Below are 144,179 nucleotides of genomic sequence, written 5' to 3'. Positions count from 1 at the left end.
TTTCATATGAACATCAAATCTCCCCCAGGCCCAAAAGAAATAGTAATCTTGTGAAACTCCAAAACAGCTACACTGGAGTCATAGAACATCTCCATCTTTCATTGTAGACACATGTGACCTGTAAGGGCACATTTGCTTTTTAGTACACTGTTGTACTAATATTATTTGGGTTGTATACTATGACACCATTTATTTTTATTACTTTGAAGAGTTTCAGGTTTCTCTTCTCTGAAGAGACTTAATGTCCATTAAACATATGAATATACAGACTTGCCTTTTATAGATAAATTATAAATGACAATAATATAAACTAAATCATCGACACCTAAGCCATACCTAGACTTACCATAAAATACAAGATACAATATCCTACAATTCCCATATTTATTAATTACAATATACACCTTCTATATTAACCGGATATACAATACTTTCCTTCAACACTCTCCTCAAACTCCTCTCAAACTCAAGATGGTATGAAAAGAGCAGAAGTCACATAAGCGAGTAGTTGGATCTTCAGGTGCATACTCAGATTGCTTGATCAACAAGCACAGAAGTCAGCAGTGGAACAACGACGAATCAACAGGCCTCAGAAACAGAAGGCAAGAATAAAATGACAAATCAGAGTTAAGCAATAAACAAAAAACTTCAGATCTTCAACGAAGACAGAAAACAGTTGAGATAGCTGAGAAAAATAGAATGACACTTGGAAGAGCCAACAGATTCATCGGCTTGCAGACTAAAACAGACATGATCGAGTAACATCATACAAATAAGAACAGACAACACAAAGATTAACTCAGAAAAACTTACTTCTTTTTTTTTTTTATTGTGTCAAGATTTAGATGGTTCAAAAAACATGATTGAGTAATAGACTAACAGACGCTATTACAGACAGAGCGAAGATGAACTCAAAAAAGTTACTTTTTTTTTTCATTTTTTTTTGGTACAAATTTTTAGAGGGGTTTCCTAAATCTTACTGGGACTGGGCGAATGGATCATTTTTCAAAGACAAAAGGGTCGCTTTTCAAAAGGGTAGAACACCTTTTATTATTAATTTTTTTTTAATAATAAAGAAAATTGGTCGCCGCAATTTACAAAATGATCCATCACAATTTCTACAATAAACTAGCACAAGCCTAAAAATATTCAGATTTTTTCATTGAGTCGAATAAGAAATACTATGAATCTATCAACCGTTTAACGGTTGTAAGACCAAATAAATACAGTAGGCCACCAAGAACCAATATGACCACCAACTTTTTTTTCTTTAAGATTTCAATCAAGCCTCTCGGCCTTTTGGTGAGAGTAAGAAGTCGAATAACCAGAAGCTCGATGACAATGGCAAAGCAATGGACGGTCGAATAACTAAGAAAGAGTTCAGAAATACAGCCGGTTTCATATATGTATTCAGAGGTTGAGAAATTTTAGTACGCTCATAACCACTCGATTTGAAATTTGATGAACAATAGTGATTATTACCACCTTATGTTAAAAGTAAATAGTCTCTTTGTATACTTTTTTGTATTATTTTTATGTATGATATAGCTAAGGTATAGATTTAATGGTATAATGTAAGAAGTACTAGGGTAGTTTTTGTAAAGAAAAAGGTTTATATAAGGTTGCAACCTTGTATCATAGAAGTAATGCACACCTAAAAAATCTAGTAGAAAATAGTGTTTCTAAGTTGAAAAATCTTCCAATTGATCATCTTAACTTCGAGATGTATAGATAGTAAAAAAAAAAAAATGTGAGTTCTAAAAATAATGCATCTTGCAACAAGCTATCTGGATCATTTATTTTCAAGATTTTCAAGTGTTTATAGATGTGATTGATTTGCATGATTTTTGAAATTTTAAATTTCATATAATTAGGTTGAACTTGGATTTTTAAGCCATCATCAGATTCCCGACACATCTGCCGGCAAACCTTTGAAATGAATCTAGAATGGTAGTTATTCTAATAATTTTTTCTTTTTTGAGTTTTTTCTGTCTTTCAATATTGCTTTATGGGGCGGCACCAATTCAACCCTCTCTCATCAATATACTATTATACTATGGTTTCAAGCAGTGATCATGCAGTGCTCTACTGCTGCTTCCTCACACAGTTTTTAACATATATATTGAAAGGCTTTGATGTCTAATTGAAAGTGTTTAAAGGAAAAAAAGGGTTGTTTGATATCTAATTAAAAGTTTTTAAATGAAACAAGGGTTTTAGTATACTTTTAGGGTTTTGAAAAATACCCCTGGTATGAAGCTCGATCATGTCTAACTAATGGATTTGGTTCATTTTATGCATTTTAGTAAAACCTAGGAGTTTGGGATAAGAAATGTATCAGATTTCTGTGCTCTTTTAGCTTTTTATTAATGTTTTGCTTGCCTAGTAGAAGTTTTAGAGATTGATTCACGTGTATAAAATCAAATTTGGACGCTAGAAAATCACGAAAAGCTCTGGCCAAGCCTTATGCACATGTGGCTGAAGTTTTGTGAATTTTCGATTTTTCTTTGTGAAGATATTTCACATTTGGATGCATTTTCTATAGGACAAAGTTCATAAAAGGGCAAGGCCCTAAACAATCAAATTAAGGCGCACATAAAAAATTCATTAAGTTGTTTCGATGCTCAAAAATCCTCAAATGATCATCTCGACCTCAAGATGGTATAGACATGAAAAAAAATGGATTTCAAGTCTAGGACATAGTGCATCTTGTAATGCATTTTCGGAGTACTAATTTTCAAGTTTTTCAAGCGTTCATAGATCTACTTGATCTACACTATTTTGGAAGCTTTAAATTTTATAATTAAAGATGATAATAAATTTTCAAGCCGTCACAAAGATTCCAGTATTAAAACATCTTTTAACACTGTTTGAAGGTGCGCCTTATTATGATTGTTTAGGGCCTCAGCCATATTCAAACCACACCCTTTTCTATAGGGCCTAGGCTTTATGAAAACAAAGTAAAGCCTCACCTTGAATCCTCGTCCGAAAAGAATTTTGGACATAAATAATCCCCATGATGGATCTGAAATCAATTTCCAACACTTATTATGACATTTAAAGCTTAAAAAATAGTACAAATCTTGTATGTGTGTGAAAGCTTATTTTTAGGCGAAATAAATGGTTTAGATAATGCGTTATAATATATATTATTTTTAGGGCTTGAAATTCTAATATTTTTTATAACTATAGTTGGCAAGGGCGGGATGATCGATTTGAAATTTGAAATTTGAAATTGTGATGCCAGAACTACTATTTTTAATGAGTTTTGAGGTGAAGCTCTACTTATTTTGATAGGGCTGCAGCCTTATCAAAACATTTTCATTGCACATTTTATGATTGATGGTTACTATTTCATATTTTATGGTTGAAGGACCTATTTTTTGGGTCAAATTTTAATCTCGACCATCTTTTGGTAATATTTTTTATTTCAAGCACTACAGCCATTTTTATTCTAGCTACTCATACTTTTAGGCCCTTGTTTGGCCAATCTTCTCACAACTTCATATTGCTAGATTCACTATTAAAAAAAACTATGTATCCATGGCTAATGACATACTTCTTTGCCATTTAAATTTACTTCTTGATGACCATCGCATGCAAATTGCATAACCAAATTGAATAGAACAAATTACCTATATTGGGCATCTGTGCATATTGGTTTACTATGGCGATATAAAATGGGCCTTGTGACACCTTAAAAAAACTTCCCCACTGAATTCCCAAATAAAAACAAAAAAAAATATAAAATGGGTCTTGTAAAACAAGAGCCCTTATTTCTACTGATCCAAAATTGGATGCAATAGCCATGTCATGGTTACTTGACTCTATGAAACTGGAAATACATCAATATGATAGTCTTGACAATGGTCAAGAAATATGGATGCCTTTCAAGAGAATCTCTCAAAAGGATATTAGTGTATGGATATTCCTACTTAAGCATGACATAACACACTGTCAATAAGGAGATAAGTACTTTTCTGCATATTTTCATGCATTAAAAGGGATGTGGGATGAATAGTAACCATGACCAGCCTCTATGTGATTGTGCAGCTGGGCTTTAAAAGTACGAACAGAAGTGGATGAACATAGGCTTACGAGATATTTGTGAGTCTTAATTTAGAATTCGAGATTGCTAGGAATCAAATATTTGCTAGGAAAAACTTCATTCCCATATGACTTGTAATCTTCTCTAACAAGAAGAGAATTGAAGGGACGTTATGAGTCATCTGATAATAGGAATTGAGTACCCTGCTCTGCTGGCAAATAGTAGAAACCATGAAAAGGCAAAGCTCAAAGGCTTCCCAACCATGACAATCATCCAAATCAAGAAAATCTCCACTGCACATACAACAAGAAGATTGACCATCACAAGGACTAGTGTTGGTCTTTACATGGTTAACTTTTTACTGCTCACATAGCCACTAGTCATAGCATTGATCCCACTATACCAGACATTCTTCAACACTTTGGGAGACATGAACATTAAAATGCATCCTCATCTCCTCCTCAAGTAGTAAGTAACTTGCTTTCTCTTCTCGCTACCCCCACCATAGGCTGGATCATTGATTCTGATGCTAGTGACCCTATAATAGGTAAAGCACTGAAAAAACATTTTTCATCCTCTCATCTTCGCCATAAAATATTTGTCTTTCTGATAGACCAACTACCCCTCTCTCAAAGTTGGGCATATAAATTTGTCCCAGCTTTTCCGTTTTCTATGAGCTTCGTTCCTTGCAAATTTTCTGTGTGTTAGCAGCTTATCAAGAAACTGCTCCTTAACCTTGCATACAACACTGTGTATTTAGGATTGGAGAACTAAGAGCGAAATAGAAGGTATAGGGTCAAATGGGATTTACTTGCTTCAACGAAAGTGTATGGATTTCACAACACCAACAGAGGACGATAACTCATGGCACACTCGTTTAGGCCACCAATCAAACTTCATTTTACAGTTTTCTGAAATTCGGTAAAGTCCCGGTCTAAGTCTTTGAATAATTATTAAGTGTTAGTCCTCGTCAAAATCCCACTTCCAAGGTACCACACTCACACTATGCCAATTGCCGTCTTGTTGAGAATGCTCATTCTAACGTTAAAAATGGTCAAGTCGGTGTGATAAAGTTAAGAAATTGCTGTTGACTGATTCATTTCTTTTTTGGTGGAAGAGAACTTAGGTTGTAAGAAACTACCCTGGAAAAGGAAAGGGATCAAGCTGTCGCCGTAACAGCTGAAACATGGATGGAGAAAGGGGAGGGGGGCACATCAATTGGCATATAGTTCCTTCAGAACTAGCAGACGTTCAATTCCTCAATGATGTCTCTTATAAAAAGAACAAGCGTAGAAGCAGAATAAAGAGCCACGGCCACAACTGGAGCAGAGGCTACAAATTTCTTCTTTTTTTTTGGTTATGGAGCCCATTTGACAAACTATTTGGTCTGATTTATCCATAATAAATGGGGGCCAGCCGGTTATGTCTTGTTGGTAATAAGTATTTTATTAGTTTTTTTTATGATTGTTCTTGTATTTCATGGATTTACATGATTAAATCTAAAGAAGAAGTAGTGTTTATATTTGACGTTTTCATAAAATGATCGTAACACAATAATAATGCTACATTCTGGAATCTATGGTCTAACAACAAAACAGAGTTCATTAATCGACACATAATTGAGATCATCAGGGAAACGACAATCTTCATCAAACATCTTACCCTTCTATGCATAGCAGAATGGGGTTGCAGAACATAAGAATAGACACTTCTAGAGGTTACCAGGGTCACTATGTTTACTATGAATATGCATAATATTTATTGGTGTTATGTTGTATCTGCTGTATCATTCATAATAACTAGGTTACCCACTGATGTTTTAGGCCACATTTCATCCTACAGGTGGACTAAACACAAACAAACTTCAAAACATCTTAGAATCTATGGGTGTAACCAAATCTATAAGCCGGAACCTAAATCTATCAGGTGCAATTTTTCTAAGCTATTCAATGAATGTTACATTCTCTGGAAAAATGTCACATTTCTCTAAGGATTCACATTATCATTTGAAATATTTGAGGAGTAGGATCACATTGTTTCACCAATTTCTATTACACCATCTGCGCCATCTAGTCATTTGCTAAACAGGAGTCTCCTCCTCCCTTTTTGACTTACGATGAAAGTTTACTCCTGTTGTTGAACAACATGTGGATCCACAAGACGACCTGTCTTTTCCTCAACCCTCTCGAGAATCATGTCATGACCCAGGTATTCCCCTGTAAGATTTTGATTTACCTATTTCCTTGAACAAAGAAAAAGAAAATTCATCTAATTGAGAAATTTGTTTCCTACTCAGCTATATTGTTCTTGCATTGTACTTTTCTTTCTTCCCTTGATTCGGTTTCAGAACCAAAAACCTTTTATGAAGCACTTACCTGCCTTGAATGGAAAAATTCCATAGAACTTGGGACAACAAAAGAACAAGGCCTGTGATCCAGACAGAATGGTGTCAATGTTAAAAAATGTGGATTCGGCTGCCTAGGTGGTTTGGGTGCCTGGCCGCCTAGGCGCCCAGCCGCCTGCCTAGAGATAGGGTGTGCTCACCAAATTGAAACCCCCCCTCCCACCCCAAACAAAAAAAATCGGGGAGTTCTTCGGGCATAGTTTAATGTCTTAGGGAGTTTTTAGGGAAATTTTTGAGCCCCAAACTCCTTGTGATCATGAAATAGGCGAAAACATAATAGTACAATACAATACTACAATCACATAACAGATTTACGGATGATATAAGTGTCAAAGAGAACTTGTAAGTTGTAAGACATTAAAATGCTTCAAATCCCAAATGTCGTTGTAGGAAACTAGAAGTTTCACTTTCACATAACACTTGACCCATTAAGATATCATATAATCAATTATTTATCAAATAAAGTAAAACAAAAATAATAGAATATCAAAACATGACACATTGTACAAAAAAGGAATCAACTATTCATAAAAGAATACGATATATGCTCAACTTTATTGTCCAAATGAGAAAAAATTCAATTATTCATAAAAAATTCAATTTTTAAGTACAAACATGTAAATATATCATAAAAGAAAAAAAAATAGTAAAAGTAAAAACACATGATTCATAACATAATATGTTGTAGCAAAATAAAATTAAAACCCTCTGTTAAATATGATTATCCTTTAAAAATATCAAAATCAAATCGATGTCGGTGCAAACCTCGTCTATTAGGTCACCAAAGGTTCTCAAAATCAACTACTAGAAGCTCCAAATCCACCCACGAACTATTACTTTTGTTTTGGGAAAAAATCGAAAAAAAACAATTTATCCATCTTTCAATAAATCACAAAATAGTGGTTTTTGGGGGGGTTTGTCTCACCCTAAAGGCCATGGTTTTAGTTTTGGGGGTTTAGAATACCCCCCAAGATCCTTTCCCCCCCTTTTTAGGGGGGAAAAATTATATTTTTTGACCCTCACCAAGGGTTTTCTTTCGCCCGTTGGCAAAGTGTCACGCAGCAGTGCCTAGAAAGTAGCACCTGGTGCCTAGAGACAGGGTGCATAATTACGCCCGCCTAGGCATTTTTAAAATTTTCTTGCCTAGACAGTCGGGCGGCTGAATGTTTGAACACTGAATGGTGTATAAGGTTATATGCTCTCATATGGTACCAAAGATCGGTACAAAGCCAGATTCGTGGCCAAGAGCTTTATCAAAAGTTTCAGAGTCAATTACCATGGGACATTTGCTTATGTTGCTAAGATGGGAATTGTTTGGGTCATTCTTCTTATTGCACCAAATAAGAAGGGAAATATTCCAATTGGATGGAGATCTCGAGAAGAAGTCTACATATACTACTGACCAAATTCTTGGTCACCAGGTACTAGTAGGTCTTGTATGTTGCCTAAAGAAAGACTGAGATGCGCTAAAACAATCTCATTGACGATGGATTGAGATACTAGGCTAAGCCATGCTACCTGTTGAATATACAAGTAGCTACTCAGATTATTCTATATTAGCGGGGGCCCACTGTATAAGTTGAAAACATCATTGTCACTAGGATACTAAAGAACCAAAAACTTGAGTATCTGTGCAAACGGCTTGATATTAAAGTTATGGGCTGCTTAAAATACTTTCTGGGCACTGAGATTGCATGATGGAAGAGAGGTTTTTATATCCCAATGTAAGTGCACCTCAGATCTCATTGAAACAGGGAAGTTGGCAGTTCGCGTTATGGACTCTCTGATGGATTCAAATTTCAAGCCAAATCTCAATCCTGGTACTTTATTAGAGGATCTTGACCACTGGGTCGCATTATCTGAAAATTCCTCACCTGGCATCATGCTTGCAGGTAAATTCGTGAACACTCCATGCACTAGCCGGCTTGAGATAATCAATTACATCCAATGCTTACTTAAAAAAATCATCTCTAGTATCCACAATGCTTGAAATGATTTAAGCAGATATACTGATGTAGATTGGGTTGGATGTCCTTTATATAAACAATACACTACTTGCCATTGCACTTTTGTTGTTACATGAAGCAGCAGAAAACACAATGTTGTGGCTCGCTCCATTGAAAGCACATCTTAAATATATGGTTTTTCTCTTCAGAGGATATCACAATCTATTTCAATAATCAGGATGCCATCCACATAGCAATTGACCCTCCACTAGTGCAGTAAACACATTGAAGTTGACTATCATTTGTGCGTGACAAAATAACTTCAAAAATTACCTCCACTCCTTATCTGAGAACATCTTATTACTTCACATGCATTCTTATTAAAGGACCTCAGTGGGAAAGGTTATAAGTTGGACATTGATGCACCCATATGCGGGGATGTGCAGACATATGACTGATAAAGGCACATTTGTTTTTTATGTATACTTAGTATAATGCTTATGTTATAGGGAAAGTTATAGATCCCCCCAGAACTATAGTTTCTATGTGCTCCATCCCAATACTTTTTAAACCACACTCCTAACCTGAAATACTATTTATTTTTGCATCTACACTCAAACAAGAAAGTAGCGTCTTTAGGACGAAAATATCCTTTGTGTATAAATCCATGTTCTTTCCCATCAAATCACTTTCTCTCAAGACTTCCAAATTTTTAGAATTGCACTCTAAAGAGCGTGAAATTTGAGATAGTTTCTATCATCTAGAAATTGAGATAGTTTCTCTCTCTAACACTTGAAATATGAGATAATTCTCTCTCTTAAAATTTTCTATTCCTGTCTTTGAAATTTTAAAATTGAGACTGTTTCTCTTGCTAAAAATTTTGAGATTGATTCTCCTTTTAAAATTTCAAATTTCAAGTTTCGTAAGAGAAAAAGAGAAATTATCTTAAACACAAGGGGTATTTTCATCTTACAAAAGCTAATTTCTTACTTGGTTGTGGATACAAAATGAATATTATTAGGGTTAGTGGTGTAATTTTAAAAGTATTGGGATATGTCATATGTGTACACGTCATGTAAGGACTTGTGTATAATGTAAATATCCTTGGACAATGCTTCTGAATGTTACAAATATAAAATGGATTGTATACTATGAGACCATTTATCTTTATTGCAAGGAGGTCACAATTACTCCTAGCCATTAAATGTCAAATTGAATGGCTTCAGATGTCTCATGAAGTTCGAGAATTTTTTTTAATTGAGTCATCAATGAAACTCTTACAATCATGCAATTTAAAATCTGATAGACAGGAGTAATTGTGACCTTCTTGTATGAAAAGTAAATGGTCTCTTTGTATACTTTTCCAATATAAAATGTAAAATAGTGTTGGAAGAGTAGTTTTCCATTTTGTTTTTAGCTTGTTTCTCTCCTTCAACGTTGCTGCATGGGCCAGCACCAATTTAACCATTTCTCATAAAATAATCTACACGGCATTCATAATTAAACAGCCTCAAGAAAGCGCCGTTGCAATAAGCTTATGATTACATTACAAGAAAGAGAATATGGTTTAAAATTACAGAATTAGAAAATTTGAAGCTTAGGATCATACAAGAACTTACAAACTACAGAGCTATATGTATAACAATCTATATTCAAATATGAAACCTTAAGTCTTCATCAGTTTACTCTAAGCTAGGCGCCTCCTCTGTTGGGTTAGCCTCAAAAACTTCAGAATCTGATGCTCCAGGCTCTTCAAACAATCCTCGAGATTGGACCGATTCCTTGTAAACGGGTGTCTGCTTAAAATCAGTTGCACCTTCATTGTATGTGGCAACAGCGACACCACATGCAATTAACTGAGAAAAGAGAGCAAAATAAGACTCAAAAGAACTACTCTCTCTCTCTGTGTGTGTGTGTGTGTTATATATATGCTCTGTGTGTGCGTTGAGCAGGGGTTCCACATTAGCCCTAGAAATGCAATGATTCTGTCAAAAGGAATACTCAACTGTTATGGACAACATATCATATATACAAGAAAGCCAAAATACTATGGATATTTATGGATATGACTTCGATAAGGTATTTATTTGAACTTAATGATCGATTTTTGTTCTTCGAAAACTATGTGCCCATAGATCAAACATGGATTAGAGATCTCCAGCCCTATTATATGATGCTTTTTGTTTCAACCAGAAAAAAAGAAGGAGTTGTAGGCAGAATTAAGAAAGACTGTAATTGAGGATTATCAAGAATCCCATATTCTAGAACCTCTTCCAAATCTCCAATAAAACAAATCTTGCTGTGCCTCTTGAAGATAAATTATTAATAATGAAGGGAAAAAAAAAAAGCATTAATTCAGGTGATAGGCCCAGAAACAAGAAAACAACACACCTACAGAAGATATGAAAAGCTGAAGTCATAGTAGATTCTAGATACAAGCTAAAGTCAATATTAGAGTAACTACTAGATAACAAAAAGGATCCAGATATGGGTCTTTTACTCTTTGCTCTGGGCTCACAGAAAACGAAAACTGGACAAATCTTTTACAGCCATCGCCTTGTCCATAAGAAAAGTGAATCACATTTGTATGTCAACCAGGTTCGTTGGAACATAAAGATACATTATCAGGCCACTGCTCAAATTAGCCCATTGTGACCCAATAAGCGATTAGGGATCAAAATTCACACAAGAACATATTGATATGCAATAAAATCCACATAAAGCGTAAAGTAAATACATTAATAGAAATAAGGTAAATGATGACATGATAAACTGGGAACCAAGACTCAAAAATAACCCAAACTCATCACGGCCACTAAAAATATGCATATTAAAATGTTGCCTTTATGCTTAAACAAGGATGTAGCTTAACAAAGTGAACACTCCTAAAGACTAGGGCAGTATAACTTTCACCTTCACTTTGTTAATGTTCAGGTAGAATCCTAGGCAATATATTGATGAATATTTAAAGATTGAAGAATATCTAAAGAGTACCACGTGAGAAAAGATTCGTCCAAAAATTTAATTCATCAGGAAAAAGCTAAATGAAAAGGGCCAAGTAGCACCAGCATGTGGGTCACTAAGTTTTCTACTATTGAAATCTCCACCAAATAGTGAATGTCAAGAAAAACAAATGAGGTTATAAAATAAGAAAGAAAAGTAAGGAGACTAGCAACAAATGGGTTTCACGATCATCCCCTAGAATGTTGCTTTCTCAGGTACATATTAATATCAATCACAATGTCCCTCTTGAACACTTATTTCATGATCTGCTAGAGGTAGCAAGTAGCAACGGGTCGGGTCCGACTGAAGCTGAAGTTGGAGCTGGACCCAGACCTGAAAATATATTATGGGATCCAGACCCAAACCCAAACCCGGACCCGAAAAAATAATGTGGGACCCAGACCGGACTCGACCCAAAAATCAAAATATCTATATATTTAAATATAGGAAATGTATACAATGAGACCATTTACTTTTGATACAAGGAGGTCACAATCATCATTGACCGTTAGATTTGAAATCGGGTGGTTGATGATGTGCCATTGTTTGGGCGCAAAGTTCCAAATAAAACTTCTTGAATGTCGTGACATATTATCATCTGTTGGATATATATCCAATGACCAAAAGTTATTGTGACCTCCTTATACCAAAAATAAATGGTATCTTTGAATACAATCCCTTAAAGATATTTCAAAAAAGTTGTTAAATATATACATATATTATTTAATATTATAACTAAATATATATATAATTATTTATTTAGATATTATTTAATATCATATATTAAATATGAGAAAGCTTTCTATGTTCCCCCTACAACATAGAAGTTCTATCCTCCCCCTTCTCCAACCGTCCATTTTTGAATGGAGGGCAAAGATTGCCCCAATAACAATATCACATCTCTACACTGTTTTATTTTTAATTTTTTTTCTATAAACGTTTTTGAAACCAAATTTTGGACGTCCATTCCTCTATTAAACTCGCAGTAATGAAAAATATAAAAAGAATATTTTCAATAAAATAAAATAACTAAAATACCTCTGAAAATTTCAAGGGGTATTTTGGTCATTATATTTTATCGAAAAATTATCGTGAATATTTTTTATAGGTGCGCCCCAATGAGAATATGGCACATGCCAAATTTCATATTCCAAAAAATTGTATTAAAAAAAATAAGAATAAAATACTTTCAGACATTGGATCTAAGATCAAACGGTGAATGGCTCTCTTGATAAAAAATGGACGGCTGGATGGTAGGGGGAGGATAGAACTTCTATGTTGTAGGGGGAACATAAAAAGCTTTCCCATTAAATATTGTTTTAAATATCAACATTATTCGAGTCGGGTCTACATGGACCCAGACATCCAATTTTTGGACCCATGTCTGGACCCCGGGTCGGCTCTACCCATTGGTCCGTAGTCGGGTCTAGGTCCATTGCCACCACTGTGTTCTGCCTTACCATCCTAAAAGGGATTAGAACCAAGGCTCTCTCCAAGCTCACAAAACATTAGGTTTTCAAAATAAAAATTGCAGGGGGAAGTCAAGAATCTTTAAATCTTGAGTTTGATAGCAAGATGCAGAGGTTTACATCTTTTTTATCTTTAAAAGGGTATCCAAGCTCTTAGGTTGTTACCTGTCTCCCAGAACTAGCTGTTTGGCTATAATAACCAAAATTAAACTCCAGGAAAGCCCAATCTGGCTGGATTTGCCAACATTAGAAATCTGGAGGTTTTCGGTATTACATTCCAATTTTGAACCTCAGGTAATCTCACCAACTGCTTGTGTTTCTTAATTTGGATGCTCATTAGGTGCTGCCACCATCTCAATGACCCACTTTGCATGATAATTTGGGAGCAATGTATCAAGGAAATCAGATTATGGGAGGCAAGCCGGGGTTATCTAGACAGGAAGGCTGGATATAACAACAAGCTCAGCAGCTTGCTTCAACTTACTCAAAGCCATAGCTCCTTACCCTTATTTGTTATCCATCAATTTTTCTCTCATTTGACGCTCACTCCTTGTGAACAGATGTCAGTCTCTTAAAGGCACTAGGAGGTGTTTCAACCTTTATAATTCCATTATCATATGTTGCACAATGTACTCACATTCATATACTGTTTTAAATGAATGAAGTTTGACCTTAGGCTACCAGGGTCATAGTAACCTTGCTGTTCAAACAATCCCATATCAGTAAGATGATTAAATATCTCCATTTACTGTGTTGTATCATAAAAAGAAGAAACCAGATAACACCTATTTTCCCAGTTTAAAGAGGCCCCTGCCCTATGCTACCATATAGCAGGTGCAAAAAAAGTAACTACAGGAAAAATCATCATATTTTGGAGTTGCATAAGCATCTTCTCGATCTACAAACACTCTGATTTTCCACTTAACATCAACCCAAAATTCAGAATTAAATACATGAAAACCAAAAATAGTATTCTGAGTTATGAATTCTTATCATTCTAGAAACTACAAAAGAGAAACAAATCATTCACAAAAAAAAAAGGGGGGGGGGGGAAGGAATATCAACAATGATTAATAAATCAATTTTCGATAAAAACCATATAAAAGAAAAACATCAGGCTTGCCAAGTGCCACAAATATCAACCCAAATAAAAAAATTTAATATATGGAAATTATGAATAGTAAATGAATAACATATTCAGATCATTCTACCAAGAAAAAGGAAACCACATATTCAAAACAAACTAAGCGGATAAGAGATGTATCTGCAACTATTAACACATCAATATTCAATAAAACCCACAAAAGATCTAACACAAAAATTGCAATGATCCAGCAAAAATCAAAGAGAAAAAGAGCAAAGGAAAAGAAAAGTACCGCAAAGACTCCCCCAAAGGCCCACATATACTGAACAAAAAAGCCCAACCAGTCCCACTGAGGACCCTCCCAAAAATCCGGCTTATCGCCAGGCAATTCAGGCAAGAAATAGCCATCATCTACATCAGAAGTAGCGTCTGCAACTTCATTTTCGGGCGAAATAAGTGGTTCTTCTTCCTCTTTTGTGGTAGTTGTGGTGTTGGGTTTCTTCACTCTATCGAGCCGACTAGTTCGAGAAGAGGCCCTTTTCGCTCCGACGACCTGGAGTGACTTGGGCTTGCTGAATTGAAGTGAAGGGCAAGCCTGGAGAAGATAATTGTTGGAGTTTAGGGGCCTGCAAATCCCCATGGTTGCAGACCCAAGGCATGAAATCATGGGTGAAAGGGTGGAGAAGTGGGTTTTACTTAGAGAGAGAGAGAGCTTTGAGAAGTAGAGAGTCCAGAAACATGTAGAGGGCCTTTGAGTGGTCAGTGCATAGATACAGAGGAGGTTATCCATATTCGCCATTAATTTACGAGAAAGTATAATAAACTTATGAGAAAATTTATACACAGTGGCTAAAGTGTGTTTTCGTTTGATTAACTGAGAATCAAAGGGAATTAAACAGTATAAAACCATCCACTTTTATAGGTTACAGTTATTTTTAACCATTGGATATAAAATCGGATAGATTTAAGTATATCAAAATATTAAAAAATAAATTTATTTATACACATATTGAAATATTAAAAAATAAATTTATTTTGAACTTTGTACACATTTAATAACACATTTTCAACCACCTAATTTTGTATAAATTGATTATAACCTCTTTATATAAAAAATAAATAGTTTTGTTGTATACAATTCTAAATCAAAATGTGCTCTCTTAACATGAAAATTATATCAAAGAATAGTATATAATAAAACCATTCATTTGATACAAGGAAATCATAATTATTATTAATTATTGGATGGGGTTTCCATGAGTGGACCGACTCATATACACATCTGCGGTTCTCCACTAAAATTTATTTTAGATGATTTTTTTTTAAATTTTTTTTATAGATTCATCTAGGCCAAGATGATCATAAATATGAAAAAAAAAAAAAAAACTTTAAAAATACCATTTTTTTTGTATTTTTTAAACACCGTTCTTACCTTATTTATAGACAATACACTTTAGGTAATGTGATGGACCTTTGTAATTCAGTGGGCACATTGTCCAAAATATAATTTTTTAAAAATTTGTAACACACCTCACTGCCAAATTTTACATTGTAATAACTCTATGAATATACTTGTCGCATAGAATCTCCTATAGCATATAATCCCTTTATCGATCCAACTCAAATGTTCACTATTTCAAGTTTTAAACCATTGTTTTTTGTCCTTATCACAGACGTCGAATATTGATGGAGATAGTGATCTTGAAGAAACCTTTCAAAAAAGCAGCCCAAGGAACTGGTGTTTTGAAATACTGAAATTTATACTAATACTCTTCTAAATTACTATTATTTTGTAATATATTCTCTAAAATATGTGGGGTATTTTAGTACAAAACACTATGAAAAAACTAAGTTAGGTTTTTAATAAAATAAAAAATTCTTTACCCCTAGGCTTTAGTTAGTACTTGACGATTTACAACACTATGTCCTAGGCTCAATTCCTACTAAAGTAGGGCCCCTTTCTCTACAAACTATCCCCCAAAAAAAAATTTCTTCACCCCCACTAGAGCATACCGCCCATTCCCTCCCACGGGTAAAACCAATCTAGAAGTAAGTTTTTAGGAAATCAAAATTTGGAGATATAGTGTCTTCAATATAATAAGGGAAAAGTTTACATATGGTTGCAAACTTTAAAATGTAGAATCAAAGATGCACCTAAAAAATCTATCGAAAAAAGTTGTTTTAATATTGAAAAATCTCTATTGGATCATCTGGATATCAAGATGTATAAATATGAAAAAAACAAAAAGATTTTGACCGCATCTTGCAGCACATTATTTAGACCGTCCATTTTCAAGATTTTCATATGCTTATAGATCTACTTGATTTTAACCATTTTTGAAGTTCAAATTTTTATAATTAGATATGAAAATGGATTTTCAGATAATCTTAAAAGATTTTTACACGAAAATTACATGTTATGATAAAATTTGGAGGTGCCTATTTATTAGATTGTTATGGTCCTAACCTTATAAAAACCACACCCATCTAATAAATAATCTCACAAAGAGAATCGGGTAAAACGAATCTCGAAGTAATTTTCCGGGAAATCAATTTGTGGAGATATAATGTCTTAAATCTAATAAATAATTGCATAAAGGAAATCTCAAATTGCACTTTGCATGTATTTTTTTTAAAATAATATCTCGAGATTGAACAGGGAATGTCCAGTCTTTAGAAGGTTCAAAAACCTAAAATCTACTTTTTTAAAAAAAAAATATTAAAAACCTCCTTCCAAGTTGCTCTTTTGCTCAACAGAGTAGGCATACAAGACATGGTCCATGAGGCCAAGTACATCCACTCGCTGTTGGAAAGGCAAGTTGAAAGATGGATGCAGATTCTATAAGGCTTGGGCCTTACCAAAAAAGTAAAGCCTCACCTCAAAATCTTGTCTAGAGGAACCCTCAAATGGCTCTAGTATCTATTTCCACTACCAATTATGAAATATGTAGTTCAAAAATTAGTATAGATATTGGGGATCCACGACACTTGAAAATAGACGGTCTAGATAATGTGTTGTAATATACATTATTTTTAAAGCTTGAAATTCATATTTTTTTCACAACCATAGTGATCAAGAATGAGATGATCAATTTGAAAGTTTTTCGACACTAGAACAATAATTTTTGGTGAATTTTGAGGTGAAGCTTTATTTTTCTTTTTTAGCGATTTTACGTACAAACCCTTTCTTTTTTCTTCTGAGTGATTTACGTATGAACCCTAAAATTTTAGGCAAAGAAATGCTAAGGAGGAAATAACAAAGAAGGTCAGTCAACCCACTTTTTATTTATTTTTTTCAACCCGAATTTTGATTTTGATTTTGATTTTGATTTTTGATTTTTTGATTTTAGTTTTTTTGCTAGTAGGGCAGTGACTAACGGAAAAAACTAAAAAAAATTAAAATTCAAGTTGAGTGAGTGGCAATTTTGAAAAATAAAAAAACCGGTTGATCGATGTTCTTTGTAATTTCTTTCCGCCTACAAAACAAAGCATTTCGTATTTTACTTAAAATTTTAAGGTCATATATAAATCACTCTTTTTTTCCCCACTAAACTGAGCCGCATTTTAAACACTTTTTTTTCTTTCTAGATATTCCTCCACGTTTCTTCCATAACACGAGTCAAGCTTTCACATGAGAGAGAGAGAGAACGTGAGAGATATGCTTAAATAAAAATATGAACCTTTTCTTTATTCTTTCAAATGTTCCTTACAAAGTATAAGAAAACAAAAAACACTCTCTAGCTTTTGTTTATCGAGATTTAAGAAAGAAAAGGAGCAAAATTTTCATCAAGAGATTGAATAAACAGGCTGCATGTTGGGATAGAAGAACCCCTAGTTTTGCTCCGTTCCTGCGTGCTTCTGATCCTCATCGAACAGTGCAAATATGTAGGTCAGTAGCAGACTCCCAGGTCTCTTTGGCGTGCCATTGCCGGAGCTCACATGCGATATCAGTTTCCAGTTGTAGTCGCCAGCGATGGCAGGCGTCGTGATGTTGCCATTGCCGGCGCTCGCTCGGTCGGCCATCCAGACGCTGAGACCACAATGTCAATTGTGTTGGCACCAACTTTCTCCAAGGCGGAGTACATGGCATCGAGGATCGCGTCGAAAAGGTTCTGGTAGGGGAGGTTCCCTTCCTGGACGACTGTGCCGGGCCGGGCGGGCGCATTGAAGGTGGGTGGGGAAAGTGGAAGGGGACGTGTTCTTGGTCTTAAGCATAGGGAAAGTACGGGTAATCGTTCACCATGAGGGGGAAGGAGTTTTGGGACAAGAAGGACTTCATTGCAGAGATGGAATCGTCTGAGAAGGTCCCTGCGGAAGGGGGAAAAGATACTCCGAGGCATAATGTGAGGACGGCCGTCGTGACCTTGACAATCCACCCGGCCTGTCTGAGGGCATTGTGGAGGTTTTGCATGGCAGGTGCCACATTTGGGGCGTCAGAGCTCGTTGCCCACCACGACATATTCGAACTCTATGTCGTGGTTGCTGCTGCTGGGTCGGCGGTGAGGCCTTCGTTCTCGACTCCTACTGCGACTGCTTGAGGGCGTGGCGTCAAGGACCCTAGTGTTGGGGTGTCGACTAGCCGGATTCTTTGGAAGCCATTGTTCTTCATTAGGGAAACGGCATCGGCCGATGCCGGCAAGTTCGTCTCCCATCACGCCATAGTTCACCCCAACTGATAAGGGACCTGCAACCTCATGCCCATCTCTATTACTGGGTTTGTCCATGTTTAAAGACAGGGTCGTGTCTCAACTTTAAACCAGTGTCTTCAAACTTGGCGATATACTATGACAACATTTACCGTTGTTAGAAGAAGGATGTCACAAATAATACTGCTGAACTCCCAACCAACCAACCATTAGATGTCAATTGGATGGTTTGCTGAACTCCCAACCAACCATTAGATGATGTCAATTGGATGGTTTGGATGCGTCATTGAAATTAGAATATTTTTTCTATTTTTTTTTGAATGTTCAGTATATTCAGAATATTTTTTCTATTTTTTTTTTAATGTTCAGTATATTCAATGGTACACTTATAATCATCTAGAGATTCTTGGGTGGAGTCCATAATTTTGGATGAGAGAAATCCTTTCATGGGACTCTTTTGCCCAAGGGAGTTAATGTACAACTTCCTCCTTTGCAAGGAGACTCCTCTTGAGGTCATAAACTATCACATACACTAAATAAAATTGGGAAAAAGTTTATATAAGATTGCAACATTAAAATGTAGAATTAAAATGCACCACAAAAATTGATTGAAAAATATTGTTTTGACAGTGGAAATCCTCAAATTGATCATCTCAACATCGAGATTAATAGCTATGAAAAAAAAAAAAAAATGAATCCCAAAAATGATGAATTTTGTGACACATTATCTGTATCGTCTTTATAGATCTACTTGATTTGACCTATCTTTAAAATTAAAAATTTTATACTTAGAGGTGAAAGTAGATTCTCACACTATCCTGAGAATGTTTGACGTCAAAATTACATCTTATGATAGAATTTGGAGGTGTGTCTTACTTTGATTGTTTAAGGTTGCAACCCCATGCAAACCACAACCAATACTTACACAACCCAATACTTATAGAATGATTCTATGAGCCGTTCCCGACAAATGCCGGATGACTCAATTCAAAAGCAGTGATTTTAAAATCGATGACCCGATCTAGAATCGGGCGATTTGGATTGGGAATCACCATGACTGTCCTAGATCCGATAAAAAACTGGGACTTGTTCAGAATAGTAAACTCACTTACTTTTTTGCGAAACCGTCGATTCCACCGATTCTTCACCAATTCCGACCGATTCTCCACAAAGTCAAGAGAAGAAAAGAGGGATGAATATTTTTTTTTTGAATTATTTTTTTTAAAATTTTGGGACAAAAGTTACTGGTTTCACCGATTTTTCCAATTTGATGGACCGATTCCCTGATCCGACTCGGGTATGGGTGTGACCGATTCCGATCACCAATCCGTTTGTTTAAACAATGTTCAAAAGTAAGACATGATCTAGACGAATAAGAATGATGGACTCATGATTCTCCCAAATTTCTTACACAAATTTGGTTTTTATTTTTATTTTGATCATCAAGACGAAACCTACATGCGTGGAAAATATGAATCCATCGAGACCTAATTTTGTTAAGAAAATAATCAAAAGAATTTATCAATGAAAATAATCCGATAATTAGTATTAATAATTAGCCCTATTCATCTATGGGTGTGGTTTCTATAAGGTTGCAACCTTAAACAATCCAATTAAGGCGCACCTCCAAATTTTATCATAATATGTAATTTTGGTGCAAAAAAAATCTTAGGTTATCTCAAAATCTATCTTCATATCTAATTATAAAATTTTAAACTCCAAAAATCATTAAAATCAAGTAGATCTATAAACATTAAAATCTTGGAAATGGACGATCTAGATAAATGTGTTGCAAGATGTAGTATTTATAAGACTCAAAATATTTTCTTTTTTATTTTCATATTCATACATCTCGATGTCGAGATGATCAATTAGTGGGTTTTTTAACATTAAAAAAAACCTTTTTCGATGGATTTTTGAGGTACATCTTTAATTCTACATTTTAAAATTGCAACCTTATATAAACTTTTTTCCTCAGTTTACTTTTATGCCAGTAGCAAGTCGGGAAAACAATATATCGGTTCACCATACAATTGGAATTACATCGGCTTTGATCCAAAAACTCAGAAGCAAAATTTGGGGAAAAAATATGGATGGGCAAAATTGCTGTACATAAAAATATCGCAAATGTATCAGATTGGGCTCAAAAAAATTGGTGTGAAAAAATTAGATATGTTTGAAATTTTAAAAATAAATAATTTGTAAAAACAATCAATAAGTAACGATCCCATGAAAAATTTACTAAAGCAATATATTTAAGTCAATTAGTATGCTAGTGTATCAAAATAAGAATTCTTCTCACTAAAGTATATACTTTCTTTACAACTCTATCGGTAATAATAAGCTAATCCGAGAATTCAAAATTTTCCATAATCATTATTAAATAAAATCACAAATAAATAAAAACAAATTCAAAAAGTCACAAAAAAAAAAACATAGTTCAACCCAATCCAAGTCAGAAATAAACTTAAATCCAGTTCAAAAAATCTGAAGTTACGTAGTGATTTTCCACAATAACAACTAAAATCTGAAACTATGTGCAATGAAAAACTCATACCTCCTTTAGGTTCAGAAAAAAAAAGAAAGAAAAAAATGCTACCTTTAGTATGCTACTACAATGTTGAAGAATAAGATTTGGGGATAAACCCTAGCACCAGATAAACCCTAGTAGAAGATAACCTGAATATTTGGGGATAATTTTTTTTTGCAGGGAGTGTATTTTTTTGGAAAATTATACGATTTTTAGAAGGGATAAAAAAAGGACTTTTTAATAAAGGAAAAGGCATACAACTTACAAAATTTTTAGAAGGGGGTATACAAACTTCAAAATTTGTTTAATTCGGAGGTAATAAATAGTAAAGTTTTTTTGAACGGTTTTTTTTTTTTCCCCAAAAAAGTCAATAAAATGTGTTTTAAACAGTGCTCAAAATATCGGTGACCCAATCTGGAATCGGGTGATCCGGATCGAGAATCGCCATGCCCATCCCGAATCTGATAAAAAAATGGAATTATGTCGATTCAGAATAGTAGACTCGCTGATTTTTTCACGGAACCGCCAATTTCGAAGTTCTTCATTGAGTTTGACTGATTCCTACTGATTCTTCACCAAGTCAAGTGAAAAAAAGGATGAACCATTTTTCTTGCATTATTTTTTAAAAAATTGAAAAAAAATTATCTATTTCGCCAATTCTTCCGATCCGATCAATCAATTCCCCTGATCTGATATGAGTATAGGTGTGACCGATTCGAGTCACCGATCCATTTTTTAAACCTTGGTTTTAAATATTTTTATAAAAATAATGTATTTTTTCCAATATTTGAAAAAAGAGAAATGATCCTATAGGACCCTCTTCCACCCATGTGTGTAGGACCCCAAATGATCATCATTAAATTTGGAACGGATCTATAGAAAAGTCAAATTCTTCATCCATGTGACAACTTTTCTAGAGATCTGTACTAACTTTAATGGTGATCCTTTGGGGTCCTACACGCATAGGTGGGAGATGGTCCTATAGGATCATTACTCTAAAATAAACCTAACAAAGAACCGCAATTGTGTTTTAATAGGCGATTTGCTAACTATGGTTACAACTCGGAGAGTTTTTAACGTAGCAAAATTCCTTTAATTCAGTGAAGTAAAATCCCATTAAATCAACAAAGTAACGTGAATGAACTTACTATATGGGTGAGTAATTGGCTGGTGCCACAAAATAAAATGAGGCCTTGAATTCCATTTTTTCTCTAACAAAGTGAAATTACGATGATAAAGTTAGTGATAATAAATCATCATCATCATACCACAGTAAAACTTAGTGATAATAAAATAATTAACAGAAATCGTCATTCCCATGTGTTCCAATATCTACTTACTTGGTGGCCTAAAGTGGCTCACGATGAGGACTCCAAGCAAGGCGACCTGGAAAAGGATCCGTGAAGAGGGCATTGGTCTAACTAGGGCTGCCATAAGCAACAAAACAGTTTGGTCCATCACTTCGATGGTTTTTGTGGTCTCTCTATGGTAGAAGGGAAATCAACTTAGATTTATAGTATTCATTTTGCTATTTTTTGGCTGGTCATTCAGGTAGAACTGCAAATGGATAAATACAAGAGTGCTAAGGATGGGCTTCCAACTGTAAATTTTTGTAAATGGATAAGCACAAGACAGCTAAATATGAGCTTCAAGGACCTATTCTCCAATTTGCCTATGAGGTTCCTCCCTTGTTTCCATCTAATAAAAAATTCATTTCTCCATAGTGAAAATACGGACCTAAAATGTGAATCAAGGAATCAACATTTATTTCGAAACTAATTTTGGGGAAAATTCAATAAGTTTATGGCTCATTTCCAGCCTAGGTTTTCTTAGAATGGTGATATAGACATGGAAAACTTTAGAACCGGTAGTTTACTGAGAGTAAAAAGACAATATCTAATGAAAAGTTGTTGAATAAAATGATATAGGATTGTTTATAAAGAGACCATTTATCTTTTGTACGAAGAGGTCATAACTATTTTCACTCATTACATGTCAAATTGGATGATTTAGGTTGAGTAATGTGAAATTCGAGCACTTTTTTTTTAAACTACATATCTAATCAATGACACTCTTACCGCCACCAATTTTGAAATTTAAGGGATAAGAATAATTGTGACTTCTTTGTACAAAAGATAAAAGGTCTATTTGTAGACAATCCCAAATGATATTGGTTGATACACTATGATTAATAGCGCCTAATACTCTTGTAGGAGACCACTCAACACTAGCTCTTTGAGGCAAAATTATCTTGGAGGAATTTTTTTGATTTTAAATTAGGAATAAGTATTAAATGACTGTTTGCTTTTGATATAATTAGATCATTATCATCCTTAGCCATCAGATGACTTAAGATGTGTCATAAAGTTCGACAAATTTTATTTTAAAATTTATACTCAATCAATGATACACGTCCAACAGTCCAGTTTCACATCCGTGATGTCCTTATTGCTATACGAGTATTTAAAGAAAGAAACAAACTACATTTTGAGTCCCTAAATATTTAGATTTGACCATTCATAAATTAAATAGTCTTTGTTGAAATCTTAGTACAATTTTCTTGGGTGTTTATAGATTGCTATGAATTTTTTACTTTTTTATTTGTACTTATTTTCTTTTGAAGTTGGTTTCTAGGTTGAGGAGGTCACATCATAAAATTTGAGATCCTAAAAGTACTTCGAGATGGGGTTATACCAGTAAATATAGTATAGGCGTGGACCAAGTAGTTATTTAGTTGTACTTAAATTAAACATAAGTGGTTATTACATGATAAATGAAAGTGTACTAAGTTTTCGGAGCCTTTTTATATGCCACTAGGTATATGAAACTCATATATGCTACCCTCTCCTAGCCATCCATATGAAGCCAGCCAATCTGAATGGACGATTGAAATAGCTTTAGTCATAATTTTATAAGCGAGCTTCTAACCATTTAATCTTGATTTGATGACTCCAAGTAAATTATTTTAATTGATTTCTAATGAAAATATTGACACAAAAAATAGAGCGTCCCTTTTGAAGGGTGGACCTAAAAAAAATAAAATAAAAATAATCATGACGAAATAAAATAGCAAAACTATCCCTAAAAGTAATAAGCAATGATCCAATACAACGGCTGTATCATAATATAATGCCACGATACTTGTAGAAACCATATGTTGTGGTATTTGTATGACCCCAAATTTTGCACACACACTACCTTCATCTTAATAATCAATTCCCCCTTCCCCCCCAAAAAAAAAGGTCAATTTGGACTCTAGATATAGTCAAAATGAGTCTCTTTAAAAAACGAATCTAGATTTTTCATTTTGTGAATTTCAAGATCTTAGCTTTTATGAACTCAAAATCATTTTTTCTTTTTTTAACATTGTTCATCTAATGATAATAAAACCATCCAAAAAAATTGAAAATGAAAAAATCCTTCTAAGACCTAAATCTAAGCATTGCACCAAAATGAACGGCCTATGTTAATTGGGCTAAAAAAATACTTTCTAGGTTTTTTTTTCATTTTTTTCTTTTTTGTGATTGTTCATTAGAATGAAAAGAGTGTATATTTCAAAACTTGGATCAAACAAATGGCCATAAGATGGGTTTTTAAGGTTGTTGCATCATATTACTATACAACGGTTGTATGAAATCATTGTCCAAAAGTAATATGTATAAAAAAACCCAAAAGAAAACTAATATTTAGGAGTGACATTGTGATTAAGACCATCTAGACTATCTGGTTGAATTAGGATCCTAATTTTGGGTTTGGAACCTAAAATTTGTTTAAATTACTAGCACAATTAGCAAGACACCCCCTTTATTTAAGATTCCAAAACCAAAACAAGAATATATTTAGCACATCAAATGAAAATTAAAATATGTACTTGATTAAAATAATCTTTTTAAACAATATTATCAAGAAACTAGTTGATTTGACCGCATAAGTGATTATTTTTCCGTTTCGGGTGTGGTGTAATAAAGCGTCAACGTTAGGCAATTCAAATAACGTGCACCTCTAAATGATGGTAAAAGACGTAATTTTGGTATAGATAACTTTATGATCATATAAACAATTATTTTTATATTTAATTATGAAATTTAAAGCTCTAAACATAGTGTGGATCGAGTACATCAATTTAAGTCTTAAATTTAAAAGGTTATGTTAGGTTGTTCACACTATAAAGCAATTTATCATTGTACTCAATAAATTTTGAACACTTATATACCTTTAATTTATACCTGAAACATTTTTAAATAAATATTTTTTTGTTCATTAGAAAGGGTGTAACGTTATCCATATGGATGTGACATCACCACCTGGAGCATACTAGCATTAATGCTCTATGTGGGTGAAGCACACTAATAGCATTTAATGCTATATGTGGGTGATGTTATAGCCCATGTGGATGATATAATGCAATTCCTAATGACAAAAAATGCCATTATTAAAAAATGATAAATATACAAGACAAGAGTATAGAAGTATCAAAATTTGTTGAGTTTAATGATAAATTACTTTACCCTACTCTAACCTATACTTAAAAGAATATAAAAATAATTTGTCCAGTTAATTCGGTATAAAATATACTACTTTTAGGACTTGAAATAAGCTGAATGCTAAAATAATATGTTTTGGTGGGTTTTTGCGGCGCATTACTTCTATGATATAGAGCATCAACTTTTTCCTTTTTAAAAAATATATTTGATATTGAAAAAATAAAAATTACCTTTATTTGATTTCCCTATATATTGAAAAAATAAAATTAACGTAACCTAGGGAGATAAGAAGAGGGAATATCGTCCTTTTTGCCTCTTTACTTTACTTAGAAATATATAGTGCTGTACAGGACACAGACCAGCTCAATATCGTTGGTGTTTTCGGATGCCCTAATGGGGACAATGGTGGGCGCCTTCGATCATGGCTCCTCCGAAATTAGTGTTATTGTTTCAGAGAACCCACCGCAGAAAAAGCAAGAAACCTTAGATGAAATGCTTTCTAGACACAGGTATGCTCAACAAAGACTTGTTCTCTCTTTTTCTGCCTTTCGCTTGTTTGTTTTACGATTTGAGTTCATTGAATCCATTTGTTATGATATTTAGGCCAAATATATCTTGAGCATGAGGGTTTTATGTGAATCATTGGCTCTCTTTTGAAGCAAAATGGTTCCTGCTATGGTTGAACTGAAAGTGTTGATAATATTAGTGTTTTATTCATCGAATTTAGCAATTAATTGTGATATTTGTTCATAGTTAGAGCATCTGAATATTACTCTCTATTGAGGCATGGAAATCAATTAGGGGTTGTTGGAATAAGATTTATTTTTCCTTCTTACATGTTGGTATTGGTCATTATTAGGTTTTTTTTTTTTTTCCCACTAAACTTTAGTAATTTCTGGTATGTGGTGTCTTGAAGAAATTATCTATCATCTATAATCATCTTTAATTGTTTATATGAGCTTAATTTATCAAACATAATGTATTAAAAAACGAAAATGTTGAATGCAATGTGCTTGGTATATGGTTTTCTTAAACCTATATTTAGAAGCAGCTTGTTATGGATGGCTTAATTCTTCTGGTTAAGGCAGAAAGAAACTCATCTATGGGCTTGCTGCTTTTGGTGTCACTAATATTGGGATTTGATTTTCTGGCACTTATGAATGAAGAGCTGATTGCCTTCATCTTCCCCTAATGCTTTGTATCAACTTTAGTTTCTCTTCCTTTCAATTTATCAGGACTCAACATTTCCCCTTCGTTGCTTATAATCACCGACACAGTCTTATTAATGTCTTATTTAATAAAAACAAAATATTACCATTGTAGAATGTAATAGGATAAGAAAGTGCATATTGTAATTGTAGAAGATAGGAAATTGCCAGCGTAGAAGATAGGAAAGTGTATATTGCATTTAACAAGATAGGAAATATACAATGAAAGAACGACCACAAATAGTGTGGGGCATAATTATTTTCTGAAAGAGTTCCTTTCTCTCTAAAATTCTTTATGGTATTAGAGCATCTTGTTGGAAGCCTTGATCCATTTGTCGCATAGGAAGTGTAACACCACTTTCTTGATTTTTTTTTTTGGCACCCAACGACCCACATTACTGATTTGACTAGTTTGAACAAACCCACGTCCTCGAGAGTTGAAGAACTGTCGACCACCAAAGTTGTTATAGGAGTGAGCTCACAAAAAAGTTGGAATGGTTTCCGGTTGTTATCGGGAGAGACCAACTAGGGTGACACTCCCGCTCCGGAACTTAGCTCTGGCACTCCGTGGCTGGGATCTCAACCAGAACCCATTCCAATTTTTTTGGAGCTCGCTCCTATTTATAGGATTCTTGATCCCATTGATAATGGAGCTCGATCCCACAATCGCATGGATCACGATGCCACTTTCACACAGAACGTGTTCTTTTAAATTGTAGATCTCGTGCCCTCACTCACGTGTGTGTGTGTTAGAATATGTGTTAACACAACACCAAAAATTTGTGCTACCGATGGAGTAAATTGCTGTTTACTGCCATCAAGAGAAAGTTGAGTTGCTCTTCTAAAATGAAATATAAAAATATATTTATTGTTCATTAGCTATTAAGACAAAAAGAATAAAATTATTGAAAACATCTGGTTTATTTAGCTTTTATATAATATGATCGTGCAGGTTCACAAAAATATATGTTTTTAAAAAATTGATAGATCAATTTTGCATTTAATGCATGTAATATAAATTTTTATTATTAAAATATTATCTCCCTTATTTTTTATTTTTAAGATGTGCATTTAATGTGCAGGTTTTGAGTTTTGACATCATATGTTGTTGGTGCGTAAATTACTGGAACCTAATGTTGAATGGGAGATTTATATCCACTGACCCAATCAGACAATGATGAAGGCTTTCTTATCAAAATAAAATAATGATGAGTGTATCTACTCGAGTAGAATGATAATGGTTGTGTTTAGAATTACATGAGATCTGGTTCTGGTGATCATCATGTTACATTTGAAATGAAGATGTTGAAAACACAATTACTGAGGGTGTTTGGCCTTCGATAATGCAGGCTTGTGTATTTGATTGATATTAGAGTGAGATACTAAAATCATGGAAAAGGTGAGACAGGGAATGTTATGTGGTGGTAGAGTAAGGGATGCAGGGATTAGTAGTTGACATTTTGCTTTGGAAATGGTCTGCTGGATGAGAACTAAGATGAAGTATATTATACTATTTTGGGGGCCACAAGATTTTTATTTTTATTTTTATTTTCCTTTCCTTGATTAATTTTGGGGCCAGAGAAAAATCAACATGTAGCAAGACGCGAGCTTTACGTGGTCTGGAAGAAAGAATTTCTAATAGATCAGTATCTCTAATGAAAGCTTAATCATATTCAGAATATTTACGTAGGTGGAATATATTAGTTATAATAATTATCATAAAGTACAGTGGATGGAGTACAGTTTGGTGCTAATGTAATATCCAAAGTGATTATGTTTTTCTTTTTTAGTACCTCACTACAACTTCTCATAAGATGTTAATTGACTAAGTCTAGATGTTATCATTTTGACAATGTTGCCCCTTTTGTTTTTTAACAAAAAGGTGAGGTTCAGGTGCCCTCCCAAAACTTTTCTTTTATGGAGAACAATAAAAAGAAAAAGCTTTTCTTTTTCTGGAGTCTCAGTGCTCGATAAGACATTTAGAAAGCATGGGGAGAAACAGTGATGCCCTCTTTTCTTTTTGAGATTGTGATTTAATGCTGTCTCAATTCATGCGTGCAAGTTAATGCATGATGACAGCATTTGCCCTCTACCCTTCATTTCCAAAATCATGCTCTGCAAGACATTACAAATCGTTGATCTCTCGATCTCTCTCTCTCTTGTTCAGGAAAGAGATCGCTGAGCTTCAGAACAAGGAGACTAGTTTGAGGAAGGCAGCTGCTAAAGGAAGCAAGGCTGATCAAAAGGCCAAGAAGAAGCAAGTGGAAGAGGAAATCTCAGTGCTCTCTTCTAAACTAAAAGAAAGACAAGCTAGCGAGCTTGCCTCTATGGGCTATCTAAGCAACAACAAGGAGGCCGGAAACCTAGACAACTTGGTCATGGCCATAGCTGGGGTCTCAGTGAGCAACAATGACTCCAACTATGCTCAACCCAGCAAGGGTGCAAAGAGGCGAAGCAGAAGGGCACAACAAGAAGCAGAGAGAGAACAAAGAATACAAGAAGAACAGAGCACCATAATCAGCGATAGAGTGATAGAGAATGAGAAGCTTGAGAAGAAGCTCGAGCCACTTGGGCTTACAATAAATGAGATCAAACCTGATGGTCACTGTCTCTATCGAGCTGTCGAGGACCAACTATCGCTCTCCCCAGGAAACAAATACAAATACCAAGATCTTAGAGAAATGGCAGCCAATTATATGAGAGAGAATGCATCCGATTTCCTCCCCTTCTTTCTCTCAGATAGTAAACTCGAGGTCAGTTCTGAGGATTCACCATTGGAGAGGTTTGAGAGGTATTGCAAAGAAGTCGAATCCACAGTCGCTTGGGGTGGGCAATTGGAACTTGGGGCTCTCACCCATTGCTTGAAGAAACACATTGTGATATATTCAGGGTCCTTTCCTGATGTTGAAATGGGAAAAGAATACAAATCAGAGGGTAGTGGCTCATGTAACCCTAGCATTATGTTGTCTTATCATAGGCATGCCTTCGGGCTTGGTGAGCACTATAATTCGGTGGTCCCTTGAGAGAATCGCAAAGTCAAAGTTTAATGGGAGGAGTTCTTTTGGTGGTTTTGGTTTGGACAAAAAGAAATGCAAAATCAATACTATTTATATTTGTAGACTGTTAGAATCCGCTGTAGTCATGTGGCAGTATGAATATATATCATCACAGTTTTGTTGTTCTCTAAGATTTACCATACAAATAATATCATATGGGGATTGTATACTACAAAACATCACAGTTTTGTTGTTGTCTCTTAGTTTTACTAGACAAATAATATCATAGGAGGATTGTATATTATAAAACTATTTATTTTTGGGAAAAGTTTATATAGAGCCGAGGCTCTAAACAATCAAATTTGAGCCTACTTAAAAAATTTCACTAGAAGATGGTGTTTGGATGCCCAAATATCCTCAAGTTGATCATTTCAACATTAAGATGCATGGATATGAAAAAAAAATAGATTTCAAGTTTTGAAAATAGTGTATTTTGTAACGTATTTTTAGACCATCAATTTTCAAGATTTTCAAGTTTTCATAGATCTAGTCGATCTACATTATTTTTGAAGCTTTAAATTTTATAATTAAAGATGACATAATATTTAAGGCTATCACAAAGATTTTCAGTATTGAAACCACATTTTTCAATATTATTTGAAGGTGCGTTTTACTTTGATTGCTTGGAGCATTGGCTCTATACTAACTTTACCTTTTATTTTTAGTACGGGGAAGTTACAATCAACTTTAATCATAATCATAAGATGTGAAATCTGACAGCTTAAAGTGTTATATAGTTCAAGAAATATTATTTTGATCTTTGTGCCTAGTCAAAAGCATATACCCTCCAGCCAAGATCGTGACTTAAAGTCGACCGACGCATAAGCTCGGGCCCTCCTCGATGGCGTTAGACGGTTTGACTGCTCTTGGGGCCTCCCTCTTATAGTAGAAGGGGATTTCCAAAATGTTTTCTCTTGGGCGTCATGCACTTCCAAACCATCGTGGTGACTCTGGCATATTTTGACGGAATTTATGATCTTTGCAGGCTTATACCAGTCTCATGGATTCATACTTGGAGGGAGGATTTATGATTTTTGCAGGCTTATAGCAATCTAATGGACTCAAACATCGAGGGAGGCCAATCGAGTCGCTGAAAATCTCGCAAAATTCGGAGCTGGTGCTGTTTTACATCGGGGCTGATCCTTTTAGTCATGAAGTGTTTGGGTTCTTGTTCTCTGTTGTTTTTCCTTTCTTAGCCTTGTAGAAGGGGTTCTTGCTCCTTGTTGATTTTCTTTTCTTAGCTTAGCCTTGTAGGAGGTTTCTTTTCCGTTTTCATGTGTCACCTTTCTTGGTGACCGTTTTGTTGTATCCCTCGGGGGTTTTTGTACTGTTCTACTCCATCCATACAATGTTGACAGTATCTTAAAAAAAAAAAAAGAAAAAAAAAAAAAAAGAAAGGGAGAAAGATCATGACTTAAAACAAAGGTAAACACTATAGGTGAAGTTCTACCGTGCTTCACTTATGGTTTTATCTCTGTTCAAAGTTTATCACACGGTCACAGGTGTCTGATAGTGTTTTAAATTTTAATATTTTTTTATAAATCATAATGATCTAAAATTTTGTAGGCGTGTGTGTGCATGAATAAAATATAAAACAAATAATTTGAGTGATAAAAATTATATAAAATACCCCTATAAAGTTTCAGGAGTAATTTTATCATTTTATGTTATGACTTATTTTTTAAATATTTTATTTTGGTGCGACTTGGTCATATGTACACATGCCCTAAATTTTAGATAAATTTGATTAGTACAATAATTGTAAAAATTCAATTACTACAAGACAATTGTAACCGTGTGATGAACTTTGGACAGTGATGAAGTGTAGGTGAAATACTGTAGAACTTCACCTATAGACGTTTTGTTGATGCTTCATAAAGTAAATAGTATCATTGTATATATTTCATATACACATGTATAGCATGGGGAATGCATATACATGTATAGCATGGGGAATGCATTTTTTGTTCGTTTCAGTGGTTTTTTTGATATACGAGATTTGTAAGGATTAATTAAGATGGTTTGATGAAGCAAAAAGTTCATTTATTAATGGTCTGCTTTTGTTGTTGGTGCATGATAAGAAGAACAAAACGTTGAGGAAATAAACATTAAAACTTGAAATTTTGGTTTTTAATTTATTTATGATAAAACTAATAGAGAAATCTTTTACGACTCAATCTAGATCCAATGGGACCTAAGACATTCAATCTAAGACAGAGAGAGAGAGAGAGATTCGAATGGCCTTGAATTATACATTTTTAACATAACATAGGACTGGCGATTTTCAATAGGTATCGTAAGTGAGTGCCAACTGAAATTTAGGGTTTTATAATTCCCATTTAGAAATTGCACCCATATTCTCTTATTGGGAAAGTTTCTTTTGAAGTTTTTTAAACACTGATGAATTTCCAATTCTTACAAATTCAAGTCAAATTCTAAAGGGTGGTGTATCTTTCCTTTTGTAGTGAATCTAGATGCATCTATTATAATTATGGGAAAGTATATAATGAGACCATTTACCTTTGAATCATAGATCTTGATCATTGGCCCCTATTTGACGACCAGTCTGTGAATATTTGTAAAAGACCCCGAGACAAACACTTTGCAAAAATTTCGGCCAGAGATAATGGCAAATTGGAGAGATATGGTCCCTTCATATTTTACTGTTTCTAAAAACTACAGTGTCATAAATATATGCATCTTCTCACTAGAATTTATCCATTGAATTTGATCTTGATCGTTGATTGCCATATATAGATGCATTCTTTGGGAAGCTCTCTACAAACTTTTGGCTTGAATCGTTGCATAGATCACAAGATATTGCTCTCAGAGTGAGTGGAGGTAATGGGGAATGACATTCATTTATTGGAAACCCCTAATTTTTTGGCTTGATTTGTAACCTATCGATTTTTATATGGATGAAAAACTCATGTAGCAAGGGGTAACATATCAAATTTGGAGTCCATTTCGATAAAGGATATGACCCTTGAATTTTTGCAAAAAATTATGTTGCTTGTTGTAATCTCCATGAAGATGATGAATTATTTTTACAATATGGTTTGTTTTATTTTCTTTGTGGTCATCATATGGTGCTCCAAAGATATGCCAGAAAGGGCATTTCTCGACGTCGAATTTGGCTGAAATTTTTACCAATGGCTTTGACTAATTTTATCTAATAGAAATTTGGGGCTCACTGGTCACTGGGTTTTTGGGATCCTCTTTTAAAGTTTGGCCAATTTAGGTGAATCCTACTTATTGTTTGAAACATTCAGAAGCTATATCTCTTGTTGTATCCAATGAGACTTTTTACTTTTTGTACAGGAAGATCACAATTGCTTACAACCATCTTATATGAAATGTGTATCATAAAATTGGAAAAAATTTCTTTTGAACTTTGAGCATGGTCAATGAAATGAATGCAACCACTTGATTTGACATCCAACGGTCAAGATTAGTTGTGACTGGTTGTATAAAACGTATATGATCTCATTACATACTTTCCCTTTTAATTAGGGTTGGTTTTAATTACGATTGGTCTTGTGTTTTCCACTTTTTACTTGGGACATGCACCTTTGGCATAGTGAAATGAAAAAGAATAAAGTTGCGGTTACACCAAGATGTGAGTGGTTCTTGCATTGCTTTCTCATCCAGAAAATGAACGGGCACAAAGAAGATGAAAGGAGTGCACAATGTGACTGATAGAGGACCTAATGGATGGTGCCCATGGACCAAACCCGTCCACTCTTCTGGGCAAAATGTTTGGAAGGCAAAGCTTTGCAATGTCTCACTCACAATAGGAAATGGTTTGATAGAGCTGTAGCCCCACTAAACTAAATAAAGTCTCACCTCATAACTTATAAAAAATTGCATTTCAAGCATTAGAAAACCTTTACATCGATCATCTAGGCTTGAAAATTATGGTTGTGAAAAAAAATTAAACTTTCAAGCTCTAAAAATATTGTATATTGTAATAAATTATCTCGACCGTTCATTTGCCTTCAAAATAAGTGTTCATAGATCCACAAGGTTTGTACATTTTTTGAGTTTCAAATATTATTATCGATGTTGGAAATTGATTTTAGAGCCATCATAGAGATTTCCGTTGCCAAAGCGCTTTCCAGACGAGAATTTGAGGTGAAGCTTTATTTTGTTTTCACGAAGCCTAGGCCTTAAAGAAACTAATGCTTCTCAATACCCATTGCTTAAGTGTCCAGTAGTCTTGTAGTCTACAGTACTTAATTAGTAATTCACATTTAATGCCATGGACAAATTGGCTATGATGAAGGATAATTGTTTTATATGGCGAAGACCGTATTTCTACATTTACTGTCTTTGAGGTATACAACACCCATCTTAAAGATGAAAGCAAATAGGCAGTCCATTTTAAAACAATTGAAATTAATAGTCTAAATGTTTTTTTAATATAATTATTATATTTAATTTTCAAAATTTATTTATTTATTCATATTCATGATCTCCATGATAGAGATTACATGCCCCTAAAAATTAAGTTGAAAAATCCATCTATTTTTTAAGAGGTGACCCATTTCTACATGGACTTGTAGAGGTCACTCATCTCAAAAATCCATTTTAACATATCATAGTACTCGTACCCCAACCTTGTTTTACATTGTCCAAAATACCATGGTGTTTTCTTTTCGTCTTTCAATTGTTTAAGTAAGGAAATAAGTCCTTGTTTTTTTTTAGATTGAAATACCATAGGTTATGTTAGGGTGTTTGAAATATAGGTTATTTTATACTGTATTCATCAAATTTGAGACACTTATATACCATTTATTTTGTAATACAATATTATTTTAGTAATAGTATTTTTTATTATTAAAAAATGTGTAATATCATCCTTGTGGGATATGACATCACCCACATAAAGCACTTTAATGATCAAATGTGGATATGTTACACCCCTCTTAATGACAAAAAATACACTTACTAAAAAATATTTTATGTATAAAACAAGGGTATATTAATATCCAAAATTTGTTGAATACAATTATAAAATACTATATAGTGTGAGCACCCTATCCTAACCCTTCTTTACTTATTATTTTTTCATTTTGTTGTGGAAGGAAAATAAAAAAAATTGGATCCCAAGGGAGTTTTTGTTCAACCAAAAAGAGGTAAATTTACTTTTTTTTTTTTTTTTCTTCATATCCGTACATATCAATGTCAACATGATTGTTTCGAACATCAATACAGCCTTTTTCGATAGATTTTTGAGGCGCACCTTAATTCTATAATTTAAAGTCGCAACCTTATATAAATTTTTACCGATAGAGAGAAAGTAGCTACTTTCGACATATTCATATAGTGAATGTGAGAGGTGGAAGTCTATTAGGATAGAAAGAAGCCAAAATAAAAAATAAAAAATGCAGTGGATTCCCAGCAGATCATAGATTCTCTCGGGGACCCTACTTAATGACTATTTTTAGGACTTCATGTTTGATGATTTTTGGGGCTTCTTTGGCGACAACTTCCAAAATGAAGGAAAAAATAAAAAAAACATACACCTAATGTCTTAAAATTCAATAAAGACGAACCTAATGTCTTAAAATTCAATAAAGACATTCTGGCTATGGAAAAGTATCCTGAGTGAAAGGGTGAGATCTCATATCCAATGACCGAAAATTAGTCTCATATTTTATTTTTTATTTAAATAAGTTACTTATTGGAATTTTCGATGGTAGGTGTAAGATAAATATAAATAAATAAATAATAATTTAAAACTACTCTAAAAATTCAAATAAGTAACTTATTTAAATAAAAATAACCAAGGCATCCGTAGTTCTACATTATAAGGTAGCATCCTTATATAAACTTTTTCCTTTTAAAAATGTTATATATATGTCTTAAGAAACATTTCGTTTATGGGCTGCACATGTCGGCTAAGTGTTACTCATAAAAAAAAAAAAAAAACAGAGCTAGTCAAGATCCATAACTAGCACTTTCGTTTTTTATAGGACGTGCTGAACTAAACGTTGTCATTGTGAATTGCAAGATAAACAAGACCTAGTGGAACAGTCTTGTAGTTTTTATAGTGTTTTATTCCTGTTATGGTGGAAGTATACTGTACATTTACTCCCTCATGCTAAAGAGGTGCTTGGAAGGAATATGATATTTTAGGACACACCTAAGAATCCCTCTATGATCATTTTCAAAAGGAATGTATTTTGGTGTTTTTTAAACGCCTAGATTTTCCCATCCAAAAACTTTTCTTTTTTTTCTAATGCTAATTCCCGGTTGAAGAGGTTAAAGTACCAAAATTTTCAGATCCCAAAAAATAGTCCTAGTTTGGGGTTGGGTTAGCGGTGGCAACAAGCTCAGCCTGGGTTGGGCCACCCCTAGCTTTATCCCAGCTCTAGTCCTTGTCGGGACCAGGCATGGCCCTATCAAAGATGGGTAGCGATAAAATTAATAAAAAAAATAATGGAAAAAAATAGAGAAAAAACAGCGAGGACCTATCATAACCCAAGTTCATGCCTAACCTGGTCTTACATTTGGGCCTTGACGGCCCGGCCTTGGCCGGCACTTAGGCCAGATTTTGTGGCCAAGGCCCTAGTTTTTTAGCGCCGGTCAGGGCCACCCAGCCCATTGCCACCTGGTTGGGTACAAATAGAAGAGATAGCCCTGCGGAAGCATAGAACCCTTTGACTTTCTTAATATGAGTTCCTTGTTTTCCCCCACTTGTATTTGGCCTAACAATACCAGACTTAGTCTCCATGTTATCTTTGAAACGGTATCCATTCATAAATGAAGCAATACAAAGAAATGTGTATTTTAATTGCGTCAGCCTTAAATAAACCCCCACAATTATAAAGAAAATGAAGGGTGAAGGCACAGAGCCGCCGGTCCTTATCTCAAATGCAGCACTTTGATTTTCTAAGTAACCTTGATGCAATAATTGGAGGAAGAAAAACCTACAAGAAATTGAGCTGTAAAGCTTTCTCCACTGACACATATAGAGACTTTTGGTATCCTACGAGCAAAGACAAACAATTTCCTTTCATTTGAACTGGTGATTTAAAAAATGCTGGGTCAATATGGAATTATCTGGTTTGGTTTAGGAATAGGTAACCCCATTCTACGTATATATAAAAAAACGGCGGAGTTCACATAAAAAATGATGGTTCTATACAGTAAAACAATAATTTTGGACCGTCGATTCACTGATTTGGACCGGTTTTTTGTCAGTTCACCATTTTGTCACGTGTTTTTTCTTCAGTTCATTGTTTTTTCAGCATATTAAATGGTGATCCAGACTGTTGAGTCACTGATCTGGATTGGTTTTTGAGATGCCCAATCTGAGTCACCAATCCATTTTTTTTTAAAAAATTGTTTCATATGGCATGGACCGCATTTATACATATGCGGTCCACGGGGTATAAATCATCCATCTTAAAGATGGATGCAAACCTGTGGTCCATCTACAAACAATTGGAACTAACGGTGTAAATGTTTTCTTAATAGAATTATTATTTTTAGTTTTTAAAATTTATTTATTTTTTCATATTCATGATCTCCATGTTAGGGATTACATGACCTTAAAAATTCGGTAAAAAAATCCATCTCAAAAATAGATTTTTAGGAGGCGACTCATTTCTACATGGACTCATAGAAACTGTGTCTTTTTTTAAATTACTGATTTTCACAATACTAAGAAAACCATGAAATCATGGAAATTAATCAATAAAATTCTAAGAGATAATTAAAAATATAAAGAGCAAATCTGACCTCAAACAAAGAAAAACAAAAAGGGTAAGTTCAAACGCAGAGTCTTCCATTAATAATGTACTTACTCAATTTTTTAATTATTTTCCCTGCCAAAGTTACGATAAAGAAAAGGAAAAATGGGGTAGTGGGTCAGCAATGATCTGCTGAGTGGACGGTGGGATGGATGAAGAAGATTCGACTTGGGTGAATCTGAGCCGTTGGATGATGAATGAGTTTGTGAGTTGGTGGTATATGTAAAGGGGTATATGAATGAGGTGAAGAAGTTGGGTTGCTTACTTTGAAAAGAGAGGAGATGGGTTGCTTATGATGATGATGATGAGAGTGTTATGCCATCACCATCTGATAAATCATAGAACGATGATGATACTGCTATCATTCATGGGAGCATGATGGGGTGCCTGAAATTCATCTCAGAAGTGTTATGGCTTTGAGCTGGGCAAAGAACACGTTTCTCTCTCCTAAACCTAAGGCTCTTTTGATTGAGAGCTCATCCCCTTCCATAACCAGTCTTGCATATGCAGAGTCCTTAACAATTCCATTGGTAGTTTCCTCTCTCTCTCTCTCTCTCTCTCTCTCTCTCTCTCTCTCTGAATTGAGCTAATTTTGGTTTCGGCGAACAGGTTCAGGTGATCGTTCTAACCGCTGATTTGTCGTGTGCCGATTGTCGAGAGAAGGTGTCCATGGTGATTTCAAAAATGGATGGTGGGTGATCTTATGAATTTGAAGTTTGTGTGTTCTTTTAGTTTGATCTTTGCTTTATTGTGTCTGAAAATTCTTGATGGTTGGCTTTAACAATTGGAATTTGCAGCTTTACAGTGATTTTTATTTAATTTGATCTAATTTTTTATGATGGGTGGCTTCAATTGTGGGCAGAGTGTGCTGAGTCTGTGATTTTGGATATGGCTGAAAACAAAGTGATTATCAGATGCAAAGTTGGGGGGAAGAAAAAAAGGAAAGAGAGGATGGGGTAAGGTTTGAAGTGTTTGTTTAAGCTTTAGAGAGAAGAAATGTTGGCTCTCTCACCTAAGGAGTACCTCCTCTTCATATTCTTGTATCGTACATAGAATTCAATTCAAATTTATACAATATGTTTTCTATATCTGCTACCCCCAATGTCTCCCCCCTCCCTTCCTTCTCTCTCTTAAACATTCTTTGCAAAACCGGGCGGGTCAACTTTGGCCCCCCTGGTTTGCCGGATTGAGTTTGTCATCTAAATAATTAATAAATAATAATGAAGAGAAGTTAAAAATCATTAAAAAAAAAAACTTATTAATAATATATATATATATATATATATAAAATAATGTTTTCTATCATTTTGGCAAAGCTTGAAAAGTGTTTGCCATGATACTCATTTTTATTTTTTTTACATTTTTCCTTTTCTAGATTATTTCTAAAAATTACAGCACGTTACAAATTAATTTTTCAGAATCTATTTTTTTTTTACTAATTTTTAAATTTCATGCGGAAGTGATTTGTTTTAATTTCACTTTAAATATATTTTTCATATTTTTAAATTTCTTTTATTTTTTTAACACTTTTTAGCCTAGTGGGAACTTGGCACGCCAAAGGCTGTTAGGGTGCGGGAGAGGTGGTTTGTTTCTTGAATGAGTTGCGTGAGATGATTGAGGAATTCCCCTGGTGAATTGTGGGAGGAGAGAGAATCTGCAATGGCTTCTGTGGACGTCTCGCCAATCCAAAGGATTGGAATGAAGACGGGTTCACGCCTTCTTCCTTCTCCAACCACATTAGAATCTGATTCCATCAAACACTAGAAAAGCAATTCTCCACAACTCGCCCACCTAAAACCCACATCCATTAACCCCCCTCCCCCTCTCTCTCTCTAAAAACCCAAGAGGGAGAAGAGAGAGAAAAAGCATGCCTTTCTCTCTCAAGACCACCTTCTTTCTAAGGCAGTTCCACATGATTGAATTGGCCTGAAAGTGGCGGCTTAATGTCGGAAATAGATGGCTTCGAGCCCGGCCCAGTTGTATATAAAATGGTTCTGAGGATCAACATAGATTGCCGTGGGTGTTACAAGAAGATCAGAAAGGCCCTCCTCAAACTACAAGGTACAAACTACCCACTTTGTCGTAAATGAAAAGGGAAAGGTACACTAACCTTAGCACATAATGCAAAAAGCCTACATAGGGGTGGCCATGACCCGGCCCAGCCATAAAAAAAAACCTAGGACCTGGGCCACAAAATGTGGCCTGAGGCTGGTCCTTATATTTTTCTGTTTTTTTTTTTTTTTTTTGCTTTGTTTTTCTTTAATTGTACTCGGTTTGGCTCCACCCTACCCGGCCCTCGGGGCATAGAGAAGGGTGATGGCCATGACTGGGCACGACCCAGGCCCGATCCGTTGCCAGCTCTATGTGGCGTTTCTTATAATGAACTTTCCTTTCATGGGTGGGTGCCCGTTAATCCTAGTGCTTTGGAGCCCTTTTGATTCCATTGCTCATGAATCAAAAGTAAGAAGATTGAGACGAAAAAACTTTGTTTTCATGGTCCCTTGAAAGGTGGGAGAGAGAAAAGAAAAGAGAGGAGGGGGATGGAATGGCAACTTTGGGGCCCATCTCTCTCTATCTCTAGAATGGGCGGTTGTGGTTGATCCTCTAATAGGGAAATGCGTTTTGGTTGGATATTAGGGGACAATCTTGTCGCTTCCAAATGTGTTATATCCTCAAAACAAATGTGTGCTTTTATAAATGGGTATGGTTTGCTAGAAGCTGCTTTAATAATCAAAATTAGGTGCACCTCTAATAATTTTGGTATAAAATATTTGTATGATGGCTTGAGAATCTATTTTAATCTTTAATTATAAAAAATTTAAAACTCTAAAAATGGTTCAAATTAAACAAATCAATAAGTACATGAAAATCTTGAAAACGGACAGCCTAAATAATGTAAGTATTGTAAGATATACTATTTTTGTGAGTTAATTTATATATATATATATATCAAATTTGAAATTATCAATTAGGTGACTTTTCAAGATCAAAACAAACTTTTCAGTAGAATTTTTGAAAGGTAAAGTATATAATGAGATCATGTACCTATAGTATAAGATGGTTACAATTGATCTTGACCATAGGATATAAAATTGGGTGGCTGTATTTATTTCATTGATCAAGCTCAAAGTTCAAAAGAAATTTTCTCAAACTTTCTGACCCACCCAAACTATAAAATCACATCAACTGGTTAGGTAAATAGTCTCATTGTATACGATCCTTTTTTAAGAGGGTGCAGCTTGCATATGGATGCATCCATAGTTGTAGAGGTGAGGTGCACCTTCAAATTTTATCATGGTATATAATTTTGATGTAAAATGTTTTTAGGAGTATCTCAAAATCTATTTTTATGTCTAATTATAAAATTTTAAATTTCAAAAATGGTTAAAATCAAGTAGATCTATAAACATATGAAAATCTGAAAAATTGGCGGTGTAGATAATATGTTGTAAAATACACTATTTTTGAAATTTAAAATCTTTTTATTTTTCATAGTTATACATCTATGATCAATCAAAGGATTTTTCAACATTAAAATTACTTTTTTGGATAAATTTTTAGGTGCATCTACATTAGCATCCTTATATAAACTTTTTCTGTTTTAAAATGCAGGTACGAGATGCCAAACATTATATAAACTTTTTCCCTATAAATCCATCAATGCTTCTTGTAGTTTAGTGCCCCCAGCAAAAGGCAACAATCACATTAATAATTTGGTAGAACTTCCGTACACATTGTGTTACTTGTGTGACGCATTGATTATGCACTCATTTAAGCTCATGTAACAACGGCATCAAGCTGTCAACTTTGTTCCACGTAAGTGAGGCGTGCAATGGCCCGCCCCGCCTTAAAAGACTAGGCCCGGGGTGTGCCTCCCAATTTGGCCTGCCTTCGCCTTTTTCCTTGAATTTTTCTTTTTTTTCTTGAATTGTATTTGGCCCGGCACTGAGATGGCCAGAGACTCTTCAGTCCAGTCCAATCTAGCGGGCTCAAGCCAAGCCGGGCCTAAGCTAGCCCTACAGGTACGAGGTTGGCTAGAGCTAAGTGGTCTCGGCCAAGCTTGACCTAGCTAATTGTCAGCCCCAGAGGTGCACCTCAAAAATTTATTGGAGAAAGTTTTTTGGACATTGAAAAACTAATTAATTGATAATGATTTTAAGTCTTAAAAATAATGTATTTTGCAACACATTTATCTAGATTGTCTATTTTTAATATTTTCAAGCAACATGCATCTCAAAAACCTATTGTAAATGATGGTTTTAGTACTAGAATCCCTCCTATTTATCATATTGATCAACATGTATAGGTATATAAACAAAAACGATTTAAAGTTTAAAAAACGGTACATCTTGTAACAATTTATTTGCACTATCCATTTTTGAAGCTTTCAATTTTTTAATTTGAGGTAAATTTTTATTTTTAATTGCATCTTTTGGCAGGGTTTGAAGGTGCTTCTCACTTTCTTTCAAGGTGCATTCATAAATGACACCTTAAAAAAGTCTTCACAAAAAGGCTCTTGTGCAGTCATTTGAAAACGATATCACTTGTAGCGCACGCAAGTATACACTATAATCCATACACTCATAGAAATGAGCACGAGCTTTCATCACCATCCGTTAGTGGATGGATGATATTGAATAGGACTACGAACTATAAAAAGCACCACGACCCAAGTACCTATCGCATCGTCATTTCATTATTGCTCCTCCGAGAGCTACATACACTTGTTGCCATAATTCTATGGAAAAGTATGCTATAAGAATAGGAACAAATTTATATAGAGCCGAGGCTCTAAACAATCAAATTAGAGCTCACCTAAAAAATTTCACTAGAAGAAGTTGTTTTGATGTCCAGTATCCTCCAATTGATCATCTCGACATCAAGATGCATGGACATGAGAAAATAATGGATTTTAAATTTTAGAAATAGTGCATCTTGTAATACATTTTTGGACTGCCAATTTTCAAGATTTTCAAATTTTCATAGATATGCTTGATCTACACTATTTTTGAAGCTTTTAATTTTATAATTAAAGATGAAAATATATTTTAAGGCTATCACAAAGATTTTCAATATTAAAACTATATTTCTTGATACTATTTAAAGGTGGGCAAAATTTGAATGTTTAGAGCCTCCTCTCCATACAAACTGTACCCATAAAAATATTTATTTTTAGTACAGAGAAGTCATAATCATTTTTATTTGTTAGATAATCACTCTTGTTTGTTAGATGTAAAATCTAGTCGTTAAGATTGTGCTATTGACCATTCTCAAAGATAAAAAAAAGTTCTTCATACTTTGTGGTACAAGTTACCTAGATTCCATAGTTTTTGTATAAAAAGTAAATAATATAACGCAAAAGTTTATATAGAGCCGAGGCTCTAAACAATCAACCTATAGCCTACCTCAAAATTTTCACTTGAAGAGGCTGTTTTGATGCTCATATCCTCAAATTGATTATCTCGACATCAAGATGCATGGACATGAGAAAAAAAAGGATTTCAACATTTGGAAATAATGTAGTTTGTAATGCATTTTTGGACCGTCAATTTTCAAGATTTCAAAGTTTTTTATAGATCTGTCGTTTTAGAGTATCTTTAAAGCTTTCAAATTTATAAATAAAAATAAAAATATATTTTATATCTATCACAAAAGTTTCCAATAGTGAAACCATACTTCTCAATACTATTTGAAGGTAAGCTTTAATTTGATTGTTTAGAGCCTAGGTTCTATACAAATCTCACCCCAGGTTATAATGCACGATCTTCTATTTTTTAAGGATTGTCAGCTGTCGAATCCAACAATCTGACATGTCATAAACTTTGATAAATTTCCTTTGGAACATTGAAACTAGTCAACGGCACACTCATATTGTCTGATGATAAATCCAATGAGCAATTATACTTGTATCAAAAGTAAATAATTTCACTATATACTTTTCCAATTTCATGAGTTATTTGCACCACAATACTTCGAAGCAAATAGAAGAATGAAATACGCAAAAAACTTTACATGCGATCCCACCCACATATAAAACATATGAGACCCCCTGCTCTTAGTTGTCCGATATGAGTAGATTGCCATGATGACTTGAGCCACAATGTCACAAGATGGCTCTCGAGCATGGATCTTGATCCGATGGCTTAGAATATTTTATTTTTAATTTTTATTTTGTAAATTAATTTGTAAAAAATTTGACGCATGTAGTATACATTAGACATGGGTGTACATACGAAAAAAAATAAAATAAAATTCCTTTGATGGAAAATTATCAGAATTACTCTGAAATTTTTAGGGGCATTTTGGTTATTTATTTTTATGGGAATTATTTATTTTTTCTAGGAGCTCCCCAATAAGAATATGGGACACCCCAAATTTTACTAAAAAATATCAGTAGAAAAAAATTAAAAATATTTGGTGTGACATTGTGACAAAAGCAATTATAGCTGTCCATTCAGATCGAACAAACGAGATGTGGGGTCACATATAACTCGCATGTGGGTGGATTCGCACAGAAAGCTTTCCCAATATTTCATTGTTGTAAAGTGTTATAAACCTATTTTTAGTGATTTCATCGTTATGCCTGTTGTAGATATCGATAGCCATGTGATAGACAGGAAACAAAGCAGAGTGACGATTTGTGGGGCATTTAATCCACAAAAGGTGGCAATAAAGATGAGGAAAGCTGTTAACAGGCGAATTGAAATCTTGGATATCCATGATTGCATAACAGGCCAGTCCTTGTTACCTGAGTCTTAGTATATTCTTCATCATGCCACCACAAATATTTCTTTCTTTGGCTTTTTGAAAAGGAAGAAAGCAAAAAACATGAAGCTGGCATAGAAGTATTGTAAATGGTACTGTTTTCTTTAAAGGTTCAGTGATGATCTAAGGTGTTAGCTTTCATAGACCAAAGAACGATGGATTTAATTATCAGCACCTTAGATTTAATCATCATCTCCTTGGGGCACACCTCTCTCTCTCTCTCTTTGCAAATCTGTGGATTGTTTTCGGACCAATCCAAAATGTACCATATGTTCCTGCGCGAGTAAACCTGTTTCCTTTTACATCTAATGCATCTTTCCAAAACTAATGTAAATCTAATTCACTTAAATAGAGGATCCAGAAATAATGATACAAGATGGACCACTTTTAAAGCTCCATTTCATTTTTCTCCGTATCCATGATTGTGATGGTTTCATAGGCAGATTTGCAGAGTTTCCCTTCCTCAATACATCCAATGGATGTATTTCAAGTGTAGCAACATGCATCAACAACCATGCCACTTGAAACCTTGCGCATATATCAAAACGAAATATCAATGTGACGCAGCCGCGCCAAAAACCTTTCCTAAATATAAAACAAAAAAGGAAATTTGTTAAAATAAACTTAAGGGCATGTGAAAAAATATACTTATGTGGTTAGGTGTGGTGATATTTTCACATTAATTAACAGCTGATTAATATAACAAAATACACTGGGACCAACTAGTGTGAAAATATTTCTACATCTAACCACAAAGAAATTTTTCACATGAAAATATTTCACAAGAAATATTTTCACGTGAAACAAACGTGTTCCAAATATTAACTATTTAATGTTTTATCAACATATTTTGATTTAACTTCAAAATGCCCGTCAGAACACATGATTTTGAGTTAAAATACTATAGAAATTATAAAGAGTGGTTTCTATAAGGTTGCAACCTTAAATAATCCAATTACGACACACCTCCAAATTTTATCATAACATGTAATTTTGGCTTAAAACATTTTTAGGATTATCTGAAAATCTATTTTCATATTTAATTATAAATTTTTTAACTCCAAAAATGGTTCAAGTCTAGTAGATCTATAAACATATAAAAATCTTGAAAATGGACGGTCTAGATAATGTGTTGCAAGAAGCACTATTTTTGGGACTAAAAAAAATATAAAAATAAAAATAAAAATAAAAATAATATATATATATATATATATATATATATATATTAATATCATACATCTCGATGTCAAGATGATCAGTTAGAGAGTTTTAATCTTAAAAACAATATTTTTCAATGTATTTTTGAGATGCATGTATAATTCTACATTTTAAGGTTGCAACATTATATAAACATTTTCCAACTATGAAACCATAAGTAATTGAAAAATATATTGTGATAAATTTCCCAAACAAAAAAAATAATCTCAGGCCCATTTTTCTAGATACCATTAATGGAAGGGTACGATTTGTATAGAGCCTAGGCTAAACAATCAAATTAGAGCCTACCTTCAAATAGTATCGAAAAATGTGGTTTCAATACTGGAAATATTTGTGATAGCCTTAAAATATATTTTTCATTTTTTATTTATAAAGTTAAAGCTTCAAAAATAGAGTAGATCTATGAAAACTTAAAAATCTTGAAAATTGGCGGTCTAAAAATGCATTACAAAATATACTATTTCTAAAACTTGAAATCCATTTTTTTTCTCATGTTTATACATCTTGATGTCGAGATGATCAATTTGACGATATTTGAGCATCAAAACAACATCTTCTAGTGAAATTTTTGATGTAGGCTCAAATTTGATTGATTAAAGCCCGGGCTCTATATAAACTTTTTCTTTAATGGAATCTAAGGGAAAACCAGAAAACAATCATATAAAAGAAATTAAAGTCAGGAAAGGAGAGTACAGTGAATGGATGTACAGGAAAAGAAGGCCAACAAGGAACCATACGCTGAGAATAGGGACAGAGTTAGTTATATAATAGACACAGCTGTTGGGTAAAAGAAGAACACTTTGTTAGTGAAGGGACAAATCGAAGTATTGTCCCGATGTTACCGATTACTATAACGAAAATGCTTTTATAGGGCTAGGGCTGCGGCCCTATCAAAGTAGGTAAACCCTCAGCTCCTAACTCATCGATAATTATAATTCAAGTATTGGAAAACTTTTATAATGTAAACCCTCAGCTCTTAATTTATAGATAATTATAATTCAAGTATTGGAAAACTTTTATAATTTGTTTTGCTCGTTTTACTCATTATGATTAATGTTGGGAATCCCATGAGGGAGGGACACTAATAAAATTGTCTTATTATTAAAGCGGCACTTTACGAAAGTGAAAGAGGGTGACTTGTTGAGAAGTCATGATCCCACACAAATAGGGTCTCACATAAATAGGATCTTACATATGGTTTTGGTATGGGAAAACCAAAACCATCTCCCTTAGGCCATTTTGGGTGTGCACCTCTCTTGAACCATTTTTTGGGTGGACTTTTCTTGATGTATCAGAGATACATGAAACTTTCTTTTGCAGGGAAGAAAAAGCCAATGAAAGTTAGCATTCTCTTAGGGGCAGTTTGGATACCTGAAAATATATTGGATAGTATGTAGATGCAACCTTGGAAATATATTGTTAGTATTTGGCTATGTCTAGAAGAAATATGGGAACTGCATTACCAACAATTTTTTTTTTCTTTTTTGGCTTTATACCCATGGTTGAGTGTACAATCCCTATTAGCATGTAGCTTAAAGTTTATAATTGCATCAGGTATAAGAATTAGCCACACCTTTTGTATGCCTTTGCGTTTTGACTTGGAATCACAGGTTTTCAAGATATTAACACTTTACAATAACATACTTTTATTATGATAAGCCATTATATTTTTTATGCTTTTTTTTCTTATGCTAAAGCCTTTCGATCATCTCTCTCCAAAAAACTTTCATAGGCAAATTCAAAAGAAAAAAAAAAGTTGGATGTTAATACTTTAGAATAACATACTTTTATTATGATAAGCCATCATATTTTTTATGTTTTTTTTTTTCCAATGCTAAAGCCTTTCGATCATCTCTCTCCAAAAAACTTCCATGAGCAAATTCAAAAGAAAAAAAAAGTTTGGAGAAATTTTGCTAGTAACCTAGAAGGCTTTATGACTAAATGAGATGTATTGGAGGAGAAATTATGTTGGGGCATTGGAAGAGATTGAAGAGGCAAATTAATTTAAAAAAGTTCTAAAAAAAACAATTCAAGCACACTGATTTGATGATTTTTTGTGAGTGAACTCAAATATTTTGATTTTATTAGCAAACAATAGCAGTAGAAAAGAAAAACATAAAGGCAAAAAAATAAACAGATTGATCTTAACACAAGATCCAAATCTGTTTAATTTTTTGGAACAATAGCAATAAATCTATGGTTGCAGAACCAAAAAAATAAATTTCTATATCAAATCGTGTATATCAATTTTAGCAGAGAACCTATATCTGTTTATTTTTTTTTAACAATAATTACAATAACTGTGGTTGCAGAAGATGGGGTTGCCCCGTTTTAGGGGCTAGTTGAAGAAGTTATTGGTTGCTGAAGATGGGGCTACTGTGTTTTAGTTGCTAATTGATGATGTTTATATTTGGTAGCAAAAATCACGTAGAAAGATTTCTGATTACCCATTTACCCATTAAACATGTAAAAGATTTTTCACCTTAATCATGCGCAATAGATTTCCTGATTTTTTAGGAAATTTTCGGTAAGTTTTTTCCATTTTTTTACCATTAAAGTGTATCCAAACCATCAAAATGTTATATTTCTGTATAATATATTTTTATGTCATATTTTCGAATAATATATTTTTATGTAATAGATTTTCAAAGTTCCCAAACGGCCCACCTAAACAATGAAAATGTTATATTTCCGTGTAATCTATTTTCATATAATAGATTTCTAGGTTACCAAACGGCCCCATAGATAAAAGAAGATAGAGTATTATCCTTCTTTGAAAAGAGAAAAAAAGAGAGAGAGAGAGTTATCATTCTTCTTAGAGAGAGAAGAAGATGAAAGATAGAGAAAAAAAAGATGAAAGAGAGCCGTAATCATCTTCTTAAGTTTTTTTTTTTTGTAAGAGAAAAGAGGGAGAAATGAAGAAAATGAGAGAAAAAGAGAACATTTTCTTTTAAAAACAGAAAACATCTAGAAATAAAAGCAGTCTATGTGATCAGAGAGGGAAATCCTAAAGAGAATTATCTAGATGAAATCGGTGATCTCAATAAATGTTGTTTCTTGGTAGACTATTGTAACTTGTGAGTTTAATAGTATATTAGTTTTTTTCGCTCGTGGATGTAGCCTAAAAATATGAACCACATAAATCCGATGTCAGTAATATTTATTTCTTTATATGTTTTATTGTATGTTTTTTCATTCATACAACATCAACATCAACTTTGGCATATTTGTGTTTCTCATATTTCCTGGTTTCCGCTACGCGCATTAGTGCAAGAGGGTTCCAAGTGGGTGAGCTCAACAATTAAATCTTATCGTATTAATGTCGATGTTAATGCGCAAATGCGTACAGCAGAATGTGTGTGTAGGAGTGGGAAAATATGCAAATAAGTCAAATAACTAACTTAGATTTTACATGGTTTACTTTTTCAAGCTACATCTATGGGAGAAAGAGACAAATGCACTATTTATTACTAATTTCTTCTATAAAATTTTCTCCCTAGGTTTTCTTCTCTGAGGTGCCTATTCTCTAAAAGATTTCTTTTCTTTCTAGAAGCTTTTTCTCTCTAAAATAAAATGCTTTCTTTTTTCTTCCTTTGTCTCTACAAAAGAAAAAGCTTACGAAGATGATCACTTACTGTCTTTCATCTCCTTCTTCTCAACTCTTTTTTTCTTCTTTTTCTCTTTATCTTCTTCTTTTCTCTTAGAGAAAGATAATTCTCTCTCTTCTTCTTCTACTCTTTAAGAGAATAATAACTCTCTATCTTTCTGGATAACTTTATCTCTCTTTTTTTGCTCTCTTACTCTAAGATCTATAAGATCTTTACTGTTGCTTTTCCATTTTGTTCTTTTCCTTTTTGCTTTTAACCAATGGTTTAAAAAATGGATCGGTGGCCCGGATCGGGCACCCAAAAAACCAATCCGAATCGGCGAATCAACGATCCGAATCGGGAATCAGGTTAATCGGTCATAATAAAGCTTAAAAAAAATCCGAAAAAATTATTAAAATTCTTTATAAATATTATTTTTTAAGAATTCAATAAGAAATACTCCATTAAGAATTTTCATGTTTTTGAATAAATATGCGAATATTGATATGTTTTTTCCCTACATGAACCGCCATTCAGCATTTATTTTACATCACACAAAAGGATAAACATAGAATTATCATGGAATAAGTATATCAACATACATGGACAACAATAAAGCATAAAATTAGTAACATATGATCTAAAAATAAAATGATAGACGACGTTATTGTTCTTCTTGGTCATGCTGGTGCCATTGATTGAATTCGTTTAACAATTCATTGATTCGATCTAAAAACGAAGCACCGATATTAGCAGGCGTCTGACTATTCCCAAATCCCCGAGTGTTAGTGTTTTGTTATATTCCCGATCCAAAATCCCCGAAGCTTGTCCATCATTCATGCTCACCTGCACTGTCGTGCTCATCCCTACACTGTTGCTGTTGGGACTCGATACGTGAATAATATGGCTGGGATAGGGTGGCCTCAAAATCATCATCTCTCTCATTTTCTCTTTGAATAATATGGATTAAAAAAAAAAAAACAAATTTTCAAAAAAATCGATCATGGATTAAAAAAAAAAAATCACAAATTTTCAAAAAATTCTATCATGGATTACAAAAAAAAATTCGATCATGGATTAAAAAAAAAAAATCACAAATTTTCAAAAAATTCTATCATGGATTACAAAAAAAAATTTGATCATGGAATAAAAAAAAAAATACAAATTTTAAAAAAATTCAATCATGGATTACAAAAAATTCGATCATGGATTACAAAAAATTTGATCATGGATTACATAAAATTCGATCATGGATTACAAAAAAAAAAAAAAACATAAAAAAACAAAAAATTCAATCGTGGATTACAAAAAAAAAAAAAAACAATTCGATCATGGATTACAAAAAATTCAATCATGAATTACAAAAAATTCTATCATGGGTTACAAAAAACAAAAAAAAACAAAAAATTCGATCATGGATTAAGAGAGAAAAAAACAAACATTTCGATCATGGATTATAAAAAATTCGATCTTGGATTAATAAAATTCTATCATGGATTACAAAAAACTCGATCATGGATTACATAAAATTCGATCATGGATTACATAAAATTCGATCATGGATTACAAAAAAAAACAAACAAAAAAAAACAAAAAATTCGATCGTGGATTACAAAAAAAGAAAAAAACAATTCGATCATGGATTACAAAAAATTCAATCATGGATTACAAAAAACTCTATCATGGGTTACAAAAAATTCGATCATGGATTGCAAAAAAAAAAACAAACATTTCGATCATGGATTACAAAAAAAAAAACAAACATTTTGATCATGGATTACAAAACATTCGATAATGGATTACAAAAAATTCTATCATCGGTTACAAAAAAAAAAACAAAAAACAAAAAATTCAATCATGGATTACAAGAAAAAAAAACAAACATTTCAATCATGAATTACAAAAAATTCTATCATGGGTTACAAAAAAAAAAAAAAAAACAAAAAATTCTATCATGGATTACAAAAAAAAAAAAAAAAAATTCGATCTTGGATTACAAAAAAATCGATCAAGTATTACAAAAAAATCTATCATGGATTACAAAAAAAAAAAAAAAAAAAAAAATAAATAAAAAAATTCCGTACGGGACTCGTCGATTCCGTACAGTGAATCGGCGAGTCATTGTGCAGAATCGTCCGGTTGTAGAGAGAACCGGACGATTCTTCATAGTGACTCGCCGATTCACTGTTCGGAATCGGCGAGTCCAAACAGTGAATCGGCGACTCCAGTACGGATTTTTTTTTTTTAAATCCGTGATAGATTTTTTTGCAATACTTGATCGTTTTTTTTGTAATCCATGATCGAATTGCTTTTTTTTTTTTTTGTAATCCATGATCGAATTTTTTGTTTTTTTTTTGTAATCCATGATCGAGTTTTTTGTTTTTTTTTTTTTTTGTAACCCATGATAGAGTTTTTTGTAATCCATGATTGAATTTTTTGTAATCCATGATCGAATTGTTTTTTTCTTTTTTTGTAATTCACGATTGAATTTTTTGTTTTTTTTTGTAATCCATGATCGAATTTTATGTAATCCATGATCGAATTTTATGTAATCCATGATCGAATTTTTTGTAATCCATGATCGAATTTTTTGAAAATTTGTGATTTTTTTTTTTTAATCCGTGATCGAATTTTTTTTTGTAATCCATGATAGAATTTTTTGAAAATTTGTGATTTTTTTTTAATCCATGATCGAATTTTTTTTTGTAATCCATGATAGAATTTTTTGAAAATTTGTGATTTTTTTTTTTTAATCCATGATTGATTTTTTTGAAAATTTGTTTTTTTTTTTTTTAATCCATATTATTCAAAGAGAAAATGAGAGAGATGATGATTCTGAGGCCACCCTATCCCAGCCATATTATTCACATATCGAGTCCCAACAGCAACAGTGTAGGGATGAGCACGACAATGCAGGTGAACTCGAAGGATGGACAATCTTCGGGGATTTTAGATTGGGAACACAACAAAACACTAACACTCAGGGATTTGGGAATAGTCAGACGTCTGTTAATATCGATGATTCGTTTTTTGATCGAATCAATGAATTGTTAAACGAATTCAATCAATGGCACCAGCGTGACCCAAGAAGAACAATAACGTCGTCTATCATTTTATTTTTAGATCGTATATTAATAATTTTATGCTTTATTGTAGTCCATGTATGTTGATATACTTATTCCATGATAATTCTATGTTTATCCTTTTGTGTGATGTAAATTAAATGCTGAATGGCGGTTCATGCAGGGAAAGAACATATCAATATTCGCATATTCATTCAAAAACATGAAAATTATTAATGGAGTACCCTCATTTCTTATTGAAATCCTAAAAAACAATATTTATAATGAATTTTAATAATTTTTTCGGATTTTTTTTAACCTTTATTATGACCGATTCGCCCGATTTCCGATCCGGATTGCCAATTTGCCGATCCGGATCTGTTTTTTAGGAGCCCGATCCGAGTTACCGATCCGTTTTTTAAACCATTGCTTTAACCCTTCATTTTTTCATGAATCTTCGCTCATCTTTTTTTTTTTTTTTTTTTTTTGCTGCCGAGGCTCAATGCGGGCAAACTCTAAACGCAAAGAAGAACATCAACGCCTCCTCTTTCATATTTGCACATCGAAAACCAAGGAAAAGCATCAATAAAAATGCCTCCAAGAAGTTCTTGTTTTCATTTTTGTAATTATATATATTAATATTTAGAAAATCTATTAGAAAAAAACTAAAAGTCTTCCCATCCATTGGTTGAGGCAGGGAAGTGCTATCCTCTTCCCGCCAAACCAAAGAGAACTCCTAACTAAAATTTGACTGTTGATGATTGATGTCTTGTATTATGAAGAAATAGATCTATCAAGTTAGAGTCAAAGGGACAACTCCGGAAGGCTGTTAGTAACCTGGAGGAGTGTTCAGTGTAGGTAAACTCGGTTGACTAGGCCCATGCGGGGGTTCGGGGGTGGCAACCCTCGAGGAAATCTCAAATTTCTGTATAAGGGTATTTCGGTAATTTTTACAACCTATCTAGGACTCGATATATATCCGTTCATAGGTATTTATCCGTATATGGGTATTTTGATAATTTGTACGAGACCCTATATATATTGTAGCGATGGGGTTCTTTTTCGGGTTAAGGGAAAAAACGCATATTGCTTTGTAATTAGAGAGAACAGAGAGGCGTGAGGAAGAGAGCTATTGTAACCTTATTTTCTATTGATAGTAAAGAAGCTATCATCTCCCGTCGACGTAAATACGTTGCCGAACCACGTATATCATTGTGTTGTGGTTGGTTATCTATTTCTTTTGTGTTTGTTTCTTCGTTTTTGTTTTCGTGGATTGTTTTTCGTTTCGACATTGACTTCAGATTAGATTTTTAACTAAGAGAGCATTCGTAGCATACGATGTCGACTCATTGAAATGGCTAATCATGTTTTTTTTTTTTAAAAAAAATCATTGTATTCAAACAATACCATTTCGCCAATTTGGGAATTTCTCCTTTCAACTAATTAGAATCTACATGGGCTGGAGCTGAAAAAGCCAATATTAACAATGTAAAAAAAACGTAATTTTGCCAATAAAAAATGAACGAGCCCGGTGCTCCTAAAATGTAATAGGGATAATACTATCCAGACACAAGTCACATCTCAAGTTCAATTCCTACTAATAAACTACCAAAAAAAAAAAAAAAAAGGTCACGTAACCATTGTAGAATAGAGCCGAACAATAAACATGCGCGTGTTGTGATCGAAGTTGGATCCAATGATTTTTAATCCTTAATTTGTGACTTAATTTTAGTTGGTGCCGCCTATCCTCAAATCACAAATATGCCTAAACAAAGTACATTGTTTGAGGCAGCATTTTAAAAAACGCCGAGTCGAACCGGACTCGCCCGGTTCGACTCGGAATTCGCGAAAAGGGACCGGATCGGTTGAAAAATCGGAAATCGTCCGGTTCTAGAGAGAACCGGACGATTCCGCACAGTGACTAGCCGATTCACTGTACGGAATCGGCGAGTCCGTACGGTTTTTTTTTTTTTTTTTTTTTTTTTTTTTTTTTTTTTTTTTTTTTTTTTTTTTTTTTGTAATCCATGATAGATTTTTTTGTAATACTTGATCGATTTTTTTGTAATCCATGATCGAATTGTTTTTGTTTTTTTGTAATCCATGATCGAATTTTTTGGTTTTTGTAACCCATAATAGAATTTTTTGTAATCCACGATCGAAATGTTTGTTTTCTTTTCTTGTAATCCATGATCGCTTTTTTTTTTTTTTTTTGTAACCCATGATAGAATTTTTTGTAATCCATGATCGAATGTTTTGTAATACATGATCGAAATGTTTGTTTTTTTTTTGTAATCCATGATCGAAATGTTTGTTTTTTTTTTTGTAATCCATGATTGAATTTTTTGTTTTTTGCTTTTTTTGTAACCCATGATAGAGTTTTTTGTAATCCATGATTGAATTTTTTGTAATCCATGATCGAGCTGTTTTTTTCTTTTTTTGTAATCCACGATTGAATTTTTTGTTTTTTTTTGTTTGTTTTTTTTTGTAATCCATGATCGAATTTTATGTAATCCATGATCGAATTTTATGTAATCCATGATTGAATTTTTTGAAAATTTGTGATTTTTTTTTTTTAATCCATGATCGAATTTTTTTTTGTAATCCATGATAGAATTTTTTGAAAATTTGTGATTTTTTTTTTAATCCATGATCGATTTTTTTGAAAATTTGTTATTTTTTTTTTTAATCCATATTATTCAAAGAGAAAATGAGAGAGATGATGATTCTGAGGCCACCCTATCCCAGCCATATTATTCACATATCGAGTCCCAACAGCAACAGTGTAGGGATGAGCACGAAATACTGTAAATTAAATGCTGAATGGCGGTTCATGCAGGGAAAGAACATATCAATATTCGCATATTCATTCAAAAACATGAAAATTCTTAATGGAGTACCCTCATTTTTTATTGAATTCCTAAAAAACAATATTTATAATGAATTTTAATAATTTTTTCGAATTTTTTTTAAGCTTTATTCTGACCGATTCACCCGATTCCCGATCCGGATCGCCGATTCGTCGATCCGAATCGGTTTTTTGGAAGCCCGATCAGGGTCACCGATCCGTTTTTTAAACCATTGGTTTGAGGATTACAATGACTTCATACTAGTTTAGGGGTTGGTAGAGATATTAAATATATGCGGTTCATAAAGGAAATCCAAAATGTAGTAACCACCATAGGAAATGACTGGGTAAAGAACGGGATCTGTGATAAAATGCGAAAAAGATTGCATTAAAAAAAAATATTAGTGCATGTTATTAAAAGGAGTTGGCCATAAGGAGATAGAAAGGAAGAACAATAATGATGAATTAGAAAATGTTTTTGAGCGTGTAAAGTATGCTCCCGTGGGAGCATACACATACAACCACTCCCTTGGGCAAAAGAATAAGTTGGTAGGATTTTTTTAAATCCTCTAAATTTAGGGATCCATCTAAAAATTATAATATGATTATTTTCAAGAAAAAAATTGATCACCTCGATCCTCTAATCTTGGGATGTTAATTTTTTGAGGCACTTAGATTCGTCCTATTTGATTTTTCTTTCTTCTTTGAGGCAGGTTATTAGGTTCTAGATGCTGTTTTCCAGAAATTTTGACGCGAGTTTTATCCAGGAGAGCAAATGTACAATATGCTCCACGGATCTTTTTACAATGTTATTTATATGTTAACTAAGTCATGTAGGGAAAAGATGAATCTCAATGCTTGCATATAGTTTTGATGGTAATATTTTCATTGATAATTGCGACGTGCAAGAATAAAATGCATTGCAAAACCAAATTGGTAGAAATTGGAAGTCCAATACAAATAATTCAACGGCATCACAAAAACAACTCGTGCACCTCTCAGGGCCTTGTTTGGACCCGCTAATGGTAATATCAAAGCAATAGTCGTGCTTTCCTTTATGCAGTCCTGAAAAACAATGTTTATGTTTTGTGGAGTAGAGAAAAAAAGGTTTTCTTTCTTTTTTTTGTAATCTTAATGGCATTTCTTCGGTGTTTTTAGATAAGCAGCGTACAAGAATAGGTTCGCATAGAGGAGACAATGGGTTGGGTCAGGTCGACCGGAATAGTATTCAGATCGGACCTATACCCAGACTGAGGTCGGTCTACCCATCGGATTCGGGTCTAGTTGGGTCCATTGCGACCGTTAGGTTCACATGCATGGCTGACCAATCTGGAGCATCTGCCACTTCGAAATGGGTGGATAAAAGAAATGATGCTATTGCTCAAATTTCGTGCATCCAAATTACGCGTAATTAACCTAGACTAACTACATAATAATTGAACCAAGCCTAAATGGTAGACAAGATCGTAATGGAAATAAAACATGTACTAATTGCAGCTTTTAAAAGCCCAGGTTGGTGGGGTGGATTGTTACCCGGTGTCAGATCAATGGATCGGTGATCTAGATTAGGTTTGAATCAGTCCAAATCGGTGATCTAGCAAATATTAAAAAAAATAAAAAAATAAAATGACAATTAAAATAGGGGTTTATAGAGGGGAGATTTAAAGAGAATTAGAAAAAATATTAGATAAACTTAAAAATTTTTTAAAAAATATATAAAGAAAATTTAGTGATGAATTGGGCTGGGACCCATGCCATTCAGGGACTGGTTTGATCCTAATCAATTCTCATGGAAATCGCTTTCTGATTAATTGTAATAGTGTACTATACCTCCGTAGCGGGATATTAAGAATAGCGTTCCGTGTAGTGAAAGGGAACTATGTTTGAGACAAATTATTGAGATGGTTAAAGTATGAGTCAACATGGTTAGTATCAAACCATTAATTAACTTAATATCATTATCAAATACTATCTCTTTCAAATTCGGGGCAAAAGACGATATAGAGAAAGGAAGACACAAATTATTAGTATTTACAACATCAATAATTCTTTTGGAATAAATATTACAAGATAGAACTTCTTTAAAAAAAATCGATTCAATTGGAAATTTGGAGTAGATACTACAGTTACAAAAAGGAAATATTGATATTAATTATTTTGTACTTTCTATTTTAATAATTTTTAAACATTCTATTGTTATATTATACAACAATTATAATCCAAAATATAACATATTTCTAACATAATTATAGCAACAACAAGCATTTTTTAGAAATTTTATTCTACAACAAAAAAATGAAAATAAGTTGAATCAATATAGAGCAAAAAAAAGTCAAGAAAAATACTATACATTCCAAAACTCAAAATCCCTAACAAAGTTTCGCATTATAATATCAAAATTATTTTTAAAAAAATGTGAGCATTCTCTTTTGTTTTCGCCTAACAATAAAAATTGAACCAATAAAATTCGAGATATTTTTAGAACAAAGGGAAAAAATAAAGAAGATTCCCAAAGAAAATTTTACTAATTAGGAATGGTTTTTTTCAGAAAAAGACTTTTTTTGGGGAAACCCTAAACCCTATCAGTTTTGGGTATACAACAATCGGTTTGGAGCTAATAATTAGGTCAATAATAATCTAAAGGGATAAATCAAGATTCCTTTGAACTAAATTTGAACAAATTTGCTTCAAAATCGACATAGAAGTCAACAATTTGGCAGATTTTCAATAACAATAATATTACTTGAAACCCTATTTTGGGCGGATTTCATAATCAGGTAGTAGAAAACCCAAAATTTTTCTAGTTAGATCCATAAAAAAAGGGACAATAATCAATTGTATTGAACCAACAATCTTGTAAAGCGCTTTAGTATGGTAACTGAGAACAATACAATTCGGTAGATTTCTCATAAAAAAGAACCCCAATTTTTTAGTGAAAAAAGCTAATTTTTAGTGACTCAAGGGATTTTTAGAGTGAGAAAGGAAGCGGACGATCCCACCGAGTCAATGCATATTGGATTGCCCGTTTTTTGACAAGAAGCAACAATATGGGGAGGGTCTCGGCCATTTCCCAGTATATTTAGGGAGGCCCCTTGAAAACCGATATGAATTGGACGAGTCCGATCCGGATTGACATTTCTTTACACTATGTTATACCCTTTCGGTTACAAGGAAGGAACAACAAACAATCAAAGTCTATTTACTAGTAACTATTGGTATAATGCACTTTGCCTTGCCAGAAAATTTCAATAGACATGGCAGGTGGTTATTAATTTTAAGCAATATTTTCAAAATTGGCTACGTAAAAATGCAAAAAAATGAAAAAAAAGTGCTAAAAATAATTAAAAATAAGAAAAAAGAAAAATAAACAATGGAAATCATTAGAAATCTATAAAACTAAAAAAAGTATGTAAGATATGGATTATTAAAATTTGATATGGACCACGATATATTTTAGTAAAATAAAGAAAAAGAAAAGAATGGAACATGCAATAAAAAAGTTCCAAAACCATAAAAAAACTAAATAAAATATATAAAAAATGTATTATGAAATCATATATTGAAGATCTTTGACCAAAATTTTTGAGTTTTTAATGATTTTTTACAGGGGCAAGTGGGCCCCTACACCCTGGAACTCGCCTTGACCAAACGCGAAAGGCAAGTTACTCGGACGAGTGGACTCGACTGAGTCTTGGAACAATGTTTCTAATTCCTTGTAAGAATGGAGCAACAGGCACAGAGAAGTGGTTTACTGCTTTCAATGAGAACGGTTGTGTTTTTTATCACATCCAGGATTGATTGAAAAAAGTACTGAGGAAAGTTCCAAAGACTGCTCTTCGCCATTATTGATCATTCAAAAGCTCAATAGACAACTTGATTATTGAGTAAAAGGACAAAATACAAAAGCTTACTTGTTAGGCATTATTTAATGAAGGAAAATGGTTTGATAGGGCTGCAGCCCTATTAAAATAAGTAGAGCCTCATTTCATAACTCATCAAAATTGCAATTCACGTGTTGAAAAATATTTAAATCGCTCGTCTCAGCTTGAACATTGTAGTTGTGAAAAAAAATTAGGATTTTAAGTTATAAAAATAGTATATATTGCAACAAATCTTCTAGACCTCAGCAAGATTTGTACCATTTTTTTAATTTCAAAATTTATCGACGGTGTTGGAAATTGATTTTAGAGCTATCATGAATATTTTCTGATAACCAAAGTGCTTCCGGATTAGTTGGAAATTGATTTTAGAGCTATCATGAGCATTTCTGATGGCCAAAGTGCTTTCCGGATGAGGATAGTGGTATGGCTTTATTTTGTTTTCATGAATCCTATGCTTTATAGAAACTTCATCCTTTAATGAAATACTAACTTTGTACAACTTTTACTGGAGTTGTTTTGGTATTCTCTAGCTGGAGTAGTAGAAAAATGGGAATCCTTTTCATCAAGTTTTTTGTCAAGAGTTTTATGGATGTATCAAAGGAAAAATGAGATCAACGAAGAGAGGGGATTTATGTATTTTGTTATCAGATATAAAAGTAGGGATAATTCTCTCCACTCTTTAATTTGGTGTACTATTTTTTAATATACCTTCAAATATTTTGTTATCAGATATAAAAATAGAGAAAATTTTCCCATATACCTTAATTTGGTGTACCATTTCCCACTAGATCCACTTATTGGAAACATATCCAGCGGCATTAGCATTGAATATAAAAGTGGTTATATTTGATCATTTAAGGAAATGTATATATTGAGCACAATTATTATTTGTCTGGAAAATCAGCTATCACCCTGAGCCGTTAGTTAAGAAAGTGTACAGCTGGGAGTGTCATTCCTTGGTTCAATGTCGATACAAACTAGTGATAAGATATCTGATTTGATGGCTTTGTAGTGATATTACTTGGCAGTAACTGTACTCATGAAATTTTAACTACGTGTGGGAATCATTTTATTAAAAAAAAAAATTTATGTAAGGCATCAACTTTTTTTTCTTGGGTAGTTGAGTGCGGATGCGGTCTCCGGACCCCCACTCTAACCACCTAGCCTTGAGGCCATTCTTTATAAGGCGTCAACCTCTTGATCCACAAACAAAGGCCATTTCAAATATCCATTAAAAAGAATGTTCTGATGCCGGAAAACCATCATATTGATCATCTCAACCTCGGGATGTATGGATATAAAAAATGTATGGATATAAAAAAATTATTTCAAAGTCTCCTAGAATTATTTCAAAGTCTAAGCAGTGTGGGAAGGTCTATATAACTTAATGCTGAAATGGAAATATTTCAAGGAATATATGCATAGTGACAATTGTGAAAAGTTTAATTGGGACTCTGCCCAAATAATTTATGTTAGTTGTCGGGTTGGCTACCAGCCGAGAATGTGCCAGGCTAACCCTGGTCCTATATTGGGCCTAGCTAACCCTGGCCCTAGTCTGGCCATAACCCCTATAGGGCCAGTCCTAGGGGCAGCAATGGATTGGGTGGCCCAGCCCTAAAAAGCTAGGACCTAGGCCACAAAACGTGGGCTGAGGACCAGGTCAGGGCCGAGCAACTATGGCTATCTTTTTCTTAGTTATTTATTTATATTTTATTTTATTTGGCTCAGCCCAGCTTGATAGGCTCGGGTCAAGGCCTGTTTGGCCCAATTAGGGCTTGAGCCGGCCCTATGGGGTCTAGGGCCAAGCTAGGGCTAGGGCCGTCCAGGCCCATTGCCAGCCCTAGTTGGTCCAATCCGAAGGCCCAACCCAAACCCAAGCCCAAGCCCAAGCCCAAGCCCAGGCCCATGCTTGTTAAAGCAGGGTTGGACTACATGGAACAAAAAAAATAAAAACATAAAGAATAAAGAAAAAAAGGGGCTGGTCCTATCGTGACCCTGCCCCGCCCCTCAAGCCACATCTTGAGCCCAGATCTTAGTTCTTGAGGGCCGGGCCAACTGGGCAGGACGGGGCACCAGACCCTTTTCCACCCCTAGACTCGAGTAACACATTCAAAGCTCATTTTAAAGTAAACCATGAAGCCACGTCAAAACTTTTGGAGGAAATTTTGGAAATCATAAATGCAGTAAACTAAATTATCCACAAAATAATGCACAACAGTGCACACATGTGGCCTTGTTGTGAAGTACATCTCCCTTTAATTTATGCCCCAAAAGTTGGAAAACTTAGAGTGGGTAGCAATCTTACAAAAGCTTGCTTCATACTCAGTTCCTAGTGAAACAGGAAGCATGAAATTATATTTATTTCTCCCCACTCTCTCTCTCTAGAATGAAATTACATTTCTTTCCCCCCCTCTCTCTCTAACTCATCTTATGGAAGAATATATAGTGCATCAAAAGTGTATTTAAAATGAGTTCATTTCATTTGAATGTGTCGGTAAAGATTTTACAGCATGGGTTGCTCTATTGTAGATTTGATGTGCCGTGCGGCCCCACGTATTGATGATTGTAGGTGGGTAATGCTTGCTTTGCATACACACAATACCTATGGTCCACGCTCTCTCTGCACCAAATGAGGTGAAGTCTAAATACCAGTTTTATGGTGTTGGCCAAACTTTGTCTCATTATACAAATCCCTTGGTTCCCCTATCTGACCAAGCTTTATTTCATTGAATATGTATACAAATCCCATGCTCCACGCCCCTCTCTCTTATAGTTGGGGGTGGCAATGGGCGGCCGAATGGCCCGGACGGGCCATGTTGGGCCGTCCCTAAGAAACTAGGGCTTGGGCCACCGAAGGTGGCTCAAGGGCAGGCCTAGGCTAGGCCAAGACGGGACCAACGAGGTTCAGCCCGGCCTGGCCCCTTTTTCATCTTTTTTACACTATTTTCCTTTAATTTTGTACGGCTCCAACTAGCCTGGCCATGATAGGGCCTGGGCCACAAAATGTGGCCTAAGGGCCGGGCCTAGGTCAGGCATGGCCCAGTTCAGCCAGCCCAGCCATTTTTATTATTTTTTACACCATTTTTCTTTAATTTTGCGCTGCTCCTTGCCCGTTCAGGGCCAGGGCCAAACTTGGGCCTCCAGGGAATAGGGCTAGGCTACAGCGAGTTATGGCCCAGCCCATTGCCACGCCTACTTATAGTGATGAGGTCATGGTCCAAAACACTGAACAAATCCCATGGTCCACTCCTCTATGTAAGTAATGAGTTGATGGTCCAAAATCCATGTTTTCATTATAAAAACCTTGTCCATCTCTCTCCATCTCTAGCGCTACTTATAATGATGAGTTCATGATCCAAAACACTAAACAAATCCCACGGTCCACTCCGATGTATAAGTCATGAGTTGATGATCCAATTCCTAGTTTTCATTAAAAAATAACCTTGTCCATCTCTCTCTCTCTGTCTCTCCATTTGTAGGACCACCGAGGTGCACCTCCGTCTCTCTCCTTACAGTGATGAGTTGATGACCAAACTTTGTTCTCATGAAGAAAATCCCATGGTCCACCTGTCTATACTTCTCTCTCTACTTGGTTGGTGTGTTTGAGTTCAACTCCTCTGCTGATTGACTGATGAACCCGAATCATTAAGCTCGAGTTTAGGCGACAATCAAGGTGAAAGAAACCATGGGTCAGTGTCAGCAGATCTCAAAAGGCAGAAGGAGACGACTAACTCAAAAGTCCACTTATCAAGGAGATTTCCCTCACTTGATTATCATTGTTGCTACTTACTACTTTTTACTTTGATATTCACTGTGATTTAGAGACATATTTGACGAAGAAGAAACCGTGAGTTTGACAAGTGTGGATGGTGCCACCATGGCTGAACACACCTGCAACTGCCCAGTATCAGGGATTCCTTGGAGTAGCATTAAAGTCTGCATCCACCCATGAAAAAAAACATTTCCTTTTAGTGTAGGAACACAAGAAATGAATCAGTGTTAGAGAGAGAGAGAGAGAGAGAGGAAGAGACTGTATGTCACTGGTTTTTAGAAAACCACGTTCTCTACCATTCATCTTTTGAAGCTTCTGAGAAGAAGATGGATTCTTCCTCTCTGACATTCTTTTTCTTCACTTTTCTTTGTAGCCTCTTACTCTTTAATGGTATGGGAATTACTGCATTTGAAGAAGGGAGTGAGAGAGTAGATATAGAGATTCAGAAGGTTTCAGGTGTAGATGATAATGAGAGAATGGGAGTTTTGGAGAGATTCAGGTTTTTGTTTGGGTTGGGAGTGCCTGAAACTGGAAATTCTGGCCATGTGAGACGTGGCTTTTCCCCAGCTCCATCACCAATGGAGGCCGCTCCTCCTAAAGTTGCAGAAAGTCCATCACCAAGACCACCATTTAAAGCAAAAAGGAAAACCCATCACCCACAATTGAGTTCCAGTAGGATTCAGCCTCATAGTCTTGAGGTGCCAAGAAAAAGAAAAGAAAATGGGGCCAGAATTAGAAGAATTGTTATAGCATTGGTTGTCTCTCTAGGATCAAGTTTGGCCATATTTGCACTGGTAATTCTCTTCTGCTATAGGTTTAGAAGAGGCCATAGGAACCCAAGATCAGGAAGAGCTCTAATGGCTTCATCTGAGAGATCAAAGAATAAAAGAAGTTCTAATCCTATGAACTCCGTAAATAAGGTTAGTTTTGATCCAGGGCCCGAATTGTTCTTTCTGGACACTTTAGGTTCATTTGGAGATCGGGCTTCCTCTGGTTTTAAACGGTCACCTGACCCTGTAAATGTATTAACCCACGAAAGAGGAACCCAAGAGAGAGAAATGCATGAGAGAAAAATCCATGAGAGAGAATTGAGTTCTCCATCACATGAAGACACATCCAGTATGGAACAACCAGAGGGTTGTAAGTTCAATGATAATCATGACCCTTTAATCGTGAACGAGATCCTTCCGATGGAATCCTTACCATCTGATGATGAATCATTCCATTCTGTCTGTGAATCTCATCCGTCTGATCGATGTTTTCCAAGAAATGTAGAGGTTAATTCAGCAGCATCATCTTCATTTTCATCTCCTAGGCATCCTTCTTCCTTATCTGTGACACCAAGGCCTTCACCTCCCTCTTCTCCAACTCTCTCAAAGAAAACCCAGTCAGAACCATTCGTTTGTTTGCCCAAAGTGAATCCTGTGCACAAGTTCCTCGAACCCAATTCATCAGAGACATGTAAAGTCCTGGACCTGACTCCTGCAAATTCTTCAAAAAAACCCATATTGCCTGATGCTGTGACAACCGAAATTACTCCACCTTCATCTATCTTAATTCCAGATGAATCTCTCTCTGAACCACTGAAACGAGAGATCAGCTCTTCAATAATCATAGAGTCTTCGCCTTCCTTTTCTCACTCCAACTCCAAGGAAACTCCACAATCTCCTGCCGTTTCATCTTCGGTTGATCTGAACTTTTCATCCTCTTCACCTCTTTCTTCACCCTCTCAATCTATTGAGCAAACACCAACACCCCACCCCCTGAATCAAAATTCTCCTCCTTCCCATTCTCACTCTAAATCTAATGTACCTCCCCCATTTACTCAAAGTTTAAGCCCTTCTTCCATGTCATCTTTTTCTTCTCCCACAAAATCTTTCGGACAGAAACAGAGCACCGCAACTCCTCCTAAACCTCCTCCCCCACCTCTGCCACCTCGGTTCATCCCTCCAATAAAGAAGGGAAACAATCCACCTCCTCCTTGTCCACCGCTGCAATTCACACCTCTAGGGAAGGATGGAATTCCATTGCCAAAGCTTAAGCCTCTCCACTGGGACAAGGTTCGAGCACCTACAGATCGTTCCATGGTTTGGGATAGGCTGAAACCTGGCTCGTTTGAGTAAGCAAGCACTTCTTTCTCTCTCCCTGTCTACAGTTTTCTTTGATGTTTCTCTATATAAATCATGAATTTTGGTCACTAGTATATGTTTTCATGAGGTTTCAATTATTGCTCTGATGACACACTCTTCTCTCCCTCACAATAGTTTTCTTTGGTGCTTTTCTTTCACCATACGAAACATGTTTTTCGTCTCTTGTTCTATGTTTTAATGGCGTTTGAGATCGGTGTGTCTGAGAACAGGTTGGATGAAGAAATGATGGAGTCTCTCTTTGGGTACAATCTGCAAAGTGCAGTAAGGAATGAAGAAGGAAAGAACAAAAGCTCATCACCCAACAAGCATGTTTTGGATCCAAAGAGACTACAGAATATAACGATCCTCTCAAAGGCTTTGAATGCATCCCCAGAAGAAGCGTGCAATGCTCTAATACAAGGTTAATATTATTATTTTCTCAAATTTTGTTTCATTGAAGATGGGTTGAAAGGTATATCTGTTATCTCAAAGCAACAGTCATTGATTTGCCAATCTGGCAAACTTCTTGCATAAACTTCAGTTTTCAGTAAATTTGTTTTCATTGTAGATTCTGGTAGTCTTCCCTGCTTAAAGTTATTCAAGTGTCTCACTGACTAACATTAACTCTTTGTCCCTGTTTATGACACTCTTCTCCTGATAAAGCAAAATTTGAAAATAACATTACATAACAGGAATAGCATCAATAGTCCCAATCTCTAACTCCAGGACTCCTTATCTTTAAAATTGATCAGAATACTGAGGCCATCATCAATCCATAGTTTTTCCAATGTCCCTTACTGTAGAGTAGTTAACTATTTAATGTCCCTTACTGTAGAATAGTTAGCACTTCATAAAATAGCTTTCAGTTTGTTTCTTGACAGTCATTTTGATTTTAGCTCTGAAACATTTAATTACATCTGAAATTTCTTCACTGCGTTGACAATAGATCATCATCATCATCATTCTTCACTGCATTGATATTAGATGCTTTTCGTAATTTTTTCATCTCTCCAATTGAATGGAGAGTGAAAGCCCCAACTCAAAATATACAAGCAAATAAACATTTTGACACCCTAGTAGAACTCAGTTCGTCCTCAACCAAAACACCAATTTACAAGCACCGAATCAAGTAAAAATTTTGACACCCCAGTAGAACTCAGTTGTCCTCAACCGAAACACCAATTTACAAGCACTGCAAGTATTTAGAATTACTAAAGCTAAAGCTCCACTTTCTTGACTTATCAGAAAAGTGTCGCATTTGCCTCAAAGGTTGTGGGTTTTCACATTTATATGGAAACAGGGGACGGCTTATTGGCTGAGCATTTAGTGGCAATGGCAAAAATGGCACCTACAAAGGAAGAAGAAGAGAAAATTTTGAACTACAAAGGCGATGTGAGCAATCTGAGTGTGGCTGAGAAGTTTGTCAAAGCAATTGTAAATGTACCTTCTGCATTTGCTAGAATTGAAGCAATGCTGTACAGGGAAACCTTTGAAGATGAAGTAGTGTACCTCACGAAATCCTTTGCTATGTTGGAGGTAAATCATTATCAGTGCGCTTATATAAAAGAATTCACAAGGCAGTTAGTCCATAGGATTTTCCCATCAAGTGTTTGACAAATCCAATAGCACACGCATATGGAATATGCTATCTTTTATTTGTTTTTTTTTTTTTTTCTTTTCTATGGAGATGAAATACTTCTTCCCTCTATTGCAAATCAGTATCAGATTGGGCGAGTTCCTATAATTGGCTAGTGGCAATAACTACATAGAGAAAGAACTGATCTTCTTGCAACATCAGCCCTAGGAAACATTCAGTGTGTGCTAAAGGTTGATATGTGCAAAATGTAAAGCCCTTGCTTTATGTAGATTTATTGTTATTGGCTTGCTAAATGAGTAAGATGACCTTCTTTGAAGTCGTTGATAAGGGTATATTATATGTTAAAAGAGTATGTTCATACAGACCATAGCTATGAGAGAAATGTAGTGGACAAATACTTGGGCATGTGTGAGCGCATCCACACACACGCACACCAAGAAGCTAAATGAACCCCAATACAAACACAAAACAGAATAACAAGGGGAAGTATTGTGTGAATCAATGGTGTGTTGGTAGTTGATAAACAGTAAATCATGAACCATTCACTACTTCTTCCTGATGACATGGGTAGGGATTAACCATCATTCGTGATGATTGACATTCACCGGTGTATGATTAATCTCCACTGCCCATCACTGGAAACAGACAGTGAATGCCCCTGTGGGGTACCATGATTGGAAAAACAACTAAAATCCTACAAAAGACCATCACCTAGGCATCCAAATGGTTTACTTTGAGCATCAACCCATCTCTCTATCCATCTTTTTCAGGAGGCCTGCAAAGAGCTGAGATCAAGCCACCTCTTCTTGAAACTACTTGAAGCAGTGCTCAAGACAGGAAACCGAATGAATGTTGGGACAATTCGTGGGGGAGCAAAAGCTTTCAAGCTTGATGCCCTTCTCAAGCTCGCAGATATAAAAGGAACAGATGGGAAGACCACCCTTCTTCATTTTGTGGTTCTAGAAATGACAAAGTCAGGAGGCCTCAACAAGATGACAGAGAATAATGACTTGGAGAGAGAGAATGGTTGTGAAGAAAATGAGGATGATCAGAGAAGTATTTTGGGCCTTGACCTCATCTCAGGCCTGAGCACTGAGCTTTGCAATGTGAAGAAGACAGCGGGTATAGACTTGGATGCTTTGGCAAGCTCCGTTTCGAAGCTCTCCGAAGGAATGCAGAAACTAAAGCAACTCACAATGTCTATGGAAGAGAGAAGTTCTAGATTTGTCGAATCAATGAGTTCCTTCATGGGTCATGCTGAAATTAAGATTAAGGAGTTGAAGGAATGTGAAGATAGGGTCATGTCTCTAGTGAGAGAAATCACAGAGTATTTTCACGGGGATTTGGGGAGGGATGAGACGAACCCTCTTCGGATATTTGTCATTGTGAGGGATTTTCTGGGTACACTGGATCATGTGTGCAAGGAAGTCAAAAGCTCAAAGCATTATAACCAGAAGAGTCGATATGCTGCAACACCCTTTAAGCTGATCTCTAAATCTGGCCCAGTGAGAAACTGTAAGGGAACCGAAGTTTGAGACTGTAGTTTCTTGTTTGTATAAAACCCAACATATTCTGACTTTGGTTTGTATCATTATTGATTTTGGTCTGTCTATTTTCACAATTGGCTCAACATCCAATACAATTTGATTGCCATTAACTTCTTAGTTTTTCCTCACTTTATAACACTCGGTTGGAAGACTTTTCTAGATCTTGGAGCACGTAACTAAGTATGCTGGATGCAATGTATCCATCATTCAATCAGTTCAAGTTCTTGGGGAAAACTAAGTTGTAAGAGAATGGGTTCGTAGTTTTCAGATGTTCCTGCAAATAAACTACAAAATGGAACTATCAAAAGGAGAGATGGGGTCTCTCAGACATTTATAAACCAATCACTTGAAGTTATAACTATATGTCCATTAGATATTGATTCAGTATAATTGGTTCTAAAATATTCAGGTAGCAAGCCATCTTCCGTTTAAATTCCTGCTGGTTCATTAGGAATATTCAGTTAAAGTCCACTTATTCATGAAGAGATATTATATTGGTGAATATGCAACCTAGAATTCAATCAGGCACGAGATGCGGTTCTTTGAGACATACCAATCCTTGACAGATATTCAAATAATTTTCAACTATGTTATGGTGTGTCTCAAATTTAGATTTCGCCAGTGAAGAACGACTAGAACTAAAAAGTTCTCAGGGATTGACAATCGTAAAAGAGCAAAAAACACTATTGTTTTTCTCCAGTTTCAAACTGATTTATACAAGCATTGAAAAGAGCGGCAGATAAGAAGAAGTTGGGCAAAAACAAAAAACAAAAACTTAATGCCACTTCTTCTGAATGATGTGTATATGAATTACAAAACTGTGTCAACTAAGTAGAAAAGAAAGGTCCAAGCCTTTGTACCACAATTAATAGCCTCTTGTGAGCAGTGACAATGATATCTCTTTTAAATGATATTTGCCTCAAAATGAAAAGGATCCACTTCTCCAAAGCTTGTTATCATGTCTCAGCCTTTTCATAAGTATCGATCAAAATTCCTCTGTTTGAGGGGGGGGGAAAAAAAGAAAAAACACTGCCTCTCTGTACAACTATTGAGTGGTATCTTCTTCTTCTTCTTCTTTTTTGAGAGTAACGAATATTATTAGAAAATAAAAGAGATTACAACAAAGATTACAATAACAAAGGAGATAAAGATATAGAATCCAACGCTACTTGTTGCTTGGCTAAATCATCAGCAATAGTATTTGCTTCTCTGTAGACGTGATGAAAGGCATTAGTAATACCAGAAGATAACTCATTCACTTTGTACAATATGGTAAAAAGCCGCCAAGGAGGTGTTGACAGGCCTTTACACCAGTTAATGACATTGTGAGAGTCTCCTTCAATGATCAGATTTTGCTCCAAACCTTTCTCCCAATAGATCCGCAATCCATGTAGCAAAGAAGCAAATTTGACATGATTAGCAAAAACCACCCCACAATGTCAAAAAATTATCTGACCTTTGTGGTTGCTGCAAACACCCCCAACTCGTGTGGCCCCGGATTTCAAAAGAAAGCCATCAAAATTTAATTTCAAGCATCCCAAAGCAGGTGGGCTCCAATTATACCGTGGCATCACCTTAATAGATCTTTGCATGACTAAATTAGCAAAGTTTAGATCCACATCGCTTTCTTGAAATCCCCCAGCCTGCCTTTGTAATGCTAAGCCAACTATATGTAAAAAAGTTAATTTTGCTTTGAATTCATCCAACCCTATAGCCACACCATCAAAGGTATGCCTATTCCTTTTCCAGCCATAGTTCCCAAATAATAGTGCCCCTCAAAATATCCTATAGCATAATGCCCATCTTTGGTAGCCCAAGAATCTTCAAGTGACTCATGAAGAGGCTAACCGATATGGGATAGGTAAAAGCACACCTATTTTCTTCATTGCCCAACACCATGAAGGATAGGTGAAAGGGCAATGCAAAAATCGATGATCAACGGTTTCCTCATCTTGTTTGCAAAAAAAACAAACATTAACGATGGTCTTCCCTCTTTTCCTTAAATTATCAATAGTTAATGTTTTCTTTTGAGACAAGATCCATATAAAAACTTGTACCTTATGGGGTATGCGCCATTTCCATATGTCCTTGAGAGTAGGTTGATTCCATCTTACCCAAACATGGAATAATAAATTATATGCTGATTTCACTGAATAAAGACCATGTGTTTCTGAGTCACAAACAACCATATCTTTTGCTGAATCAGATATATGAAACCCATCCAAAGATTTGAGTATATCAATATATTGATTTACCACAATATTAGGAAAACGGTTATAGAGGCACTTAATATTCCATACTACAGATAAACCCTCTTTAATACCAACCTCATTGACCTTAGTCATATGAGATGAGCTTCTGAGAAATAAATCCGGTTATAACCACTTAAAAGTTATATCTGAAGCCCATTTAGAATGCCAGAACAATACAGAATCTCCCTTGCCAACTACCCATTTTGAGTTTGAAAGAACAAAATGCCGAATACAATATATTGCCCTCCACATATAAGATTGTTCTCCCCTTTGACCATGAGCAATAATAAGATTACAAGGGTCCCAACCATATTTAGCTTGAAGTACATCCTTCCATAAGCTCTTTTCAGTTTGCATAACACGCCACCACCACTTTGCTAGCATGGTTTGATTCATAAATTTTATTTTTCGAATGCTCAGACCCCCTTCAAATTTTGGAGTGCATACACGATCCCACTTAACTAGATGATATTTCTTCACATCCTTATAAGAGCGCCATAAAAAGTTCCTCATTAATTTCTCCAATTGTTTAACAATATCACCTGGCATACATAATAAAGACATCTGGTAAATAGGAAAATTGGATAGCGATGACTTTATGAGAGTAACTCTACCCCCAAGAGATAGGTGTTTTGATTTCCAAATGTCTAGTTTCTGGTTTGCCCTTTTAACAACTGGGTCGCATACTGCCTTTGGCAACCTGCAATCGGATAAAGGCATTCCCAAATAAGTAATTGGAAAACATTCCTTCTTGCAGTTCAAAATCTGAGCAAGATATTAACCACCACATCTTGGCACTCCACACCAATAATTGATGCTTTTCCAAAATTTACTTCGAGTCCCAAGGCAAATTCGCAGCAGAAACCTCCTTATAGTCATTATCTTATCTACATCTGCCCCACAGAATAAGATGGTGTCATCAGCATATTGTAAGTGAGATTGAAGGCCCTGCATTATTTATTTGAAAACCAGTAAAACCATGATGATGAACCATATTTTAACCATCAAACTGAAGGCCTCACCGAAAAGAGTAAATAAGAAAGGGGATAGAGGAACCCCTTGCCTAAAACCTCTTGTTGCTTTAAAGAAACCCTCAGGGCACCAGGATATAAAAATGAGCATTTGAGAGACACCCAAAAATCCATTTCCTTCAATTAGTACCAAATCCCATTAAGTATAGAATTTCATTAAGTATTCCCCATTTCCCTCTATCATAAGCCTTCTCTATCCAATTTGACAAGAACCCTTGGGATACCACTTTCGACTCTTGCAGGAATACATTCCTGTGCTATCAATACACCATCCATTATCATTCTCCCCTTAATAAAGGCAGATTGATTCCTAGAAATAATAACATGACGTACACTTTTCAATTTCTCTGCCAGCACCTTTGAAATAATCTTATATAAACTGGTTAACAAGCTACTTGGTCGAATATCATTAGTACCTATAATCGATGATTTATTTGGAACCAAAGAAATAAAGGCATAATTAATTCTTTTATTCAATTTATCATTCTACAAATTCATTGACCATCGATACAAGTTCATCCTTCAGTAATGACCAAAATTTATGAAAAAATAATAGTGGAAATCCATCAGGTCCTCGTGCTTTATCACTAGGACGTGTGAAAACTGCATTTTTAAGTTCTTCCATTTCAACCCTCCTTTCTAAATCATGTGCAATATCTTGTGCTAGAACATTGTGCTAGAACATTGAAAGGAACACCCTCCAAATTAACTGGACATAGATGTTCACTAGATAATGCTATTTGAAAATGATTGACAAATTCATTTTCCCAAGCAATATTATCAAATTGGTCCACCCCATCAAGCGAGATACCAGAAATATCATTTTGTCGACGTCGAGCATTAGCAATACAATGAAAAAACTTTGTATTTAAATCCCTTTCCTTCAACCACTTCACTCAAGATCTCTGCCTCCAATAAATTTTATCTTTCCTCAGTAATTCATGCATGGTATTAACAAGATTTTCTCTTGCACTCACTAATTCCATCGAAGTAAAACCTTGAGTAAGTACTTCATCATCAAGATCACTAATACGGTTCACAGTTTCTTCAATTTGATTTTTTAAGCAAAAATTCCTATCCTTCTTCCATTGGAGTAATTTTTGCTTAATAACCATTAATTTTTTGTAAATTTTATATCCAGACCACCCCTTACAGCTGTACTAATCCACGCATTTTTAATGAGATCCACCACCTCAGTTTCCTCAAGCCATACAACATCCAATCTGAAAGGTCTATCCCAGTATGAATGTCTTCAGTTTTTAAAATAATGGCTATATATGGTCAGAAGAGAATCTACTCACATAATTAACTTTTGCTAATGGAAAGAAGTTTTCCCAAGAACTAGAGACACGAAACCTATCCAACTTACTCATAACAAGATTGGTGACACTGTTATTAAACATGTAAAGACTACTCCATTCAAAGGTAAATCTATGAGTTCATTTTGGTGAATAAAGCTGTTAGCAAGACGCATACAGGAATTTATTGGATTATTTGAGGTGCATTCATCAGGCCAACAAACAAAATTAAAGTCTCCCTCCACACGGACCAGTAAACCACAATGAGCAATTAAACCAGAGAATTCAGAAATAAAAGCAGGTTTAAGAGCAATATCTCTTGGGACATAAATATTTATCAACAACCATCTAAAGGAGCAAAAAAGCCCGTCCAAAATGATACAAATCATTCTATCCTTTAAGAAAGCATCAACAACATTAAAAGAAGTTGCATCCCAAACACACCAAAGTCGCCCGGAGGAACATACTGTATCTATACCCACAAAATGGCAAGAACCCCTTCCACATATGGAATGCATAAATCTTACCTCCGGACTTGCAAGTTTAGTTTTCTGAAGCGGCCTTTCTTTTCTGAGCAAAAAAGCCACATCCTTTTTTCTGCGTGTGTTTCCCAAGCCATGCACGTTCCAACTATCTTCGTGAGATTTAGAGCATTCCTTGACCCTGGCGAAAGATTGAAATTCGGCAGGTCCAGGACTGTCATCATCACTTCTTAACAAGACTGTTTCTGCAGGATTTTCAGAAATAACTACTCCAACTTGAGCTTTTGATTTCGCAGCAAGGCAAGCAGACTGGCGAATTCCTCTCATAGGAGTTTTCTTCACATTTTTCACCACTGTTTCATGAATATATCTTCTGAAGCAACAGAAAAAAGTAATCATTGTTAAATTCATGTGATTCTCCGCCATATTTCTCTCTTAGAGCATCAAGCACCAACGGTAAATCATCTCCAAAATCAGCACCCATGACCATGATTAGTCTTCTCATAAACGCACTTTATAATCGGAGGTCATTCTGCTTCAACTTCCAAGCAAACACTGGAGTAGAGTTATTTGGCTTTGTGACAGTGTGTCAAATACTTTGCAAGCAGTATTGGGTTACCAAGAAATCCCCAACAAAGGTGTTTGTATGTGTTGTGAAGAAGTGGAAATATAAGGCCCAACAAAAATAAGAAACAAGCTCTTAAAGGCTAAAACACGAATTTAAGTAGTCTACGCCATTTCTTCTATTTGTTTCTATCTAAACCGAGGATCCAAGATCTTGTTGATTTGGGGCCTTGTCTCTCCTAGGTCATTGCCTATCTTCAAGGGCTATTTCTTTCTCTCGATATTCCTTCCTTAGGAGAGTTTCAGAGTCTTGTCTTTGAAAAAAGCTCCTAAGTGAATGCATAATGACTTTAACACATCTAAGACATGACATTATATGGTAGAGTTATTAAAATGTAAGGTATAAAATTCTCAAATTCGCCTTTTTTATTAGAATGGTGCCACGGTCCTTCTCCACATGGGAGATGGTGATGCAGTGAAGATAGAAAGAGGACGAAAAAATATAAAATAAAAATTATAATAAAGGGATGAAAAAATATACCTTGTCGAGGTCTTCCTTCCAAAAGATCTTTTCCCAAGATGCACTATACTCGTCTTCTCTTTGCACAATACTCTTATTCTCTTCTCTTTTTTTTAAAAGTCTAATGATTATATATTTTCTGGTCCAATTATTATATATTATAGAAGATAGGGAACCTAAACCTTAACTTCTTTCCTAAAAACACCTTGATCAATACAAACCCTTCATCTTAAAAAGAACAATTTGCAGATTTGGACTTGAGAGAGGGAAAAATTACGTATTATCATTCGCCAAAGATGATAAATGGGCATAGTGCCCTTCATCTTAAAAAGAACAACTTGCAGTTTTGGACGTGAGAGGGAAAACTTATGTATCATCATTAGCCAAAGATGATAAATGGGCATAGTGCTTCAATATATGCATCTAAGAATTAGTTCACGTTTTTGGGAACAAAGTCAATTTCTACCAGAATCCAAATTGCAGAGATTACTGCTAAATCGTCTTACATAGAAGAGAGGGGCACCTCAGACTTCCATAAACCATCAACACGTAGGCTGTAAAATTCAGGGATTTAAGTCCATTACCGCATTCGGAATCTTCGATTCTTCATAATGCAGCAATGTGGAAGCATCAGGGGACCTAAGGTATGAATGACAAATGGGAGAACAAAGATAGGGGATTTCCTTGCAAGAATAAACAAAACCAAGTGACTGCGAATTATTAGGCAAAAACACTAATTTACTTGAACAAGATTCAAACCATTTTATACAAACCTAGAAAATCAGAAGATCAAATGAACAGAGAAAAGAGAACTGAATAGTTCATCTTTTCAATGAATTGGCGAAAAGCTACAGTTCCTCTTTTACATGATAATTGCCTCAGACAAAAGAAACATTCTCCAAGGTCATGTTATAATGTCTCTCATGCTCCCACACAAGGGAGTAGAGTTATCTATCAAACGAGTTATAAAATCCACAGGCAAAAAAGAAAGAAGCTCCTCATCTTCTCTTGGGCCTCTTTCCCAACCTACAACTCATCATTGGTATCCTCCTCATCCTCTGACCCTGAAGAACCAGGGCCACCAGACTTCTCATAAACTTGCTTTATGATAGGGTTGCACACCGCCTCAACCTCCTTCAACTTCTCCTCGAAGTCTTCCTTCTCAGCTGTCTGGTTATCATCCAACCATTCCAAGGCCTCCTTCAATGCGGTTTCAACCTTTTCTTTGTCGTCCGATTCAATTTTATCAGCGAGCTTGTCCTTGTCATTGATGGTGCTCTTCATAGAGTAAACATAGGTCTCCAAACTGTTTCGAGCGTCAATCCTCTCTTTCACTTTCTTATCCTCTTCTGCAAATTCCTCTGCTTCCCTAACCATTCTCTCAATCTCCTCTTGACTGAGCCTTCCCTTGTCGTTGGTGATGGTGATCTTCTCAGCCTTCTTCGTACCTTTGTCTTCTGCTCTAACATTCAAGATACCATTGGCATCAACCTCGAAGGTGACTTCAATTTGAGGTACTCCTCTGTTCACAACAAAAAAGAATATTAATGATTGGCCTAGCAATATCTTGAGTGCCTTTTCAAATAAGGCATTTGGTTCATCTGATAATTACTCAAATTGGATTTTACAAAACATTAGGTCTATATATTGTTTAATGATCCAGTTCAATTCACCAAACACAAACAGTTGATATAGCAATTGTAGACATCCACCATTAGGTCTACAAACCAGGTGGTCTTACCTAGAATCAATTGGAGACAGCTTACACAAAACGATGTCATGGTAGCAATTAATATGACAAAAAATAATAATTTGACGTGGTTTGCACAAAATAATGTGTTACCAATTAATAGAAATTAAAGAAATCAGGGATACCCACCTTGGAGCAGGTGGAATTCCGGAGAGGTCAAATTTCCCAAGCTCACGACAGTCCTTTGTCAAGCTCCTCTCACCTTCATAGACCTGCAGATTGATTCATCAAATATGGAATAAGTTTCTGCTTGTAGACCACTAAAAGTTTGCAATAAAGACACCAAAATGATAGGAAAATAGTGTTTTACCTTGATAGAGACTGTTGTTTGCTGGTCTTGGTAGGTTGTGAAAACCTGAGACTTTTTGGTTGGGATCACTGTGTTCCTTGGGATCAATTTTGTCATGACACCACCAACTGTCTCAATACCCAAACTCAATGGAGCCACATCAAGGAGAAGGATATCTGTAAAAACCCGATATTGTACCATAAGTCACAAAAACATCTTGTGCAAATCATTAAGGTAGTAAGATATAATACAATCATTAATATAATCTACAATTCAATGCACCCCAAAAAGCACCAGCCATATTGGAGTCATCAGCATCAAATGGAAGCAACCACTCTTCCCCATCACCATCCAACTCAAAATAACCACCTTCCATCACTTCAACAGACAGTGATTACTCTATTTGATGGTGATGATCCATACGAGCTATGGCCTTCTAAAGTCTATTGTGCTTCCTATAGGCTTCCCCTCACCCTATCTTAATGGTGCATAAATTTTCTCTCACCTTTGGTTTCTTCACCTCCTTCACCACTGAGGATTCCACCCTGAACAGCCGCACCATAAGCAACAGCTTCATCAGGGTTCACTCCCTTGTTGGGTTCTTTACCATCAAAGATGTCCTTCAAAAGTTGCTGCACCTTTGGGATACGAGTGCTTCCTCCGACCAAAACAATCTCCTGTATATCAGTCTTTTGCAAACTGGCATCCTCAAGAGCTTTCTTCACTGGTCCCATGGTTTTCTTGAAGAGATCCATGTTCAATTCCTCAAACCTGGCCCTCGTTAGGGGTTCAGAGAAGTCAATTCCATCAAAGAGGGACTCAATTTCCACACGAACTTGGTGCTGGCTACTAAGGGCTCTCTTTGCCCTTTCTGCCTCCCTTCTAAGCTTGCCAATAGCTTTGTTATCCTTGCTTATGTCCTTGTTGTACTTCTTCTTAATCAACTTGATGAAGTAGTCCATGACCCTTTGGTCAAAGTCCTCACCTACACAAAACCATAGAGAGTGGTTAGCCATCAAGGGAAATCAAGGGAAAATGAATACGATAAAAACCAGAACAATGACTCAATAACTAAAACAACCACACCCCATCAATAATTCTATCACCCAATAGATAGTTGGTGTATTAATGATAAAAACCAGAACAATGACTCCAAATAACTGAAACGACCACCCCATCAATAATTCAATCTACCAATAGATCATTGATGTATTAACTCACTTGTATAGCAGGCCACACACTTCATTTCAGAGAAAGAGAGTAGTGTGCATGTGAAAGAGAGAAGGGGGTGGAACCAAGACACTAACCTCCAAGATGGGTGTCACCACTGGTAGCCAAGACCTCAAAGACTCCATTGTCAATGGTCAAGATGCTGACATCAAAAGTACCACCACCAAGATCATAGACCAAGATGTTTTTCTCCCCTCCCTTCTTGTCCAAACCATAAGCAATGGCAGCAGCAGTTGGCTCATTAATGATACGAGCAACATTTAGCCCTGCAATGACACCAGCATCTTTCGTGGCCTGCCTCTGAGCATCATTGAAGTAAGCTGCACAAAGAATAACCCATTTCAGTGACAAAAATTCTCAAGACTTAGAAACAACACTTAGTGATATATCAATAGTTCACTACCTATTCAATAGAGAAGAAAAAACAATGCTGTAACTAGAGTTAACAGTTCACGAGAAGCAGAATAAACCTTTCAAATGTCATACAGATATGAATTATAGAAGCCACTGTTCAAAGGGAAACTTTTATGTAGCCATTAAGGACAAGCTTTTTAATAGAAAGAGCATTTCATAGAAAGCACATACGAGGAAGAAAAAAACAAACTAATAAGAATGCTAAAAATCCAAAAGGAATTAAGATAGCCAAAGAATGCAAATAGGGGAACAGGTCTGACCTGGAACAGTGACCACCGCATCCTTGATCGTCTTGCCAAGGTATGACTCAGCTGTCTCCTTCATTTTTCCCAAAATCATCGCGCTTATCTCCTCTGGGCTGAAGACCTTAACTTCGTTTTCCCTGATCTTCACCTCAATGTATGGTTTCCCATCCTTATTTACCACTTTATAAGGTAAAAACTTCATATCTCTCTGAACCTCCTTGTCAGAAAATCTGAATCCAGTGGCAGCAAAAGCTCATCAGAGAAAAGATATATTGACACAAAAATCCAGTGATCTATCTAGGTCCAAGTCATCCAACACATATAAACTATATTGAAAACGAGATCTACAACTACTAAATTTGATGTTTCATGAATATCATCGTTGGAGGAGTTCATTGAGGTTTGCTTGGATCTATAGTCATACAAAAGGACACAGCATTTATTAATACGTTCCCGCAATTACATGGTGACTGTTAACCAGATTCAAGGAAACAATGATATAGCGGAAGTCAAAAGCCCAATTCTCCCAGAAAGCAAGGATCATTTGTTAATCACGTGATGGTAAGAGAAATAATAAATCACTTTAGGAAAAAGAAATAATAAATCACTTTAGGAAAATACCAAAAAATTAAAGTTATATCTTATATTAATGCCTGAAACGCCCAAATGCCAACCTTTCAAGTATGATAATCACTTCCAATCAACACTTAATGCGACACCAACTAAACAAAAGTGAATTGGAGTGCAAATTTTCCATATATATGAAAAATGTTTCACTGAATGGAGTAATACTACCATCAATTCCAAAAACTAAAAGCCTGATCCACAAATATATTCTATTCCCAAAATAAAAAGCCATATTTGAGGGAACCTCATGGAAAGTTACAGGATTCAGTCCATTTCCATAAGTATTTCCAACATTTCAAGAAAAAACACTACTACTTTTAATGAATAAAACCCTATATCTCTTCCGATAGACTAAATCTCCCATAGCTACTCCCCCAAACCTCACAAAATTTAAATCCATCGCACGAAACACAAATCACTCATCATAGCAATGAAGAAAAGCACTTACCGTCGTCCGATCAAACGCTTAACATCAAAGATCGTCCTCTCAGGATTGAGAGCAGCCTGATTCTTAGCTGCCTCTCCCACCAATCTCTCTGTATCGGTAAAAGCCACCCATGATGGAGTGATCCTATTACCCTGATCATTCGCTATAATCTCCACATGTCCATTCTTGTAAACTCCGACACATGAATACGTTGTTCCAAGATCAATTCCTATCACCGTTCCAAGCTTCGGTGCTTCCTCAGCTTTCACGAATGATTCAAAAACAAAACCTAGATCCAGCAAAAAAAAGACAAATCCACCATTAAAGCTCAAGCTTAAGCCACCGTTTTGGCTCCAGATCCTGGTAAAAAAACAGGAAACCTACGGATCACATACCTGAGAGAAAAATGACAGAAAGAATTAAGATGCTGCTTTTCATCATTTGGATCGTATTTCCTTTCAGAATCGCCATTTCTGCGATCTCCTGCACTCTCTCTCCTCTTTTCCTCTCTCTCCTCTTTTTTTTTGTGGGCTGATATTAGCTTCTTTCACTCCCTAGATTTGCTTTGCTTTTGTTCCGTTATTGCGGAGATCCACAAGTGAGGGGGGGTCAAATTTAAAGCCGTTTATATATACCTGCGTTTAGAGAGAGAGAGAAAGGTGTTTTGAAAAGGGCATGGCGCCAAGTGTTCAAACCAATTGAATTCAGACACGTGTTTTAATTTGAGGGTTTCGGCCAATAGAAAGCGAAAAGCTGCGTGTCGATGCAGCGTAGCCAATTATATTTCGCCACGTCATCATTGGGTGTTTACAAGTGCGTTACCGTCGTAAGACGTCTAGAGGTTCGAGAGCATCGACGTCATAGCACAGGGGTGGACGGTCTCGATCGGGTCCTCCACGTTGAGTGATTTGAGGAAAACCGTTCGATCAGGGAGCAATTAAGCGAAAATGGTATTCAGTAATGCACAACTGGTGTATGGTATGTGGCCAGATGGTATACGCAAGTGGTGTAGGGTATGGCACACCAGAGGGGCATCTACCGTCTTTTATAAGGATGGAAGAGGAGGACCATTATGTAGCTTCTCAAGACAAACATTAGACGGTCTTGATCGGGTCCTGCACGTTGCATGATTTGAGGAGAACCGTTCGATTAAGCGGCAATTAAGACCATGCCCAAATGTTATTCAGTATGCACAACTCTTGTATGGTATATGGCCAGATGGTATACAATAATGCGCAAGTGGTGTAGGGTATGGCACACCAGAGGGGCATCTACCGTCCTTCATAGGGATGGAAGAGGAGGACCAACAGTAGTTTCTCAAGACAAACATTTGAGTGGGCAAGGGTAATGTACACCGTCCATTGTCTCGAATGAATGGCGATGCCCCTACGTATACATAACGTTGTAACTGTTGTACGCTTTGAATTTTCCCTAATGAAGTGAGAAATATGTATCTTGATCTTGGAAAAAGGAATCGGTGAACCCTTTGTTTTTTTTTTTTTCTTTTTTTTTGAATAATGACTTTTTTTTCATTAAAAATAGATAAAGCGCAGCCAAGCGAAATTCGCGATCACCAAGGATAGTTGATGAAAACCACCTTTAGCCAAAATAATTAGCCTCCCTAAAGCAATGATTTAAGCAAATATTGTGTATGGATTATAAATTTAAAAGACAAATCGGTAACTAGGATTGGGCATCACAAAAATAGCTATGAGTCCATGAATCGATAGTCCAGGTGGCTGTTTTACTGTGTAAAAAAAATAGTGAACCAATGAAAAACACGTGAAAAAATAATGTACCTGCCAAGAACCGATTTGGATCGATGAATTGGCATTTTACTGTAGCGAAACACTATTTTTATTTGTAGCAAAATACAAATTGCTGGTTTTTTTTCTAGACTTGGACGATTTCCTACATATTGATAGAATCGGTACGGGGTGACTGATTTCCAAATCGAACTGGATGATTCCGTGCCGACGCAGAATTTTTTAAATCATAATTCTGGATAAAAAATATATTATTTCATAAAATATAGAAGAAAATCTCCATGGGCAATAGACTTACCTTTGCACCAGGTAATCGTGTCAGCCGAATTTCACTCTTTATCATTTTATTCATTACTAAAAGGGAGGTCAACAGTAAAACTTTCTTGAAGAGCTTTAATTTCAGCTTCATTTGCCGTAACCTCACCATTGGGTTCGGAGAAATAGAATCGATTTGTACAAAGATAGAGTAAACATTACCTCTTTGATAAATCTAATAAAATATAAAAAGTATATTTTAAAAAAGATTAAACAAATGAAGTTGAAAGTTCATGAAAAAAAATGAATTTTGAAAAAAAAATGAAATTTAAAGAATCGATGTTACCTATGAGTATTTTTGAAATTTTTCAAAAAAGATGGAAAAAAATAAAAATAAATATTAATGGCAAAAACAATTTCCAAGTTTTTCCATAATGATGAAAACCATTAAAAAAATACATTACAAACAAAATTCCTTATTTTTTGAAATTTTGTATAAATTTTTAATTTTTTTTAAATGACCGAAATCGGAACCGGCCAGTTCTAATCTAACTAGACAGTTACTAGTTAGAATGGTCGATTTTTCTAACAATAGACCGAACCATTCTTGAAAAAATAAGCATGACCCATGGTATGCGAATATCTAGTGCAAAAGGGTATTCAAGAAACAAGTGATCACAATAGTCACGACTGGAGGTCACATTTCGCCACTTAGGTGACAGTGGCATCAACACATGTTATAAATGCGGAATCAAAGCAAACCATGAGAAAAAGCACAAACTCCTCCAAGAAACAACAATAAAAGCTTGATAAATTAAAACCATTCATATCCATATGCATTCTCCAAAAGTCATAACTATAGTATCCATAATATTACAATTCATCCAAGGCACCAAAGCCTATTAACAAATATCCAATGCTTCATAAACAACACAGAACAGCCAATGGCCAACTGACAACTACAAAAACAAGGAGATCTTCTAGTCTAACGCTGGACTCCAGTCCACCAAACATGATCACGCCCTCCTATCTTCGATTGATAGCCACTAATCTACAAGAGTGGAAGCAAAGGAATGAGATAAAAAGCCCAGTAAGTAGATCACAATATCATGCTTCCGTCCCTATGAATATTATCACACATCATAAGTCAAGGTTTTAAGCCATGCTCATAAAACATGAGTCATGCATCACAATTATAGGATGATGCTTTTCATGGAAGAGCAGGCACAATATAAGATATATGATATCATATACACAAGCAATCTATCAGATTTCAATAGATCCACACAAACAAGAGAGCATAATCAAATCAACAGACACAACCCACTCTCTAGCCCTATTCATCAGGCCAAACACTTATCTCAGATTAGTCACATAACTCAAGTAATCATATATCTCAAGTCAATCTCACATCTTAAGTAATCAAAATAGTCACAATATCACAATATCCAACTACCAAAGGGTGACCCATTGCGTAGTATCCATATAGATTTGGGGGCGTGAAACTTCCAAATATTCACATTCACATCCTGACTCCCATCCTATCATAGAGAGTTAGACATACACATCAAGCAAATATTTCTTAGAACAAGTACTTTATTTCTCAAACAAAGAGTTGTACCTCATAAGGTACTGGCATTTTCCGAACGTTAAAAAACCTTAGAAATGTGAAAGAAAATATATAGTGTCTACTAGGCAAATATGAAAGGTATATATTGTAATCAATATATATATATATATATATATATATATATATATATATATATATATATATATATATATATATATATATATATATATATATATATATATGATGGGTACAATATTGTGTATTTATAGTAATTGGGTATAGTTTAGGTGTCTGTCATCTATTTCTATTTTTATATTATGTAATTTGTTTATAAAAAACAAATCTATACATTCATATGATTAATGAACACTAAGTCTCTTCAGTAAAACTTGAGACTCTTCACAAAAAAACACTCCCCCAAGCAAGTGAATTAAAACCTCGTTGATACCTTTCTATTGGAGAATCGTGAGACTCTTCAAAACAAGCACTCTATCAATCAGAGAAACCTTACACTCTTCACACAAAAAAACACTCTATCAAGTAAGTCAATTAAAACCTGTCTCATACGCTTGTATTAGTGGTCTTGTAGGAATACACCAAATTGTATCAGATCTAGCTTCTAACCTCAATGCCTAAACTGTTGCAAATGAAGGATCTTGTGTGCCCGCTTCAACACTTGAGCTAATCTTAACTAAGGAATTGGCTCCTAGGTGATCCTATACGGAGATGACGAACCTCATCGAAGGAAACGTGTCAAAATGGAGCGTTGCACTTTAGAAATCTATGTTTTTTTTCTTTTTCTTTTTCTTTTTAAAGTCGAGATTCGATGGATCCAAAATTTGTATATTAGTTGAGCTTATCTATGCATTACAAAAAGTTGCGGGTCGAAATACCGTATGAACAAGGAGTGTGTTTCCGATATATTGGATCGAGAACCGTATTTAACAGGAATGTGTTCTATGTAAAATGGGATCGTGTTCTTATATTCATTAGGATCGTGTTCCCATAGACAACAGGAACGGGATTTCATTTAAAGTTTAGTTGTGCCCCCATCAAAAAAAAAAATACGTTCCTATTTGGAATGGATCGAGCTCCATTCAATGTTGGATCACGTTTTGTTTAATTTAGAGTCAATCTCCACGTGTCCCTTCTTTCTCCCTCTCTTTCTTTCTCGACCAGACACTCACCACTTCTTCAACCTCCGCACCTCTGATCCAATAGACCCATCTGCTAAGATGTGCCCCTCTCCCTTCGAACTTCATGAACGCATTCATCTGACTTCACAGTTAATGGATTCTTTCTCTCTCCTCAAAAAGCATAACAACAATAAAAATCCACATACCCATCTCAACCTCGCTTGTTAGCAGTTAGGGACATTCATGGTGATTTCCAAATGGCCAAACAAGCTCTGAAAATAGCTAAAATCTTTGATAAAAAAACTATTTACTAGAATGCAGACAACTTCGTGGTTGTGAAGCTTGGTGTTATCCTTGATTGAGGAGGAGAAGAGTTCAAGCACTTTTATTTTTTAGAAAAACTCAAACAAGACGTAGAGAAATCAAATGGGAAGATGTTAATTTTACAGAGAAACCATGAAAGCCTAAATATACAAGGGGATTTTAGGTATGTTATAAAAGCTGGCATTGACGAATTCAAGAATTGGAGTGACTGGTTTCCTATAGGAATTCAAATAAAAACTTTTGTAAAGGATTGGAAAAACAAATTCACATTTTGAATAGAGTACCCAAAAATTACCTATCTAGAATTAGGGTTAGAATAGCTACTTTGACTCCTAGAGGCCCAGTTTCTAGGTATTTTTTAGCTGATAACTCTACTGTTTTAATGGTGCGTGGCTCTGTTTTTGTTCATTGGTGGGATCCTCCCTAAGGATGGAGTTCTGGGAACGTAAGGATAGCGATCCTAAAATTTTGGGAGCTGGAATCTAACTTGCTCGGTAACGCGTTTCGTGGAACAGTGGGAACGAGATATGTGGGGTAGCGAGAGCAAGCTCCGTTGTGAATGGGATAGAGAATCCTAGGAGTTAGCTCCCAAAAAGTTGGGAACAGGTTTTGGATGAGATCCCAGCCACGGAGCGCCAGAGGTAGGTTCCGGAGTGGGAGCGGCACCCTAGTTGGGTGCTCCGGGCAACTATGGTCAAAACCCCAACTTTCTTGCAAGAACTTTTCACTAGAAAAAAGAAAAAAAAATTAAGCCACCAGACATGGAGCTTTAGGAGCCTTTCGATGGGACCTTGTCAAGTGAATTTGGATAAGATATCTTGTAAAAAGAGCAGAACAACAAGATAAGCTAATGTCGCAATAACACTGATCGTAACTTGGAAGTTTTATAGCAATTCTTGAGTATTTTCATGACAAGTTCGGCCCGATTGGGCCCCAAATAATGGCTGAAGAGGTGTTGTGAGTAGGTTAGAGGTGGAAGTTGAGAGGTATCATACTCTCATTCCCTCGGGTGTGTCTCACTCATTAGAATTTCATTTTTAATGTTATATGAAGTCTTTTATCAGTAATTTATCTCTCTTTCTGAACACTCTTTTGCCTGAAGTGCATTAGCTTCTTGCTTAACATGATAAACACCCAAAAGTCTAAATACATAAACAAAACAAGATTAATATGACAGCATTCGAAATGAGAAAAGACAAAATTATCAGGTAATACATTTAACCAATTCATATGAGTTTCCAGCAAGAACACTACCTTTTAAGTGCATGGAGAATGATGGGAATACCATGTTGGGGATACAACGTAACGAACACAACAGGTGAGTGGATGTAATTTTTAGACATGTGGAAGGAGAAATTTTGTAAGATCATGGCTACTAAAATCTTTGATTCAAGCAAAGCAAGCTTTTGGCCCACACAAGCTCTAGGTCCCTTCCCAAATGGAAAGAAAGATCCCATGGCCTTCTCAGAACCCTCTGAAAATCTATATGGATTAAACTTCTCAGCATCATCACCCCATATAGTTTCACTGTAATTCATTGGGAGTATAGGGACTAAGAATTGAGTGTCTTTCGGAAGGCAAATGCTTCCTATTTTGCAGTCCTTGACAGCTTTCCTAGCAATGGCCACCCCAGGAGGATACAGTCTCAATGACTCATTCAAAATCATGCCAACCTACAAAAGGATGAATACAAAGATAACTTTGTAGCCTGAAGAATAAACTATAGAATAAATATGATGCACTTGTTAATCTTGAAAAGTAAAGTATTCCCATCTTTGTTTATGACATGGCCTAGCTAAATTCATGTGTCTCTCAGAAATAACGCAATGTTATCAAAGGAGAGACTGCAAAACATGCCATCTTTCATCACTATGATCTTCTTATGAAGTACAATTGTAGTAATTTGAGTATGGAAAAAGTTTATATGGAGCCGAGGCTCTAAACAATCAAATTAAAGCCCACCTCAAAAATTTCACTAGAAGAGGTTGTTTTGATGCTCAAATATCCTCAAATTGATCATCTTGACACCAAGATGCATGGACATGAGAAAAAAATAGATTTCAAGTTTCGAAAATAGTGCAGCTTGTAATGCATTTTTGGACCGTCAATTTTCAAGATTTTTAAGTTTTTATAGATCTGCTCTATCTAAACTATTTTTTAAGCTTTAAATTTTATAATTAGAAATAGCATATATTTTAAGGCTATCGCAAAGATTTTTGGTATTGAAACGACATTCCTCGACACTATTTGAAGGTGCACTCTACTTAATTGTTTAGAGCCTCAGCTATATACAAACCACACCACACCCTTTAAGTATTTCAGGAATCTCTCTCGTGTGCTCTCATTTTTTCTAGTTTTTGTTTTGAACTTTGACACTTCAAATTCTAAAAGGAAGTCACATAACATTAATCGACAGCAGTTCCAACAATGTTTTGCAATTTACTCCATTCCAGGTGTTTTAAAGAAAGGTATGAGTAAGATACAACAACATGAAATAAAAGTTGCATCGAACAGGGAAGAAAACCTTTGAGAGTTATAAATATTAAATGAGAAAGGGTCCTGGAGAAATTTCCAGAGCAAAATCAAACAAAGGGAATCTAAGACTTGGCTTAAGTTACTGGTGCATAAAATTGAAAAGCCAGAACAAAATTAAGAATGAGAGATTTGGGGGTAATGGTAGCATTCCCAAGGTAAATCTATGGGAAAAAAAAAAAAAGAAGAAAGAAGGACAATAAAACATCTGAATCCACTTACAGTTTTGAGCTTGTTGACGTCGGACCATGTAGGGACCCTCTCGGTCCCTAAAACCTCAAACACCTCGGCTCGAGCACTGTCTTGCCACTCTTGGTGAATTCCCAAGAGCATGCAGGTCCATGCTAATAGCGCTGCTGAAGTTTCATGGCCAGCAAAAAAGAAGGTCTTACATTCATCAATAATCTCCTCAGTGGAGAGGCCACCATTGACAGCTTCTTTTTGGTTGGCCTCCAGCATAGACCCCAAAAGATCCCTATCTCTCTTCCCCATTTTCTTGCGCCCTTCCACCAACTCTGTAAAGCATTTCCTGATCTCTCTCCTCAGCTTCATGTTGCGCCACCTCCTCTTCACAAATAAATACCTGCATCATGTCAGAAACTTCAGCACAAAAGATATCAATTTTTCAGAGGAACAATTACCAACAAATATTTCATGCTTAACTTCCATGAATATTTATTATATCATCTCCAAAACTCATTAAACAACCAAATTATGACTTAGCTATTAAATTAATTCCTGTTACATGAATATCCTGCATGAATTTCATGAGATACTAACATGTAAGGTTGGGCACAATTAGTGTTAAGCCATCAGGGATGATGACTTCTCATTTATGTACTGAGTTCTCTGATAAATACTATGTTTAACTCTCATGTCTGAAATCAGGAGTTAATAGTCACATTCACTAACAGTGTAACATAGGGGTACAACTTGATTTCCAAATTGAATAGCAATTTGGATTAAATTGCTAATTCACTCAGTGCGATTTGGCCAAATGGGTGTTAGATTTTTTAATTTGAATTGATTTCCAATTACAATTGGCCCTCAAATGCATTTTATTTTTTGTGAAAACTACTTCGACTGTTTTTTCTAAATCCCAATCTCCCCAAACCCCGACCATTACCAGTGCCACTGCCACCTCCACCGCCACCACCTAGTCTCTGCTGCTCAATCAACAGCTCCAACATAACAACCACCGCCACTGCCACACCAACGCCACTGTCCAGCCTCTCCCATTTCGCCACCAGTCCACGATCACAACTACACGTACCTCATTGTCTCCATCATCAACACTCACTTCCTCACTAGAATGCCACCACTCTTGAGTCTGGACCCGCCACAACCAGCTCTATAGCACCACTACCACTACCATTACGAGGGGAAATTATTCCCCCACCGCTAGCAATACCAAGCCCAACCTCTCCTCCACAATCGGACGACTGCTACCACTACCATCACACTGTCACCACTACCGGTGCCCCAATTACTACATCTCACTACAACAAATTGCAATTCAAATAAAAACAAACAATTGCTCTTGTGCAGTTAAAAAGAAATTGATCCAACTGTCATTTGGTCACTTAAATTTTTTAAAATTTTAAAACGACAACCACCTTTGAAATCAAAAGTTGCCTAAAGCATTCTTATATTTGTTTATGTACACATTGCTCCATGGAAAAATAACTCTAGTACTTGGTAACGTACCGTACATATTATTGATGTCAAACTAGGATGTAGCCAAATATTTCATCAGTAATATCCTTTTTTAAGTAGTTCAGCATTTGGAATCTTCATATTTTTTTAATAAATCAGTGGGGAATATCGGCCCTTACCTGTTTTAGAAATAGTTAGTGGCTTTCGAATGCATTAATGGGAATGGAAACATAGACCGGTAGCTAAAGCTCAAGTAGTTTAGCTGTTGGAATCGATACGTAATTATGCATGTGTATTTTACTTGAATGGATATTATTGACAGATTTTCTCTTTACTACAAAATTATGGATATGTATGTAACAAAACTTTATATTAATGCAATATTTTCTCTTAATTAAGATTTTAAGAAATGATGAATAAGTTATAGGAAATATATTACAAAAAATAAAAAAAATAAACTGGAATTAAAAGAATAAACAAGGCTTAATTGTAAGTAAAATTACCTGTAACCAGGGACAAAAGAATAATTGGCGATGGCTAAGGCAATTTGTTCATCGAGAAGTTCAATGATTCGCTTCGCCTGTCCGGGTTCGCTACCGAATGATGTGGTGCCGATTACATTAGCAGTAAAAATCTTAAATTCCTTAAATACATCCAACTCAAACTCATCACAACTTCTTGCCTTTTGTGTCCAGCATTGGATGACGTTCTTGGCACTCTCATTGATACGTGAAACCATCTCCTGCAACCAAAAAAAAAAGACTGATTGGTAACTTTTCAAATGAAGACAACAATTTATTAAAAGTGGGACTTTTAAAATTCAAAAAGAAAAAAGAAAAAAAAGAGAGAGAGAAATTATATATAATCTACTCCAAATCTTTAAAAAAGGTTTGGCATTTTTTGAGTGGAGGACCCTGGCACCAGCCGTGCTTTTTCAAATTTGATGGTTGGGTTTGTATGATGGGACTATTCTAAGGGAAAAGGTTTACAAACTTTATATTATTCAAGTAAGGTGTCCATTACAAAAGTTTACTTTAACGGTGGTTAACTACAAGTTTGATTATCTCGACCTTGAGATATATGTATAAGAACAAATTTTTTTTTTGAAGTTTTAGAAATAGTGCATTTAAAAACTCATTGTTTGGAGTTGGACAATCCATTTTCAAGAGTTTCTAGTGTTTGCAGATCTGCCTGACCTGCATATATTTTTTAGCTTTAAATTTCATAATTAAGGGTGAAAATAGATTTTAAGACCATCACAAAGATTTTCGACAAAAAAACTGCATCATCAAATATAGTTTAAAGGTGCACCTTACTTTGATTATTTAATATTAAAGCCTTGTATAATCGCTATATTTTTTTATATTAAGTGCGGTTGGGTTTGTATAAGGTGTCAACCTCAAACAATCAAAATAAGGCGCACCTTTGAATCTTGCTAAAAGATGTAGTTCTGGTGTCAAAAGCCCTTATAACGGCCTAAAATTCTATATGCACCGCTAATCATGAGTTTTAAAGCTCCAAAAATGGTATAGATCGAGCAAATCTAGAAACACTTCAAATTTTTGAAAATTGGCGGTTTAGATAATGTGTTACCAAATGTACTATTTTAAGACTTGAAATTCTTTTCTTCTTTTATATTCATACATCTCGAGGTCAATATAGTTAATTGTAGAATTTTTTGACATCAAAACAATCTTTCTTAGTGGATTTTTAGGGTGCATCTTATTTCTCCATTACAATTTGTTAACCTTATATAATTTTTTTATTAATTAAACACTTCTTCATCATCGTCAAAGCTTTTTCCTAACTAATTGAGGTTGGCTACACGAATTTTGGTCTGCTATTTTTGTTTTATTAATGTCCATATCCTCCATGAGGTCATAAGTCCCCATATTTTTTCTCACTACTTCTAACTCTATCCTTTTGGGCCCATCCCTTGCCTTTTTTAGCCTTCCATTTGAACTAACTCGCACCTCCTAACCAGTGTTGTACTGGGTCTGCATCACACATGGTTAGTCCACCTAAGTTTTCTCTCTCTCATCTTATCGCCTATTGGTGCCATACCTAAATTATCTCGAATGTATTCATTTTAAATTCTATCCTTTATTGTCTTGTCACATTCATTTCACATCCTCATCTCCGCTACATTCATTCGATGGTTTTTTTTTTTTTTTTATTGCCTAACATTCTGCCCCATAGAGCAAAACTAGTCTTACAATTGTCCTATAGCTTCATTGGTATGTGGCGATTGTTGGGTTTATATGGTGAAAGCATGTGACTAATATGATATAGTGGAACATAAACTCAGTAGGAGTATAGTCCTGCTAGATCGAGATTAGGAAAATGCTATTTGCTAATACTTTGACTTGGCTTGATGAGCTAGACCAGTTGAGCTGGAAAACCCTTATTGCTTAAGCATGAAATAAAACCGATGAGGGTTTTATGGGTCATCCCTTGATGAGATCGAAATTTCTTAGATGTTGTAGACAAAGGACTGTGTCCCATGTGTTTAATGGTTGGCCTCTACAAATGAGGGCTAAAGCCTCATCATTGATCAATTACACGACATGTACATATGATAATTGTCTCAAGAAAGCGAATCACCATTGATAATGAAGTGTGTACATGTGCGAGAGATTACTCTTATGCACCATAGAATTGTGGATGCAGCATATCCGTGTGACCTTTGACTTGTCTCTAGGGGAGAACCTATAATCCATAGAATAGATTACAGGTAGCTCAATCTATTGGCTGACTTTGGTAGCACAATCGTGAACCCCTGTAATGGTTTGTGGGTCATGAGAACTGTTGGGGCAGTTTGAGAAAGCAAGTGTAGAATATAGTCAACAGTAGAAGATGTAGTGCTTCAACAATATTATAATTTCTACATCAAGTCAGATTCGATTCTCATCAAAATTATATGGTATTAATCATTTTGATGTTAAATGATATTTATATTGATTATTTAAATTTTTTTGAGTATCTGGATATTTTATTTTTGAAAAATAGATTTATAAATTAAGAGATATTCAATTTTCAATATATAAATATTCAAAGAGAAAAGTTCCTTATTAGCAATATTCTAAAAATTATTTTAATAATTTAATAATTTATATATATTTAAGAAGGCCCATGGGACTTACCAAGCCCATCATTGTGATATGTGTGGAGGCCACATAGGGCCTTTTGGGTGGCACACCCCACCTAGTGGGGGTACTTTCTTATTTTCTAGCCTTGTGCATCAAGGCATTCAATCAAGTTGAAAATTTATGAAAAATGTTTTTACAGAGATTTTGATTGAAATAAGAATGAAAATTTTTGAAATTAAAGAGATTTGATTTCAATAAAAAAAAAAAATGTAAGAAGATTATGAAAAATTAAAGTAAGATTGATAATATTTTCTAGATTTCATTATTTGATTGGATTAGGTTTAAGAAGCTGAAGGATAAAGTTTTCACACTTTCCTTTAAATCGTGATAGCATATCTAAATATTAGATGACTCAGATCTCTTACCTCATAAGTCTCATGTGATCAATAGTCTGGATTTAATCTCATTAAAGATAGTTAACCTTAAGGAAACCCTAACCCATGTAAACTTGATAAATAGGAGCCCTCTCTCCTATAATTCTCTACACCTCTCATCTCTCTCTACTCTCTCTCTCACCTAGGGTGGCATGCCACCCCCTAGGCTCTCTCTCTCTCTCTCTAAGTTCTCATCTCTCTCCCTTAGATTAGTTTAGAGATCAAAATAGGGGCACGCCACAAGCAAGGTGCAAGAGAGGGTACACCCCACTATTACTAGACATTGTCGTCTAAGCTTTGCTCTTGCTCTCATGTTCATGAAAGGTAGTAGCCAAGGCTTTTCCATAATTCATAGATCTAAGATAGACTATTGATCTCGTGCGCCATTGAAGGAAGAGACCCGGTATGGAGCGTACTAAGTCCGATTGAGGTAATCTTCTGGCAACTTGTTTTGTAGTTTGCAGTATGTAATTTCTTATACTTTCTTGTTCCCATAAGCATTGTATTGGTTTTATTGATTAAATAAAATAAATTGTAATTAGTGATAGCAAGTAATAACTACTTTTGATTATTTATTTGATCATTTGAAGTGAGTTTCATTGTATTTGGAACTTTGTAAGTGTTCTAGTCGGTGAGAAAAATAAATTAAAACTATATGCACTGTGCTAGAACACGTTATCCATCTTTCAACGATCTTATAAAATTCGAGTTGCACATCTCCACTTCGCCTACTCAGTTGCAACATCTTTACTAATCTCTCAATTTTTCTAGATTATCAATCCAATATATTGAAAGTGCATTCTTTTTGGTATTTCCTGGTCATCAATCGTAACTATTTCCTTATCTCTAATCCCATTATTATTAAACTTCCATTCTATATATTTTGGCTTAGTTTGGCTAATTTAAAAACATTTACATTCTAGAGCATCCGTTCAAAGTTCTAACTTTGTGTTTCCATTTCAGGTTTCATCCATCAAAACGGTATCATCTGTGAACAATATGCACCTCGGTACCCTATCTTATAGGTGTGTAATTAAGTCGTCTATAATTAACGAAATGAAGTTCCATTAATAAAGACAAAAGCACATAAGTGGGTAAGAGCCCAGGACTTCACATATGATTATCTTTGTACGGTTTGAGTACAATGGTCGTTATACATCTTTATGTATGTTTTCATTCAAAACATTGTGTGAGTCATTGGGGGAGAGGGCCTCTATCCTTGATAGGAATTGAGCCTAACATGTAGCGTTGCAATCTTCAAGCGCTAACCAATTAAGCCCAGGCTCTTTTCCTTAGTTTTTACACAAACCTTCTTGCGTTTCTCGTCAAAACTCCGAGACGAGCTGTTAGGCATGTCCTTTTTATCGTGTTATTCATGTCACCTGCTCAATATTTATTTATGGATGAGGTTTGTATAAAGCACCCTCTTTATAAAAGTATAGAAGACACACCTCTAAATTTTGTCTCGAGATATGATATTTGAAAACCTATTTTTATCTCTAGTTGTAAAATTTTAAATTTTAAAAATAATATAAATCGAGCATATCAATAACGACTTGAAAATCTTGAAAATAAAAAGTCTAAGATAATTTGTTACAATATGTACTTTTTTAAAATTTGGGACTCACGTTTTTCAGGCACCTACAAAGTGTAATTTGAATTTTGCTCCGCCTGTCTTTTAACAATACAAACACTTCTTAAGCAAAGACGGCTTTTTCTCATTAGTAAGACATTTCTAGGAAAGTAAATGACATTTTATTGGTTGTTAGAACTTATAAGTAGCTAATACTGCATGCGGGTAATAGGATATCCTATGTGGATTATATCATTTTTCAAAACGTTTTAACTTATAGAATTTCTACTTCACCACTGATAGAAATTTGGGAAAAGTTTATATAAGGTTGCAACCTTAAAATGTAGAATTACATATGCATCTCAAAAATGTATCGGAAAGGTTGTTTTAATGTTGAAAACTACTCTATTTGATCATCTCGACATCGATATGTATGAATATTAAAAAGAAAAAAGTTTTTAAGTTTCATAAATAGTGCATCTTGCAATACATTATCTAGGCCATCCATTTTCAAGATTTTCGTATGTTTATAGATTTCCTTGATTTTAACAATTTTTGGAGTTTAAAATCTTCTAATTAGATATGAAAATAGATTTTAAGATAATCCTAAGAATTTTTTACAACAAAATTACAATAAAATTTGGAAGCTTGTCTTAATTGGATGGTTTAAGGTTGCAACCTTATAGAAATCGCACCCTTGAAATTTTGAATCTACTATATTTTATATTTTGAGCTTATATCTTTTTTTTCAAGATTTTTTATTTTTCCAAAATAACCTACGTTTTGAAATTTTATGTTTTGAACCGGGCTCATTCTTTTAGATCCTTTTGGAGAGTTAATACGTAGTTTTTCATGAACAAAACAGTTCGGAACTTGAAATTCTAAACTTTAAAAAGAAATTTATCTCTGGTTCCAAACTTCGAGGTCTAAACTGGCTAGCACATAAGTGTTCTTTTAGTGGCATCCCTTCCCACACACTTTACAAAACCTTGCTTGGATGTTAAAAAGAAACTTTAAAATATGGGAAATGAAGAGCAAGACTACTTTCAGAGCCAAGAATTCATTGGAAAATTGTAAATTATGCTACCATGGGAGGTAAAAGACCTATTAGAAGGATTCCTTCTATATCAAAATATACATTTACTTTCTCGGGTTAAAAAAAAATACATTTACTTTCTCATAATGAGATTTTGAGGTGCACTTTATATTGTACAAACCTCATCCAATATAAAATCTACTTTAGAGACACCAAATGAGTAGATATATAGGGTAAAGTGTAGAATAAGACCATTTATCTTTGGTACAAGGTGATCACATTAATTTTGATCATTGGATGTGTAATTGGGTAATTGCAATTATTTCATTGCCCAAGTTTAAACTTCAAAAGAAATTTTATCGAACTTTGTGACACATCTAAGCTATCAAATTTCATATCGGATGGTTGTAACTATCAGAGGTATTTTGGTCAATTTAATTCTTACGAATTATTTTTAGATATTTTTATTAGATTCCTTTATTTGTAAAGAACAAACATTCAAAATTTCATGTGACTTGGATTTGTAAAAAAAAAATTTAAAATTCAAATAAGAAATACAATCAGGACCATTGGATCAGCCCAGATTGAAGTTGGGCTAATAATGTAGCGTTAACTAGTGGGCTGACCTCAACTTTTCCCATATATATATACTACAAAACGTCTATAGGTGAAAATGAATAGTGATTTCGCCTACAATCATCACAGTCCAAAGTTCATCTCACGGTCACGATTGTCTGGTAGTGTTTTATTTTTCTACAAATCGAAATGACCTGAAATTAGAGTGTGTATTCATAAAAAATAGTCAAATATACAAAAAAACTATCAAAAAAGTACTTTACATGAAAAAATTGACCACAATACCCTCGAAAAGTTTCGGGGGTATTTTGGTCAAATTTTTTTTCACTAATTATTTTATTTTATAGTTTTATTAGATGTGTCTCACTAAGATGTATACACGCTCCAAATTTTAGATTATTCTGATTTGTAAAAGAAAAAAATGAAAAATGAAACACTACCAGGGTATTTTGAAATACCCTCGAAACATTTCAAGGGTATTTTGATCAATTTTGTTTTCACGAATTATTATTTTTTATATTTTTATTAGGTGCAGCTTACTAAGATGTACACACACTCCAAATTTCAGATTATTTCGATTTGTAGAAAAAAATAAAAAATGAAACACTACCGGACAATCGTGATCGTACAATGAACTTTGGACGGTGATGAGGGTAAGCGAAATCACTATTCATTTTTGCCTATAGGCGTTGGGAAGAATTTTCCTATATGTATGTGTGTGTGTGTGCAGTTGGCATACAGATGCATCCGTAGCTGCATAGGTAAGGTACACCTTCAAATTTTATCGTGGTAAATAATTTTGATGTAAAATATTCTTAGGATTATCTCAAAATCTATTTTTATATCTAATTATAAAGTTTTAAATTTAAAAACTGTTTAAAATCAAGTAGATCTATACATATATGAAAATCTTGAAAATGGACGGTATCGATAAAATGTTATAAAATGCACTATTTCTGAAACTTAAAATCTTTTTATTTTTCATGGTCATACATCTCAATGTTGCGATGATCAATCAAACAACATTAAAACTAACTTTTCCAATGGATTTTTGAGGTGCATTCGTTGTTCTACATTATAAGGTTGCATCCTTATATAAATTTTTTCCTATATATATAGGAAAAATCTTCCTAACGCCTATAGGCGAAAACGAATAGTGCTTTTGCCTACCCTCATCACTATTTAAGTTTCATCGCGCGGTCATGATTGTCCGGTAGTATTTTATTTTTTATTTTTTATTTATAAATCAGAATAACCTGAAATTTGGAGGGTATATATATCTTACTAAGGTTCATCTAATAAAAATATAAAAAAAAATTATCCGTGAAAATAAAATTGACTAAAAAACCCTCGAAAAGTTTTGAGGGTATTTTGGTCAATTGTTTTCACGTAAAATATTTTTTTTTATATTTTTCGAAGATTCCTTTACTTTTGATGAATACACTTTCCAAATTTCAGGTCATTCCGATTTGTAAAAAATAAAATAAAAAATAAAACACTACCAGACAATCGTGACCGCACAATGAACTTTGAACGGTGATGGGGATAGGCAAAATCACTGTTCATTTTCACTTATAGGCGTTGCATAGTATTTTCCATATATATATATATATATATATATAATACTACCTTTATTTTGTACATAGAGAATTTTTTTCGTAAAAGTATTTTTGGTTATTTGGAGGGGTGTTACATCATCCATATAGGATATGACATCACCTACATGGAACATTAAATGTCACTAGTGTGTCATGACATGTGGATGATGTTAGACCCCTCCAAATGACCAAAAATACTCTTCCTAAAAAAATGCTCTATGTCCTTACTAACATAACCTCAACATAACCCACATATAGAATACAATGATAAATTACTTCAAAATTGTTGAGTGCAATGATAAATTACTCAAAAAAATTAAAGTCTTTTTTTTTTTTCATTTTGATTTTTATTTTATTTTGGGGTGGGGAAAGGGGGGCCAAGATGAGGAGGTTACGTGTGAAATTTGGACCCTCGATGCTCGTAGACAAAGTTTTACCTGAATCCAAATCATGTGGTCCTGGAGGAACCCACCTACTTTTAGCAAACCTATCGCTTAGAGGTAAAATACATACCTTGAGATTGTCGATTCCAAATGCAGGAATAACTATTCTTCTATGTCGCTCCCAATCAGAGCCATTCAACACCAAGATTCCTCTTCCTAACGCCTCCTTAATCGAAGGGTTGAAAATCATGGTCTGTAGCACACCATTGTTGTTCATCAAAAGCTCCTTCACCACTATTGGATCATCCGTGCACAACGCCGGTTTGCTCCCAAACCAGCATAGAAATCTACTCCCTATATACACCACCAAAATTTACAGTTCATAAAGTTTGCTCAAAATCTCTCTCTCACTCAAATCCAATGTGCACTATTTCCTTTTCTTAATTCAGAAGGGAAATTATACTACAGCTAGGATTGGTAATGGGCAGGCCCGCCCGGCCCGACCCTGTCCTAAAAAGTTTTGGCCGGGGCTTACAAGTTATCAGGCTAGGGACAATGCAGCGCGGCCCTCTTTATTTATTTATTTATTATTATGTTATTTCCTCATTTGTTTAAAGCCTGGTTGCCTGGGCCGGCCTCATAAGGACTAGATCTGGGCCATGGCTAGGGCTGGGCAGGCCGTCACCCATAGCTATAGCCTAAGTCACTAGGAAGAACTCATAGTTACGAGTGTCTTAATGGTGGAAATAAGAGGGAGAAAGACTGAGGCCTCATTGAAGTCATGGTCGGCAATGCCTCTCTCTCATGACTGGAGTTTCCAATGTGGTGAGGACCATAATGTACACTGCCTCCATTAAAATACTAAAACATCTCTCTCTTCTCTCTCTCTCTCTCATAAAGGGCGCTTGGGTGCATATAGATTGATTGCTCCGCAGAATTTACATAATTAGGAGGATGTTTTGCTACGAAATTTTGCTGAATATTTCTTATTTACTAGATGAAAATTTAGATTATTTTCTAAAGCCAAGGCATCCCCCTCCCTCGTTCCCAATTTATTAAATATTTTTTAAAAAAATTATTAGGAAATTGGACATCTTCCTCTCCTCTCCACCATAATCCAGTTTATTAAATTCTTTACCAAAGGTAGTCCCAAATTCCCAATCTTCCTTTTCTCTCTCTCTCTCTCTCTTCAAATCACAAGTCCTATACCAGCAAAAGCTTATTTGTTGTTGTGTATGTATAAGGAGATGCACATGTGCATGCCAGAATATGAGAGACAGAGAGACGAATCCGGCCTAAGCATGAGTGGTTAATAACTGAGATTTAGTAGTATTTTGATTGCTAACGTTGAACAACCAGAGAGAGATAGAGAGAGGTTACCATATAGTTTTGACCAGAGATGATAGAAAGGAAGAGCAACAGGCATGATGTTGTTGTCTAGAGGCAACGCCATGGATCGTGACTCAGTCATGAGCCTTGCGATCTCTACGCCATTGCCCATGCCCAGAATCTTGTAAGGTGGACCTTCGAAACCTTGAGCCCTAAAATACTCTGTTTTTCTCTTTGGCTCCAACCAAAGAGACTTTATCAGGTGCCCCACCATGATGCAAAGGAACCCTGCAAATACACCCACCCATGCCCATTCCATCTCTCACTCTCCAAAAGTTCAAAACACTCTCATCCCATAGGCAAAAGGTGGTTCGTCTATCATTTGTTTTACTTTTTCCTCCATATTGACTAATGATATTAGGCCATCTTAACTAAGGTAAATAAATAGAGTTTAATTGGGTTGTATATAGTTTCCTTAGGGCCAAGAATAGGGGTGGCAATGGATGGGGTCTTGTCAAACTCGGACCTGAAAAATGATATGGGATCCAGATCCGGATCCGGACTTAAAAATATAGTGTGGGACCCGGAAGGCCCAACTAAAAAATTAAAATATGTATGTATTTAATTATATTTAAATATATTTCATATATTGGGACACAAAAATTATTACCGGACCTGAACCCTGACCCAAACCCAGTCCCCAACTTGAATAGCATTCGAGTCTAAAATTTGGACCAAAACCCGACCGACCGGATCCAATTTTTGGACCCATACCCATACCTGGGTTGAGTCTACCCATTGGGTTTTGGGTCATGTCCGGGTCCATCGCCACCATGGCCAGGAATCTCGCCATCCGCCTTTTATATATATATATATATATATATGAAATGTGGTCGCATTTGTAGGGGTGGTTTCATCATCCTATCTCGATCGTAGGAAGGTAATAAATATAATTTGTGGTATTAAAATGTTGGTTGTCCATTTGGTAGCTTGTTGGATGACATGTCTCTCGATTGAGAGAAAATTGAGGGCAGTGAGAAGAAAAAGAAAAGCGGATATGGTCGTCAGCTATTCTAAATTCCCCTCCACTACTACTTCCCCAATAAAAACAAGGACAATCCACGACCCCACTATCGGGCATTCCGTGCCCACTACGTACTGTCCTCGACTTAAATTTATCTATATTTCTTAAACAATACACTGGATGTCGGCATCCCACCCTCCATTTCCACTATTCTCACGGTTAACAAGTCAAAATAATAATAATAATAAACTATATATATATTAATTAAATTCATTGTTATTATGAAAATACCTTGTAGTTTTCATTATTATAGATATATCCATTTTTTGAACTTCGTAATATTTTTAAAAAAGATGAACGGTCTCTTTTCGACTTTTCAAACACCAAAATATTTGAAAATTTTGATTTTTCAAAAGCCAAAAATTATCTCAATTCAATTTTTGAAAAACCGAAAATCCCCACCACTAAAATCCATTTTCCTTTTGTTTTCTCTCATCCAAGAACAAGGGAGATGTTTTTCTCTCTTCTCTCATGGCTTCCAAAGAATGTGTTAATAAAACTGTTGAAGCACGGATGAGACCGAAACCCGATTAGAGAAGGGGGTGTCATGAAGCTGGTGATCGCAGAGCTCAAATTTTAATTAAGAACTATCCAATAGAGAGAATGGTCACTTTCTAGAGGCTCTGTAATTTGCCATGTTTTTTTTGTGTCTCATTCTCTCTGGCTTCCCATATTTATAACGAGAAGATGGGCCAACGTTCTTCTTTCTTCAGTAGGTCTCTGAAAAAAAGTCTTCCCTGATCTCCCATATTTATAGCGAGAAGATGGGCCAATGTTCATCTTTCTTCAGCGAGTCTTTGAGAAAAAGTCTCCCCTGATCTCAGAGATACTCATTCAACTCATTCATATGAACGTTGGAAAATAGCTTTTATAAATAAATAAATATTTACATATTACTTTTATGAATGGATAAATATAATGAAACATGGTCTTCCTTCAATAAAAGTAGTGAAGCCCACAATTGTAAGCAAGGCCATGTGAGACCTTATGGCCACACGTGTCAACATTTTCTACTTGGCCATAATGGTCAAGCACAATAATAATTCACAGACACACTCTCACTTTTGAATATGACCTTTAAAACAATATCTGGTCATGATGTTTTTCGCACACTTTCGTGAATATGCTTCTCATAATAAATGTCTATCATGAGGATTTTCACGCTAATGCAGATTTGTCATTCATGAAAAACTGATTGATTTAAACATTTTTAAGTCCCTTTAAGCTAGTGTGCTTAAATAGTAGTTCAACACTTGGACCTTTTGTTAATGGGTTAGCGATCATATCTAATGAGGGCAAGTAACTAATATTGACTTCATTTTTGTCAACTACATTCTAAATGTAGTGATATTGGATATCTATATATCTTCCTTTGGAGCTATTGCTCTATTTTGAATTAATTTAATTGCAGCTTAATTATTACAAAATATTTGGATCGGTCCGTCCATTATTTACAGCTTCAAGTCATCTATGAAACGCTTTATCCAAATGATAAAAGTACATGCAACACTACATACAATGTATTCTGCTTCTTGTGTGTACCTAGCTACACACCTTTGTTTGTTGCTAGCCCAAGAAACAACTGCCCCTCCAAAGAGAAAAATATGTCCTGAGGTGGATTTACTATCGTCCTTATCCCTAGCAAAATCTGCATCTAAATATCCTATAACTTCAATCATATCTGCTTGAAAACATAATTTTAGATGCTTTGTTCTCTTAATGTACCTTAAAATTCTTTTTACCGCTTTCCAATGAGTTATGTCTAGATTACTTTGATATCTACTAACAAGTCCTATGGCGTAACTCAAATCTGGTCGTGTATTGTGCATAGGGAATGTAAAACCTTTTTTGTTCTTCTACTAGACAATCTTTCTTAGACAACTTTGCTCTCTTTTCAACAGGAGTAAACAATGGTTTACAATTTTCCATTTAAAATCTTTTAAGAATGGAATCAAGATATCTCTCTTGGCTCAAGCACAACATTTTTTATTTTTTATTACTGGTAATTTTTATGCCTAGGACATAAGATGCTTCTCCAATATCTTTCATCGCAAATTGAGAAAAAAGCTATGACTCAATCTTATCAATCATTTCTAAGTCATTTCCAACTAATATGATATCATCTACATATAATGAAAGAATTGTGAATTTACTCACACTCTTTAAGACATACACACAATTATCCAATCTATTTACTTCATATCCCATATGTATGATGGCATCATGAAATGTTAAGTACCATTGTCTTGAAGATTGTTTTAAACCGTATAAAGATTATTTAATTTATATATTTTATTTTCTTGGTCTTTAATTATGAACCCTTAGGTTGCTTTATGTAGATGGTTTCCTTTAGTTCACCATTCAATAATGTAGTTTTAACATCTATTTCGTAAAGTTCTAGGTTATAATATGTAATGATTGCCAAAATTATTCTAATTGATATAAACGTTACAATAGGGGAATACATATCGTTATTGTCGACTCCCTTTTTTTGGGTGAAACCCTTTGCTACTAACTTAGCTTTAAATTAATCAATTGATCCATCCGATTAAACTTCTTATTTAAATACCCATTTAGAACCTATAGATTTCCTATCTGATGGTAAATCATATAGATCCCAAACTTTATTTTTCTCAATAGAATATAATTCTTCTCTTATGACATTAAGCCATTTTTGAAATTCTTGTAACTTCATAGGATCATTGAAGTAAAAAGTTCATGGATTTCATCTCGGTCAACAAGGTTATTTATCTCCTCACTCGTATAAACATAGAAATCATCAAGGAATAATGGAAGAGCTCTAGATCTCTTTTGACCACTTAAAATTTGGTGTGTGGGTACTTCAACATCATTATGGTAATCATGATTATCCATATCTACTATAGGTACTGATTCTAAGTCACCTATGATATTAAATGGATTATTATTATCCCATGTATGTTGATTTTCTTCATTAAAATCTTCAAGGAACACAACATCTTTGCTTTCAACGAGTCCCATATCTTTATGATAAAATCGATAACTTTTTGGACCTTTGGGGTATCCTATAAAATTACAAATTAGAGTTTTGTTTTCTAACTTATTTATATGCTGACATGGAATTATGACATGCGCAGTCGACCCCCACTTCTTTAAGTTGGTTAGATCAGGTTTTCTACATATTCACAGTTCATAAGAGGCAGAATCTATTACCTTAGTTGGAACCATATTAAGAATATACATGGATGTGCTTATTGCGTCTCTCCAAAAAGTATTGGGTAGATTAACATGAGCCATCATTGATCTAGTCATTTCTAAGGGGGGTTATATTACGCCTTTTAGCTATTTCATTTTGCTGTAACGTATAAGGCATATTCATATGTCTTTTAATACCATATTCTTGGCAATAAGTATTGAAATCTTCGGTTGTGGATTCATCTCCCCTATCAGTTCTAAGAACTTTAATGTTCTTGCCCAATTGGTTTTTTACTTCCCTTTTATATATTTTAATTTTTTTATAAGGCTTCGGATTTATGGTAGATTAGATAAACATATTCAAACCTAGAAAGATCGTCAATAAAGTGTTGAAGTATGACATCCCTCTATGAATTTTAATATTGAGGTGCTCACAAATGTTTGAGTGGACTACATTTAATAACTCATTAGCTCTCCCCCCTTTATTGAATGATTTTCTAGTTATTTTTCCTGACAAGCAGTGCTGACAGGTTGGAAATTCCACATTATTTAGATTTGGAATGGGACATTTATTTATTAACTCATTTATTTTGTCTTTTTCTATGTGGCTAAGCTTAAGATGCCAAGTGTCTGCAACAACAACCATTGCACAATCAATTTAACCATAATATGTAGAAATTTTATTATCATATTTCTCATTTACATGAAGAAAGAACAAATTATAGTCATCAACCAAGTGTCCTCAAGCATAAATTTGTTAACGCTTTCCAATTGATACTTCCAATGATCGAAAGTAGACTTCAAAGCCCTTTTTAATGAGCAATGAGACATATAATATTTCGCCTCATATAATGGACAAAATATACATCGATTAATACAAGGTTGATTATCTCTACATACAACTTACAAGTTCCTACATCTAATACATTAGAATATGTGTTGTTCTCCATATAGATACGTTTCTCCCTAGCTTTTATTTCTTTGAAGTCCTTGAAAAGGCATTTTGAGCTTGCAATATGGCGATTACCATATTATCTTTTGATGTCGTGGTCTGTTAGCAGTCACTCAGAAAAGCACATAAGTAACTTCACACCTCTTGTTTTTTAGTTGTAAGGCTTGGTTCCTCTATTTTTGAACATATTGATCCTCTTATTAAACTTCCTTTGAAATTTCTGGTAGTTAGGCTTGGGTTGACTAGATTTGGGAGGTCCTTTAGCAATTATGAGCTCACTCTTTTCATCTTTATTCATATGTTTTTGCTCTACGGCTAGTTGTATAAGTAGGTCCCCTAATGTAAGATATTTGGCATTCAACATAAGTGTTATTATTACCATCATCCATGAAGGTAGAAGGCTATTTAAGATTGTGGAAACTTGCATGTCCACGGGAACTTCATTCCCCGCAATGACTAAATTTTTAGCCATAACAAGTATCTCGTTTACATGTTCCACTATATTATCACCCTCCTTAATTTTGAATGAGCTATATTGCTTTAATAGTAATTGGAGGTGAGTTTCAGAGGTTGAGACATATTTTGTTTTTATTGCATCCAACATTTTCTTAGATGTTTCATGATGCTCGAAAACCTTAATAAGGTCATTTTGCATAAAGGTTAACGTTGATGTTTAAGCTATGAAGCCATCTTCTAAAAAAATTTCTGACTTTTTCTTTTCTTCTTCAGTTGGTTTATCACCAACTACTGGTGAATCATTGTTTAGTACATTTGGATTCTATCTTGAATGATGAAATATTTCATCTTCCTCTTCCACATGCCAAAATTGGTTCCATTCAATTTTTCAACTCTAGAAAGTTCAGCCATTACAATTCTATTGGCCATTTGCTAAGTTATGTGTAAGCAAGCTAATACTTTTTAAGTTCTAAAGAAGCTAGATAAGCCATCAAAAATATTTATTATGTGGTCATGTACAGAGAGAGCTATAATTATTTCATAAACAATATCAATTATTAAGCGATGCCTTTACAAAAATTATGAAATAGACGATCTCCCATTTTATAAGTAAGCCCTACAATTATCAAAGATAATATAAATTCCCCTTTATTTTATTTATTTGGGGTGCATAAGCAATATTTCAAGTATGTGTTAGCAATATAAAACGAATATTCTCAGTGAGAGTATTATCAAGTAGTATAAGCAAATATATTTTGATGTCAAGAAAGCATGAGCCAAAATAAAATATTATTGCAACTAAAATTGGGCATCCAACTAAATCAGGCCAAAAAAATAGAGCGTGTAGTAAAACACTAGTCCACAAAAACAGGAAAAAATAAAATCCAATAATATTCTATTTTTATGGAATGATTTTTTTCCCTTGTACAACAGTAACTTTTTTGTTTTAGTGAGAGAAATAAAATAGTTTGAGGGAGAAAAGATAAAACCCTTACAAGGGAAATGAGTAAAGGAGGAGAGAGAAGATACTATCCCTTGGTTGTCAGGGTAGATAGGTGGTGGTACCTTTTAAAATGACAAGCAATAGGTAACAAAAAATAAAAGTGTGATCCTTATATGAACCTCTAGTAGTAAGTAGCAAACAAGCATAAAAGGAGCAAGGAAAACAGTATAAACTGCAATTTTTCTCCTCTTAGTTTCTACTGCCATTATCTTCTCTCCTTTTATGGTGAAACCCTAAAGCTAATGTATATCGTTTAAAAAAAACATTCAAAGAGATAGACGAGTACTCCAGTTGAAAAGTCAAAGATATTGGGATTAATATACAGTGAAGAGATACAATCGAATACACTTGCGTTGATGTGGCGAAGTAGTTATCACTTCCACGGTAGAGTCTTCACCTCTCAAGTTTGATTCCACATTGGACACATTTTATTTGAGTCATCGGTTCATAAGGTATTGAGGGTTTTCATGCGGAGGCAGCAATGGTGAAGGGTGAGGAGAGGTTGCTCTGAAACACCCTTTTTTTGTAGTTCATCGAGGTATTTTGTTTCATTCCTTGTGTATTTTCTCTATCTAGGTATGTGATTTATTCTATGAATTGTGAAGGGATTTTCACCTCTCATATGTGATCATCCCTAGTGCAAGCCTTTGACAGGTCTTCGTCAAACCTTCGATCTATTAAAATAGCCAACGTCCTCTGTACAAACCAGTCAATGGCTTTTTAGAGAGAGAATCACAATTGTATAGAGTAAGATGCCAGTCACAGTGCAGGTATAAAACAACAAGCAAGTTTAGGGAAATGGATTGGCAGAAGGCGGTGAAGCTCAATGATGGTTTAGGTGAGTTTGATTGTGGTTTTATTGCAGGGATTAAGGGTACGAAGGTGATAGTTGATTATCAGGTGGTGGAAAAGAGTCTTGCCTATAGCAAACTCTTTATCACAGTGTCGTTTTCCCCTCCTCTCAAGGATTATTTTGGTCTTTCGGAGTTGGCCCAAAGAGGATGGAATTTATCGTATCTCCCTGACATTAAGATTATTTGTGAGAATAAAATAATCTTTAAGCTCAAGTCAACAGAAGATGTATGGAAGGCACTTTCACATAGATTTTGCAGGCTGCATGGGAGTCTACTGTCACTGGACTCTTGAAAACTCTCAGATCATGCATCGTTGGTTCAGAAGAAACCTATCTGGATTAAACTTTGGGGATTGCCTCTTCACGTATGGAATCTTAATGTTGTTAAGCAGATGGTCAATTGTTTTGGATATTATTGTGACTTGGATTGGGATTTCTTTCTGAGCCCAATCTGCAATTTTGTGTGTGTGAGAATCTGGGAAACACCGGGTATGAAAATTCCTCAGAAAGTTTGTTTTAAGGTAGTGGATGATTATTTTTCAATTGTGATCGCACAAGACGATGGTAAGCCCATAGGGATGAAGAATTCAACTTCCCTTGTTGTGAATGAATCAGTATCAGAAAAGGTAATCGATTTCGGTGATCAGAGAGATCGAAAAATGCCGATCCGTCAACGCAAGAGGGATTTCGGGCATTTCAAAATTCAAAATTCAAATAAGAGGAAGTTACAGAAATTGTTCAAAGGTGGATCCCTATTGGTAGGTTCCCGGATTCCACGACAGGTTTTTCGATGGAAAATAGGACGGTTACTGATGATTACTTTCCGTTATCTTTTAAGAATCCCCAGGTGAAGGATTATGACTCTCTCTATGGTATGGCGGCCCCACCATTGAAAGACACAAGCATCATTCATTTTTTCTTTGAGAAGTTAGCGGAGTCAAATACCGATATAGATGGGAGGAGCGTTGCTAGAGAATTTTTAGGCTTTTCAAATAAATCTTGCTTTTTCGGGGGAAGCAACGGATAGATGGTTGATCTCAAGTTTTATGGAAAGAGATAGAAGATAAAAAAAGGTTTTTGGGTGTTGTAGCAATGTTGGTGTTCATCCTGGTTTGTTTGGCGTCTCAAAGGTTTGTGAAGTGGTTACATCGGAGGAACTATTCGTAGCTTGTGTACTATGCCTTTCTCGTTGAAGATGCATCCCCTACCCTATCGTGCATCCATCACTAAGAATGCAAAGAAAACCAGGGTCAGATTTGATCCTTTGCTGATTGAACCCATGGATGTTATTCTAGTGGAAGACGGAGAGGTACGAGAGGTTGAGGCGCTGGAAGATACGACTTATCCTCAAAACTACGATATGGCCTTGACGGTTGTGGAGGCTTCACCGTTAAATCGTGCCGCAAGAGGAGTATGAGCATCCTTCACAGATACCTCCGATTGGGTTTAGGTTGTTGCAGGAAAATGTTTCAAGGGTTTCGCAGGTACCTCCAGATGGTTTGATTGTAGAGGATGGCCCGGTAATCGTAGAACTATTGGATGTTATGGGTCTCGATGAAGTTCCGTTACAAGTGGTGCTTGAAGAGATTAAGGCCAGCAGGAAAAAGAGAAGAGAAAATGGTGAGGTAGCAGCTATGGAAGGAAAATGCAAATTAATGGAGATGAAAGTGCCGAACGTGAAGACCTCGGCTAGGAAGTCTGATGCAGATAAGAATAAGAAAAAGGTTGAAGTGGGAGTGAGACTTTCTGTTCGATTGGAGGCAAAAGGAGTAATCAAGAAGGGCCCATCTTGGGGCATCTCTTTTCGTGAGCCGGAACTAGTGGAGATTGATTATGCTATTTTGAGCGATTCTACTGAAGAGAATGATGAACTGAATGAGTCTCTGATGCTGGAGGAGCAGTTTTTTGGTGGAGGCTATGGTGGACCAGGTGCCTCCTCTTCTAACCCCCTTGATTAATGAACTGTTTATCTTGGAATGTTAGGGGTCTTGGAATGTTGGGGTCCAGGTGCAGTTGCTTTTTGTGGGAATGATGCAATGGGTGCATTAGGGGGTATATGGGTTTTGTGGGACCCTTTGGCTCTAAAGAATTTTGAAGTTATCATTAGAAGTAATTGTGTGTTTCTGGGCTTTCATGGTCCTAGACTAGGTTTCTCATGGGGGATTTTGAATGTTTATGGACCGAATGACTCTATTTTGAAAGAAGGTTTTATTGATGAACTGGACTCTATCATTCATTCTTTTAATTTTCCTCTGTTGATTGGGGGTGATTTTAACTTAATAAGATGACCAGATGAGTGTCTTGCAACCACTCCGATTAATTCTTCAATGAGACTTTTTAATAGTTTCATTGAGAGAAACTCACTAATGGATCTTCCAATTATTGGATCAAAGTTTACATGGTCCAATAATAGTTTGATCAGGCCAGCGATGTCAAAACTAGATCGTTTTCTTGTTTCTATGGAGTGGTTGGAGGAATTTCCTTTATCAGTGGTTAAAATAGTGCCAAGACTTAGTTCAGATCACAACCCATATTTTTAAATATTAGTGTTGTGCATGGGGGCCCAAAACCTTTTCGCTTGAATTTGGAGTGGTTGGAAATAGATGGGGTTTCTAACCCCATTAAAATAGCATGGATCAACTGTGTGGTTGAAGGTACAGTCGATTTCCAGATGCATAAGAAACTGCTTAATATAAAGCACAAACTGATAGATTGGAAGAAAAAAAACAATTTTGATATTAAAAGGAAAATGGAGGAGGTTTTACACGATATTGAAGTTTTGGATCAGGATATTCAAGAAGAGGGCACTGTTACAGAGGAGTTCTTATTACAGAGAAGTGTGAAACGTAAAGAGCTTCATGATATAAGAAGAGCTGAGGAAATTTATTAGAAGCAGCGATCTAGATCTAAATGGCTCAAGGAGGGTGATCTCAACACCAAATACTTTCATGCCATTGTTAGTGCCAGGAAAAGGAGAAATGACATTTCCGGCTTGACTTTTCCAAGGATTGATGACGAGAATGATCAGGCTATGGAACTGGCTATGATAGGCTATTTTAAAACATTGTTTACAAAGGAAGTGAAATTTACTCCAAAGATGGACATAATTCCTTTTAAGGTGCTACCCCTAAATTTGAAAAACCAGATGGTGAAACAAGTAATTATGGAAGAGGTTCAAAAAGCAGTATTTACGTTACCGGGGGATAAAGCGCCAGGGCCCGATGGTTTCCCCTTGGCTTTCTTTCAGAAATTTTGGGAGTTACTTAAAGGGGAAATTTTTGAGATGGTGAGAGGCTTTATGGTGACGGGCATTTGTTTCATGGTGTGAACTCTACCTTCTTGGATTTGATCTCAAAAAAAGCAATCATTGTTGAAATTGCAGATGTTAGACCAATCAGTTTACTTACCAGCCTATATAAAATCATTGCTAAAGTGCTCGTTGAGCGGCTGAAGGCAGTGTTGCATCACTTGATTTCTAGTTCACAATCAATATTTATTAAAAACCGACAAATCACAGATAGTGTGTTGCTTGCACATGAGTGTATTCACTCTAGAGTAGTGGGGGAAGAATCGGGAGTTTTGATAAAGCTAGATATGGAGAAAGCATATGATAGAGTGGAATGGGGGGTGCTATTAGAAATTATGAAGATGATGGGTTTTGGAATAAGATGGCTAAGATGGATCTAGGGATGTCTTTCTTCTGCTCACTTCTCAATTCTTTTCAAAGGTAGCCCCATCGGTTTCTTCTAAGCTTCAAGGGGTTTATGCCAAGGTGATCCATTGTCCTCCTTTCTATTTACTATTTATGCCGAGTGTTTTAGTTTGATGCTGACTAAGGTGGAAAATGAAGGACTTTTTTCGGGGTTTAAAATTACAAACTCCTCAATAATTATTTCTTACTTGCAATATGCAGACGACACCTTGATTTTTTGTGATGCAGATATCCTGCAAGTTAAATGTATTGCGAGATTCCTTGAATGTTGTGAGGTGACAATAGGCCCTAAGGTGAATTTTGACAAATCTTCTATGATTGGTATTAATTGTGATCATTCTTTACAAGTCAAAAAGGTGTTAAAACATCTAAAATATAAAAAACTAAAATATAGGAAAAATATGTTTAAAGTAAAATTAAATAAATATATCTAAAAGGTATGGTTTCTATAAGATTGCAACTTTAAACGATCCAATTAAGGCACACGTTAAAATTGTATCAAAACAAGTAATTTTGGTATAAAAGATCCTTAGGATTATCTAAAAATCTATTTTCATTTCTAATTATAAAATTTTGAACTCCAAAATTGGCTAAAATCAAGTAGATCTATAAACATATGAAAATCCTAAAAATGGATGGTCTAGATTATGTGTTGCAAGATGAACTATTTTTGGGACAGAAAATCTTTTATTTTTTATTTTTTATTTTTTATTCATGCATCTCGATGTCAAGATGATCAATTAGAGGGTTGACAAACATAGAAACAACCTTTTCCGATGATTTTTGAGGTACATCTATAATTATATATTTTAAGGTTGTAATCTTATATAAATTTTTTCCATATCTAAATGACATTAAAAAAGTAGTGAAAAAAGGGATTTTGAAAATAACAATTTATGACAAGGGTATTTCTAAAATACTTCAAAAAGAAGGGAAAATATACAAATAAATATTCTTGGCCAAAGTACTTTCAATATTTGCCAAAAATGATAGAAAATATAAACATGTATTACAAATAAAATTTTTACTTTTTGAGTTTTTTTTTTAGATTCCCAAATCGGACCACCAATCTTGAGGGTACTCAAATTTGCCAAGGTGGCGAATCAGTTACTTGACGAGTCCGAGTTGGCTCACCCCGCCAGAGTAAAACCACATTGAATTGCGCTGTCTTTGAAAGGTATATATATTTACCGACCATCATTGTAGTATTCTTTATGGAGTAAATAAATGTCCTTAGGCAATGGACACGAACCCGACCTGAGTCTGGGTATGGGTCCAAAAATTGGACTGTCCGGATTGGAGTATTGGATCCGAACACTATTTGGGATAGGTTCTGGGTTCATGTGGTCCCGACCTGAACCTGGCCTAAATAGTGTTATTATTATATATTAATTATCATATAAAGTTTTAATTAATATTTAAAGAAATATAATTATATGTTTTAGTTATAACATTTAAAGACGTATATATTCTTATTTTTATGTATAACATTTAAATATGTATATAAAATTTAAATATGTATTTATACTAATTTTGGGTCAGATCAGTTGCGAGGTGTGAGTCCAGCCGGAACCGACCCACCGCGTCGCCACCCCTTATGTCTTGGTCTCTTTCATTATTTGCGGAGCCTTCGTCTTCTCTTCACAATGACATGAAGAATATATTATTATATGAGGTTTCGATAAGGCCTGGGCTTTATGAAAACAAAATAAAACATCACCTCAAATCTTCGTCCGGAAAGCACTTTCGGATGGCTTTAAAATCAATTTCCAATACCAATAATACAATTTGAAACTAAAAAAATGATGCAGATATTATGGATATGTGAACACTTATTTTTTTAGGCGAAGGTCAAGATAATTTGTTACAATAGACATTATTTTTAGAATTTAAAATCTTAATTTTTTTCACAACCATAACGTTCAAGTCGAGATGATCAATGTAAAGGTTTTCCAATACTTAAATTGTAATTTTGGATGAGTTATAAGGTGTTGCTTTTCTTACTTTGATAGGGTTGAAGCCTTGTCAAGCCATTTTTCTATGGAAAAAGTTTATATAAGGTTGCAACCTTGAAATATAGAACCACGGATGCACCTAAAAAATCCATCGGAAAAAGGTTGTTTTAATGTTGAAAAACCCTCCAATTGATCATCTCGACATCGAGATGTATGACTACGAAAAAAAAAGGATTTCGAGTCTCATAAATAGTACATCTTGCAACACATTATCTAGACCGTCCATTTTCAAGATTTTCATATACTTGATTTTAACTATTTTTGAGTTTAAAATTTTATAATTATATATAAAAATTGATTTTGAGATAATTGTAAGAATATTTTACATCAAAATTATATGTTACGATAAAATTTGAAGGTGCACCTTAGTTGGATTGTTTAAGATGGCAACCTTATGGAAACCACACCTTTTTTTTATATTGTTATATCTTGCTCTAGTGCGATTCTTGAAGCATTAGCCTCTGTTTGGATGTTCAAACATCTTTGTCCCAATTTTATTTTTAGCTGCCAATATAAGCAACCAAACCTCAATATTCAAGACTTCGGCAAATTCTTTGTCTTAAGTTGAGGAATCTGCATGTTAAAGAAATATCATTATTGTCAATATCAACAAAATGTTGGGATTTGGCTTGAATCCCTGTTAGTAAGGGACTGGTTTTCCTATAATCTTCGGATGCCTTTGTTAGTTAGGAAGGTTCCTATTGTTTTGGGATGTCATTAACTGACTTAAAGCTTATCTTGAGTGGTCCTATTTGGATTAGGAAGGTAGGTGAGTCTCTACAAAGTGAGGAAAAAGTTGGGGGCTCGTACGTCGAGGAAATGTGAGAGATTGAGTCTACGTCTCTATGTTTTTTGGGTAAGAGTTATTTTGTATTTTTTTTTTTTTATTTATAAAATATTTTATTATTATTATTATTTTTTCATGTTTTTTTTTTTGCTGATTGTATATTCACCAATAGATGATGAACCACATAAAACTCTGTTGTTCTTTTCGTTCATGCATTATTTTTCTTGTTTACTGATTGTTTTAATTTTTTCACTCTTTATACGCCAAAATTTTCTTATTTGTTGCTTGTTTTATTTTTTTCCACTTTTTATATGCCAAAAATCACTCCGTCGGGTGGCTTTTACACACGTCGGTATAGTGCCTTCTACACACGTTGGTATGTTAAGAAACTGTATTTCTGTGTATCTTATATCTGAGCCTTAGGCCCCCATAGAAGATTATTTTAGAATACTGTAGAGAATTATCTCTCTTTATCGATTTATTGACTACAAGACCCGTGTTAAATATACGACTAATTGCAATTAAAAATAAATACTAATAGTTCTAGATAACTATTAAAACTACTAACTCAGTTTATCATAATCAAAAGACACCTAAGAGATATCTACCCATATATATACATATATCATTATGTATTCATAATGATGTATATCAATATAGATATGCATACTCTAATAGCTATCAGCATAACTACGCTAACGTGATACCAATAAGTGGGCTTTAATTTGTGGAGAGGTCTTGATGATCCAAGCTAGAACTCACCTCTTTTCATCCAACGGTAACACGCTTATTTCCAAGAAAGAAACTCTATGAGAAAGTTGTTTCGAACCAGACTACCACTTTGCCATGTTTGTTTCGTGGGAAAAATATGGAGGCGGCTAGATGCGCATCACGGGTCCTCCTTTTTCTGGGTGAAGAATCTTCGCATTGTGCATACTACTTTTGTGACAAGACAGCTTCATATATATTGCATTTTTGGGCACGAGCTTTTTCCTCACTGACAACTTTCTGACGAAACAAACGCCCCCAAAGGAATTCCTATTAAAACTTTCAAAAAATTGACACTTTCTAAAAGTTGGGGCATCTAGCCCTTCACTCTCATTGCGCTTTGATGGACTTGTCTACCCAAAGTCGGGGCATCTAGCCCTTCACTCTCATTGCCCTTTGATGGACTTGTCTACCCAAAGTGCACATTGTTATGTACGACTAGTACATCGTAGTCATTTATTTGTTTGCGCTTATTATTGCTTGCTTATCACACTCTTTTCACGTGCACTTGTGTTGCTTTACACACTTACACTTTTGCACCCTCGAGCGCGAATGGAAAATCTCTTTCAAATATAGCTTTTCAGAAAACCTGCATTTAGCCTTAAGGCTTCCTAGAGTAGGCACTTAGTTCTTAGAGGAAGGGCAATTAGGATCGTGGGCTCTCAACGGGAGTGCACGCTTTGTATATACCCCGGCCTCTAAGAACACCCCACAATACTTTTACCTAGAAGAATGGCAGTTGAGATCGTGGGCCCTCAATAGGAGTGTACCCTCAGCATTTACTCGGCCTCTAAGGATATCCTACAATACTTTGGATCCATAATCATTTATAAAAGCTGTTAGGACCAAAGGTCGGCGTACCATGCTACCCTACCTCATTTGTTAAAAAGGCTTACCCCCTAGGTAGGAAACCATGACTTTGCCTAACCCGGTAGCGATTTAGAAGCACCCATGTCTTTTTGTGATGTTTTGATTAGCTTAGTGAGATGTACTTTGACCCAAATATGAGGGTGTGGGATTCGGACACCGAGTCCACCGCCACTTCACGTCGAAAGTCAAGTGTGTCGAATGGCAGTCCAGTGGGATTGCATGTCGCCATCCCCTGAGACTATGGAACTGAGGCTTAGCCGGCAACCATGGTTAGGTCACTTAGTCATCCGTTTGGTGACCAACTAAGTTAATGACCCGATGCAATGGGTCATCAGGTTTGTATTGCCCGAAGCACCGTGAATAGCAAGGGGTCAGGTCGGGTGCGATTCTCCAGGAAGCTAGGATATTGAAGCCTCTCGAAAGTCAGCCGATTGCTTCTTGGGGGTATGTATCCACTGAAAGGTACTTCTGTTCCATTCACATCTAGTACCAGAATATATCTGGGAGAGCACATTAATTGCTATCATCTTTAAGTGAGGTGCGTCTCCACCATGACACTCCCATCGTTCAGTTGAGAGAGGTAAAGTGCATAGTAAGAGAGGAGCGAAATATTCCATTAGGAAAATGCTGAAAAGAAGATGTAACTGCATATTAAATTCTCTAAATCTATCTTACTTCGAGAAGCCTGTTTATGGTTTCCTAATTGCAGAAGAAAAGGGAGACAAGGGCTTAGAAACAAGAATTTGTGGGGAGAAATGATTGGTGGAGAGGATAGGAGGTGAGTTACATGGTGAGAGCAGGTAGAGCATTTTTTTTTTTTTTGTGAATCTTTGACAAGCTATAATCTAGCCATCCATTTATATCGGAAGGTCTTAAATAGGTTCTCTACTTGTGTTTTGCCTTGTATCATACTCCCACTCCCTTAGGGCCCGTTGGGCTTCCTAGAAAACATTTTCTTGAAAATGCATTCTTTTACCTTGTATCGTACTCTCGTTTCCTCGGGCCTGTCTCACTCATTAAAATATTTTTTATTGTTATATGAAGTCTTTTGTCCAAAAATTTTCTCTCTCACTCAGAATATTCTTTTGCCAGATGTGCAGTAGCTTCTTTCTTAACATGATAAACACCAATAAGTGTAAATACACAAAGAAAACAAAATTAATATGACAGCATTCAAAATGAGAAAAGACCAAATTATCAAGTAATACATTTCAAAAATTCATATGGGTTTTCATCCATCTCTAAGTTGGTATCATAAAGAACACTACCTTTTAAGTGCATGGAGAATGATGGGAACACCGTGTTGGGGATACAAAGTTATGAACACAACAGGTGAGTGGATATAATTTTGAGACAAGTGAAAGGAGAAATTTTGTAAGATCATGGCCATTAAAATCTTTGATTCAAGCAAAGCAAGCTTTTGGCCCACACAAGCTCTAGGTCCCTTCCCAAATGGAAAGAAAGAGCCCAAGGCCTTCTCAGAACCCTCTGAAAATCTATTTGGATCAAACTTTTCAGCATCATCACCCCATATAGTTTCACTGTGATTCATTGGGAGTAAAGGGACAAAGATTTGAGTGTCTTTTGGAATACAAATACTTCCTAATTTGCAGTCTTTGACAGCTTTCCTAACAATGGCCACCGCAGGAGGATACAGTCTCAATGACTCATTCAATATCATGCCAACCTACAAAAGGATGAACATTAAAAAAACTGTGGCCAGAACAATAAACTATAGAATAAATCTGATGCACTTGTTAATCTTGAAAAGCAAAGTATCTCCATCTATGTTTATGACCTGGACTAGCTAAATTCATGTGCCTATGAGAAATAACACGTTGTTGTCAAAAGGAAAAAGAGCTGCAAGGCTGAGTTTAACATGCAATCTTTCATCACTTTTCTAGCTCTAAAAATACTGTGATCTTCTTATGAAGTACAATTGTAGTAATTTAAATATTATAAGGAGCTCTCTCTTTTCTTGTTCTATTTTTTTTTCCGGAACTTTTACACTTCAAATCCTAATAGGAAGTCACAAAACATTAATCAACAAACTAACAAATAAGATAAAATAAAGTATGGATGCTGTTTGAGAGACATTGGAACTCCAGCTTCTCCCGTTTATGATTTAGCTCAAACAACAGTTACAACCATTTTTTAACAATTTACTCCATTCAAGGTGTTTTAAAATCACTAAGCAGAATCATAATCTAAGACTTGGCTTAAGTTACTGGTGCACAAAACTGAAAAGCTTCAACAAAATTCCTAATATGAGATTTGGGGGTAATGGTAGTGTTCCCAAGATAACACTATCGATGGACAAGAACAAAGAAAAGAAAGAACGGCAATAAAATTTCTGAATCCACTTACAGTTGTGAGTTTGTTGACATCAGACCATGAAGGGATCCTCTCAGTCCCTAAAACCTTAAGCACCTCAGCTCGAGCACGGTCTTGCCACTCTTGGTGAATGCCCAAGAGCATGAAGGTCCATGCTAATAGCACTGCTGTACTTTCATGGCCTGCAAAAAAGAAAGTCTTGCATTCATCAATAATCTCCTCAGTGGAGAGACCACCACTGCCAGCTTCTTTTCGGTCGGCCTCCAGCATGGATCCCAAAAGGTCGTTATCTCTCTTTGCCATTTTCTTCCGCCCCTCCACCAACTCTGTCATGCATTTCCTGATCTCCCTGTTTAACTTCATGCTGCGCCACCTCCTCTTTAAAAATAAATACCTGCATCATGTTAGAAACTTCAGCACTAAAGATATCAATTTTTCAGGGGAACAATTACAAACAAATATTTCAGACTTAACTTCCATGAATGTTTACTATATGATCTCGAAACGCATTAAACAACATGGACCTTTTTTCCCCAAATTATGACTTAGCTACTAAATTAAATTCCTGTTCCATGAATGCCCTGCTTGAATATCATGAGATATTACCAGGTAAGGTTGGGCACAATTAGTGTTAAGCCGTCAGGGATGAGAAGTATCTCATTTATGAATTCTCTCATAAATACTATGTTTCGACCCGAACTCTCATGTCTGAAATCATGAGTTACATACTCGCTTCCACTAACAGTGTAATAATGGGGTACAACTTGATTTCCAAATTGAATTGCAATTTGGATTAAATTGCCATTTCAAGCAGTACGATTTGGCCAAATGGGTGTTAGATTTTCGAATTTGAATTGATTTCCAATTACAATTGGCCATCAAAAGTGGATTTTTTTTAAAAAAAAAAAGAAAAAAAAAAAAAGAAAAAAAAAAACACTACTTGGATTGTTTGTTTTTTAAAATCCGATCTCCTCAAACCCCAAGCATTACCAGTGCCACTGCCCCCTCCACCGCCACCACGACCACCTAGTATCGACTACTCAATCACCAGCTCCAACATAACAACTACCACCACTGCCGCATCATCTCCACTGTCTAGCCTCTACCACTTCCCCACCAGTCGATGATCACTACTTCAGGTACCTCTTTGTTTCCATCATCACCACTTGCTTCCCCACTAGAACCCCACCACTCTTGACCCGTCACAACCAGCATTAGAGTACCACTACCACTACCACTAATAACCCCATTCCCCCACCACCAGCAGTACCACTCCCAACCACTCCTCCACAAATTATGACTGCTACCACCACCATCACGCCGTCACCACAACCAGTACCTTCACTACTACATCACACTACAACAAATTGCAATTCAGATTAAAACAATCAATCACTCTTATGCAGTTAAATGGAAATTGATCCAACTGTCATTTGGTTACTTAAAATACTTAAAATTATTAAAATTTAAGACGACAACCACCTTGAAATCAAACGCAGCCTAAACCATTCGTATAAATGGAACAAATAACTCTAGTACTTGGTAACGGACCTACATATCATTGATGTCAACCTACGATGTAACCAAATGGCTTTCCAATATTTCATCAGTAATTTCCTTTTTTAAGTAGTTTAGCAGTTGTAATCTTTTTTTTTTTTTTTTTAGTAGATTTTATCCTTTTTAGAATGTGGTTTTCGAATGCGTTAGTGCGAATGGAAACATAAACCGGTAGCTAAAGCTCAGGTAGTTCAGTAGTTGGAATCCATTCGTAACTATGCATGCGTATTTAACTGGAATGGACATTAATGAAAGAGTGTCTCTTAACTAAAAAATTATGGATCTGTATTTAACATATCTTTAGATTAATACAAGATTTTCTCTTAATTAAGATTTTAACAAATGGTGAATCAATATTTGGAAATATCTACCAAAACAATTAAAAAATAAAATGGCAATTAAAGAATAAACAGGGTTTACTTGTAACTAAAATTACCTGTAGCCAGGGACAAAAGAATAATCGGCGATAGCTAAGGCAATCTGTTCATCAAGAAGTTCAATGATTCGCTTCGCCTGTCCGGGGTCACTACCGAATGATGTGGTGCCGATTATATCTGCAGCAAAAATCTTGAATTCCTTAAATACATCCAACTCAAACTCATCCCAAGTGCTTTCCTTTTGTGCCCAGCGTTGGATCACGTTCCTGGCACTCTCATTGATACGTGAAACCATCTCCTGCAAAAAAAAAAAAAAAAAATTAAAAAGAAAAAAAAAGAAAAGAAAAAAGACAATTTGCTCACTGTTCAAATAAACACGTACCAATTATTAAGAGTGAGATTTTTAAAATTCAAAAAAAAGAAAAGAGATTATCTATAAGGAAAAAGTTTATGTAAGTGCCACGCACTAAACGATCAAATTAGGACACACTTCAAAAATTTCACTAAGGTTGTTTGATGCCCAGATATCCTCAAATTGATCATCTCGACATCAAGTTGTATGGACATGAAAAAAAAATGGATTTCAAGTTTTGAAAAAAGTGCATCTTGTAATGCATTTTTGGATCGTCAGTTTTCAAGATTTTCAAGTTTTTATAGATCTGCTGGATCTACAGTATTTCTAAAGCTTTAAATTTTATAACTAGATATGACAATATATTTTGAGGTTGTTACAAATATTTTCAGTACTGAAACCGCATGTTTTTGACACTATTGAAGTTGCACTTTACTTTGATTGTTTATAACCATGAGTTGATACAAACCACATCCTGTATATAATCTACTCCAAATCCTTAAAAAAGGTTTGACATTTTTTTGGGTGTTGGACCCAACACCATCCGTCCTTTGTCAAGTTTGATGGTTGGGCTTGTATGATGGGTAATGGAAAAAGTTTATATACATATAATTCAAGTAAGGTACACCTCAACAATCCATTAAAAAATGGAGTAAACTACCAATTTGATTATCTCGACTTTGAGATGTATGGATATGAACAAAATGTAAAATTTTAAATCTTAGAAATAGTGTATCTTATAACCTATTGTTTAGCTTTAAATTTCATAATTAAATGTGAAAACCGATTTTGAAACCATCACAATGGTTTTTGACACAAAAACTGCATCATTAGATACAATTTAGAGGTGTGCTTTACTTTGATTATTTAAGGCTAAAGTCTTGTATAAATCGTTACTTTTGTAATATTAATTGTGGGTTGAATGTGTATAAGGTGTCCACTTTAAACAATCAAAATAAGATGCACCTATGGATCTCGCTAAAAGAAGTAGTTTTGGTGTTATCATGACTTAAAAATCTATTTTCACTGCTAATTATGAATTTTAAATGTCTAAAAATAGTGTAGAATCAACAAATCTAGAAACACGTAATTTTTTTGAAAATGGACGGCCTAGATAATAATATGCTACCGGATGTACTATTTTACGACTTGAAATCATTTTCTTCTTTTATATTCATACATATCGAGGTCGAATTGATCAATTCTAGAATTTTTGACATCAAAATGACCTTTTCGAGTGGATTTTTAAGGTGCACCTTACTTCTACAATACAATGTGTTAGGGTTGGCAATGGGTCGGGTGCAAGACCTAAATTCACCAGACCGGGACCCAATTGGAACCGACAAAAAAATTAAAATTTTATGTATTTAACTATATTTCATATATTTTTTTTTTTATAAAAGTTTACATCATTTGAAATCAAAAGCGATGACAGAACAACACCCGTTCTCGCGAGGGAGTCAGCTACAAAGTTAACCTCCTGTAAACATCGTGGAATGAGATTCTCAAAGATTAAGCCGAATCAAGAATTGGGAACTCTAAGCTCCTTGTTGCACCATTTAATCACATTTAGTGAATCACCTTCCACATAACAAAAGACCCCCAAATTATATGATTTGAACCCATGTTGGAAAATCTGGGTGATCTAACCAGTAGCCGCCTGGTTAGTCGGTATCGGCCTCTGACCAGTTCCGATTTTGGGCAGTTTTGGTTATCGACCAGTATTTAAAAAAAAATTCAAAAATACATATATAAAATCCCAAAATTAAGGAATTTTATTTGTAATAGATTTTTTTAAGGGAAAGTTTATATAGAGTCGAGGCTCTAAACAATCAAATTTGAGCCTACCTAGAAAATTTCACTAGAAGAGGTTGTTTTGATGCTCAAATATCTTCAACTTGATCATCTCAATATCAAGATGCATGGACATAAAAAAAATGGATTTCAAGTTTTGGAAATAGTGTATTTTGTAATGAATTTTTGGACTGTCAATTTTAAAAATTTTCAAGTTTTCATAGATATCTTGATCTACATTATTTTTTAAGCTTTAAATTTTATAAATAAAGATGAAAATATATTTTAAAGCTATCAAAAAGATTTCCAGAGTTGAAACCACATTTCTCGGCACTATTTCAAGGTAGGCTCTAATTTAATTGTTTAGAGCCTAGGCTCTATACAAACCGTACCCTTTTATTAATATTCTTTACATTATGGTAAAGATTAGAAATTGTTTTGATCTTTAATACTCATTTTTATATTTTCTCATCTTTTTTGAAAATTTTTAAAAATACCCCTAGGCATCTTTCAAATCCAATTTTTTCATTAATTTTCAATTTTATTTGAATATGTTTTGTTTTAATCATTATTTATATGGTTTTCATATTTTAATAGATTTTCTTTTGTATCTTTTTTATTTTTTCCAACAATTTTTTGACCGCCCGGGGATTTGCCTGGTTAGAACTGTTGGATTGGCTAGTTTATCAGTTAGGCCGGTTAAACCGCTTCTAGCCCCATGTTTGGTTAACCGTTCCAGTTTGATTTTACGAATATTAATTTTAACAGCTTTAAACATTGAAGAGCTGCAAATTCAACATGATTAGCAGTAGCCGTGCCAATAGGGCTAGCATACGAGAAAATATCTTTCCCATTCCAATCTCTAACAACACCCCCTATACTAGGATTACCAAAAGAACCCCCATCGAAATTAAGCTTAAAACAACCATGCAATGGAAGAATCCATTTGCCTACCGGTCGATTCTTTACCGATTCTTTACCACTCATAATCGATAGTGATTGAAAAGGTTAAGCAATACATCCACTTCTGAAATACCCCAACCCTACTTAGTGACAGCTAACCAGCTCCAAAGGGAGTGATTAATATTATTAAGAACTCGATCAAAAGATAAGACATCTCCACTAAAAGTTCTTCTATTGCGCTCCTTCCACACCTCTTACAATATTGCCCCTCACTAATTTCTAGATTATATAACCAACTTTTGGTAAGGTAGGAAGCGCCATTTGGGTTACCACACCAAGCACACCCTCAGAAATAGCCATTCTCACTCCAAATTGCATAAAGAACCAACTCCAAATGTTAGAGACAAATGAACAATGCATCGAAAGATTTGCCCATGACTCAACATCCTCTTTACACATTAAACATATGTTTGAAAATATTTTGTTCCTCTTTAATTAAATTATCAATAGTAAAAATCTTATCCTACACAACTAACCAGACTTGGACCCGGACCCAAATAGTGTTCCGGTCCAATATTTGAACCTGAACCCCTACCCACCGGGTTCAATTTTTGAACCCATACCTGGATCTGGATCGGGTCTACACCTTGGGTCCCGGGTTGGGTCCAGGTCCATTGCAATCCGTCTTAGTCTTTACACAGACGTTTGTGAGCTTCTCCTCTAAACTCTGAGTTAAGGGTCTTGTTAGGCTTGTCTTTGTTATCGTATTATTCTTTTTCCCTACTCAATATATATTTATGGATGAGGTTTGTATGAATCGCCGTCTTTATACTATAGAAATAAGGTACACCTTTAAATTTTATCTCGAGATATGATGCTTGAAAAACTATTTTTATCCCTAATAATATAATTTTAAAAATAATACAAATTGAGCATATCTATAAACACTTAAAAATCTTGAAAATAGACAATCAAGATAATTTATTATAAGATGTACCTTATAAGAACTTGAAATACTTTTTTCTTCTTGTCCATACATCTCGCAGTTTGAGATGACCAAATTATATGCTTTTCCAACATCAGAACACTCTCTTCTAGAGGACTTTTTAGGTGCATCTTACTTCAATTGTATAACGTTGACACCTTATATAAAGTTTTTCCTTTATTTGTTGCATATTCTTCCTTTTAATACAAAAAAGTGGCTGTATAAGTTCTCGTAGGAGCCCACTATGTACTTACTACAGTGGGTAAAAAGAGCTTCTTGTGAGAATATTTTCTATATTTTAGATCCAGTCAAGAATCACTACATGATTATTTTCAGTAAAAAAAAAGGGATTTTGAGGACTTCAACACTTAGATTTCACCCCCAAGGAAAGCCTCTATTCAATTTTGGGAGTCCATGTTTTTCAAGCACCTGTAATTTGGATTTACTTCTTAAGCAAAGGCGGCTTTTTGTCATTAGTAAGATGGATGATAGACATTTCTAGGAAAATAAAATGGCACTTCATTAGTTTTTATAGTGCAACTAATACTGGGTGATTTCGTAACTCAGGTGGGTGATAGGACATTTTATGTGGATTATGTCATTTCTCAAAACATTTAACAACCAGTATTTCTACTTCACCTTTAACTACCGGTATTTTAGGATCTGTATTTTATATTTTAAGCTTATATCCTCTTTTTTCAAGATTTTTTTTATTTTTTATTCCAAAATAACGTTTGTTTTGGAATATTATGTTTTGATCCGGGGTCCTTCGTTTTTTATTATGAGATCCTTTTGGAACTTTAATATGTACTTTTTCAAGAGCAAAAAAGTTCGGAACTTGAAATTCCAAACCTTAAAAAAGAAATTTGTAGCTGGTTCCAAACTTCAAGTTCTAACTAGTCTTCTTTTAGTGGCATCCCTTCCCTGATATGCACCCTTTACTAAACCTTGCCTAGATGTTAAAAAGAAACTTTAAAATGTGGGAAATGAAAAGCAAGAGTACTTTTAGAGCAACGAATTCATACGCAAGTTGTAAATCGTGCTCCCATGGGAGCACCTTATACATTTAATTTCTCTCTTAAAAGACCTACCAGAAGGACTCCTTATATATCAAATATAGAAGGGAAAAGTTCATGTAAGTATAGAAGGGAAAAGTTTATATAAGGTATCAACCTTAAACTTTATAAGTAAGGTGCACCTAAATACTCATTGGAATATGCTGTTTTGTCTCTAGAATTGATCCTCTCCACTTGGATATATATGAGCATGAAAGAAAATATGAATTTCAACAATTAAAAATAGTACATCTTGTAACATGTTATCTAGACCGTCCATTATCAAGATTTTCAAGTGTTCATAGATTTGTTAGGTCTGCACCATTTTTTGGAACTTTCAATTTAATAGTAAGGGTGAAAAATACATTTTAAGGCCATCATAAGAGCGTGGCACCTAAAATGCATCTTATAATGAAAATTTGAGGTGCACCTTACCGTAATTGTTAAATGTTCACACCTTATCTAATATTAAATCTACTTTAGAATCACCAAATGAGCGTTTATATCTAATATTAAATCTACTTTAGAATCACCAAATGAGCGTTTATATCTAATATTAAATATACTTTAGAATCACCAAATGAGCGTTTATATCTAATATTGAATCTACTTTAGAATCACCAACTGAGCGTTTAAAAAAAGAAGAAAAAAAAAAGATAAAATTTGAGTTTTTGAGATTAATACGCCTATCAAAAAATTAGAGTCTTTTTATTTATTATTAGGGAGTCATTTTTATGAAACACTTGTATATCTATTTCTCCTCACTTTCTTTTCTTTTTTCCTTTTTGTTTTTTTTGAAAGGGCGGGGGGGGGGGGGGGGGGGGTGGTGGGGTGGTGGAGGGGTGAGCGTGGTGTTGTTGGGGTGCCAAGATGAAGAGGTTACTTCCGAAATTTGGTCCCCTGATGGTCGTAGAAAAAGTTTTGAGGAAGGAAATCCATATTATGTGCTCGTGCAGGAACACACAAACTTTTAGCTAACCATATCACTTAGAGCTAAATCCATACCTTGAGATTGTCGACTCCAAATGCAGGGATAACTATTCTTCTATGTCTCTCCCAATCCGAGCCGTTCAACATCAAGATTCCTCTTCCTAACGCCTCCCTAATCCAAGGGTTGAGATTGGTGGTCTCTATCACACCATTCTTGTTCATCAAAACCTCCTTGACCGCTATTGGATCATCTGTGCACCACACCGGTTTGCTCCCAAGCCAGCATAGAAAGCTACTCCCTATATACACCACCAAAATTTATAATACGTAAAGTTTGCTCAAAATATAATTAGCGATAAAAATATATTTTAAAGCTATCATAAATATTTTCAATGTTAAAACCACAATTCCCGATACCAAAGGTAAGCTCTATTGTGATTGTTTAGAGCCTCGGCTCTATGCAAACTGCATCCTTCCTTAAGGGAAAAGTTTATATAGAGCCAAGGTTCTAAACAATCAAATCAAAGCCGACCTCAAAAAATTCATTAGAAGAGGTCGTGTTGATATCCAAATGTCTTCAAATCGATCATCTCGACATCAAAATGCGTGGACATGAGAAAAAAATAGATTTCAAGTTTTGAAAATAGTGATCTTCTAAACAATCTAATCAGAGCCTACATCAAAAAATTCACAAGAAGAGGTTGTGTTGATGTTCAAATATCTTCAAATTGATCATCTCGACTTCAAGATGCATGGGCATGAGAAAAAAATTGGATTTCAAGTTTTGAAAATAGTGATCCTATAATGTATTTTTGGACCGTCAATTTTCAAGATTTTCATAAATCTGCTTGATCTACATTATTTTTGAAGCTTTAAATTTTATAATTAGGAATGAAAATATATTTTAAAGCTATCACAAATATTTTCAATATTAAAACCACAATTCTCGACACCATTTAAAGGTGGGCTCTACTTTGATTGTTTAGGGCCTCGGCTCTATGTAAACCGCACCCTTCTGTTAATTCACATGGGAAAATATACTACAGTTTGGACTGGCAATGGGCTGGGTGGCCCGGCCCGGCCCGGCCTAAAAAAAGTGGGGCCTGGGTTACAAATTGCAGCCCGAGGGCAAGGCTGAGGCCAATGCTGGTAGGGCCCTCTTTTTTTTCTTTTTTTTTTTTGTAATTTTGTTACTTCCTCTATAGTTTTAGGCTTTATTCAGTTCTGGCCATGCCAGGATTGGGCCTGGGCCGGCCTTATGGGGATTAGATCTAGGCCAAAGCCAGGGGCCGGGCTGGCTACGGCAGGCCGGCCCCCACCCTTAGCTATAGCCTAAGTCACTAGGAAGTAGGAAGACTCATAGTTACGAGTGTCATAATATCTAGGGTTAAATTAAAAGTTAATTTTCTTTTTTTACATTCATTGCCGGGATTAGCAGAGGACATTTGCAATTTTTGTGTCAAACAAATCCCCCTAAATAAGTATATTTGCAGTGGTTAATAAGTGACATTTAGCAATGCTACATCTCAAATTCGAACGCTTACCATATAGTTTTGACCAGAGATGATAGAAAGGAAGAGCAACAGGCATAATGTTGTTGTCTAGAGGCAACGCCACGGATCGCGCTTCATTCATGAGCCTGGCGATCTCGACGCCATTGCCGATGCCAAGAATCTTGTAAGGAGGGCCTTCGAAACCTTGAGCCCTAAAATACTCTGTAATCCTCTTTGGCTCCAACCAAACAGACTTTATCAGATGCCCCATCATGATGCAAAGGACCCCTGCAAATACGCACGCCCATGCCCATTCCAATTCCAATTCCATCTCTCACACTCAAAACACTTGAAGGATGCTCATCACATATGTGGTCCTCTTTTATATATCATTTGTTCTTCTCTTTCCTCCTTATTGACTTATGATACCATGCTATCTATTAACTAAGATAAATAAATAGAGATTAATTGGATTGTACGTTTTGCTGGTTTCCTTAGGGCTGGGAATCTATCCTTTCATTGTGTTTGTGGTCCTTGCTCGAAGCAGCCAGGTATTTAATATAATTAGTAGTATTCAAAGGAAAACAAGTTTATATAAGTGACGACGCTCTAAACAATCAAATTAGGCTGCACCTCAAAAATTTCTCGAGAAGAGGTTGTTTTGATGTTCAAATATATTCAAATTGATCATCTCGACCTAAAAATACATGAACATATGAAAAAAAAAATAGATTTCAAATTATGGAAATAACATATTTTGTAATGCATTTTTTTACCATCAATTTTCAAGTTTTTTAAGTTTTTATAAATACGCTTGATCTATATTATTTTTTAAGCTTTAAATTTTATAATTAGTGATGAAATAAAACTATCACAATTTTTTTTAATAAAACCACGATCCTCATTTCTATTTGAAGAGCCTTACTTTGATTGTTTAGAGCCCTCGGCTCTATGCAAATCGCACCCTCGCTGTATGACATGACTCTTGATTGAGACGGAATTAAATTGTTGTGGGAAACATCACACCCTTGGAAACTGTGTGCTAAGGACAGTAGACTAGTCTACGACCTAACACTTGGGAGAATCACACCCTTGGAAATTGTGTATTAAGGATACTGGACTTGTCTACGAACCCCACTAATGCCACTCAGCGCACTACATTGTGTCCTCGACCTCAATTTATGTATATTTAATTTTAAAATAATAAACTCGATGTCATGACATCCCATCCTTCATTCCCACTATACCCACCGTTAATAATAATAATACACAATAATAATAATATTAAGAGAAATGATTTTACAGTACTTTCACGCATCCATTTATATAAGACACTAAACGATCACCATTAAATTTGATACGGATTTATAAAAAAATCAAGTCTCACACCCATGTGATAATTTTTTTAAATATTCGTATCAACTTTAATAGTGATCTTTTGAAGTCCTACAGATATCGAGAGGGGGGAAGATTCTATAAGATCATTACTCTAATATTAATACTAATACTACGTTGTTCTTAATGCATAGTTGTGGGGCGAGTTTGGATGTACCCAAAATATTACTAATACTAATACTACGTTGTTCTTAATGCATAGTTATGGTTAAGTTTGGATGTACCCAAAATTGCAATATTTTCCGATGACAATAAAAAAAGGATTGAGATGGGCACCGGTATCTTTTGGATAACTCCATCAGAATTTATTTCTCAACAAAATAGATTATGACGCTAAGCCAAATGTGCCTAAAAAAATTTTCGCTCGCAATTTTTTTTCACTTCCCTCTCTACGTTTTTCCCCAAAGTTTTGCTTCCCTCTTGCCCTTCCGCCAAACCTTCCCGCTCTGAGCACATATATTTCCTTCTCTCATCTTCAACTACAGATCCCATCAAATTTTTCTCTCTCAAGAAAAAATGAAAGTTTCCATCTTTCTCTCTAGAAAATCTCATCTTCAACTACAAATCCCATCGAATGTTTCTCTCTCTAAAAAGTGAACCTTTCCATCTTTCTCTCTCTAAAAAGCTCTTAATTTCACATAACTCTCCCTAGCATTTCGATGGGTTGCTGGATAACGATTCTAATCGAGCCTTTTGCTAGAGATATCTAAGAACCATGATTCTCTATCTAAATTTAATGGAGTGGTTTTCTGAGTTTGCAGAGCTCTATCTAAATTAAATGGAGTGGTTTTCATGCAGAGGGAGATGTTTTACAACCTCAAAATATTTGAGGAGCAAACCTCTTTTATCGAAACATCAAAACATTTGCACAGGAAACCTCTTTTCCCTGCTCTCCCTCTAATAATAATATTTAACTTCTCCCTGCTCCTGCTTTCTGGTTTCTTCACATTCTCTCTGTCTGCTACATTTATAGGAATAAACTGCAGATCTTTTATATCTCCTACATTTATAGGAATAAATTGCAGATCTAGAGAGAGGAATCAATATAATTAAATGAGAAGAATCAATATAATTAAATTCTAGAATGGTGTAAATTGGGTTTAGGATTTCTTATCGATTTCTTGCAACGCATCCAAACATATATATCTAGCAAATAAAATTTTTTTCTCATATTTTAAGAGACATCCAAGCAGTCTACCAACATAATAAATAAAATGATAAAGTTCCTCAAATAATAAATAAAACGATAATGTTTCTCAATTGAGGAGAAAAAAATTGTATTTTTTTTCAATATGAATATATTTTTCTTTGATATCCAAATTGGGCCTAACTTATTTCAAAGTCCTATAATTCTGCCTCTGTACAGAACCAGGACTCACGAACGAGACTCGGTCCATGGCCAAGATGAGTAACTCGAGCCGAGTCAAAGTTACAAGGCCCGAGTCGAGCTTGGACCATTCAAACCAAAAACGTTTTACAAAATATAAAAAATTTAAAATAGGAAAAATATGTTTGAAGTAAAATTAAACAAAATACATTTAAATGAGGTTAAAAAAAGTAATGAAAATTGGATTTCGAAAAAATCAAGATGGGGGTACTTTAGAAATAATATAAAAAAAAATATAAAAATAAATACTCATGGCTAAAGCACTTTCCAATGAAAAAAAATTTAAAAAAATATTACAAATAAGTTTCTTATTTTTTAATTTTTATATATTTTTTATTTTCTTTTAAGTTCCCCAGGTCGGACCACTCAACTCGGGGATACTCAAACTTGCCATTGCGGCGAGTGAGTTACTCGAACAAATCCAAGTTGGCTTGCCCCACCCGAGTTTTTCCACACTGAATTGAGGTGTCTCTGAAAGGTATATATAGCCCATAGTTAACAAGTTGGCATTTAAAACGCGACTTTTTAAAAAATACGGAGTTTTTTAAAAAAAATTTAAAACTGCGAATTTTTGAAAAGATCGGCAAAAATACGCGTTTCTTTCACATAAACATTTAAAATGTTCCTTATTGATCTTTATGAAAAAATCGGTCCAAAAAAACTTTGCTTTTTTTATCTGTATTTTTTTTCTTTTAAAGGATGAAAACTTTTTTTCCTATTTTATGTAATTGTCATTTCCATGCTTTCTAAAAAGTACATTATTTCCAAAAAAAAAAAAAAAAACTTCTCTAAAAAATATATTTTTATCCCCAAGTATATTGTTAGGGTTTATTATCTTAGGGTTTATGCTCAAATTCATTGAATCAAATTAGAATAAAATACCATAAAAACCATAGAATAAAAAATCCCCAAATTTTGACTTGGCAAAATTCCACCAAAAAATCCATCCAAATTAGGGCTCAAAGACCCAATTATCACAATTTGTACAACATCTTTAAACCCTAAAACTTAAGCTTAAAAAAAAAAAAAAAAAAAAAAAACCAGATTAAAGCTCAATCCCCAAGCCAAATTCATAACTGGAAATCTTGGATTAGTAAATCCCTAAAACAAAAGCTTAAAAAAAAAAAAACCCAGATTAGAGCTCAATCCCCAAACCTAATTCATGATTGGAAATCTTGGATTAGGGTTTATGTTTATGTCCACCGTGTTCTTCATCTTCTATGATATTTTATGTCCATCTTGTGTCTCTGTGCCTATATATGCTCTCTCTCTCTCTCTCTCTACGTTTCTTTATGGAAGATTTTGTTTTCTTGTTGGTCTATTGCGTTTGTTGCTCGTCAAACAAAAACGGTGTACATCTTCTCATTGCTTAACTATAGTTATAAAGGGACGGTCACCATACGGAGAGAGAAATGAATATACCAAACTCAATTCTACTTATCTCACATTGTCCTTTTTTTTTTTGCGTTATGTACTAAGTATGTGTGATGTTTGTTAAAGCATTTAATAAGAAAATTCATATCGTATATTTATCAACAGCTTATTATTTTATTTCAACTTAATTTTATTTTAATTTGTACTTAATTTTATTTTAAACATGTCTGTTTTTTTCACTCCGATTTTTTGAGCCTAGTCCAATATATTTGTGATATTTTTACAAAAAGAATTTTTGCCGATCCGTATTTTTTATCCTATTTTTTCATCTGACTTTTTAAAATAAAAACGATTTATTTCTGATTTTATGGTAAGCCGATAGATTGATCTTCCCCGACTTGCTAATTATGACATAGTCATCATTGAAGTCTTGGTTTCTTAACATTATTTGTGGAGTCTTCATCTTCTGGATGAAGTATTAAACTCTGTTTGGAAGTCCATATGGCTCTATCCCAATTTTATTTTTTGCTGACAACATAAGCCAAAGCATAAAAATAGAACTCGCCCATTGTTATGAGGTTTATTTTTAAGAAAATAACTATGTGAGAAAGTTGTTTCCAGCTGGACTACCGCTTTTTTGAAAGGACTTTTGTATATATATATATATATATATATATATATATATATATATATATATATATATATATATATATATATATATATATATATATATATATATATATATATATATATATATATATATATATATATATCTCTTTTTTTTTTTTCAGTTCTTTTTCTTTTTCTTCACGGCTTAGATCACTCACAAATAGTCCTTTTACAATAAATCACCTTCAAATCAAATAAAATAAATAAATCTAATATCTCAAAACTTGATGCCATTCAAAACCTTTCTTTCAATAACAAAGAAAAGACACAACATATGCTAGGGAATAAGAGGCACAATGAATAAACAAAAGTGGGTGCCGGAGATTACCTCAACCGGATTTTTTACGTCTCACACCAAGTCACCACTTTCCAATAGCACAGAATCAATGGTCTACCTTCAAAGCACATAATCAATTGTCTACCTTCAATCTCAATCGGGAAAGCAAGCTTAGGCCAAGCGAAACCAATAAAACATGAACCCATTTTTCAATCAAAACTCAAAAGCTAGGTGAACCCCATTGATAATCTAGTTTGAGAGAGATGAGATCTCTTTTACTACACTCTAAACCCCTTAGCAAAAAATCTAAGTTGGGAGATAGTTTGAGAGATATGGGATCTCTTTTACTACACTTTAAACCCCTTAGCAAAAAATCTAAGTTGAGAGATAGTTTGAGAGATATGGGATCTCTTTTACTACACCTTAAACCCCTTAGCCAAAAAATCCAAGTTGAGAGATGAGAGAGATGAAAGATTTCCATGAGGGCAAGGGAATGGGGCATGCCCCCTTAGTTTACATAAGGGAGAGAAAGAAAAACTTTCCAAGAGAGAGAGAGATATTCTAAAAGTGGGGTGTGCCCCCATGAGAGATATGAGATAGCGATAAAAACTTTAGGTGTAGGAGATATCGAATATGTGGATAGGGTCCATCCCTTTTTCATAGTGCTTCAAGGGGTTTTAGGGTTTCTATGACGTGCCTCTTCATGTGAGATTGAATATACATCATTGATCTTGGATGACTTTTGGGGTGAGAGATATGAGTTATTCACTCAATAGATATGCCATCAATATCATATAGAATGTACTAGAGCCATTATTCCCCATTTTCTAAATCATTTTCCAATCAATTAATTCAAATAAGAAATCAATATAAGATATAAGATAACATTATTCTTTCTTATTTGGGAAATGTTTATATACTTCCCCCACAACATAGAAGATCTATGTATCCCCTCCAGCTATCCAATTTTGATTAAGTGGGTCACTTACCATTTGATCTTAGATCCGACGTATCAAAGTATTTTATTTTTAATTTTTTTATACGAAATTTATGAATATGAAATTTGGTATGTTTCATCTTCTCATTGGGGCGCACTTACAAAAAATATTAAAAATAATTTTTTGATAAAATATAATGACCAAAATACCCCTTGAAAGCTTGCCCTTCTTATTTTATGCTTAAGTCTTCTCAAACATATCAAAATTTGATTCAAAATTTCCTCAAAGCATAAGTTTTCCAAAACACAAATTACTTAACCTTTAAGCTCAGTGCTTGAGCTCTTCAAAATTGGAAAGCTCTCAAGGTGGGGCATGCCACTCTAGATGGCAAATAGTGGGCCCCACCCAAATTGTCATGGTGAGCGCATTTATATTATCGGGCCTCTCATGCAATATATAAATACTAAAATAAATATTTTTGTTTTTAAAAATTCATAAAATCATATTTGAATAATTAGATCAATGTAAAATCAATATCTTTGTTTTACAAATCTATCTTTGATCAATAAAATATCCAGAGATCTAGAAAACTTCAAATAACAATTCTAAAATTCATATATCATTAAAAAAAACATAATTAAATACTTTGATGAGAAAATAATCTATATGGTCTAAGAATAAATATACACTGAAGTACTCTACCTTCTATTGTGGACCACGGTCGATGCTTCCTTTCTCAAATTGACACAGTATTGCTCATGACCCACAATCCATACAGGGGATCATTAGTGAGTCACCAAAGTCTAGCCAATGGGCAAATGATCGTAGTTCCAGTCTATAGATTTCAGGTTCTCCCTTAGAGATGAAATCAATGTCACCTAGACTTAATGCAATCCATTGTTCGATGGTGCATATGGGTTACCTCTCGTACATCCACTCACTTCACTCTGAAATGTGGTTTGCTTTTCTGAAAACGGCTATCATTGTACATGTCGTATTATGGTACGTTGATGAGGCTTTGTAACAATCCTAAAATTTCAAAAAAAAAAAAAAAAAAAAAGGGAGAGAAGATGCTTTTAAATAGGTGATGGTCTGTTTGAGTATGATGGTCCTTGGGGACCATCACTATTTTCAAAAGTTTTTACTTTGGTTTAAACTTTTGCTTTTGCCTGCTGCTGCTTGCTGCTTGCCACGTCCTTTAGTGGACGTGGTTTTCGTATGTTAAAAGCAGACTCTTAACGCGGCACCTCAGGTATGAGGTAGAGCGTAATAAAATAATATAATAATACGTTATAAGAATTTAAATAGCGGAGGTGAGCGCTCCCACCCTAAAAAATTTTGAGATCTCTCTCTCTCTGGTCGAAACACAGAGAACTCCTCTTTCGAACCGAATTTTTATCGGAAGCTCCCTCTTAAATATTTGTGGGTAAGTGACATCGTCTTTCTGAAAAATAGTCTATTTTTAATAAATAGTGATATTTCCGTCTAGGATCTTTATTTTATCAGTTTTGTATGTAAGTGACATCGTCTTTCTGAAAAATAGTCTATTTTTAATAAATAGTGATATTTCAGTCTAGGATCTTTATTTTATAAGTTTTGTGTGTAAGTGACATCGTCTTCCTGAAAAATAGTCTATTTTTAATAAATAATGATATTTCCGTCTAGGATCTTTATTTTATCAGTTTTGTGTGTAAGTGACATCGTCTTTCTGAAAAATAGTCTATTTTTAATAAATAGTGATATTTCCGTCTATGATCTTTATTTTATCAGTTTTGTGTGTAAGTGACATCGTCTTTCTGAAAAATAGTCTATTTTTAATAAATAGTGATATTTCTGTCTAGGATCTTTATTTTATCAATTTTGTGTGTAAGTGACATCGTCTTCTTGAAAAATAGTCTGTTTTTAATAAATAGTGATATTTCCGTCCAGGATCTTTATTTTATAAGTTTTGTGTGTAATTGACCCCATTGTCTTGAAAAATAATCCATTCTTTTTAAAAATGAAATGAAATAATTATTTCTGCTTATCATCATGAATTTTAGGCGCGATAAATTTTGTGCGCACGTGACCTCATTATCTTGAAAAATAATCTTTCTAATAAAAATTGTGATATTTTATCTATGTTAGAAATTTTGAATGCTGTAAATTAGAAAAATAAATTTATTTATTTTTCTTGTTTATTGTTAGAAATAAATGTGATATTTCTGCTTTTAGTAAAATTGTGATATTTCTTTCTACTGTTCTGAATATTTAGACATTGTAAAATTCATGTGCAAATGACTGCCTTATTATTTAAAAAAATTGACATTTTTGTAATTGATTATAGTATTGTTGTGAAATGCTTATTTGTGGATTGATATCCCATAAATTGTGATAATTTCGTATTCTTGAATTTTTATAAGAATTTTTCTATACATATTAAATTGGCAATTATGCTAGAATGCCTTTACAAACTGCTACCTTTCTAAATTTGAGCCCAAAATATTTGATTGGTTATTTTTGAAATGTTATAGAGAGTGACTGTTATTAATGGTTTAAGTGAAATTCATATTAATGATTTCAGTGATATGTTGAGTACATGATATTGCTGCTTTCGAATGTTTAAAGAGATTTAGAAATAATTTAAGTATGCAAGTGGACTCATCCGGTTCGCCGGTGAGGTATAAGTGGACCTATCTGGGACGTCGGTAGGGATTAAGTGGACTCATTCGGTATGCCGATGAGGTATAAGTGGACCTGCAGGGATTAAATGGACCTATCTAGGACGTCGATAGGGATTAAGTGGACCCATCAGGACGCTGATGGAGTATATAAGTGACCTACTTGGGACGCCAGTAGGGTATTTTGTGAAATCCTTTGAATTATGTACTGCCGTTAAAAGTGTTATAAGCATTTCAATTACTCGGATTATACTTAATCATGCATTTATTGAAAGTGAAACTGTTGATGCATTTCTGTTAATAGATCTCATTTGGAAAAATATTGATATCTTTCAATCATGATTATTTTTAGGATTATGATGATCACTTACTGAGTAGCCAAACTCATCAAACTATGGTAAACATTTTTTTTCAGGATAACTACGGATTCATTTTGAGTGCTAGTCAAGATCAACCTTGGAAGATACTGTTGTTGTGCTAGCTTTCTTTATTTATTTTGTAAGACCTCGCCACTGTAAATTTGTCCTATCAATAGATGTATATATGTTTTGTCTGTCACATCTCAAGAATAACAGTACTGTAAATTCTTGGAGTGTGACAACTATGGTATCAGAGCAATAGGTTTAAGATTCTTAGGAAATTTTAAAAAAATGTACTTAAAATCACATTTATTGTGTGTACAGACCGGGATAAAGTCAAGATCCAGAATAGCTGAAGCCAATATGGAAGGAATTCACAAAGCCTTGGAAAATATGGTTGCTCTAATGCAACATCAGATGGAAAACAACAATCCACCCAGGCAGTCAGTTACAGGAAATGGTGGGAGCAATATCGAACAATTTAAGAAATTAAACTCACCTTCTTTTAATGGTGCTGTAAACCCACTAGAAGCCGAGGGATGGATTATGCAATTGGAAAAAAAATTCGAGGTTATGGAATGTCCTGATGATAGGAAGGTGGCCTTGACAGTTTTTATGTTAGAAGGTGAGGCACAACACTGGTGGCGAATGGCAAAAGGAGTATTGGTCAAAGAAAATAAAACCTTGACTCGGGAAGTATTTCTAGAGGCATTTAATGAAAAATATTTCCCAGATTTTATTCGAGACCAAAAAGAAATGGAATTTTTAGAATTAATACAAGGAAATAGGACAGTAGCACAGTACGAGGCCAAGTTTACTGAATTGGCCAGGTTTGCACCACATATGATTAACAATGAGGCAAGAAAGGTGAAGAAATTTGAAAGGGGTCTCAAGCCAGCTATTAGAAGCAGAATATCAGTCTTGAAATTAAGAACTTATGCTGAAATAGTGGATCGTGCCCAAATTGTCGAAAAAGATTTTGAAGATTACCAAAAGACGAAAAATCAGAACAGTCATGTTAGATCTACATCATCTAATCGACAACAGTTTGAAAGGCCAAACAAGAAGCCAAGGCCCTCGCCATTTCAAAACCCAATAGAACCATGTAGAAAATGTGGGAAAAATCATGGATCAAGCCCTTGTTATTGGAATACCGGAGCCTGTTTTAAATGTGGAAAATTGGGACACCAGATTAAACAATGTCCTAGCTTACAGACACAACAGCTTCCAAAGCAGGGAGAGATAGCTCCAAAGCCCCAGATGAAGGGAGGAGTATTTACGATTATCGAGCAAGACGCTCAGGCCTCAAAATCAGTGATCCAAGGTACTCTTACTATCTTCCAAAAAGTAGCTCATGTTTTAATTGATCCCGGATCTACTCATTCATTTGTGTCACAACACTTTGCATGCCACTTAAAGGTAAAACCAGAACAATTAGAATACTTTCTAGAGGTAGCCACACCGCTGGGAGAATCAATTAACACCAATATAATCTACAACTCATGTGTAATAAAGATAGAAGAAAAGGAACAGTTGGTTGATTTAATACTCCTGAAAATTCAATATTTTGATGTAATCTTAGGCATGGATTGGCTTTCTGCGTACCATGCAAGTATTGATTGTTATAAGAAAATTGTTACCTTTAGTATTCCGAGTCAACCAGTATTTTACTTCAATGGTGTCAAAGAAGACTCCCCATCATATTTAATCTCTTGTATTCGAGCTAATCGCCTCCTTCGAAAAGGGTGTCAAGGTTTTCTTGCCTATATCAAAGAAGATAGGAAGGAAGAAATAAATTTGGATACCACTCCGGTTATCCGAGAATTTCCCGACGTTTTTCCTGAAGAATTGCCAGGATTACCGCCTAACAGGGAAATTGAATTCTCCATTGAATTATTGTCAGGGGTAGCACCAATTTCTAACGCACCTTACAGAATGGCTCCTGCAGAACTTAAAGAACTGAAACAACAATTGGAAGAATTATTAGATAAAGGTTTTATCAGGCTCAGTGTGTCACCTTGGGGTGCTCCAGTACTGTTTGTCAAAAAGAGAGATGGGACTATGAGATTGTGTATTGATTATAGACAGTTGAACCAAGTGACAGTGAAAAATAAGTATCCATTACCTAGAATTGATGATTTATTTGATCAATTACAAGGATCATAAGTGTTTTAAAAAATTGATCTTAGATCTGGATACCATCAACTTAAGATTAAAAGTGAAGATGTATTCAAGACAGCTTTCAGAACAAGGTGTGGCCATTATGAATTTTTAGTCATGCCTTTTGGATTAACCAATGTACCAGCTGCATTTATGGATTTGATGAATCAGATCTTTAAGCCCTTTTGGATAAATTTATTGTGGTATTCATCGATGATATTTTAATTTATTCCAAGAATCAGAAGGAATATGAGCAGCATGTAAGAATGGTATTGTAAATATTTAGAGAAAAGAAATTGTATGTCAAACTTAGTAAATGTGAATTTTGGCTTGAGCAAGTGACATTTTAGGACGTCATATCAAAGGAAGGTCTATCAGTTGATCCTTCAAAGGTTGAAGCCGTTGTTAATTAGAAACAACCAAGTAATGTGACTGAAGTTCGAAGCTTTTTGGGATTGACAGGATATTACAGAAAATTTGTAGAAGGATTTTCTCGAATCGCAAACCCATTGACTCGATTGACATAGAAAAATGTCAAGTTTGAGTGGACAAGTGAATGTGAGGAGAGTTTTCAAGAACTAAAAGTTCGATTAACTTCAGCACCTATTTTAACTATTCCTGAAGGGAGTGGGGTATTTGTGATTTATAGTGATGCTTCACATAAAGGTTTGGGCTGTGTATTAATGCAATATGGGAAAGTAGTGGCATATGCATCCAGACAGTTGCAAGAATATGAGAAAAAATATCCAATTCATGATTTGTAGCTAGCTGCAATAGTATTCACTTTGAAAATATGGAGGCATTATATATATGGTGAGCAATTCGTAATACACACGGATCATAAGAGTTTGAAATACCTTTTCTCTCAGAAGGATTTAAATATGCGGCAGATAAGATGGATGGATTTCTTAAAAGATTATGATTGTACAATCCATTATCATTCAGGACAAGCTAACGTTGTGGCCGACGCTCTAAGTAGAAAATCTACGGGAGTCTTAGCTCATCTAATGATCCAAGAAATGCGATTGTTAGAGGAAATAATGGATTGGCATCCAACTCCGTCCATTAATGGTGTGGTAAGTATGATTGCCAATATTAAGGCGGAACCCCAATTAATCCAACAGATTCGATTGGCACAAAAGAAAGACCCTCAGCTTATAACAATTATAGAAGAGGTGAAGCAAGGAAAGAGAGATGAATTCTCTATATGTAGTGAGGATTTTCTAAGATTCAAAAGTCGGGTTTGTGTCCTGAATGATAAGAGTGTAAAGAAAGCTATCTTAGAAGAAGCACATCATTCTCGTTATACGATACATCCCGAAAGTATTAAAATGTATCAGGACCTGAAGAAAACCTTTTGGTGGAATAATATGAAAAAAGAGGTAGCACTATTTGTATCTAAATGCTAACATGCCAGCAAGTAAAAGATGAACATCAAAGGCCCGCTGGGTTGTTGCAGCCTTTACCGGTGCCAGAATGGAAGTGGGAGCACATCTCTATGGATTTTGTCTCTGGCTTGCCTAGAACAAATTCAGGACATGATAGCATTTGGGTCATTATGGACCGGTTAACCAAAGCTGCCCACTTTCTACCGATTCGCACGACGTACACTTTGGATCGACTGGCTCAGTTGTACATTAAGGAAATAGTGCGGTTGCATGGGGTTTCTGTCAGTATTGTATCAGATAGGGATACTCGGTTTACTTCTAAATTTTGAGCTAGACTACAGTCAGCCATGGGGGCGAGACTCACCTTTAGTACTGCCTTTCACCCCCAAATTGATGGACAATCGGAGAGGACTATCCAAACCTTGGAAGATATGCTGAGGGCCTGTGTTATTGATCTTACAGGAAGCTGGGATGACCATTTACCCCTGATTGAGTTTGCTTATAATAATAGCTTCCAAGCCAGTATTCAGATGGCACCATATGAAGCCCTGTATGGAAGGAAATGCAGGTCACCCATATGTTGGGACGAGGTTGGTGAAAGAAAGCTTTTGGGGCCAAAAATTGTCCAGATAACCACAGATAAAATAGCATTAATTCGTGAAAGGCTCAGGACAGCTCAGTGTCGGTAAAAGAGTTATGCCGATAACCGAAGGAGAGATCTTGAATTTGAGGAAAGTGATCGAGTTTTCCTAAAAATCTCACCAATAAAGGGCATTATGAGATTCGGCAAGAAAGGAAAGTTGAACCCATAATACATCGGACCATTTGAAATCCTGGAAAGAATCGAAGGTGTCGCTTATAGACTTGCCTTACCACCCGAATTGGCAAATGTCCATAATGTCTTTCATGTATCTTCACTACGAAAATATCAGCCCGACCCATCCCATATCTTAAAATATGAACCTTTACCGATCAGGAAGGACCTATCCTTCATTGAGCAGCCAATTTTGATACTGGATAGAAGGGTACAAGTGTTGCGTAACAAGGAGATTCCTTTGGTCTGTGTATTATGACAGTACCATTCAAGAGAAGAGTCGACTTGGGAACGAGAAGACGAAATCAGAGAAAAATACCCCTATCTTTTTCAGTAATCAGGTACACAAATTTAGAGGACTAAATTTCTTTAAGGGGGGAAGAATGTAACAATCCTAAAATTTCAAAAAAAAAAAAAAAAAAAGGGAGAAAAGATGCTTTTAAATAGGTGATGGTCTGTTTGAGTATGATGGTCCTTGGGGACCATTACTATTTTCAAAAGTTTTTACTTTGGTTTAAACTTTTGCTTTCGCCTGCTGCTGCTTGCTGCTTGCCACGTCCTTTAGTGGACGTGGTTTTCGTATGTTAAAAGCAGACTCTTAACGCGACACCTCAGGTATGAGGTAGAGCATAATAAAATAATATAATAATACGTTATAAGAATTTAAATAGCGGAGGTGAGCGCTCCCACCCTAGAAAATTTTGAGATCTCTCTCTCTCTGGTCGAAACACAGAGAACTCCTCTTTCGAACCGAATTTTTATCGGAAGCTCCCTCTCAAATATTTGAGGGTAAGTGACATCGTCTTTCTGAAAAATAGTCTATTTTTAATAAATAGTGATATTTCCTTCTAGGATCTTTATTTTATCAGTTTTGTGTGTAAGTGACATCGTTTTTCTGAAAAATAATCTATTTTTAATAAATAGTGATATTTCCGTCTAGGATCTTTATTTTATAAGTTTTGTGTGTAAGTGACATCGTCTTCCTGAAAAATAGTCTGTTTTTAATAAATAGGGATATTTCCGTCCAGGATCTTTATTTTATAAGTTTTGTGTGTAAGTGACATCTAATAAATAGTGATATTTCCGTGTAGGATCTTTATTTTATCAGTTTTGTGTGTAAGTGACATCGTCTTTCTGAAAAATAGTCTATTTTTAATAAATAGTGATATTTCCGTCTAGGATCTTTATTTTATCAATTTTGTGTGTAAGTGACATCGTCTTCCTGAAAAATAGTCTGTTTTTAATAAATAGTGATATTTCCGTCCAGGATCTTTATTTTATAAGTTTTGTGTGTAATTGACTCCATTGTCTCGAAAAATAATCCATTCTTTTTAAAAATGAAATGAAATAATTAATTTTTCTTATATCATGAATTTTAGGTGCTATAAATTTTATGCGCATGTGACCTCATTATCTTGAAAAATAATCTTTCTAATAAAAATTGTGACATTTTATCTATGTTAGAAATTTTGAATGCTGTAAATTAGAAAAATAAATTTATTTATTTTTCTTGTTTATTGTTAGAAATAAATGTGATATTTCTGCTTTTAGTAAAATTGTGATATTTCTTTCTACTGTTCTGAATATTTAGACATTGTAAAATTCATGTGCAAATGACTGCCTTATTATTTAAAAAAATTGACATTTTTGCAATTGATTATAGTATTGTTGTGAAATGCTTATTTGTGGATTGATATCCCATAAATTGTGATAATTCCGTATTCTTGAATTTTTATAAGAATTTTTCTATACATATTAAATTGGCAATTATGCTAGAATGCCTTTACAAATTGCTACCTTTCTAAATTTGAGCCCAAAATATTTGATTGGTTATTTTTGAAATGTTATAGAGAGTGACTGTTATTAATGGTTTAAGTAAAATTCATATTAATGATTTCAGTGATATGTTGAGTACATGATATTGCGGCTTTCGAATGTTTAAAGAGATTTAGAAATAATTTAAGTATGCAAGTGGACTCATCCGGTTCGCCGGTGAGGTATAAGTGGACCTATCTGGGACGTCGGTAGGGATTAAGTGGACTCATCCGGTACGCCGGTGAGGTATAAGTGGACCTGCAGGGATTAAGTGGACCTATCTGGGACGCCGATAGGGATTAAGTGGACCCATCAGGACGCTGATGGGGTATATAGGTGACCTACTTGGGACGCCAGTAGGGTATTTTGTGAAATCCTTTGAATTATGTACTGCCGTTAAAAGTGTTATAAGCATTTCAATTACTCGGATTATATTTAATTATGCATTTATTGAAAGTGAAACTGTTGATGCATTTCTGTTAATAGATCTCATTTGGAAAAATATTGATATCTTTCAATCATGATTATTTTTAGGATTATGATGATCACTTACTGAGTAGCCAAACTCATCAAACTATGGTAAACATTTTTTTTCAGGATAACTACGGATTCATTTTGAGTGCTAGTCAAGATCAACCTTGGAAGATGCTGTTGTTGTGCTAGCATTCTTTATTTATTTTGTAAGACCTCGCCACTGTAAATTTGTCCTATCAATAGATGTATATATGTTTTGTCTGTCACATCTCAGGAATAACAGTACTGTAAATTCTTGGAGTGTGATAGGCTTTGACCTGTCTCTGAAGGCCTCTAACACATACAAGGATCACACAATCCCTTGGCTCACTCTTTCGGGCATACTCTGACCTTAACCTTTATCGCTTTATTTTCTATGCTCAGGTAACATTGATTTTTCCCAACTAGACTGACCTAACACGTTAAGCACAGTTTGGTATCAGCCAGCATCGTTTGTTTTGTATGGTCACTTCCATTGAGTTCATATTCCAGTATATAAATTCATTTACAAGCACTTATAAAGCATGACCACTCGGACCCAACATTTCCCTAGTAGGCATTGTGGCGGCTAGATGCTCATCGTGTGCCTCTTTTTTTTGACAAGACAACTTTTTATGTATTACATATTTAGATATGAGTGTTTTTCCAAGTGATAAAAAGCTCACTCTGAGAACAAATTCTTAGCTCCTCAAAAAGAACTTCCGACGAAACGAACGTCCGGAAAGGAATTTTAACCGTGATGCAGAAATTCGGAACTTCCAAAGCCATCATGAAGAGTCGGTGGTAAGGAACATGTTTGTTGACAAACGATGGCCTAAGTTGTGACGTGCTCCCTATCTTCACCATGGTTTTGCTCACAAAAGATGTTCCTAGCCCTTTTCTTCTTCTTTTTTCCGGCGTTTTCATGCTAGGGCTGGCAACAGGTTGGGGATTTTGACCCCAAGCCAAAGTTATCGGACTCGACCAAATAATAATAATTTTTTTAAAAATATTATATTAAATATACATGTATTATTTAAATATTATAATAAAAAATACATAATTATATTTATTTAAATATTAATTAAAACATTATATATTAAATATTATTTAAATAATAATACTATTTGAGCCGAGTCTGATCGTCGAACCCAGGTCCTTGGCCACCCTTGTGATCTTAGCGATGGAAAAGGAGCAACTTTGTTGACTGTCACCGGCGCTACTCAATAAAAGACATAAGCTCTTTGAGTGCTTGGCCTATATGTCTCGACTGGATTATCTTAGTGCTCCATCGTGGGCTTTTAGCTAAGAAAACTTATCTTTAGTTACCCTGTGCTCAGAATAAGTATCATTTTTTGAACTAGTTTGTCATATTCCTAATTGATGTCTGGCAAAATTCCATGGATTATTTATAGATAAGCATGATTTAGAGGCTAAGTGACCTTGTTGAATGGAATTGAAAATCAACTCACGATTTTGAAACCAAATTCAGCAAAAACTAAACATATGACGCGAATGTATATATGTGTTTCATTTGCTAACATGAAGTGTTTCAAAACCCTGATCGGTAGGGTGGATCGTCCACCATTACATAACACACTAGTAACACGGGACAAAGTTTGTACGCCTAAACAAGATGGAGGGCTGCTGAGAAGTATTCAACTTGGGAGGCAGCTGCTGAAGGAAGTACTGATCTGTGTTTGATAAGGATTCACAGTTAATGAGTTCTTCTGGTCCAAGTTCATTACGTTTGTGAGGAAACCGGAGTGGCGGCTTTGTTTTATTTTTGACAAAAAAAGTATGAAAGATGTCTAATCCTATTAACAACCAAAAAAGCAAAGAAACAAGATCATGCATGTTGTTTGTTAAGTAAACAAGATGAGGAGATGGTGGATCTCTTGTTTTTTCACTGCCTATATGTCGGGAGACTTTGGGAATGGGCTATGGAGTCTTATGGAATTCCTAATCCTTCCTAATCATGCCTCACATATTCTTGATCCTTTATAACTTCAGACATGCGGTTGACACCACTTAACGATCGTTGCCTACACCCCATTCCCCAAAAACAACTTGATGCGAATTGGGTTTGAGTCTTTACAAATCAACACCTTAATTCACTTGAACTCTAATAGATTACAAGCTTTAAAGGGGAAGAAGAGTAGAGAAGGAAGAAAAAGTCATAAGATCAAGAGCAATCCACCTCCCAAAATTTACTCAAGGTTCTTAATAAACTAATAATTGAATTCTCTAGACCCTTTAATAACGTTTACTTAAGTAACTTATAACTCTAGAAAGCTCCTATAAAATCTAGACATCCATTCTATTCAATCTTAGCCACCTATTTTTAACTCAAAAATAAATAACTGACTCTGCCTTAATGAAATAAAAAACAACTAAAATAAAAAGAAAAATAAAATATAATAAAAACTTACTAAACCCTAATAACCACTACTAAAAATAAGCTTTAAAATCCTCAAAGTATATCCCTTAATTAAAATAAACAAAAAATCCCAAATTCAACCATCCCATACCCTCTCTCTCTCTCTCCAAGTCCAATATGTATTTCTTTTGTT

The 144,179-nt window shown here is 34.9% G+C and overlaps 8 protein-coding genes, 1 long non-coding RNA gene and 1 pseudogene across 12 annotated transcripts; 4 read left to right on the top strand and 6 right to left on the bottom strand.

Annotated features, from left to right (window-relative positions):
- Nucleotides 1-9,919: 9,919 nt before the first annotated feature.
- LOC18429058 (AT-rich interactive domain protein) lies at nucleotides 9,920-14,822 on the bottom strand. Its single transcript, XM_006838351.4, has 2 exons — nucleotides 14,244-14,822; nucleotides 9,920-10,251 (listed from the first exon to the last, which is right to left on the bottom strand). Exons 1-2 carry the CDS (start codon nucleotides 14,748-14,750, stop codon nucleotides 10,078-10,080), a joined length of 681 nt encoding a protein of 226 aa, XP_006838414.2. The 5' UTR covers nucleotides 14,751-14,822; the 3' UTR covers nucleotides 9,920-10,077.
- Nucleotides 14,823-17,782: 2,960 nt separating this feature from the next.
- On the bottom strand, nucleotides 17,783-18,410 carry LOC110006825 (putative glucan endo-1,3-beta-glucosidase BG5; annotated as a pseudogene).
- A 7,566-nt stretch (nucleotides 18,411-25,976) lies between these two features.
- LOC18429055 (OVARIAN TUMOR DOMAIN-containing deubiquitinating enzyme 5) lies at nucleotides 25,977-31,922 on the top strand. 3 transcript variants are annotated; one of them, XM_088865518.1, is made up of 4 exons: nucleotides 25,977-26,120; nucleotides 27,902-28,218; nucleotides 28,987-29,753; nucleotides 30,861-31,922. In XM_088865518.1, the coding sequence occupies exons 3-4, from the start codon at nucleotides 29,147-29,149 to the stop codon at nucleotides 30,929-30,931; spliced, it is 678 nt and encodes a 225-aa protein (XP_088721644.1). In that variant the 5' UTR covers nucleotides 25,977-26,120; nucleotides 27,902-28,218; nucleotides 28,987-29,146; the 3' UTR covers nucleotides 30,932-31,922. The 3 variants fall into 3 exon arrangements, with proteins under 3 accessions (XP_088721644.1, XP_011621470.1, XP_006838411.2); XM_011623168.3 differs by lacking the exon at nucleotides 27,902-28,218; XM_006838348.4 differs by lacking the exons at nucleotides 27,902-28,218; nucleotides 30,861-31,922 and having other exon boundaries at nucleotides 28,987-30,052.
- A 5,714-nt stretch (nucleotides 31,923-37,636) lies between these two features.
- Nucleotides 37,637-42,391, top strand: LOC105420267 (uncharacterized). Its single transcript, XM_088865516.1, has 4 exons — nucleotides 37,637-38,165; nucleotides 38,245-38,326; nucleotides 38,498-38,591; nucleotides 41,248-42,391. Exons 1-4 carry the CDS (start codon nucleotides 38,046-38,048, stop codon nucleotides 41,270-41,272), a joined length of 321 nt encoding a protein of 106 aa, XP_088721642.1. The 5' UTR covers nucleotides 37,637-38,045; the 3' UTR covers nucleotides 41,273-42,391.
- LOC148782556 (heavy metal-associated isoprenylated plant protein 9-like) lies at nucleotides 39,197-44,705 on the top strand. Its single transcript, XM_088865517.1, has 2 exons — nucleotides 39,197-39,696; nucleotides 44,228-44,705. Exons 1-2 carry the CDS (start codon nucleotides 39,579-39,581, stop codon nucleotides 44,392-44,394), a joined length of 285 nt encoding a protein of 94 aa, XP_088721643.1. The 5' UTR covers nucleotides 39,197-39,578; the 3' UTR covers nucleotides 44,395-44,705.
- A 17,560-nt stretch (nucleotides 44,706-62,265) lies between these two features.
- On the bottom strand, nucleotides 62,266-73,983 carry LOC110006821 (uncharacterized). Its single transcript, XR_016054671.1, has 2 exons — nucleotides 73,147-73,983; nucleotides 62,266-62,929 (listed from the first exon to the last, which is right to left on the bottom strand). It is a non-coding gene; the product is annotated as an uncharacterized LOC110006821 (long non-coding RNA).
- LOC18429054 (Actin-binding FH2 (formin homology 2) family protein) lies at nucleotides 62,820-68,148 on the top strand. Its single transcript, XM_006838347.4, has 4 exons — nucleotides 62,820-64,884; nucleotides 65,125-65,315; nucleotides 66,195-66,430; nucleotides 67,262-68,148. Exons 1-4 carry the CDS (start codon nucleotides 63,092-63,094, stop codon nucleotides 68,024-68,026), a joined length of 2,985 nt encoding a protein of 994 aa, XP_006838410.2. The 5' UTR covers nucleotides 62,820-63,091; the 3' UTR covers nucleotides 68,027-68,148.
- A 922-nt stretch (nucleotides 73,984-74,905) lies between the features above and the next one.
- On the bottom strand, nucleotides 74,906-79,763 carry LOC18429053 (luminal-binding protein 4). The gene is made up of 8 exons (XM_006838346.3): nucleotides 79,563-79,763; nucleotides 79,189-79,456; nucleotides 78,129-78,343; nucleotides 77,532-77,774; nucleotides 76,730-77,209; nucleotides 76,246-76,400; nucleotides 76,065-76,147; nucleotides 74,906-75,707 (listed from the first exon to the last, which is right to left on the bottom strand). Exons 1-8 carry the CDS (start codon nucleotides 79,636-79,638, stop codon nucleotides 75,212-75,214), a joined length of 2,016 nt encoding a protein of 671 aa, XP_006838409.1. The 5' UTR covers nucleotides 79,639-79,763; the 3' UTR covers nucleotides 74,906-75,211.
- Nucleotides 79,764-81,978: 2,215 nt separating this feature from the next.
- Nucleotides 81,979-98,819, bottom strand: LOC18429051 (cytochrome P450 734A1). Of its 2 annotated transcripts, XM_020664473.2 has the most exons (6): nucleotides 98,476-98,819; nucleotides 97,226-97,449; nucleotides 88,910-89,148; nucleotides 86,973-87,333; nucleotides 85,473-85,891; nucleotides 81,979-82,239 (listed from the first exon to the last, which is right to left on the bottom strand). In XM_020664473.2, the coding sequence occupies exons 1-6, from the start codon at nucleotides 98,741-98,743 to the stop codon at nucleotides 82,215-82,217; spliced, it is 1,536 nt and encodes a 511-aa protein (XP_020520132.1). In that variant the 5' UTR covers nucleotides 98,744-98,819; the 3' UTR covers nucleotides 81,979-82,214. The 2 variants fall into 2 exon arrangements, with proteins under 2 accessions (XP_020520132.1, XP_020520133.1); XM_020664474.2 differs by lacking the exon at nucleotides 85,473-85,891.
- A 16,458-nt stretch (nucleotides 98,820-115,277) lies between these two features.
- On the bottom strand, nucleotides 115,278-126,236 carry LOC18429050 (cytochrome P450 734A1). Its single transcript, XM_006838343.4, has 5 exons — nucleotides 125,930-126,236; nucleotides 124,461-124,684; nucleotides 118,426-118,664; nucleotides 116,466-116,826; nucleotides 115,278-115,785 (listed from the first exon to the last, which is right to left on the bottom strand). Exons 1-5 carry the CDS (start codon nucleotides 126,207-126,209, stop codon nucleotides 115,363-115,365), a joined length of 1,527 nt encoding a protein of 508 aa, XP_006838406.1. The 5' UTR covers nucleotides 126,210-126,236; the 3' UTR covers nucleotides 115,278-115,362.
- Nucleotides 126,237-144,179: the final 17,943 nt, after the last annotated feature.

Source organism: Amborella trichopoda, chromosome 4, assembly GCF_054954075.1.
Source record: "Amborella trichopoda isolate Santa Cruz 75 chromosome 4, AtrichopodaSantaCruz75HAP2 v2.0, whole genome shotgun sequence".
Lineage (NCBI taxonomy): Eukaryota > Viridiplantae > Streptophyta > Magnoliopsida > Amborellales > Amborellaceae > Amborella > Amborella trichopoda.
This window is presented reverse-complemented; position numbering and strand designations above follow the sequence as displayed.

What these genes read in the sequence shown, in the direction of transcription:
- LOC18429058 (XM_006838351.4), bottom strand. Translation starts at nt 14,750, where the DNA reads ATGGCGAATATGGATAACCTCCTCTGTATCTATGCACTGACCACTCAA. An exon ending in CCTTTGGGGGAGTCTTTGCG is followed by an intron (nt 10,252 to 14,243) that starts GTACTTTTCTTT and finishes CTCTTTTCTCAG; the next exon opens with TTAATTGCATGTGGTGTCGC.
- LOC18429055 (XM_006838348.4), top strand. Translation starts at nt 26,005, where the DNA reads ATGGGGACAATGGTGGGCGCCTTCGATCATGGCTCCTCCGAAATTAGT. An exon ending in GAAATGCTTTCTAGACACAG is followed by an intron (nt 26,121 to 28,986) that starts GTATGCTCAACA and finishes TCTCTTGTTCAG; the next exon opens with GAAAGAGATCGCTGAGCTTC.
- LOC105420267 (XM_088865516.1), top strand. Translation starts at nt 38,046, where the DNA reads ATGGCTTTGAGCTGGGCAAAGAACACGTTTCTCTCTCCTAAACCTAAG. An exon ending in GGTGATTTCAAAAATGGATG is followed by an intron (nt 38,327 to 38,497) that starts GTGGGTGATCTT and finishes AATTGTGGGCAG; the next exon opens with AGTGTGCTGAGTCTGTGATT. An exon ending in AAAAGGAAAGAGAGGATGGG is followed by an intron (nt 38,592 to 41,247) that starts GTAAGGTTTGAA and finishes TTTAAAATGCAG; the next exon opens with GTACGAGATGCCAAACATTA.
- LOC148782556 (XM_088865517.1), top strand. Translation starts at nt 39,579, where the DNA reads ATGTCGGAAATAGATGGCTTCGAGCCCGGCCCAGTTGTATATAAAATG. An exon ending in GGCCCTCCTCAAACTACAAG is followed by an intron (nt 39,697 to 44,227) that starts GTACAAACTACC and finishes TGCCTGTTGTAG; the next exon opens with ATATCGATAGCCATGTGATA.
- LOC18429054 (XM_006838347.4), top strand. Translation starts at nt 63,092, where the DNA reads ATGGATTCTTCCTCTCTGACATTCTTTTTCTTCACTTTTCTTTGTAGC. An exon ending in GTGCAATGCTCTAATACAAG is followed by an intron (nt 65,316 to 66,194) that starts GTTAATATTATT and finishes ATATGGAAACAG; the next exon opens with GGGACGGCTTATTGGCTGAG. An exon ending in AATCCTTTGCTATGTTGGAG is followed by an intron (nt 66,431 to 67,261) that starts GTAAATCATTAT and finishes CATCTTTTTCAG; the next exon opens with GAGGCCTGCAAAGAGCTGAG.
- LOC18429053 (XM_006838346.3), bottom strand. Translation starts at nt 79,638, where the DNA reads ATGGCGATTCTGAAAGGAAATACGATCCAAATGATGAAAAGCAGCATC. An exon ending in TGCGGTGGTCACTGTTCCAG is followed by an intron (nt 77,775 to 78,128) that starts GTCAGACCTGTT and finishes TTCTTTGTGCAG; the next exon opens with CTTACTTCAATGATGCTCAG. An exon ending in AGGAGGTGAAGAAACCAAAG is followed by an intron (nt 76,401 to 76,729) that starts GTGAGAGAAAAT and finishes GGGTTTTTACAG; the next exon opens with ATATCCTTCTCCTTGATGTG.
- LOC18429051 (XM_020664473.2), bottom strand. Translation starts at nt 98,743, where the DNA reads ATGGAATGGGCATGGGTGGGTGTATTTGCAGGGTTCCTTTGCATCATG. An exon ending in TTGGAATCGACAATCTCAAG is followed by an intron (nt 89,149 to 97,225) that starts GTATGTATTTTA and finishes TTTTGGTTGCAG; the next exon opens with GAGATGGTTTCACGTATCAA. An exon ending in TCTTTTGTCCCTGGTTACAG is followed by an intron (nt 87,334 to 88,909) that starts GTAATTTTACTT and finishes GACATGATGCAG; the next exon opens with GTATTTATTTGTGAAGAGGA.
- LOC18429050 (XM_006838343.4), bottom strand. Translation starts at nt 126,209, where the DNA reads ATGGAATTGGAATTGGAATGGGCATGGGCGTGCGTATTTGCAGGGGTC. An exon ending in TCTTTTGTCCCTGGCTACAG is followed by an intron (nt 116,827 to 118,425) that starts GTAATTTTAGTT and finishes AACATGATGCAG; the next exon opens with GTATTTATTTTTAAAGAGGA. An exon ending in ATGTCAACAAACTCACAACT is followed by an intron (nt 115,786 to 116,465) that starts GTAAGTGGATTC and finishes ATCCTTTTGTAG; the next exon opens with GTTGGCATGATATTGAATGA.